General features: G+C 44.6%; 2 protein-coding genes and 1 pseudogene across 2 annotated transcripts; all 3 read left to right on the top strand.

Moving 5' to 3' along the window:
• The first annotated feature begins 38,699 nt into the window (after positions 1 to 38,699).
• Positions 38,700 to 62,068, top strand: FBP1 (fructose-bisphosphatase 1). The gene is made up of 7 exons (XM_036084768.2): positions 38,700 to 39,017; positions 46,794 to 46,956; positions 49,045 to 49,137; positions 54,997 to 55,137; positions 58,482 to 58,619; positions 59,695 to 59,814; positions 61,650 to 62,068. The coding sequence occupies exons 1-7, from the start codon at positions 38,848 to 38,850 to the stop codon at positions 61,839 to 61,841; spliced, it is 1,017 nt and encodes a 338-aa protein (XP_035940661.1). The 5' UTR covers positions 38,700 to 38,847; the 3' UTR covers positions 61,842 to 62,068.
• Positions 62,069 to 71,246: 9,178 nt separating this feature from the next.
• FBP2 (fructose-bisphosphatase 2) lies at positions 71,247 to 101,774 on the top strand. The gene is made up of 7 exons (XM_078061264.1): positions 71,247 to 71,513; positions 76,068 to 76,230; positions 78,288 to 78,380; positions 89,531 to 89,671; positions 91,808 to 91,945; positions 98,164 to 98,283; positions 101,361 to 101,774. The coding sequence occupies exons 1-7, from the start codon at positions 71,344 to 71,346 to the stop codon at positions 101,553 to 101,555; spliced, it is 1,020 nt and encodes a 339-aa protein (XP_077917390.1). The 5' UTR covers positions 71,247 to 71,343; the 3' UTR covers positions 101,556 to 101,774.
• A 42,056-nt stretch (positions 101,775 to 143,830) lies between these two features.
• The window catches only part of LOC118531002 (putative ribosomal protein uL10-like pseudogene), a 1,008-nt pseudogene continuing 659 nt past the window's right edge, over positions 143,831 to 144,179 (top strand).

The following is a 144,179-nucleotide window of genomic DNA, read 5'->3' as shown; positions in this document are numbered from 1 at the left end:
CTTACTTGGGAAAAGGTAGTAACTGAGAGCCTCTGAGTGGTAACTGATTTGCCACCTGAGAAAAAAAGCCCCCAAGGCATCAACTGTGGTATTTACATGTGCAAAATATTCCATGTGCTTCTCTAAAAATGTCCATGTGGCTCTGTGTATACATGTGTTTACAGAATGTGTAAATAAATACAAGAAGAATATGAAACACATGGGCCTGTGTTTATAAAATATGCATCCACTTATGCTAATGAAATTACTTCCATCTGAGAACAAACGGTCATTATCTACGGAAGTGCTATGAGTTAGGGCGAGTACTGGAATTTTTGTCCTCACATTTGGAGAAACTGAGTCACTAAAGTAATGTTTTTGTCAGAAAAAGGCAGGAAACACGGCTTATGTCAACATTGGAAACTTTATTGCTCAAGGATCATTTAAGTTGGAAAGAAAGCTACCCTCAGAAATCCTATCTTCACAACAGAGGAACTTTTTAACTCACATTCATTTCCAGTGTTGTAATTGACGTCCCACATATTCACGTATTCGGTTTTAGCAAACTTCTCAAGCCTCCCAATAATTTGGCGCACATAAAAACCTCTGGCGAGCTTGTTTAAACTGTGTATTTGTGAACCCCACCTCCCAAGAGTCTAATGAAGTCAGTTTCAGTGAGTACCAGGAATCTGAATTCGTGGCCTTCTGTGAGGCAGGGGACCACACTTTCAGAAATACTGCTCTAATATCCCAAGTGGTGGAATGAGGAGCAAGTATCTTTTTTTAAAAAGATGGGGATGGGATAGGGTAGGGACATTTAGAGGATGAGGATGACACACAAAGAAAATGGAAAAAAGTCTATTCAATGCAACCCCTGGCCTCCAAGTCCACGGGGGGGTGTTGGGGGGGGACGAGGGGTTGGGGGGTAAGAGGGGGTAAGGGCAGGGGCTCATGAGAGTTGAGGTTGTAGAATTCCAGCCAGTTCAAATATATAGGTCTGCTGAGGTTGATGCCCCGCTTCGGACAGACAAGTTCATGTGGCCACAGCCGCTTGCTGATCCAATATCCACTCTTGGTGAACTAGGGCTTCGTTTTTAAGCTATGGATTGTGACCTCATGATATCATTTTAATGGGTCTTGAGTAACATTGAAAACATTTTTGTTTTGGGGGTCCCTGGGGGGCTCAGTCAGTTGGGTGTCCAAATCTTGGTTTCGGCTCAGGTCATGATCTCAGGGTCGTGAGATCAAGCCCCAAGTCCAGCTGAGCCTGGAGTCTGCTTGAGATTCTTTCCCCTTCCTTCTCCCTCACCCTCTGCTCCTCCCCCTGCTTGCCCTCTCTCTCTCTAAAATAAATATATAAAATCTTTAAAAAAATCAATAATAAAAAATAAAACATTTTTGCTTTGAACTAATTAGACATGCACAAGAAATTGCAAAGATAGTTCAGAGAGGTACCTATCACCCAGCTTCAGCCAGTGGAAGCATCTTGCCTGACGAAAGCACCTTATCAAAACCAGGCAACTGACGCTGACACAATGCATTTAACTACTACAGACTAGTGACCTGACTCAGATTTCAAATTATTACGTGCATGCCTTTCTGTGTGTGTGTATAATTGAGTCATACGTATATATCTGTATGACCACTACCACCATAATCAAGATACAGAACTCTCCCTCACCACGCAAGTCAGTGTTACCTTTTTATAATCATCTGTCTTCCTCCCAGTCATCCTGTTCATAACCCCTGGAAACCACAGACCTATTTTCCATTTGAGCAACATTTTGAAATGAAATAGAATAGAGCAGAATGGAAAATAAGAGAAGAGAAAATATCTGAGTGTATTTTTTTAAAAAGATTTTATTTATTTATTTGAGAGAGAGAGAGAGAGCGTGTGCATGAGCAGTGGGGAGAGGGAAAAGCAGGCTCCCTGCTGAGGAGGGAGCCAGACGTGGGGCTCAATCCCAGGACCCCGGGATCATGACCTGAGCCAAAGACAAATGCTTACCGCTTACCTGACTGAGCCACCCAGATGTCCCTATCGGAGTGTATTTCAAAGGGGAAGGGAAAACACTGATCTGGGAAACTTTTGTTTCCATTATATATATATCTAATATATTTATATATATAAATATATATTAATATGTTATGTATTATGTGCATGCCTTTATAAATATATATTTCTTACCGAGATATATAGGCAAAAAAATTGAGAAACGCCATGATATTAGACAGCCTGCAACATCAGCAAAACCTTCCTGCCTTCCAGGCGCTGGAAGTCACTGTATAGAGACCTTTTCCATCAGCCAATAGTTGCTATTGTTCTCCAGGCCTTTAATTAATGACTGTCTCTTCATATCTGGAAGGAAATTCACCATCTGGACACTAAGTGTTTGGATATTCCTGCTCAGACCTGCAGACCAGGAGACAAAGGGAACAGAAGCAGGTAAAGTGATCACAAGTGGCTCAGGGACTATGACTTCACATCCCCCCTGCCTGGCGTCCCCTGGGGCTTAGAAGCTAACAGAAGTCAGGAGACAAGCCCTCAATCCCACTGACTCTCCAGAGGCTGTTCACAAAAGCAGCTAAGGATGTTCTTGGAACATTTTTTTATTTATGAGCTGTTTAATGATGTGCAGTGCGTACTCAGGCAATTTCAGGAAAACTTAAAAGATTCATCATGATTTTAAATAAAAACATTTGTTTAAAAAAACAAACATTTGTTTAATATTTTAAATAACATATTTCATGTTAGTGACAAGGATATTTTTATAATATTTCACCAAAATATGTATCTGGCTAGAAAGTAAACGGATTGATGCATAGATGGGACTCCCCATTCGTTATTTTCTTATTCCTTATTTTGAGAACATCCTACCTCGAAGGCAGAGGTCATTGTGAATGGCGAGTATGTGGTGACCTTGCCAAATAGTTTCTCTAAGGAGAGATTTCTCCTTAGGACACCTCTTAGCACCCTGCAGTTGCGGTATTGATGGGCTTGTCTTGCTTGAAAGCTGAAAGGTGGAATTTTCTTCTTGGAGGTAGTCCTGAATGCATGGGTGTCTAATCCATTCTTGGGTTGCATATATTCCTGGAAATAATTTCTTCATGTTCTGTTGCAAATTTTGGGCTTGAGTTTTTAAGTATGCCTAACAGCATGCCATCAGTCTATTCCACCAATGAGCGAAGGAAATCACCTACAGTTGAGAAGAGTCCAGCTCTCAGGGACTAAGCTGTTTGCAATAGAGCTTGGTCATCTTCACCAAGTTTGGATAGCCTATTCTCAACGCTAAGGATTTTTCTAGTTTGGGCCTGAAGTGATTGATGCAGGTCTTTCAAGAGACTGAAAATTTTGCTACCAGATGTCCCTTTAACAATCTTCATGAAATCACAGAAACGATCTTTACTGAAATTATCATTCTTCATTTCAAAACCCCATGTGAGCGTTCTTTACTTCGACAGCTGTCATAATTCATTTTGGAAAAGCAATGTCTTGTATTTGTTGCTCGTTTCTCACCACCATGAAAATTTCACCTGTAATCCAAATGCAGGTACAGAAAAAAAAAAGTACATGCATTTGGGTTACAGGTGCAATTTTCTCCATTTTAAATACTGATTCAAGATCAGGAACATGCTATCGACCACCGGCTATTCTCTGGGGATAACAATGAATGTGGGTTGACATTCAGATGTGGCCTCTTTATTTTATTATTTTTTTCATCATGGTAAGTGTGATCTTTTTCCCCATCACCTATTTCACCCATCCCCCCACCCACCTCTCCTCTGATAACCAGCAGTTTTTTCTCTATAATTAAGAGTCTGTTTCTTGGTTTGTCTCTCTCTTTTTTCCTTTGCTCATTTGTTTTGTTTCTAAAATTCTACATGTGATTATATGGTGTTTGTCTTTCTCTGACTGACTTACTTCACTAAGCATCATACTCTCTACCTCCATCCATGTTGTTGCAAATGGCAAGATTTCATTCTTTTTCCTGGCCGAGTAATATTCCATTATGTATATATACCACCTCTTCTTTATCCATTCATCTACCAATGGACACTTAGGCTGCTTCCATATCTTGGCTATTGTGAATAATGCTGCAATTAACACACAGGTACATGTCCCTTTGAATTGGTGTTTTTGTATTTTGGGGGTAAATACCCAGTAGGGCAATTCTTGGATTGTAAGGTAGTTCTATTTTTAATTTTTTGAGGAACCTCCATACTGTGTTTCACAGTGGCTGCACCAGTTTGAATTCCCACCAACAGTGCACGAGAGTTCCTTTTTCTCCGCATCCTTGCCAGCACTTGTTTCTTGTGTTTTTCATTTTAGCCATTCTGATAGGTGTGAGGTGATATCCCATTGTGGTTTTGATTTGCATTTCCCTGATGACTAGTGACACTTAGCATCTTTTCATGGGTCTCTTGGCCATCTGGATGTCTTCTGTGGAAAAAGGGTCATGTCTTCTGCCCATTTTTAATTTGGTTATTTGGGTTTTTTGGTGTTGAGTTTCACAAATTCTCATATATTTTGGATACTAACCCTTTATCAGATATGTCATTTGCAAATATCGTCTCCCATTCCATAAGTTGCCTTTCAGTTTTGTTGATTGTTTCCTTCACTGTGCAGAAGCTTTTTATTTTGATGTAGTCCCAATAGTTTATTTTTGCTTTTATTTTCCTTGCCTCAGGAGACATATCTAGAAAAATGTTATGGCCAATGTCAGAGAAATTACTGCTTGTGCTCTCTTCAAGGATTTTTATGATTTCAGGTCTCACTTTAGGTCCTTAATCCATTTTGAGTTTATTTTTGTGTATGTTGAAAGAAAATAGTCCAGTTTCATTCTTTGGCATGTGGCTGTCCAGTTTTCCCAACACCATTTGTTGAACAGACTGTCTTTTCCCCATTGGATATTCATTCCTTCTTTGTTGAAGATTAATTGATCATAGAATTGTGGGTTTGTTTCTGGGTTTTCTATTCTGTTCCATTGACCTGTCTATTTTTATGCCAGAACCATACTCTTTTAATTACTAGTGCTTTGTAATTTAACTTGAAGTCTGGAATTGTAATGCCTCCAGTTTTGTTTTTCTTTTTCAAGATTGCTTTGGCTATTCAGGGTCTTTTGTGGCTCCATACAAATTTTAGAATTGTTTGTTCTAGGTCTGTGAAAAATGCGGTTGGGTTCTTTATCACGAATGGATGTTGTACTTTGTCAAATGCTTTTTCTGCATCTACTGATACAATCATATGGTTTTTATCCTTTCTCTCTTTGATATGATGTATCACATTGATTGTTTTGTGAATATTAAATCACCCTTGTGTCCTGGGAATAAATCCCACTTGATCATGGTGTATGATTTTTAAAATGTATTGTTGGATTTGGCTTGCTAATATTTTGTTGAGGATTTTTGCATCTGTGTTCATCAGAGATATTGGCCTGTGGTTCACTTTTTTTGTGGTGTCTTCATCTGGCTTTAGAATCAGGGTGATACTGGCCTCATAGAATGAATTTGGAAGTTTTCCTTCCTCTTTTGTGTTTTTGGAATAGTTTGAGAAGAATAGGTATTAACTCTTCTTTAAATGTTTGGTAGAATTCACCTGTGAAGCCATCCGATCCTGGATTTACGTTTGTTGGGAGTTTTTTGATTACTGATTCAATTTCATGCTGATAATCGGTCTGTTCAAACAATGTATTTCTTCTTGTTTCAGTTTTGGGAAGTTATATGTTCCTAGGAATTTATCCATTTCTCTTTTCTTTACCTAACAATGCCCCCTCTTGTGGACAAAAGCTCACGCTCCATCAGTATTGATCACATGACTGCTCTTCCAGGTCTCATGATGTTGCTCAGGTTATTGAATCAAACACACACACACACACACACACACACACACACACACACCATTTTCCTGTAGCATGGGTTCTCCTTGGTAATTAGCAGTGACAAAGTCATTAATTCTTCTCCCTCCCACGAGTACAATGGCAGGGACAGTGTTATGATGTCCCCACATTGTTTCCTCCCAGCATTTCCCATGGTGTCACTTCCAGGCCAACATATTTAAGAGCCTATGTGCCTTTGCCAACTCTTTCCGTGCTGCAATGATCTTGGAAGACCCTTGTTCTACATGGCCCGGGTACAATACGGGAGGGTCTGACCCAGCTGCATCAGACTTTATAAAGGCGTGGTTTCAGGGTTTATTTGTTGTGCTATGTAGGCCAGCCTAACTTGTCTTGTATATAGGCCAAAAGTTGATTCATACTTTGGACATGAGCATTTTTCTCCAGCTATAAAGAAAATATCTGCTCATACACGTATGATAGTAATGGCTTTTCCACATTTTATGCCATTGAATTTTATGTGTTGTCCACAGAGATGTTTTATACAGGAATTTTGTGAATAAATTTTTCTGCTTTTTTCTCCTGGCATAACATTTGTAAATTTGGGACTGGTTTTATAAGAATCTTGGCAGCAAAGTAAACTACTTGTTTTTACTAAAAGGAGTGGGAGTTCCAATGATGTCTCTATGGTTTTTGTCTCCTCTTAGGCCTTAGCAACAAAATTGCATACTGGAAAGCATTGTCTTGTAGTCATCCTAGAAAAACTCAGTTGTTCTGCTAGAGAGCTCAGAGTGTTTTATGTGAGAATAAAGCAAAAGTTTGACAAAGCCTCAAGGAAGACAATACGTGTTCAACTTGACTTTTATTTTTCTCTTATGTGAAGTAATCACTTGTTTGATCCACAGAGACTTATATTCCATATTCACAAGAGAATCCTACCCACTGCTTATATTGGGAATGCTTTTTCTGTATTATAGTTTATGTTACTGTGTTCATTTTTCTTTCCATGCCTCAGTGAACCATTTTAAAACAATAACCTAATTTTGTAAATTGGGAATAGAACATAACTGTCTTAGCCCAGGTCCTCAAGAAAGTGGAAGCTGAGGCAAGGATTGAGGTGCTGAGATCTTATTTGTGAGGTGAAAACCTAGGGCAGTGGAGGTAAGGAAGAGGGGGCTGTGAGGCAAGAGAAGACGTGATGGCGTCACAGTGACCCATGAAGAGAACCAGCAGACTGTATGGCAGGCATGTGTAGAGGAAGGTGGAATCTATCCACTGCCCACCTCCTTTCTGCCTCCCATATCTCGGTGGTCACTGTACATCCCCAGATGGCCAAATGCCCGTTACTTCTGGGCTGTGGCTTCTAGCTCTTTGGTGGTTTCTGGGTCTCATTTCTGTCCTCTGGTCAGATGAAGATTATACAACCTCTTTATGAGGTTTTGTGAGGCTTAAACAGGATAATGCATTTAAAACCTTAGCAATTGCAGGTATTCAAATAAATGATTGCTAAAGGAAAAGGTGATGGGGACTCTTAAGGGCTCAGCCATTGACCAGAAAATCCTATTCATCTACGAAATGATGAGGAACTTGCGATTAGCTGGTCGCAAGGAGACAGGGGACACAGCTGGGTGTGGTGACAGACTTGGAACCTGGTCCAACAGTGATGTGTAGCTATTTTGACTATATCACGAGAGTGGAGGGAAAGGATGGGATCCAAAAATATTTCTGCAGAATAATAATAAGCAAAAATTGAATAATTTTGGATGGAAAAGACCCACTCTGTAGTGGCCAAACAATTATTTCAGGAATCCAGAGAATGTTGAAAATCTTTATTCCACCTGTTTCTACCGTTTTTTGTTTTGTTTTTTTTAATATTATGTAGACCAAGACCAAGAGTTTGCATCTCCATCTGTTGTCTGACTTGGCAGAGATGTTCCTTTAAATCTGGGAGGTAAGAAAATCAAAGTTCCCAGAGCTGGCTCTTGACTTCCCCCACATGATATTCACTTATTTTGAATGGTTACAAGTTTCACTACAGAGTGGTAACCCACTGTATTTTAGCCAAGAAACTCACATTTAAGAAACAATATTCCAAGCCCTGATGAAAACAGATCCAGTGTTAACACAGCCAAATTAAACCCTGAAGCCAAGACATTTAAAAATCGGTATTCTCATGTTCCTTGTTACTCCTTTACATGGCATATAACTCAATATCTTAATTCTCTGTTGAGTCCGTTAGGAAGAGAACTTCTCATTCAGCAAATACTCCTTGAGATTTGGGTTGGGGCTATGGACATTAATATGCAAGCACTGCATGAGCTTCTTACAATTTAGTTGCAGATATGTGACAACTAAAACAATTGTGAAAAGGATGTTATAAGGCAGTTTGAGAGTCTGGACTAATGAGTGATAAAGATAGCTAAGCACTCCAAATTTAAGAGAGAGAGCTCCCACAGGCTGGACAAATCAATGGAGGTATAGAGTAGAGAGATTTGGAAAGGATGGAAGGGGCTTAAGTGGAGAGAAAGGGCTGAAGGGAGCTAATATTCTAGGCTAGAGGGCAGTGAGGAGTAAAGGCGAAGAGGGGTAATGTGCATGCCATGGTCAAGGGGCAGAGTGGGAAATAATAATGGTGTTTATTGGGTACCTACTGTCCACTTGATTGTGCTAAGCCCTTCAACATTATTCTCATTTAATGCTCTCAATAACCGCACATATAGGCATTCTCATCATCATTTAGAGATGATGATGATCATCATCATCATTTAGAGAGGTAGAAACTGCCTTTGAAAAGGCTGAATGACTGTCCAAGGTCAAGGTATTAGCCACAGGCAGGGATTTGAATTCAGGATGAGGGCTCAGGTGAGACTGGGAGAAGCATGCTAGGCCTGTGTGGGGTGATTGGTGAGGCAGAAAGAATACAAGGAGGGGTGAGCATCATTCCTCAGACTCACAATCTAATTGGAAGAAAGACAAGATGGCCAATCAATAGAATGGTGGTATGCAGGATGGACTGGAGCGGGCAATGCAGGCCAGCCATGGGATTAGAAATGCCAGTTCTCAGGCTGTGCCCCAGACCTGCTGGGTCAGAAACTCCGGGGATGGGGCCCAGCAATCTGTGTTTTAACAGGCCCTCCAGATAATGATGGAGCCTGAGAACCATCTAGCAGTGGAAGTGGGCATGGAGAGGGCCACCTCGTGAAATGTTATGAAGGAAGAATTAGCAGAAGAGCCTTATCAGTACTAAACTTTCCAGTAGCTCAGGCCTTGGCTTACATAGCCTGCACCTTGGTGACTGACTAGCTGTGGAGGAAGAGAAGAAATGGAAGACACAATGTTTCCTCAGAGGCTTGGACCTTTTAGACCTGGGTCTGAGTTCTGGCTCTGCCACATCCTTCACCTCCTTGAGTCTCAAGACTCAAATGTGTGTGTAAAATGGAAAACAGCAGTAAGAGCAACCTCACAAAGGTCTTGTGGGAGTGAAATGAGGTTGTGTGAGAGTACCTACTAAACTTCCATCAAAGTGGAAATATAAGCTGTTGATAGTGACAGAGAGAGGGAAGAGCAGCTCTGTTCACCACGTGGTTTTATGAAGTATGAAGTATCTGTGTGGATAGAGGAAGTGACAGAAGAATAGCTAACTGTGAATGCTCCTGTGGGGAGTTGAAGACCCCAAGGTCAGGGATAGAAACACAGATTTAGGAATCCTGGCAGAGAGATGAGCAAGTGCAGGGTTGCTCTTTGTCAGAAGGAGGGTTACAAATAGAGAGTTTATATTTATATAAAATACTATAATCCGCAAATCTCATGGCACACGGCATCAACAAAGTGCTTTTGGCGTGGTCTAGGGGACCCCAGAGATGGAGATGGATGGGGAGACCATGCTCAACACACAAACCTTGGGGATGCACAGTGCTGCTAAGACCACTGAGAGAGCAAATTTAAAAATTAAAATAGGGGATGTCTCAAATAGTTGTAGCAAGTATGGTATTCAGGCTACAAACTCAAGTCTGCAAGAAATAGAACATAATTAATTAATTAATTAATAATTTTTCGCTTTTGTGGTTTATTTACTATTAGTGCTTAATGTGAGAAACATTTTTGGAAGAATAATTGAAATACGATTCACATACAATAAAATTCACTCTCTTAAGTGTACAATTCAGAAGTTTTTAATATATTCACAAAGTTGTACAACTATTACCACTATTTAATTCCTGAACATTTTTATCACCCCAAAGAAAAATCTCATACTCATTAGGAGTCACTCCATTTTGTCTAGCACCTGGCAACTATTAATCATTTTCTGTCTCTATGGATTTGCCTATTCTGGACATTTCATTTAAATAGAATCACACAATATGTGACCTTTAGTGACTGGCTTCTTTCACTTAGCAGAGTTTCCAAGCATTCTCCGTATTGTTGCATAATCAGTACTTCATTCTTTTTTATTGCTAAATAGTATTTCATTACATAGATACATCACTTTATTTATTTATCCATTCATCAATTCACAGACATTTGGATTGTTTGTACTCTTAACTAGTTAAAATAATGCTGCAATGAGCATTTGTGTACAAGTTTTTAAATGGATATATGTTTTCAATTCTTTTGGGTATATAGAGTGGAATTACTGGGTCATATGGTAACTCTGCTTAACTTTCTGAGTAGCTGTCATACTGTTTTCCAAAGTGGCTATACCATTTTACATACCCCCCAGTAGTGTATGAAGGTTTGTTTCTCCACGACCTTGCCAACACTTACTATTGTCAGTCTTTTTTTATTATTATAATTATTGTGATTTGTGTAAAGTGGTATCTCATTGTGGTTTTAAGTTGCCATTTCCCTAATGACTAATGATGTTGAGCATCTTTTCTTGTACTTATTGGCCATTTGTATGGCTTTGGTGAAATGTTTTTCAAATCCTTTGCCTATTTGTGTGTGAGGGGTATTTACCTTGTTACTTTTGAGTTGTAGGAATTTTTTATATACTCTTGATACAAGGCCCTTATCAAATATATGATTTGAAAATATTTTCTCCTATTCTATGCATTATATTTTTACTTTTTTAAAATAGTGTCTTTTATAGCAAAAGAGCATTAAAATTTTGATGAAGTCGAATTTGTCACTTTTAAAAAACTTGCTTATGTCTTGGTGTAATAGCTCAGAAACTATTGCCTAATTTAAAATCATGAAGATTTACACTTCCGTTTTCTAAGGGTTTTATAGTTTAACTCTTGTATTTAGGTCTTCCATCCATTTTGAATTAGTTTTCATATGTGGTGTGAGGTAGTGGTCCAACTTCATTCTTTTGCATGTGGATATCTGGTTGTCCCAGCAACATTTGTTGAAAAAATTATCCTTTCCTTATTGAATTTAGTTTTCGTTTGTTGGAAACCAGTTAGACATAAATGCGTGGTTTATTTCTGGATTCTCAATTCTATTATATTGATCTATGTATCTATCCTATGCCAGTATTATATTGCATTGATTGTTATAGCTTCATAGTGGAACTGTGAGTTCCTCTACTTTGTTCTTTTTCAGGCTTGTTTTGGCTATCTTGGATCTCTTGCATTTCTACATAAATTTTAAGATCAACTTTTCACTTTCTGCAAAAAGGGAAGCTGAGGTTTGGATAGGAATTGTGTTGAATCTGTAGAACACTTTGAAAAAAATAGCCATTTTAACAATATCAAGTCTTCTGATCTATGAAAATAGGATGTCTTTCTATTTATTTAGGTCTGCTTTAATTTCTTTAACAATATTTTATAGTTTTCAGTATACAAGTCTTACACTTCTTTTGTTAAATTTATCCCTAAATGTCTTACTCTTTGTGGTACTGCTATAAATGGACTTGTTTTCTTAATTTAATTTTTGGATAGTTCATTACTAGTGTTTAGAAATACAATTGATTTTTGTATATTGATCCTGCATCCCGCAAACTTGATGTTCTTGTTTATTAGTTCTATAGGTTGTGTGTGTGTGTGTTCCTTAGGATTTTCTATATACAAAATCATGTAATCTGTGAATACAGATGGTTTTGTTTCTTCTTTACCAATGGATATGTCTTTTATTTATTTTTCTTGTTTAATTGGCTTGGATTGTCTCTCTCTCTCTCTCTTTCTTTCTTAATTAGAGGGAGAGAGAGCACACGTGGGCCAGGAGGGGCAGAAAGAGAGAGAGAGAGAATCTTAAGCAGGCTCCATGCTCAGCATGGAGCCCAATGCAGGGTTCAATCTCACGACCCTGAGATCATGACCTGAGCTGAAATCAACAGTCAGGCGTCTAACCGACTGAGCCACCCAGGAGCCCCTGGATTTACTTTATTTTTAAACAATAATTTCCTCTTAAGTTTCTATTTTGCCAAGCCATGGAATCATAATTATCAATTTGGATCTGCCCTACATTTTCTGGACTTGTGTCTAATTTCTTAGGTGGCTCATACAGAATCAAGTTATCAATAAGGGAGAGCAGTGGCTGGTCTCAGTGCCATCTTCATTCTTGTTTTCATCGAATGTTTAGCCCTTGATTCATGCAGATCACTGCTATGTTCTTCCTGGTCCAAGCTGCTGGACTTCTCAGATCTCTAGCTCTCTGCATTGCCTTGTTATAGCTCTTGGGTACTCACAAAGCATTCAGTAGCTCCCAAGTTTCTCTGGGTTGCAGGAAACTCTGTTGAGTCTGTCTTAGAGTTGTCTGCCTAAACATAACATCGATTCCCTGCCCTAACAGGCAACAGGATAACATGTACCCTGGGCTCTTCTCGGCACCGGGAGTGTGAATCACTTCTGTTTGGAATCCCCAATCAACATAGAGCTTTGGTAATTTGACCCCGCATCCCAGGATTCGGTCACAGGTTAGGACCATCTATGGAACCCATCTCATAATACACTGTCACTACTGAGGGCTTGGGAAGTATGAAAAGTACAAAGAAACAAACAAAACCACAGTCACTCAGGTTTACACGGTAGCATGTTTCCTTCCTGCCTTTTTTCTCTGTATGTTTTAATTTACCAGTTCGTAGCCTGATTTTCTTTTTACTTAAACATCACGGCTTAAGCCTTTTTTATGCCACTAAAATCTAAACAAAACAGTAAAGGCTACACAATATTCTATATATAGATGTGCCATATTTTACACACCTGTATCTAGAATGCTGGGCATTTAGGTTGTTTCTAATTTCTTTGTCATTAGATACAAAGCTGTCATAGACATTCTTTTTTTCTTTTTTTAAGATTTTTAAAAATTTTTTGACAGAGAGAGACAGCGAGAGAGGGAACACAAGCAGGGGGAGGGGGAGAGGGAGAAGCAGACTTCCCGCCGAGCAGGGAGCCCGATGCAGGGCTCGATCCCAGGACCCTGGGACCATGACCTGAGCTGAAGGCAGACGGTTAACGACTGAGCCACCCAGGCGCCCATGCCCTAAACAGTCTTTTTTTTTTTTAATTAACATAAATGTATTATTTGTTTCAGGGGTACAGGTCCGCACTTCATCAGTCTCACACAACTCACAGCGCTCACCATAGCACATACCCTCCCCAATGTCCATCACCCAGCCACCCCATCCCTCCCACCCCCCACCACTCCAGAAACCCTCAGTTTGTTTCCTGAAATTAAGAGTCTCTTATGGTTTGTCTCCCTCTCTGGTTTCATCTTGTTTCATTTTTTCCCTCCCTTCCCCTATGATCCTCGGTCTTGTTTCTCAAATTCCTCATATCAGTGAGATCATATGATACTTGTCTTTCTCTAATCGACTTATTTTGCTTAGCATAATACCCTCTAGTTCCATCCATGTCGTTGCAGCCACTCTAGAAAACAGTATGGAGGTTCCTCAAAAAGTTGAAAATAGAGCTACCCTACGACCCAGCAATTGCACTACTGGGTATTTACCCCAAAGATACAAATGTAGTGATCCGAAGGGGCACCTGCACCCCAATGTTTATAGCAGCAATGTCCACAATAGCCAAATTATGGAAAGAGCCTAGATGTCCATCAACAGATGAATGGATAAAGAAGATTTGGTGTATACACACACACACACACACACACACACACACACAATGGAATATTATGTAGCCGTAAACCTTTTTTTTTTTTAAGATTTTATTTATTTATTTGACAGAGAGAGAGAGACAGGGAGAGAGGGAACACAAGCAGGAGGAGTGGGGGAGGGAGAAGCAGGCTTACCGTGGAGCAGGGAGCCCAATGCGGGGCTCGATCCCGGGAGTCTGGGATCATGACCTGAGCAGAAGGCAGACACTTAACCCACTGATCCACCCAGGCGCCCCAGCCATAAATATTCTTAATGTATGCCTCCTTTTTGATTATTTGCTCAATTTCTTCTTTTTTGTCACTTTTTTCTGTTTTTCTTGCCATAATTTACTATGCCAAGCAGTTCTATAAATTCACAGGGTACCACTTTAGTATAAAAATTGTCAAGCTTTTATAATTCTCTATCTCATACTATTCAATATTCCTCCTTATCCTTCAAGAGTGACTGGCAGACTTTCCATGCTATGAAAATGAGAGAAGCAATTCTGAGTAGTGTCTTCCTTCCTTCCTTTTTAAGATTTTATTTATTTATTTATTTGAGAGAGATAGAGAGAAAGTGCACGGGGGAGGGGGACGGGCACAAGGAGAGGAAAAGTATCTCAAGCAGACTCTGTGCTGAGTGTGGAGCTTGACACGGGGCTCTATCTCAAGACCCTGAGATCATGACTTGAGCTGAAATCAAGAGTCAGAAGCTCAACCAACTGAGCCACCCGGACACCCTTAGTATCTTTCTTTATACCTGAGAGAAGACAGGGACCAGGGTGAAGCAGGATTGAACCAATGATGCCAATAATGATGAGGAAACAACATTTAAGGCTCCTAGTAATATACCGAGTGCTCTTGGCATGCAGTATCTCTTTTATTCCTCTGACCAGTTCTATAGATAGATATTTCTATCCCCATTTTATAGATGAGGAAACTGAGGCCCAAACCCAGAAAGCTAGCTTCAGAACAAAGGGTGGGCAAGGAAATAGGGATGATATAGGAAGGGGAGAAACTGTGTTGACCAGACCCCTCGGGATATGTGTCTCTGAGCAACACGTTGTATGGTGTTTATGCCAGGATCGGTACTTAATATTTAGCAGGAAAAAAAAAAGATCCCTCAAACACTTATCTTCAGGGTTCTTCACATAATCCTCAATTTATGATTTTCTGTCACAGATATTTGCATTTAACTCAACCCATTTGGGGTGCAGCTGGGTAGGAGTGTGGTGTGTGCAAATGCAGACCTTCTACTCCGAGCGCGGTCTACCAACAGCAACAGCGGCACCTGAGTTTGTGGTACGTGCGGAATCTCAGACCCCTCCTCAGACCCACCGACTCAGGGTCTGCGTTTTCACACAGACCCTGGGGCTCTGCATGCACACCAAAGTCTGAGGAGCACTGCTCTGAGAGTCTCTTAAGAAGGGATTTTCTCAGACTGTGCATAAGCCCAATGCAGCACCCCCGGGCATGAAACGGGTCTTCCAGCTCAGTTCTGTTCACAGAGGTGACTCGAGGAATATTGGCTGATGGTAGAGGCTCTCTAGGGACTCTCGGAAATTCAGATGTGGGATCAGAGAACTTCAGCTCTGTCACCTTTTTTTCCCTGCTCTATTCCTACTTCTAACTACACCCAACTCCACTGTATTGTGAAGTTCCAAGGTGGGCTGTGCCGGAGGGCTTCTAGAGGAAACAGAAAACAGCTCAGCTTCAGCTGCCACTATCAGCTTCCAGGAAAGGACGAGAACCGCTGAGACAAACCAGTGCTACATTTGGGAAGTAAGGGCAGGAGGATGGTGACAGGAGATGGTCCCTCCTCATCCTTTTGATCGAAGTGCATTTTTATTTTAAGAACTGATAGGTTTCTTAGAAAGGGTGTAGTCCAACCTCCTTGTTTTGCCCATGAGGGAACCAAAAGCTTTCACGGCAGTTAGAGTCAGTGACCCCATTTGGCTCTTCAGCATCCAGGCCCAGTCCCGCTCGACGCCACGTGTGATGCCAGGGTGGTTTTACTCCCATCACTTCCATCTCCTCCTATGGTGCGTTCCTGCACCTCCTTCAGAAGTAAGAAAGCTCCTTTCCAGATTCTCACCGTTGGGTTCTGGATATGCTTTGGGTTACTTTGATTTAGATGTGCTCCCAAGCTGTCGGCAGGCGGGAGTTAGCACAAAGCATGTTTCTGCTCTTTCTGCTGGCAAACTGGGGGACGGAGGCGAGACTGTCTGCAGCACTGCCACCCGGAGTCAGGAGGCATGAACGGACACTCATTTTTGCCAGTGCGGATGTAGGATGAGGGATGTGGTTCTGCGGGAACAGTTGAGACCACGAGGCTTTCTGATCCCTGACCTGCATGGAAGGTACCCCAGAAGGCAAGCGCTCCTGGGCAGCTTCTCGAGTCCCCAGCTTTCTTTTTTTTTTCTTTTATTATGTTATGTTAATCACCATACATTACATCATTAGTTTTGATGTAGTGTTCCATGATTCATTGTTTGTGCATAACACCCAGTGCTCCATGCAGAACGTGCCCTCTTTAATACCCATCACCAGGCTAACCCATCCCCCCACCCCTCTCCCCTCTAGAACCCTCATCGATTCCCCAGCCTTCTGATGGCAGGGCCGCAAACAGCTCCCAGAGGGCGATCCCTCCAACCTTTCTGATGACTTTGTAAGCACATAACTCACATACTATTAAATCCTTTTGTGCTTTAAGTGTCTAGGCACTTCTATTTTATGCTGCTGACTGATACATTTCACTCTCCTAAGTGCGAGGCATAAATTTACAATTAATCACGTTCAGGAGGAGCTCTGCGAAGAGCCATTTTTTCCTTTTCTCTCCGAATACTAATGCACATTATTTGAAACACAAATATTTTTTGCAACGTATTCTTATTTTGAAAGTTATATTATGTCATCACCTGAACTTCCTGGAACTGTGGGATACTGGAATATAACCACTATCATACCTCAAAACTCTAGGCATCAGGACAAATGTCAGAGGTTTCATTCGATTTGAAAATTGGGTGCTTGCTGCAAGAATGAACACAGCTGACTCAACAAGAGTTACTGGGGAAAGGAACATTTTATTTTTTCTTCTTAACATTTGTGTGAGACATTTCTGATGCTGAGTACTTCCTTGCTTTGTCAGGATAGCATGCATTTACTCATATGGAACATTTGGCCCAGGAGGTGGTATGTACTAAAGCCCATATAAAGGTTTGAAGTTAATCATTTAGAGAACAAGCTTATTTCAAACTTTTTTTTTTCTTTTTAATCTCATTCCCATGAAAATTCCTGTCCTCTTCCTCTGGTCTAATTTATTTTCTTGTGGGTATGCATGACTAGCCCCCTTCCCTAGAACTCTACGAATCAAGACATATAGAAAAATTTTACGTGACCAAAATTTTCACCAGATTCCACCAAAATTTTCAAATCTGTCTTAATTCATGGTGTTCTAAGGAAGGGAGCCAGTCATGTGTACCCACAAGAAAATAAATTAGACCGGAGGAGGAGGACAGAAAATTTTCCTTTTTGCTTCTCTCTCTTGACTACCTCAGGGTTCTGTGCCATTCATATTTTCATGAAGGTTCGTGAGGATCTGACACTAGCTGGAGCTCACTCTTGGTGTGAAAAGGACTCACACACAGAGGGGTGTCTGGTACAAACTCATTAGTCATCGAGAAAAACCCTCTTCCTCACCCCCACCCCCAAAGTCGCTCTGTGCCTATTCCCGCAACAGCCCTCATTTCCAGCGCTGTGCCAAGAAACACATCAGCCTCTCCCTTGTCTGTTCCAATGATCTATTCCCGTTTGCTTGACGTTTCTGACAAAAAAGTTGGGAGAGGCAAAGCTCTGCCACCCACAGCCAAGTGCTTCATTCACCTGGGCATTGGAGTCTACACCTGGGCCACTGGGTGCCGAGAGGGGCTGGGTTCAGTTTTGAATGTTGTCCAATATTCCAGCCAAGCAGTTACCTGGACACAAACAAATGCTGGTTTCCCTTCCCTGGGAGCGAACGTCACGGAGGGGTCAGGGGTCCTCGTTGTTCAACAGTTGCGTCATTCGCTTTTTGCAAGAACATCCGGCTATTTCCCTACGTGCTGACTTGAGGCCCCCAAAGAGGATGGGGCCTCTGGGAACTCCACTTACATCTGGACCTTGTGCTCCAAATCAAACACAGCCCCTAGGTGGGGGTGGTGCAGAAATAAGCTGATGCAGCTTTCTTTGACCCATCAGACCCGACCTTTCGCATGTAATCTCTAATCTTGTTTTTAATCAATGTTTAACTTCTTGATTAATTTCCACGATTTCTGAGGGTAATTTTTCACAACTCAGATAATGCCTTCTAAGTGCTTGCCGAGCTGTTGGCGCACGCCACACTGTAAACACTTCAGACTGCTATTGTCTCCCTAATACGCTCCCTTATTATGTGGGCTTGCATTGGCAATGAAATTTCATCCTTATTCTTTCCACCATCTGCATAATTGCCGGCGTTTAAGATGCTTGCTTCTCCCTTTCTTTGCCACTGGGAAAAGAATTGTTTGTTCAACCTTCCCTAAATTAGTGTTTTTCTGGCTTCTTATCTCTCATTTCTTGAGCAGTGGTATATAATTAACTCTGAAATTTTGATGTTTTTCGCATTCCTGCCTTTTCTTTGGCAATTCACCTGCTTTCTACTTTCTTCCTCCCCATCTGTTTATCCCAGGGAGGGGTACTTCTCGCCCACATCTTTATTCCATTTGTTTTTTAAAAAGGCTCTGTGGTGCCCTGGAAGAAGAAAATGTTATTTGCTGCCATACAGCTGGAATGGTCTCCTTTGTCATTTTGCTCCGGTTCCCTGGGTCACGTCTCCTATCCTCTGTACGTGGCTATTGGACTTGGAGGCGCCGCATAATCCCATAATGGAACCACATTTAACAGGCGGACGGATTCCTCAGAGTACGATTGCTCTAATATGCTCCCATTACCGGCATGTGTCGATATGTGCCCAGACAGCAAAACTACTGGGAGGATATTTGAAAATGGCTGAGAAGACCAGGATGATGTGGATCTTGGCGGATTTTTTCCAATGTTTCTTTTCTCCTCCACAAACAGGCTTCCTTATTTTATTCTATTCTATTTTATTTCATTTATTTTTTTGTTTTGTTTTGTTCTCTCCTTACTATGTTGCCTTTTCTTATTAAAGCAAGTGATTTAGGAGCGCCTGGGTGCCTCAGTTGTTAAGCATCTGCCTTCAGCTCAGGTCATGATCCCAGGGTCCTGGGATGGAGCCCCGAGGCGTCGGGCTCCCTGCTCAGCGGGAAGCCTGTTTTTCCCTCTCCCACTCCCCCTGCTTGTTTTCCCTCTCTTGCTGTCTCTTTCTGTCTAATAAATAAATAAAATCTTAAAAAAAAAAAAGCAAGTGATTTAAACTAGAAGTCCTGTGATACGATTTTTCCAATCACTATATATGCTATTCTTTAAACACAAATTGAAGAATGCTGTGCATACTATTGTATGTTTTATTATTTGTTTTTCATTTAAACTTGTAACTTGAGGGGTGCCTGGGTGGCTCAGTCGGTTAAGCGGCTGCCTTCGGCTCAGGTCCTGGGGTCCTGGGATCAAGCCCCACATCGGGCTCCCCGCTGAGCGGGGAGGCTGCTTCTCCTTCTCCCTCTGCCCGTCTACCCCGCTCATGCTCTCTCTCTCTCTCAAGTAAATAAATAAAATCTTAAAAAAAAAATAAGCTTGTAACTTGAAAATTATTCCAGTCCTGCTCTTTCTGTTTTTTTTTTGTTGTTTTACAAAAATAGTATCAGGTAGCGTATTACTATTTTCACTTAGCAATATACTGCGATCATGCTTCCATGCTTGTAAGTATCACCTTTAATGTGATTTTTAAGAGATCTAAGTTTCCTTTTTAGGGCACTGTCGTAGGTATCAGTGACTCCCCTGTGTTCTGCAGAGTGCCCTGCAGTTACGAGGTGCTCTATCAACATTTGAGGACTGGACACGAATGGAACTGATGCATTCAGTGGAAAAAGTCAAATGGTAGATTGGAATAGTCGGGGGGGGGGGCGGTGGTGCGGATATAAGGAAACTAGATTCTGAGCATCCAAAGGTACCCCACACCTTTTCAGTTTCCTGTTTTTCTTGTTGTTTAATTTCTTTAGAACAACCAGAATATTTTCAAACCTCTCATCCATGGTGGTGAGTATTCTTGTCACACCAGAGAAGATGGGAAACGGGTTCTTGGGGTCAGCACTGGCACATGATTTGGATTTGTATTGCTCTGAGATGATTTATGTATGGACCTGCCTACAAGTCTGCAGGTTGGACTGGATGTTCTTTTGAGGCCTTTGCCAAGCCAATGGTTTTCTAATTCCACGGCAAAATGTTAGAGTGACTAACTCACACTTGCTTTAAGATAAAACTCAAAAGACAGTAGAGTTAAGAAGGGAAGTGACCCTGCATGACCCTAAAAGCTTACAATTGGATTTTCTTCTACAAGGGTACAAGAAGACCCCTTTAGTATTATGGTGTTTGAATTGCTCTGAGATAATAATTTTTGAAGTGAGAATCAGATCCTATCACTTCCCAATTATAATGCTCCAACGCCTTTTTTTGCAAATAGGATAAAATCCAAACCCTTTATTGTGGCTCTGCATTGGTGCCCCCTCACCACCCAGGACTCTGTTCATGCTGGTCTATATCTTACTCATCTTCAATGGCACCAGAGGATTCCCTACTGCAGTTGCTCTCATCTGGTTAGTGTGTCTTAAAATCCCTGGATTGATGTTTGGAAATATGATTCCCACCTGCCTTTCCTTTCCTCTACCTTCTGAAATGGAACTTTTCTGGTGGCGAAGCTCCGGGGCAGATGTAATATTTTAAAGCTTCCAGGAGATTTGGACCCACACCCACATTCGGGACCTCACAGTAGCCTCTCAGGGAAGCCTCTGGGCCTAGATGCTGGCTTGCCACTACATGGCTGGGACCCTTTCCCTTGTCATCCAGGGATGTCATTAAGTAGGCTGACTCTTCAAAATCCAGGCCAAGGAAAAGAAGACACACAGAGAGAATTTCCCTCTTCCATCTACCTGGGGCCCGCCATCTGACTTCCTGCTTCCAGTCTGAGAGGCAATCCCCACTGCTCTCGGAGAGCCGAGCTCTGTGACTTTCTCTCTACCATTGGCCCTGCCTGCAGAGAACTTCGAGTGATGTTGGTGTCCCGTCACCAGCCCATTCCTGACACAGAAGGTGTGTCCCCTACGATCTCCCGAGGAACATGATGTTCTGGGGGCTCTGAGGGCCTCACATCACCACAGCGCTCACTTCTCAGACTTTTGTTCTTTAGTGGAAATTCATTATGTGAAAGTGAACAATTCGGTGACATTTAGTACAATTATACTGTTGTGCATCCACCACCCCTATCTAGTTCCAAAACATTTCATCGCCCCAAAAGAAACCCCATAACCCTAAGCAGCCACACCCCATCCCCTCTCCCACCGCCCCTGGCAACCACCATCTGATTGCTGTCTCTATGGATTTACCCATTCTTGACATTTGGGCAGAGAATGCAGGAATTGCACTGGCCCACGTATACACTGCTCTTACTGCTCCAGTGGACTTGACCCTGAACCAGGAAGCTGTGGCTGCCGGGGGACAGGGCTGAGGCAGGATCACAGGACCTCCCAGGCAGGACAGGCTGTTGACTGTGCACTTTCTCTTGGAAAGAAGTGTGAGAAGGCATGTCAATCTGATATCCCCGGAACAATAATGACAATAATGTGCCGAAGTCTGCTTTGCTCGGGAGAGATCTGCAGCACCTAAGAGCCTGAGTAGAGAAAAAAATGAAGAATAGGAACACTGGGGAGACAAGTTTTACAGCTTAGGGATTTTCCAAGTGGCTGAACTGGGTGGTTCACAAGGCTTGGCTACATCAGAGGTGGCTACACTTTGGTATATAGCAGAATCTCCTGTGTAGGGGCTTAAAGATACACTACAGATTTCCTGGATTCAGCTTCCTTGTGCTGAGTAGAGGGAATGCTGGGAATCTGTCTTTTAAAAATAGGCTCCTCTAATGATTCTGATGCTCACCAGAATTTGAGGAAAACTATCCTATAGGAATTTTCAGTAAGAGGAGAATTAAAACAATAGAAAATCAAGCCTCTTTCCTGGTCAAAAAATTCCTTCTCAAGTTCCTGCCAATTGCCCTGACTCTGGGGCGTGATTATAGCAAATGAGAAATTTCAATGCAGCTTGAAGCTTAATAATGATAATGGTAATGATAATGATTATGATATAATAAAAAGGCAGTCGGGTGTTAGGAATGGAAAGGGACACAGCCATGTAAGAGAAAAAAGGAATCCAAATTCTAATCAGGAATTTTCAAAGACAGCCTTAGGACTTCTAAGCCAACAGAGAGTAACAGGGACTAGGTTTGCCCTCCCATCTGAAATACCTGCAAAACCTGGACGAAATAACAAAGTGTCAGATATAAGATCATAACAGATCATAACAGTTTTTCTCTCTACATGTACTAGCAATGAACTGTCAGAAGTTGAACTTAAAAAAAAAAACCAATGCTAAAAAAAAAACAAAAACCAATGCTATTTATTATAACATCATAATAAAATACCGAGGACTAAATCTGACAAAAGATGAGCAAGACAGGTACACCTGAAAAATACAAAACATTGCTGGCAGAAATTAAGGAATATCTAAATAAATCGAGAACTATGCTGTATTCATGGGTTAAAATGCCAAGTAAAATTCTCGCAGGATTATGTAGAAATTGATAAAATTCATATGGAAATGCAAGAACCTAGAATAGCCCAAACTTTTAAAAAGAAGAACAAAGTCAGAAGAATAACGCTACCTGATTTCAAGACTTATTTTAAAGCTACAATATTCAGGGGCACCTGGCTGGCTCAGTCAGTTAAGCGTCTGCCTTTGGCCAGATCATGATCCTGGAGTCCTGGGATCGAGCCCCGGGGTCAGGCTCCCTGCTTAGTGGGGAGTCTGCTTCTCCCTCTCCCTTTGCCCCTCCCCCACCCCCTCTGCCTGGGGAGTCTGCTTCTCCTTGTCCCTCTGCCCCTCCCCCTCTGCACCTTCCCCTCCCCCCCTGCATCTCCTCCCTCTGCCCCTCCCCCCTCCTGGGGAGTCTGCTTCTCCCTCTCCCTCTGCCCCTCCCTCCTCCTCCCCCTCTGCCCTTCTCTCGATCGCTCTCAAATAACAAAATAAATAAAATCTTTAAAGCTACAATATTCAAAACATATGGTATTGATGTAACAGACAAATAGATCAATGGAACAGAATAGGGAGTCCAGAAATGAGATGCACATATATATGGACAATTGATTTTTGACAAAGTTGCAAAGACAATTCAGTAGAGGAAGGAAGGTGCTGAACTGCTGGATTTCCACATGCCAAAAATTCAACTTGGATCTATACCTTGCTTCACATAGAAAAATTCACTCACACTATAATAGGCCTAAAGGCAAACCTAAAACTGTAAAACATGTAGAAGGAAACATAGGAGAAAATTTTGTGAGCTTAGGCTAGGCAAAGATTTTCTTAGATATGACACCGAAACATAATCCATAAAAAAAACTGGTCAACAGAAGTTCATCAAAATTAGAAACTTCAACTCTTCAAAAGAGACTGTTAAGAGATAGGACAAACCACAGTCTGGGAGAAAATATTTGTAGATCATGTATTTGATAAAAAACTTATATGCATAATATATAAACAACTTTCAAAATTCAGTAAGAACACAACCAACTAAATTTTAAAAACGGGCAGAAGAAAAAAATGGACAAAAGATTTGAACAGACACTTCACAGAGGAAGACTTACTTTGACAAATAAGCATATGAAAAGATGCTCAATATCATTGTCATAATGGAAATGCCAGTTAAAATTACAATAAGATACCACTACCCACTTATTGGAATGACTAAAATTAAAATAATTAACCATATCAAGTGCTGGTAAGAATGTAGATAAGCTGGAACTTTCATACACTGCTGATGGGAATGTAAAATGGTACAATAGCTTTGGAAAACAGTTTGGTGGTTTCTGAAAAAGCAAACCATACAGCACCATATGAGCTAGCCATTCTATTCCTAGGTATTTTCCCAAGAGAAATGAAAACACATGCACATAAAGTTTGTAGCAGCTTTATTTGTAACAACCGCAAACTGGGAACAGCCCACAATTCTCAACATCTGAATAGATAGACAAATTGTGGTACATCCATTCAATGGAATGCCACTGAACAATAAAAAGGGATTAATTATTGATACTAGAAACAACATAGACAAATGTCAAAATCATTATGCTGTGTGAAAGAATAAGAGTACATATTGTATGATTCTGTTTATATGAAATCCTAGAAAATACAAATTATGGTGACAAAAGCAGACTAGTGATTTCCTGAGTTTGTGTAGGGTCTAGGTGGGAGAGATTATAAAAGGACACGGGGAAATTTAGGAGGGCAATGGATATGTTGATTGTTTGATTGTGAGGGTAGTTAAACAGGTATATACATATGTCAAAACTTATCAAATTGTGTATTTTAAGTGTTGGCAGTTTGTTAATTATATCTTAATAAAGCTACTTTTTAAAAAGGAAGATCTTGTTGAAGTCACTTCCTGTGACTCTTCAGTAGCGGCTGGGAGAGTAAGTCTAGAGCAGAATCTGGTGGTGAAGCAGCCTTGGGTCCCTTGGCTGGCCACCCACCACCCGGAGCATCTCTTCCAGGGATCCAATTACCTCCAGCACCTGCAGAGGCAAGAAAATGTTCCAAAGTGTGGCTCTGGCTGTATCTGGATTATAATTAAAGCTGCACATAACCCAAAATGAATTAAGTCTCCCCAGCTAATGTGTCACTCCTAATTTAATCTAATTGGTCTCTGAATGAGAGCCTCAGTCTGCCTCAGAGGCAAAATTTTCTAAATGAAGTGAATTTACACTGCTAAGTAATTGCAAACTGGGGGGCTTTATGGTAAGAACAACTGTTATTGTTCTTTGATTACTTGCTCAACTGGATTATTCACTCATTACCATTGGAACCACTGGGACTTTGAAGTGGTACCCTTGCAGCATGTAAATAAAGCATTTTACAAGACAGGCCAGAAGGGAGGGTTCCCCAAACCAGGCTGGCGTTGGGGAGCTGTTGATTATGTTGATTTTCTGAATGTTTGGAGAATCTTGAAGCATATTTCATGAACCAATGAACACCCGTACCACCCATTCAAATAACCTGCAGCTTACTACCCCTGTGTTTGGAGACATCAATGTTTATTTAGCCCCAGGATGTAGGTGATGAGCTTTGAGGTCGTCCTGTTTCATCAATTTAACTTATTGTTCAACAGTTTGGACCTTGCGATACAGCCTGCCCTACCCGGGCACATTCCGACGGCAGACACGGGGAGAGAAAGAAAAAACAACGATCTGTATTCTAGACTGTTTCTCATCCCCTGTGTGATGTGGACAAGTTGCTGGGCCTCTCTAAGCCACAGATAGGCAGGTTCTATGGGAAAAGACCAGTTTTTCAAGAAGAATCCACCTGCTGCTACCATTGCTCAGCTACTTCTTCTCGCACGAATCACTGAACTTCCTTGGGCTTCGATTTCCTTCTCTTGAGCAGTAACAGCCACCTCACAGAGCTGCTATAAAGATCGAACACGATCAGCTATGTGAAGCATTTCGTACTTGCGAATGCTATTATTTCCTTCATCTGTAATGAAGGAATTCAGTCAGGGGATTTGAATGCTTCCTGTGTTAGTTTCCTGCGGCTGCCATCACAAGGTACCACGACCTGAATGACTTAAACCAACAGAAATGCATTCCCTGACATTTCTGGAGACCAAACCTGAAATCAAAGTGTCAGTAGGGCTGTGCTTGCTTTGATGGCTCCAGGGAAGAATTCTTCCTTGAAGGATTCAGCTCCTGGTGGCTCTGGGTGGTCCTCGGTTTGATGGCTGCATCATTCCAGCTTTTGCCTCTTCACATCACCTTCCCCTTTGTGTGTCTCACATCTCTCTCCGCCTTTCTCTTATAAGGGCACTTGTCCTTGGATTTAGGGCCCACCTGGGTAATCTTGAGTGATCTCATCTCAACATCCTTAATTACATCTGCAGAGAACCTTTTTCCAAATAAGGCCACATTCAGAGGTTCTGATTGGATATATGTTTTGGAAGGGGCCACCATTCAATTCACTACAGTCTTCTTTAGCGCTATTGTCCTTCTATTTTGTTTTGATGTCAACATTTGGCCAAACTTAAACAAGTTTGAGGGCTGCCTGGGTGGCTTAGTCAGTTAAGTGTCTGACTCTTGATTTTGGCTCAGGTTGTGAGATCGAGCCCCGTGTTGGGCTCTGCACTGGACATGGAGCCTGCTTAAGATTCTCTCACTCCCTCTTCCCCTACTCTCTCCCTCTCTAAAACAACAGAAACAAAAACAAAAACAAAGTTTGAGTTGTCTATTGAGTAGTATAAAAGTGATGACCAATTTTGACGTTTTCATATTGTCCTAAAATGTTTCTTCAGCATTTCCGTGTAAAAAATGCCTCCAATAATTTGCTATGTATGGTGGGAATAGGGGCTTTATAGAGAACAAAAATTTATTGATGACAAATATATGCAAACTGGACAAAGAAATTAAAAAAATCGGGCGCCTGGGTGGCTCAGTTGGTTAGGTGACTGCCTTCGGCTCAGGTCATGATCCTGGAGTCCCTGGATTGAGTCCCATATCGGGCTCCCTGCTCAGCGGGGAGTCTGCTTCTCCCTCTGACCCTAACCCCTCTCCTGTGCTCTCTCTCAAATAAATAAATAAAATCTAAAAAAAAAAAAGAAATTAAAAAAATCAAGCAGACTGTGGCGCCATAACAAAAAAAATGTTTGGCCAGCAGGAGTTGGGTTTAATTATTAAGGAAGTAGGAAGAGCAACTGTCACAGCTGAGTCAAGTTTGCTAGAATTGGTGCTTCTTGGTTAATGACATTTGGATTTTTCCTTCAGCTGGTGGATGTCTACTGGTCTAAAAATCTTCAGTTGAAGATAGAAAGAGGAAGATGTTGGAAAGAATGTTCATAATAGATAATAGCAGCTCACTGTACTCCCTTTGCAGGTGGTCATTAAAATTATGCAAGTTCTCTGATCCTCATTTTAGAGATTGAGCCAACTGAGGACATAACCACCAGATTTAAATCAGGGTGAAACGGACATTAGTTGGGTTAGCCTGTTCTCAGATGATCTGTTTTAAAGTATGGGATTGGATCCATAGCTTGAGTCATAAAGGTGGCTGGATTTTATATTCTCTCCACCCTGTGGTTGAATAAGGTCAGGGCAGACTCTCCCTTCCTCTGGATCCTCCTGGGCATGGATAATGGGAAGTTGCTGGGTTGGTGACCACCCTCATATGTCCTCTCTGTACTTCAAATATCCCCTGGGCCACTGCCCATGCTGTCCCAGCCAATGACTCAGTCTCATCAGTACTTGGCTGGGAGAAGAACTTTAACTTCTTGGAGTCTATGTTTTCTGAGGGTTTTAGAGGTGGGCAGCCTGGACCTTGGGGAAGAGAGCTCTGCCTCTGAGGGCTGTGCTTTTGGGACTCGAGCTGGGTGTTTCTAGTTTGCATCTCCAGCTCTATTCTCTATCCTTCTCCAGCTGCTGTAGGCCTTGGGAAGCTGAACTCTAAGATGGCATCAAGGATTCCCTTGCTCTCTGGCTCCTAGTTGGGTTCAGCCAGTACAATGTTGTAGAGAGAGGGAGAAAAGTGAGGTCGGGGCATTTTATTCATGTTCCTTCAGGGCTGGCCACATCCCTCCACCCCTGGTCTCCCTGACTGGCAGCCCCTTTCACCCTGCCCTCTATGTGTATGGGTTCTGGTAACCTTCAGGCCCAGGAATAGTAATGAAGTCCTCCCAGCCCTTACTTGCTCTGGAGTATTGCATCCTCTCCGGTGTCTTACTTTCCCCCTGCACAAAGCCTTGTCAAGAGTCCCTTCATGCAATTCTTCTGAAATCATCCTGAGTTGAGGGTGCCGTCTGTTTCCCATAGAGATCTTAACCAATGCGGCTCCTTCATTTATAAAAATTAAAAAAATAATATCCATCTCATGACGTCTTCAGGATTAAATGGGATAACACATGAAAAGCACTCAGCATAATAATGAGCACATAGTTTTCTGCTCAGTAAATGATAGCTCAAGACATATTTCAGAGTGGAGCTGGTATGGCACCCTGACTGATGGTATGGAGCATCAATTCAATTCCATTCAGTTCAGTTCTACCAATATTTATTAAGCTCCCACAAGGTGCAAGGCACAAAGCCAGCCATTTACCAGGTTACAAAGGTGCATTAGTGAATTCATCACAGTCCACTCCTTCAGACAACTCACAATCAGCAGCTTTTCCCCCCACATTCAATCATAATTTGACAAATATTTATTAAGGGTCTATAGTCTTTCTGACCCTATATTAATAATACTTGGAGATCAAACAGTGAGTAAAATAGACACACCCCTGTTCTCAGCAAGAAGACAAGCTACTGGGAGGAGAGAGGCATCAATCATATATCTACATCAGTGGGTATGTTTTACAAACTGATATGAAGTCTCCGAAGGAAGAACACTTGTTTCTGTAATGTCTAAAACCTGGTCTGAACCAGGTCAGAGAACACTTTGCTGAGGACGTGTTATTGATTGATGTAAAAGGGTGAGTAGGATTGAGCCAGGCAAAGAGCAGGTGAAGAAGAGCATCCCACTCAGAAGAAACCCCATGTGTGAGGGTCCTGTGGAGGGAGGGGCACAATTTGTCTGAACTGGAAAGAGGAAGGAGTGGCTAGTGATGGAATATGGTAAACAATACTTGAGAGGTGGGTGGGGGTGCCAGATGGCCCGGGCTCTGTAGGCCAGCTCTTTATTTAAAACAGACAAAGAAGCAAAGCCACTGGAATATTTTCAGCATAGGGGCTCCATGATCATTTCAAGGTTTTGGAAACATTACTTTGGCTGCAACACAGGGAATAGGGTAGGTAGGAGAGTTAAGAGGCTTTTGCCATAGTCTGGGTGAAAGATGATAGCTTAAGCTGGACTGGCACCAGAGGAGCTGAAGAGAACTGGACCAATCCAGAAGGCATTACAAAGATAAAATGAACAAGAAAGTTGAGTGCGGGGTGAATATAGAGAATGAGGGAGGAGGGTATCAAAGAAGAATCCTAGGTTTCCGTCTGGTTGGTGATGTCATCACCCAAAAGATAAAATATTGGCCAAAGATTTGGTTTGGTGTGAAGAGGGTGGGGAGACCATGAGTCTTGAGTTTGGGATGCCTTTTGAGGCATCTAGGTCGGGAAGTCAAGAAGCAATTGTAGCTGACAACGCCAAATGCTGGCAAGATGTGAGACCATAGGAACTCTCATGTATCACTAGTGGTAATGCAAAATGTCACAGCCACTCTGGAGGGCAGTTCAGCGGTTTCTCACAAAACGGTCCATACTCTTACCATAGAATTTAGCAGTTAGGCTCCTTGGTATTTACTCAAAGGAGTTGAAAATTTACATCCACCCAAAAATCTGCACAAGAACTTTATAGCAGCTTTATTCACAATTGTCAAAACTTGGAAGCAATCAAGATGACCTTCTGTAGGTGAATGGATAAATAAACTGTGCTACTTCTAGGCAATGCAATATTATTCAGCACTAAAAAGAAAAGAGCTACCAAGTCATGAAAAGACCTGGAGGAAACTTAGATGAATATTACTAAGTAAAGAAGCCAATCTGAAATGGCTACATACTGTAGACTCCAATTATATGACATTCTGGAGAAGGCAAAACTATGGAGACACTAAAAAAGATCAGTTGTTGTCAGGGATGGGGTTGGGGGGAGGGATGAATAGGCAGAGCACAGAGGATATGTGATATTGTAGTGATGGATATATGTCATTAAACATTTGTCCAAACCCATGAAATGTTCAACACCAAAAGTGAACCCTAATGTAAACTAAGGACTTTGAGTGATTATGTAGGTTCAGCTTTGGTAACAAACGGTGAGTGATGTTGATAATGGGGTAGGATATGCATGTGTGGGGCATGGGGTATATGGGAAATTTCTATACCTTCCTGTCAATTTTGTTATAATCCTAAAACTGCTCTAAGAAATAGTCTTAACAAAAAAGGAAGAATTGTATATGTGGGTTTGGAACTCTAAGGGGAGATCTAAGATGGAGATTGGATTTATAAGCCATTAGAAAACAGATTGTAATTAAAATCATGAGCTGGTCTTGGGAGACTACTCACTGAGAGGGTCCATGAAGAACTCAAGAGGTAACAGGCATAGCAGGAGAGAGTGTGACAAAGAAACTCAGAGTGTTGCAAGAAAAAGGGAGCAGTCAAATATATGTTCCTAAGAAGTCAAGAGGAGAACTGAAAATTATCTGTTAAGTTTAGCAACATGGAAGTCATCAGTGACCCTGGCAAGGGTTCTTTCGAAAGACAAATGGAAGTGAAAGCTAACCTCCAGTAGGGTGAGGAAATGGAGGGAGTTTTTATACTCAATGACCCTTTTTCCGTCTTCTCAAGAGGTTTGACTATGAGGCTGTAGCTGGAGAGGAGTGAGAGGGTTAAAAGAAGGATTTTGGGGGACGCCTGACCGGCTCAGTCAGTAGAGCATGTGACTCTTGATATTGGGGTTGTGAGTTTGAACTCCACGTTGAGTGTAGAGATTACTAAAGCAGAGAGAGAGAGAGAAGGATTTTGGTTTCCTTTTAAGATGGTGAAGGATTTGAACATATTTCACTGATAATGGGATGGATCCATTTGAGAGGAGGTAGCTGAATGAGCAAGAAGGACATAGGGGAGGTAGGGCAGTTTGCTGAGAAGGCGAGTGGATGGGTTCCAAAGCTCAGATGCAGGATTGGCTTTAGGAGAAGGGAAGGAGAATTGGTTGGAGCCGATGTAGTCAGATTTCTAGCTGAGGCAGAAGTTGCAGAGCTCCTACCTGTTAATCAGTGAAGGAGGAGGTGAGCGGCTGGAAGTTTTAGAATAGGTGAGTGAACTGAGTGGAGAAACGTCGGACAGTGTTGAGAACAAAGCATGGCTTTATGGAATTTGTGGTGAGCCCCATGTATCCAGCTGGTGTGACTTTCTCCATTGGTGTCCAGGGGTGAGAGCAGATGGTTGAGTACATGTAGGGGGAGATGATGGAAGACAGGAGGGCAAGGCGTTGAGAGAATTGCCAAGAATGACATTGAATTGATGCCCCATGGGATCTACGTTGGAAAAGGAAGGCTGGAACAAAGAAGGCACTGGATTAGGAAAAAGTAAAAGATGACTACCAAAACTGAGCTCACTTGCTCTGTGAACATTCTGCTGTTATCTTGGGGAGAAGTGATTCTGCCTTCCTCCTGATTCCTCAGGCAGCCATGGACGTATCATCCCTTACCCGATGCAACAGTTGTTTGTATTTATGATGCTCAACAAAACTTCGTTGAACCTACTATGTGCTGTCAAAGACTAAAGCAGAATATCAGAGCCATTCATAAATATAAGAATCATCATAATAATAATGCTGAGTTTTTTATTTGCCCGGCAATGGAACACACAAGGGAAGAAATTCACTGACATGTTTTCTGGGAGGAGGAACCTCAGGGTTTATGTTTTAAGAATAAGGAAAGGAAAAACAGGTTTCATGGTGGCTATGCTAATTAAGGACTGACCACATACAGCCTGGAAAGGGTGGTTTAAAGAAACAGTCCCATTGTTCTTTGGTCACAAGAGTCTTCAGTGACTTCCCGGATGGGCCTAGCAACCTGGGTCGCTCCAGTTGGAACCAGTTGAGATGAAGCAGCATTCACGTTTGATATCCCCTCCGCGATCACTGCTCTAAGTGAACACATTTTCCTTTCATGGTGCAATGCGGTGTTCTGTGCCCTGGGGAAGCAAGGGCGGTTCCCGGCCTCCTTGGAACTTAAAGCCCAGTGTGGAGGGCAGAAAAGTAATTAGGAAGGTAAAGAGCAGGGTAATAAGGAGATGATGGAGGAGGTGCAGTCAGCAGGAAGGCCTGGGGGAGGCTAGTTGACCCAGCTTAGGGGGCTGGGCCTCCAGAGACCTGTCTGGTGGCCAGAAATTACCAAGGACAAGTGAGCTTGGGGAGGTGGGTGGGCTGTTTCGGTGAGGAAGCAGCTGGTGGCCCTGCCTTGAGGCTGGAGAGAGCCAGGCCTCACACAAGACCTGGATTTGGAGATTCTGGAAGCCAGACAAGCTGAGCGTGGACTCTGGAGTCAGCTCGTCTGAGTTAGAACCTTGTTCCCCTGCTTATTAACTGTGAAGTTGGGAGAGCTACTTAACTTCTCCAAACCACAATCTCCTCCTTTGTCAAAGGGTGATCACAGCTGCACTTATTCATAAGGACACATGGGATCAAATGAGATAATTGGTTTAAAAGCACACTTAGCATGATGCTAGCACGTGTAACAAGCACTCAACAAATATCAGCTGTTATTATTACTCAGGGTCAAAGAATGTAAGAGAAGGAAGGAATCTTGCAAAAACATCCAGTTCTACCTCATTTTTCAAAGAGATTAAGTGACCTTCCTAAGGTGAGCTGGTTTCTAGAAGGGCCGGTCCTGGATCTGGGTGTTCACTTTCTCGGTCTTATCTGATGATAAAGAAACAATATGTTTAGTGCCTGGGTTCAAATCCCCACTCTGCTAAAAGAGATTAAGTGACATTCCTCAGGTGGGCTGGTCCTGGCTTCTGGGTGTTTCCCTTCTTGGTCTCATCTGACGATTAAGAAGCAACATGTCTAGTGCTTGGGTTCAATTCCCAGTGTGCTACTGACTACTCTTTGGCATGAGACACCCCAGGAAAGCTGTCTAAACTTCTGCTATAAATGGGGTTAAACACCTCAGTAGGTTGTGGGCGCCTACTGAGTGGATCAGAACCTATGTCCCCAAATCATTATAATACCCCTTACACGTCCAGGCTCTTAGGTAGTCAAACCCTGGGTGAAAAAGGAGCCTCTGCCCTGAGCCTTTCCTTTTCAAGAACGGATTAAACTAGATGACAGGATACCCGCAAGAAACCCAGCCAAGGTAGCTTCCTTATGGCAGCTTTCTGACCTTTCATTTGCTAAAATGAGAAGGCATCACAGGGCAGCCAGGTCTCGGATGAGCACCCAGGTGACCGTGAGAGGGTCACATTTCCCTATGCATCCTTTGGTTCAGGGATTGGCCTTGGAGAGTTTGTTCAACATAGTAGGTGCTAATTCATCACCGCAGAGTGAGATGTGGGAGGAAAGGCACAAGTGCAAGGGGCTCGTTGGGGGCAGCTGGAACACTGGGAGAGGGAGAAGAGGGAGTTTCGGTGGAAATGTGGGGTTTGGTGACATGCGGTGGTGGTCTTAAATACCCGGCTCAAGAGTTGGGTGTGTTTTTCCCAGACAGTGGGGAGCCATGAGAGGTTCCGGAGTGAGGGAGTGACAAAATCTGAGTGCCTTCAGGGGAGATGAAGTGTTCAGGGCAGAGATGGAAGAGGAGAGGAAGGGGGCTGGCAAGAAGTGGGGGGATGGGAGAGCTGTTTCAGAAGCAGAACCAATGTGACCTGATTGGGTGTGGGGCCCAGGAATGCAGCAGGGCCAAGACTACCCTGAGATGGCGGGTCTGTGTGATGAGACAGGTGGCAATGTCGTGTTGCCCAAATATCGCGCTTGGAGTCCCAGATTGATTCCATGTGGTGTCTGAAGCGTGGGGGCCTCTCGGTAGATCGGTACCTCCCTGCACCATAGTATAGTGGATCATAGATCCGCTTGCACATGGACGCCCTGTGCAGCCCAGCACCTGGTGGAAAAGGAGCCCCTGCCCTGATTCCGTCCTTGCCGAGGTCTCTGCTGCCACTGGCCCTGTAGAGACACCCAGACGGTCACGGGAGCCTCCTACTTGGTATTTCTTGCTCCATTTTCTCTCCACTTCAATCTAGGAAAAGTAGTATCCTGAACATATCATCGTCATAAAACTTTGGTGGCCCTCTGTGGGCCTCAGGGGTGCCTCTCAAACTCTCTGGGGTGAAGGACTAATTAAAAAAAAAAAATTTCCAATCCATCATGGGCCATTGTTTTTATAAAATCCCATAAAAATTAATTTCTAGAAAAATGAAATAGAAAAGATGAAAAACACAGGTCCCAAATATCTATTATTAGATTCAACAGGCATAAATTTGTTCTGTCCAATTGCTATAGCTTTTTTTCCCTCTCACTTTCTGTGTTTTTCGTGGACGGGTGACTTCGCGGAGCAAAGAGCGGCAATGGCCTACAGGACAATGTGCAGACTCCTTATTCTACTGTTCAAACCCTCTCTAGTCTCTGCCAACCTACTTTCCAGGCTTGCTGGCTACTGGTCTGTCATTGAAACTCTCCAGGTTGTCAACCTGGTTTGCTCACTGTCCTTCAGACTCATCTTCGGCTTTCTTATGCTATTCATGTTCCCCAGGCACTGTGCTTTTACGCGTGATTTCATTGGCTCTGAGTAACAGGTAAGTACTAACATCTGAACGTCTTCTGTACATCAGAGCCGATCCAGTGTTACTGCTCTAACGACAGTCATTGGCGGACGAAAGGTCATTTATCTGGGCCAGTAAGAGTTCAACACTGGGTTTTTGCTGGGACCAGGCGGCAGAGCTGAGCTGGTGGAACATAGGTTTGGAAATGCCCACGGTCATACGTGCTCCTCAGAGGGGAGGGATGTCTGAAAGTGATGATGCACAGAGGAGAGGCAGGGACAGACCCTACCTCTCTCCCCAGGTCCAGTCCTCTTTGCCTATTTTAGAGGATGCTGCGATATGCCACTTAGTTCTTCACTGAGGACAAAAACCTTGTTCTCCAGCTCCTGGGACGATTGCCCTGGCAGAAGAGAGCCACCTATCCTGTGTCCTGCCCCTTTCCAGGGCAGCCTATAGCTAATGACAGGTTGACATGGGGATATAATTGCTGACCCTCTTGCCCCAACTCAGGACAACTCTGAAGGGTCATCCTAGCTTAGAGCTCCCGGCAGGGCTGGGTGAGCTCTTTATTGCAACTGCACCATGGCTCAGCTGCCCCCCTCTGCCCCATCCTGCTGCTGCAATAACCAGCCTGTTGCTAATATTATCAGCAGGGGTAAGAAAACAGGGTTAATTTCTTATACAAGCGAGCAGACCATTGGGGCATGGGGTGGAGCAGATGGAGTAGAGGAGGAATCATAGAAATAGAACATGGTGTGGGAAGGAGTTCCAAGAAGTCAATGGGTCCAAAGCAGGATATGCCATATGAGGAACTATTGAAGGAAGTGAAAATATTTAACGGAGAAGGAAAGATTTACGAGGATTATGACAGCATTCTTCATCTTTGACAGGCAATCGAGTAGAGGCTGGATCAAATTCCAGCTGAGTTGCCTCCTTGATCCCCTGCAGTTCATTCCCACGCATTTAGATCAGGTCATATCACGCCAGCTTAAAACCCTCCAGTGGCTTCTCGTCACACTATATATGGAACACAAGTGTCTTGTTAATGATCTGGAGGTCTTTCATTATCTGGTTCTTGTTTCCCTTTCTCACCTTATCTCTTATGTATCTTCCCCTCACCCACCGTTCTAGCTGCACTGGCCTTCTTCTTGCTATTCCTTGAATACACCAGCCCATTGCTACCTCAGGGCCTTTGCACCTGCTGCTATCTTTGCCTGTTTCTCTATGAGTTCTTCACTCACCCCATTCTTTTTTTTGTTCAGTCTTGAACGAAAGGTCATTTCCTAAGAAATATTCCCTTGACTAGTTCTTACCTCACTGCCCCGTTTTATGCCCTTCATAGCACTTTTTGCTCCTCAAAATGGTTTTGTATCTTTGCTTAATATGTGATTCTGTCTCCCGACTATCTCTCACAAAGAATGTAAGCCCCACATGGGAAGAGATGTGTCTGTCCTATTCACCACTGTAATCCCGGCATGTGGTATGGTTTAGGCACACAGCAGGTGCTTGATAACTATTCTTTGAGTAAAAGAATGCATGAGCACAGCCCTAAGAAGTAGCTCCAGAGCTAATAGGTGGACAATTTATAGAGCAGATTGTTGAAACTGTGGTTAGCAGGCTCAAAGCCTCACCGACGGAGATGAACGTCACTTAGCAAGGAACCAGCAGGCCATTGGGAATGTGGTGTTTACAGTCACATAGATCAGGATGTGAGTCTTGGCTCTGCCACCTCCCAGCTGGCCACAGGCCTTCAACAGATCCCTTGACTTTGAAAAGCCTCAGCTCCCTCATCTGCAAGAATAGGAGTACGAGCTGAAGCCAACCTTCAGGGGCTCTGGGGTGATTAAACTTGGAAAGCCCTCAGGGCTGCCAGGCACCTAGCAAGTGCTAAATAGGTGTTAGCTCTGCAGTTTGGCTGTTCAGTTTCTATTGCTCCAGAGATGACAGGTCCCACCTCCTCTACTTGCACGAGGCCACGAGAGCTGGGGATTCACCTAAGGAAGGACCATGCTGCGACAATCTCTTTCTCAGCAACCAGTTGGTGTTTTGTTCCCTGTCACCCTAACTGTCCTGGGGGCCAAGGGGAGCAAGAAGAAGTGCCCTGGGTTCAGGGGGGGAGCGGGGGGTGGTGGAGGCAGTGAGTTACCTTCTAGACTGTTACTTCTCCACCTCCTGCCGCTGACACAGAGCTGACCTCCTGGGGTTGGAGCCTGGTGAGGCAACGGTGGTCACCGTTTCTTCCCAGGACTTCTAGCTGTTCCAAAAAGTCCTAATATGGCACACACGACTCCCATCTGCACCAGTGCATGAATCGGGCGTGTTTTGTGATGAGGGAGGAGGAGAAAGCTTGCCTCCGGCTGGCAGCAGCTCTGCAATGGGGGCGGGTAAAGACAGGAGGGAGAAATCCCGCACGTGGAGGTGCCCACCTTCCTTTGGTCCTCTTCCTCCCTCAGTCTCTGGCTACCATGCAGGTAGACGCAGGGTTTATGCATCTTGGCCCAGAAAAGAGCTAGTCACAGTCAACCAACGTGATGCAGGGGAACATAATTGCACAATAGATAAATTTAGGCTGAGGCTGTCATCCCCATGTCCCTTCAGCCCCTTTGTGACGGCAAAGGGAAGTGTCTTTCTTCTGTTCACTGTCCATCTAATGAAGGGCACGCAGACATATGGCGTGGACTTACTGCGGGCTGGGCACAGCTCTGAAGCCCTTCACCGGCGTCGTGTATCATCCTGTGAGGGGGCTATGGTCATTAGCCCCCTGTTAGAGACAACGTTCCTCCGTGAGGCTAGTAACTTGTACCCGTGAGCGGCAAGGCTGGGACTGGGACCCAGGCCACCTGGCTCCGGAGTGCGTACTCCACCACCAGGTCAAGTGGCCTTGTAGGTGGTGGGCTTCCTGTCCGTGGGGGTGACAGCGATCACTGAGGGAGCCAGACAGAGGTCTCCGCCATCTATTCAGTGTGTCGCCTGTGTCTCGCCTCGAACTGAGCACTCTGCCCACCTCATCTGCTGGCATGCTCATGACACCCAGCTGGAACAATTGCCTCACTTTACAGACAAACTGGAATTAGAGAGACTGGGTAACTGGCCGAGGGCTCCGGGCCGGTGAGGCTGGAGCTGGGAATCCAGCAGGCCTGCCTAACCCCACCCCCTAACCTCTTCTGAGCTTACCGGGGCTGCTTTCCAAGGGATTCCACTTCAGGGGGACTGGATGGCACGAGCTGGATTTCAGGGTCCTAGCTCATCTGAGCCCCCCACGCGCGAATTGTCTGACACATAAAGGGCAAACTCTTGAATGGAGCTGTTATGACTGGTTTCTAGGCCACAGTAGCCGTCATTACATTTCGGATGTTATAGTTAAGGAAATATTTCGCTTCGGAGACTTTTTTTCTCAGTGAGGGTTTCCTTCACTAGTTTTAACCCCTGACCCCAACAATCCCTGTCGCCTTTTCCTATTTCATTTTCCTCTACAGCTCTTAGGCTTATCTAACATACCAATCTCTGGTTGGTTTGTTTTTTATTGTCTCTGTTAAAATGTAAGGTCAAAGAAGGCAGGAGTTTTGTCTCTTCTGTTCAGGCTCTGTCCCCAGGGCAGCACAGGACAGTGCCCGGCATACAGTAGGTGCTCAATAAATGTTCCACGAATCAGTGCATGAACCGGCTTAAGACAACCGTGTTGTGGCTACAAAGAGATCAGGATGTGGTCTACGGAGTCTCTGGCCTCAGTGTGGCATTCAGGGGATACTTCCCTGTGTTTGTGACTGTTTTTTTTCTGCCAAACGCAGATACTGAAAACTGTGGTCTCCAATAGTTCTGGCATTCTAGGAATCCTGAAGAGAAGAGGCCGGAATGAGCGCTCCAGCCAGGGGCCATCGGACCAGTGAGGGACAGGGAATCCACTTCTCCCGGCTTGGTGAGAAGAGCCGGAGGGCAGGGAGCAGGGGGCAGGTGGTGACGGGGTTTGGGGGCCGCGGGGACGACGGGCGGCGGCTAGCAGCGCGAGCGGGGAGGCCCCGGAGCGGGCTGGAGCGCCGGCCTCTGCACCCCAGCGCCGCCGGGAGCCCTGCCCCAACCTGCCCAGCTTCCGTCTGACAACTGCAGGGAGGGGTCAGGGCCGGGGACTGCCGGGGGTCGTGCAGGTGGCCCTGAGTGCCGCTCCGCCAAGCCGGGGGCCGTCGGCAGCCGGCGCCGAGGCGTCGCGGGGCGACAGCGGAGGGACCGGGGGCGGCGAGTGGGGGGGCAGAGCCTGCGGCGGGGCTCGGGGACGTCACCGGGGGATCGGCGTGGGCGGAGCCGCACTCGGAGGGGGGAGGAGACCCGGGCGCGGAGGTGTTCCCGGGGGCGGGGGGCGGCGACCCGCGCCTATAGGTTCGCCCGGGACTCCCCGCGGGGACGGGGCCTTGGCCGGTTAGGCTCCGAACGGTGCGGACGCTCGGCGCCGTCTGTCCGTCCTCCCGCCGCGTCCCGCCGCCCGCACCTGCCTCGTGCACCTGCCGCCCCGCGCACCGCAGCCCGGCCTCAGCATGACGGACCAGGCGGCCTTCGACACGGATATCGTCACCCTGACCCGCTTCGTCATGGAGGAGGGCAGGAAGGCCCGCGGCACGGGCGAGATGACCCAGCTGCTCAACTCGCTCTGCACGGCGGTCAAAGCCATTTCCACGGCCGTGCGCAAGGCGGGCATTGCGCACCTGTGAGTCAGGCCTCCAGGCCGTCGGGCCACGCATGTCCTGTCTGTCTGTCCTGTTGGGGATCTGCCTGGGAGTCTGATGTGTGGTCCCCTGGCCCTCCTGCTGTCAGCCTGCCTGCCTGTCTGGCAGATGGGAGCGTCTGTCTCTCTCTCTCTTTCCCTCGTAGCCCCTCTCTCACAGAGCTTGTCCAACTGCACCGAAGCCCTGGTTCCCCCTCCCTTGAGCTTGGGAGTGCCCCCACGGGGGGACCTGGCTCACAGTTCACACCTGCCTCCATCCAGCAGCCCTCTCCCCTGGGCTGAGCAGCCTGCCTTTGCCCCCGCTCTCAGCCTCCTCGTGGTGAAACAGGCTGGCCAGGCTGAGCCCCTGGCCAGCCCACCATACCCAACTTAGCCTCACACAGGAAAGTGCCTGCACGGGTGCTTCTTTTCCCTTTCGCTCCTTTTCCCTTCTTTGCTCCCTCTGGAATTGGGGTCCCAAGTCAGGTTTCTGATTTAGTATCTCCTTGACCCTAAACAAGTCCCGTTAGGAGCAAAGGAAGCCCAGGGCAGGCTGGGAGGAAGCCTGCATGCCCAGAGCTCTCAGGAGCAGCCAGTCCAGCCCTTCTTTGTACAGCTGAGGGCCCTGAGGGCAGGGGAGATGAGGTGAGTGGGCCTGTTGTCCAGGCTGCGATTCTTTATGCCGCGTGTTGGACTTTATTTTTCAGAAGTCAGTTAAAACTCACCCAACTCTAAATCTCACCAATTTTATTTTTGATGTGAATTAAGAATCGTATCTCAAGAAGCCATTGCCTTCTGGAAAACCTGTTCTTGAAGCCTTATTTCTGTGCTTCTGGCTCCCCTCTACCCAGTCCCTGGAGAGAAGGGATGCCGATCCATACAAGGAGCAACCAGCGTTTTGTTCTCCCGGGAGAACAGTCTATAAGGGGCCTATAAGGGGATCTGATGAATTCATGGTTCAAACTGAAGTGTTTGCTCATGTCTTTGTTTTCACTCCTTTGGCAGAAAGTGGTTCTCCAGTGGCTTCAGGTTTTGCTTTAGCCATGTGGAGTTGGCTTTCCTTTGTACGTGTTTCCAAATCACTGCTTGAAGAATTCACTGGTTCTGTTTAGTTCAACAAAATGTGTTGAACACCCACAATGTACAAAATTCTAGATGAGATTGAGAGATGAGAACAACAGAGCTTATGCTGTTAGACAAGTATGGAATTAGTTATAAAGCACAATAGAGATCCTGAAAGGTGCTTTCATAGAGGTACCAGAAATACAATGTGGATGGATGCAAAGGATTGTGGGGCATCGAGATGAGCGTGGCAATGGGCAACGGTCCTAAGGCCTGATGGCTGGATAGCATTCAGTTGTGCAAAGAAATGTAAGGGGTGGGAAAATATTTCTGGAAAATGTGCTCCTTCAGTTTGACTCAAGCATGGAGCACATGTGGATGGGTGTTTGTGGATGTGAAATTACAAGTGCATTGGGGAGCATCTGATAGCAGGGGTGAATACTTGATATTTTGGGGGGAGTATGCAAAGGGGAGAGTAAAAGTTTTTGAGTAGGTCAGTGGTATGATTAGCCACTAATCTGGGGAGGATATGGCTGGAAGTACAGAATTGGAAGAAAGAAAGCTGAAACATGGCGAGAACCCACTAAGGCTGGGGGGTGAGGAAAGCATTGGAGGGGAGAGCCTGGGGGAAAGAGAGAGCCTGGGGAAGTCTTGAGTGTGGACTGAGTGAGAAGGGCAGCCAGGTTCTCAAAGAGCAGGTTCTAGCAATTGAGAGCAGGGCCACACCATTAAAACACGAAGCAAAACAAAAACCAAAAATAGAATTCCAAAGCAGAAGCTGGTTTTAGAGGTTGGGGATGGATGACAAGATGATCCCAACATTTTGGAAACGTTGAACTTGAGGTGTTGGAGTGCTATCCAGTTGGAGGTGTTGTCCAGCCTGCAGTTGGATGGGCTTTGTGAAATTAGGGCAGGAAGCCCTTCCTCAAGATTTGGCCCCTGGTTTTTGGCACCTGTGCCCTGAGGCAGAGAGGAAGAGGAGAAGAAAATCAGGACCGGATTTCATAGAACAGGAACACGCACATTTTGGGGAGCAATGGAGATGGGCTCCGAGTCCTGGCTCTGCCATTTAGCTTCTGTGAGGGTTTTGGCAATTGATGTAATAACTCTGAGCCTCGGTTTCCCCACTGGTAAGATGGAGACCGCTGTTTTTTTCAACCTCAGAGAGCTGTGTGAGGATGAGCTGAGTTCATTAAACAGGTGCCAGCCAATATTGTCATTATTTTCCTAGGCTGAAGATTATGATTATATATATTTTTGTTAATTGAGATACCTTTCAATTTTGGGCTGGCATGAACACAAGCAAAGGTTGGGGTTTGTGACCTGTGAAAGCTGCTCTGGTTGGCATCTCTTCTTCAAGGAATTTCTGCTCCGACCCTTGGATTTTCTGTCTGGGTGAACGGTTGGTCACTTACCTCGGCATCAGTCAATAACAGGTCATGTTACCTTCAACTTTCGTGATAAGGATTAAATAATAATCTGCCTTCCTTTCTCTTCAGTTGGGTGTTCTGAAAATGAGCTCATTCACTTGGTTCTTTTGCGTGGTGTCCAGCCTGCGGCCTGCTTCCCGCTGCCTTGTTGACACCGGGAGGAAATGCTAAGGAAGCTTTCTTCCTGGGAGTAGCCCTGCCTCCAACCCTGTGTCTTCAGAAATGTTGCTGAAGGCGGCTTTCCCCTGATCATCATAAATCACAAACTTTACGGCTCATCCATTCTAGAAATCATGTGCAAATGGCAGCCATGTTGTTCTCAACGGAGCCCCACAGGCATCCGCTAAGTAAACTTTGGCTGATGCGGGGGGAGGGGGAAACCAGGACCTCTGGACCAGTTTGTCAGGCTACTTCTGGAAGTCACCCAGTGCAGAACTGTGTCACAGGTAACTGGCAACAAAGGAAAGCGCTTGAAGTTTGCATTTGACCAGAGTCCTACTGGGGAGAGTATTTCATTTGAAATGCCTAGACATTTCACTTCATTTTCATTCAAATTAGTTGGCCTGGCAGTCCAAGCAGTTCAAGGGTGGGAAGCATCCTGTGAGGGTCTGAGCCCTTTTGATTGTTCCTTTTTAAACCCCTAGAGACACAAGAGTTCTCTTTCTGGAGTTTGGGAGCAAAAATCAGTTTGAAGAGCTGCTACCTACAATACGTCTTCTTGCCCTTGTACTGTAAACCTCACCAAAAACTTGGAAAAAAGCTATGTCGCTTTAATTCATATAACAGGGAACTCCTAAATGAATAATCCTTTAATTCATATAAAAGGACAGGTTAAATTTGGCCAGTATTTTAAAAGCCCTAGAAATTTGGATTAAATATTAGCATTGTGTTTCTTTTTTTTTTTTTTTAAAGATTTTATTTATTTATTTGACAGAGAGAGAGACATAGTGAGAGCAGGAACACAAGCAGGGGGAGTGGGAGAGGGAGAAGCAGGCTTCCTGCCGAGCAGGGAGCCCGATGTGGGACTCGATCCCAGGACCCTGGGATCATGACCTGAGCCCAAGGCAGACGCTTAACGACTGAGCCACCCAGGCGCCCCAGCATTGTGTTTCAAATTTGCACATGATTTCTAGAATGGATGAGCCGTAAAGTTTGTGATTTACGATGGATTTGAACTCCAGTGAGCTAGAGTCCCAGCCCATGGAGTAAAGCCAGTAATGTTCCCTTTCCCTCTGGGTAACTTGAATTTAGGAAAAGCTTCCTTGGCAGATCAAGTCACCTGCTCAGTCAAAACGAATGTCTCTGTCCCTGCATGATCAGTGCCCAGCTGCTACGGAGCCCTTCTCGGGGCGGGGTGGAGGAGGGAGTTTAGCCTAGAGGTTTACAGCTTGCTTGAGTCAACCCATTTTCTTCACCCTTTGGCTCGTTTCTCTTTCTCCACTGATTGTAAGGCGTAGTTGGCTTCTGGAAGGCTTTTTTGACAGTTGGATGATGGTTTCCCCACATCCCTGCAGCCTCAGTTGCTTTCTGATTTGGGCCCCAGGGAACAGCACATTGGGAACAGATCTAAGAAAGAGTCTGGTGGTGTGTGAGAGGGTGTTTGGTGCCGTGCCCTCCTGTTCATAACAGCTGGTACAAAAGTTGCTTCTAAACCAGGCCAGGCTTCCGGCCTCTGCTGGGCAATCCTGGAGTCTGCCTAGAATTCCAGTTTAGGGAACACAGTTGATCTGTTTTGCAAGCCCTAGTTCAAGTGGCCAGGCAGAAGCATGGGCTCCTCCCTAGAAGCCAAGGCCCATATCTGCTACCAGTTCTGTAGGCCTGCAGGTGACTCTGCTCTCTCCTTGTGGCCATCGGAATACACAGGGAAGGCTCTTCGTCATTTATCCTTTGGGGCCTTTGAGTAATGATGACTGATGAGAATGCAGAAATTTCTTGTTTCAAGCGGGTTTCTGAAAACTTGGGGAGAAAACAACTCCATGCTCTCTTCAGCTAATTAGTTCCTGGAGGATATTTCTGAAGGCTTTTGTCCTCTGTCAGAGTTGGAGGAGTCTTGCCTGCTTCTGGCTTTTCACTGAGCTGTGGAAACCTGTTCCCTCAGGGACACCTTGCAGCTCTTGTGCGGGCCCCTCCTGCGGTGTGTTGGAGAAGCCTGACTGAGCATTCGCCTGGCCTGGCTCCTCATCCCTGAGCAAGTAAGGCAGGGCAGTGTGACAAACATGAGTCACGGCTAACTTGATGTGACAAGACAAAACGCAGGGAATACCCAGTGATGGGGTATAAACTTGGTTGTAATTACTATGGACATGGTGATCTGGGAACTCATTCTCCTGAACCCTGATTCTACTTTAGGATCACTTTCCTTTGCCTTTAAGACCGTCTTACCACCAGGTCTCACCAGGGGAAACCCTCCCACCAGATGTCCTAGGAAAGTTAGAACCTGAATTTTGAGTTTGAGGGGCCCAGAATATTCTATCTCCATAGTGTTTGTTTAAATTAATTAATTTTTTTAATGCTTCACAAGCAACTGGGGGATAGTTGGAAAAAGGTCCTGGTTAGAACAGAGGAGGGACCTTCCATGGGGTCAAGAGGAGGGGGGGAAGGTAACTACCCGACCTTGAGGGAGCAGGAGAGGGGGAGGTGGCCGGTGATCTGCAACAGTTTGGCAGGGAAGATGGCTATTTCGGTGCCACGTGTAGCGAGTGTCCCCAGAGCGTCCCTCCCGCAGTGTGTTACATGGCGCACTCGACTCCCATTATAGACGGGTGGTGCACCCTGTGTAACCCAGAACCCCGGAGCAGCAGTGAGGAACCTGGCTGGTGGTCTCGACCATTCCAAAGCACTTACTTGTTTACTAGAATATGAATATAAATATCAAGCACTTACTTGTTACTAGAATATAAGCTCTGTGAGGGCAAGGATCTCATCTGTCTTGCTCCGCACTGTAACCCCAGCCCTGAGAACAGTTCCTGGAGGATGATAAACACTGGGACATGAAGGAAAACTCACACAGGCCTCTAGGAAGCCTTTGAGAAAAAAGGACCATGGCCGGACTTCACCCGACTTGCTGGATGAGATACCTGAGCAGGTGGGACATGGGCCCAAGTGTGACATAGGCCTTTCCCACGCCTGTCTCTGGGGCCCCGTCCCTCTGCCCTAGCCGCCCGGCCTCTGTGGAGCTGTCTTCGGAGGCCTGCCCCTCTGGGCACTGTGCCAATGGCCTCCCCCGGCTCTCCAGCGTGTGGAATGACTTTGAAAGTCGGTTGCTCCTATATTCATTCCTTCAGACTCAGGTTTTTGCTTTCCTCGGTGAATGCCATTCATTCGTGCGGCAAGTATTTATTGAGGGCCTACAGTGTGCTGGAAGCTGGGACACAATGGAGGAAAACATACCCTCTGTCTTCCTCATCGGAGCGAAGGATAAACCGACCATGCTAACAGGATGGGGGGTGAAGCCTGGGAGTCTCCGAGACTCTTCCGCCCCTCCCGCAGCAGGTGCAGATCCCTAATGAGGGCTCCCTTGAGAGAGCAAACCAAGGTAATTCACATTTTTTCTCACCTGTTAGATGCCAAGGGCTGTGCTAAGCCCTTTGCACGTCTCACCTCATGGAATCCTCTAGCACCACACAAAGTATTCTTGCCTTCAGTGGGCACACACACCCGAGGAGACAGGACAAGTGACTTGCAGAGGTGAGGTCTGAGCCAGGTTCCTGTCAGGAAGCTCAGGCTCCTTTCCATCAGCCTGTTCACCTGCCTGAATTAGCAGTGCCTTTCAGTGAGGACATCTCAGGCGAGGAAGGAGCGACAGTTAGGGCCTGTGGGGCCAGCGAGGGAGATGTATTTGGGTTGGTGGCCCTGCCAGGCCCCTCTCGTTCCACCCAGAATTTGGCTGCCTTCTTTCTCCACCGGCATCGGCCTCAGGATTGAGGTGAGAAAAAGAGTAGGTGGAAGGAGGACGGGGCTACAGCTGCAAGTGTGGCAGACCCTTGGTCTTTTACTCATGAACGAGGAGCGACATGGCGGGAGGGGGAGCACTGGGCCCCGGGCTGGCGGGACGAGATGCTCTTTCCAGGGGGGGCAAGGGAATGACGTGGAAGCGACACTGGAGGTGGGCTTGCCGTGAAGCCGGAGTTACCTTCTGGAGCCAATCAGGCCAGGCCAGGCCAGGCCAGGCGTCTGGGTTGGGACAGTCCCTGGTGTTGGCTGCGTTTTGTTCAGCCAGAGACAAGCGAGTTCTGTCTGTCGACAGAAGATGCATCTGCAGGAGTTGAAGCAGGGGCCGCTGGGACCACTGGTTCCCAGGCGAGTGCTCCTGACCCTGTCAGCCAAGGCCCCTGTCCTGGCCCTTCAGCGGTTGGGCGACGTCTTCCATCTCCTGCCGTCTCTTCTCTGGGCTGTGCCCCCTCTCTCGCAAACGGTTCCCCTCCTTTCAGTATTCCTGTTCGAGCCCCGCTAGTCCAGCCTGCCTCTTCCTCCATTCCCACAAACTAGGCTGCATTTTGCACGAGCCACTCCAATTCTGGGAATTCTGCAGCCACCGACTTACAGGTACCTTGAAAGTAGAGTAGAGACTCCAGACTTTTCACGCCGGCAGCCGGAGGACTCCTGCCAGTGAGGGAGGCCTGGCCCGGGAGGGAGTCGGAGCGAGCTTCTCGCCTCTGCTCTGCTTCTCCGCTTTGTACAAGCCCGTCGGTGTCTGCGAATGAGCTTCCTTCTCTATAAAATGAGGTGGTGGGGCCAGTCTGTATTGTCCCTTAGGAACTTTTCAGCTATGACATCATAGCGTCCCTTGGCTTAGCTCACAGCTCAGACTCCCTCCTACCCAGAAGTTTTCCTTGCTTGCTGTACCTCTCAGCTGATTGATTATGTGCTAACCTGTGTATTCAAGGGTAAAAACTGGTTTTGGGGGGAGGTGAAGAAAAATCAATCTTTTTAATATATGAAGTACAGATACACACTATACTTGTGGGGGTAAAATTTCATGGAGGAGTGTGATTAGGGAAAAAAAGCTAAAAAGTCTTCTTAGAGGCCATTGAAGAAAGGTTGAGAAACATGGATTTACCCACAAAGGTGTGCTGGGTACTTGACATACTGGACAGGTGAATATTTGCTCCTTGTTAGGAGTCAATCTAGGGGGATGACCATTCTTCTTGTTTTGTTTCTCCCAAACCACGTGTCTTCTTTTCTGTCTTCTGAATTCTACTAAACACCTGCTTTCAGTGGGTTTAGAGGTGCATTGGCATATCCTGGTGGTCATGGCTTATATTTTTGTGACTTTTCTTCCTTCTAGCTATGGAATTGCTGGCTCTACCAACGTGACCGGTGATCAAGTGAAGAAGCTGGATGTCCTCTCCAATGACCTGGTTATTAACGTGTTGAAGTCCTCCTTTGCCACCTGCGTTCTTGTGTCAGAAGAAGATAAGCACGCCATTATAGTAGAGCCCGAGAAAAGGGTGGGTCTGCATTTCTGCTGTGGGGGGAGGGTGTTCAGTGTAACCATCATCCTAGCTTTATAAATGGCCCCACTTGCTCAGCCAAGCTAGAGTCCTAGGAATCATCCCATATTCCTCCCCATCAGTTACCATTTCACAGATTCTGCCTTACTACCATATCTCACATCTATCCTTTACTGTCCATGCTACCACCATAGTTCATGCCATTATTACCACCCCCCCATGTACTCAAGCGTTAGAGAGATTCATATGTACTCATACTCATCCCCACCCCTAAAGTTTTGTTTTCACATTCAAGGTTCTTCAAAGTCTGCCTTCTGTTAACTACCTCTTTTTTCTTCATCTCCACCCACCAAATCGCCAACCTTCCCATTCACCTTTCTTGCCAATCTAAACTGCTCTCAGTTTCTATCATTGATTTATGCATTATAATCCATGGGGATCCCATTAATTTGATTGCTCTTTGAAGGCAGAAACGGATTATATTCTTTTCTGTATCCCGGCATCTAGCATAGTACCCGGCAGCTTGTAGGGGCTCAACAATAAATTGTTGTTGAAAAAGTGAATGAAAGAGTATAGCCAGCTTTTGAAGAACAACAACAATCATATGATTAAAAAAAAAAAAAGTTTGAGATGTGATGTGAAGTTCTGTGGGCTTACCATCTTTCCCTGTTTGAGATGAATTGGGGACCAGAAGGAGTAGCATTAGAAAAAAGCAATTGGAAGATGAATTTAAAGAGGTTGCCTGATACCCAGTTTTGACCTTTATAAGAAGGGTGGGGAGCCACATCTGATTAGCTTGTTTTACATCATTCCTAAAATACCACTTCATGATTCAAAGTTCATGTTTTTCTCTGCTGGGCTTCCCCAAGGTAGTTGGCAGTTTTAGGCATGTGGATTGAATTTTGTGTTTCATATCCTCTATCAGTTACCCCAAACTTCCCTGACTATAATGTGCCTCGATAATAGGCATGTTTCTGTTTTCCAGATGACAGTTTCCTCTGCATGGGCCAGGGTGATTTGTTAAGAGCAATAGGTCAGGCAATCAGAGAAACCTCTTAATTTGATGCAGAACATTTAAAAACCACATCTTAAAGTGGCCAGTCTGGAGATGGAAAAATCCCCAGTGGTATTCAGGTTAACTCTCTCTTAAAAAAAATCTCTGGGACACCTGGGTGGCTTAGTCAGTGAAGCATCGGACTCCTGATTTCTGCTCAGGTCATGATCTCAGGGTTGTGCGATGGAGCCCCACATCTGGCTCTGTGCTGAGTGTGGAGCCCGCTTAGGATCCTCTCCTTCTCCTTTTGCCCCTCCTGCCCGATCCCACACATGCACTCTCTCTAAAAAAAAAAAAAAAATCTCTGCTTTGTAGCACATACCAATTTCTACTGTGTAAATATGCCCCATAGTTTATTTCAAGCTACCAACATGACATCACTGAAAGCAGAGTTTGGGAAGCGATGTGCACAATTAGGTCTTGGGCACATATAACAACCAGCTCTAGCACACCACTGAAAATCTGGTTCACAGAATGAAATTTTGGTAGTCCCATTACGACAGAGGGTTATGCCCTTTGGGAATCACGGTAGGGTTGTCTTGGGAACTCTGTGCACTGCAGCCGCGTGTCAGCTATAAGACGTGCATGAGAAGTTTTTTCAAATAGATCTTAATGTTATCTTTGCTTCAGCTAAGGAATTGTTACCTTTTTTTTCCTTTCCCTTGTGAATAAAGAGAAATTAGTGACTAGCCTCATTTCTTTTTTTCCTTTGGCTGCCAGGAAACTCAGATCAAAATTATGATTCATCTATATCAGCAGTGTAGGAAACTATGACTTATTTTTCTGTTTCATCATCTTCATCTAGACCTGCTATTCTAAGTTATGTTTTCTCTGCCTAGTGATCCTTTGGGACAGATGTTTTGTTTTCGTTCTGTATGCCACCTCATACCTTCTATGACAGACAAATCAGATTCACATTTCTTGAACTTTCTCCTAGATTCCCTTGTTTTATCCCCTTTGTGTATGCTCTTTGTTTTGTTATAATTTTAAAATTAAAGTTGTATTTCCTTTTTTTTTTTTTTTTTGCTCAGGGTAAGTATGTGGTCTGTTTTGATCCCCTGGATGGATCTTCCAATATTGACTGCCTTGCGTCCATTGGAACAATTTTTGGCATCTACAAAAAGGTAAAATGTAATATATCGAGCCCCTGGTTTGAAATAAAAAGTTAAGGTTGACATCCAATACTATTTCACTTTTGGTGGAGCGGGCAGAATGTAGGTCATGAAACTCTCTGAGGCTTGAGATAGGTTTATATCTCAGGTTCTGACTTTTCCAGCCTTAACTGCTTGCTGATGATCCATTAAGTGGTTTAAAAGAAAATATAGTAAAACATGGGTGGGAAGAGAAAGATATTTCACTTTTTTAACTATATCTTCCTTATGATGGAAAATGAGAATAAAAATAAGAGACAATATAGATTATAGTAATCATACTGTGTGAACTGAGAATTATGAGTATAACAAGAGATTATTTATGTCAAAATTGTCCTTTAAATTGTCTGAATCGGGGTCTGCAAACCAAGACTCGCTGGGGCTAAATCCAGCTTGTTGTCTGATATGTATAGCCTGGGACCAGAAAATACCCCCTTTTCATTTTTATATGGCTGAAAAAAAGTCTAAAGACTAATATTTTATGACCCATGTCATTCATATAAAATTTAATTTTCACTGTCCATAAATAAAGTTTTAATGGCATATGGTCAACTCATTTGTTCCCATATTGCCCTTGGCTGATTTTGAGCTGCGCCGTCAGGGTAAAGCAGCTGTGATAGAGACGGTGATGGTAAAGCCTCGAATGTTTACTGTCTGTCGCTTTGTGAAAAGGTTGCTGTGCGCTGGTGCAGCTTGGGACCCGGACTCCTGCCCTGGGTCTTTCTCACCTGTGCGAGCCTCTCCTTCCTTCTTTTTCTTTGTGCATGTGTGCATGTGCGTGTGTGTGTGCACGCACGTGTGTGTGTTGGAACAACTCAAGTACACGGAGAAGTGAAAAACAGAATGAATACCCATGGGCCCATCGTAAACATTATGAAATCTAAAATACGTCATCTTGGCTTCAGCCCTTCTTGTGTTATTTTAGAAATAAAACCTCACAGACGTGGTTGAGCCTGAGCCCGTTTCTTCATCTCAGTGGATGAGGCAGCTTAGTTCAGCTGGTCTCTGAGTTTCCTCCCAGCTCTCTTGTTCCAGGAGACAGAGGCCACAGCTTGAGATGCGAGACCACAATTCGTACCTTATTTCTCAGAGTGACTTGTTGTCTAGTATTACATGTAATCTCCTTCCAAACACATGGCCGCCACGGGGTGGTTTTCTTTCATCACTAGAATGGATTTTGCCCTTTTGTCTTGGCCAAGAGGGAGATCCACATCGAGATCAGTTTGAGTAATAGAAGGTTTTAATGCTCATAACAAAAAGGCAAAGGCAACAACTCAGCTATTTTCCAGGTCAGACCATGAAACATACCATTCCTGTTATAGACATGGAGGGAGGTCATTTTCCCTACAAAGTATCAAATCTATAGTAGAGAGGTTCCCAGCAAAATTCTTCCTGTGAGGGAAGCCTCCTGCTTAATGACTTAACCAAAACTACAGGGGTGCTGATGTTTGCCTGCCCCAGTCTCCACCTCAGCCCCTCAGGAAAGACTTTTAAGGAAAGAAAAATCCCTAGAAAACGGAGAGCCAGAAAACTAGCTATCACCTAAAAAAAATCAAACCAGCTTGCAGTAGCAGCTTGAGTTATGAATGCTAAAACTCAACAACAAGTCTCCATGCTCTTCTTAAGAAACCTGAAGTGGCTCTCTGAAAAGACTGGGAAAAAAAATGAGTGTGACACCCACCTTTATGCCATTGCAGTTTTTAAACATCTTACTGATTGTTTGAAACCATTTGAAGGCTTATGGGGCGTAAACATTGATGTGTCTGATGCTTCAAATGACACATTTCCTGCTTTCTGCATCGGTGGTTCTGGGCTAGAAGTCATCTCCTTAGGCCACAGCATTGGTAACTGAACCTGGCAACAGTGATCAGGCCTTTCCCATGTGATGCCTGGAAACAGGTTCCAGAGGTGTCTCAAAGGGGCACATGGTCCAGTGTCCCAGAGAGTTCCTGCCGAGGAGACACCCAGAAGGGGTAGAATTCTCCTGAGGTTGAGCGACTATCATGGTTAGAATGTTTGTCCACATATTGAATCAACATATCTCCCTATTGCTCATTTGGCCTTTTAGAGCATCCGAAAATAAGGTTTTTTTTGTCTTTTTGTTTTAACGTGTTTGGAAATGGCTTTCCTGCCCTGTCCTCCCTTCCTTTTAAAAAATATTTTTTTAAGCTAAACATCTTTTGTATGAGAAGATTTTAGACCTCTCTCTAGTGTGGTCACCCTATACTGGACATAATCTAATTTGTAACATCTTTTAAAAATATCCAGTCCCCACAACTAAACACAGAGTTTCAAAAGTGCTCTAGCAGTTTCAGAATCCAGTTCAAGTCCTTTAACTGAGCACAGCGAGACTTATACACTTACTAATTAATAACCATATGGAATGTAGCTTCCGGACAGTGACACTTGCAGTTCTATGGGATCTCGGGCAAGGTAACCGTGAGCCTCTTGTTTCCTTATCTGTAAAGGGGAGGTACTGAAAATTAGGAATAATGACCTGAAAACAGTACCTGGCACATAAAAAGTGCTTGATTAAGTATTAGCTATTAATATTACTTGTTTTGTGTATTAATATCCAGTGGACAGTATCAGAACTCTAACTTAAGGAAGGAATGAAAGGAGGGAGGGCGGAAGGAAAAGAAGGAAGGGAGAAGAAAATTACTGGTTTTCATAACTAGAAAGCCCAATGGATAGATTTGCTTCAGGTGCCGCTGCATTGAGGGCCTCCGACCACGCCATCAGGAGACACTTCCTCTCCCTACTCCGTTCCTCCACTCGGGCGAACGGTAGCCAGCAAGGCCAGGCTCACACCCAGCCCTCCCAGTAAGTCAAGCGGAAGATGCAAGCCTCTCTTCCAACAGTTCCAACAGGAATGTCATCTCACTGGATCTGATTGGCTTGGCTTAGGTCACGTGGCCGTGCTATAGCCAATCACTGTGGCCTGAGGCAGGCGATGATTTAGTTGGCCAGGCCCGGGTCATGTGCCCACCCGAGAGCTGAGAGCAAGGGAGGCGGTATCTTAAGGAGATTAACGTGCAGTTACCAGCGGAAGGGTGGTGGATGCTGGCCAGGCAAAACCAGCCCATCTTCACTGCCGATTATAAACTCCTTGAGGGCAGGACATCGTCTTAATGTATGTTTTGTAGGCTAGTGGCCTAGCGCGATAGAAGGTGAACAATATTGGCTGAGTTATGGGGGACTCCGAATGCTCTGGGAGCCCTTGCGACAAGACAAGGGGGATACCCACATCGACCAGATTTTCTCCTCCACCACCTCAAGTCTCCAGAATCCATGGTGTCTTCCTCTATACCCCTTATGAGGTGGTGGGAAATAAAACAAACCAGTACCTCCGACAGGTTGTGGCCCGGGATAGGCAGAGAGAGGTAGGGTCTAGGAGCTTTCTAATTTTGCCAAGGGCTTTATGGGACTTGGTGGGTCCACGAGCACCTGCATGAGAATGTGATGGATCCCTGGACCAAAGGCCTTCCCTGCTGGGGTTTGAAGGAAGGAATTCATGCATTCGAAAGATCAGGCTAGGGGCGCCTGGGTGGCTCAGTTGGTTAAGCGACTGCCTTCGGCTCAGGTCATGATCGTGGAGTCCCTGGATCGAGTCCCGCATCGGGCTCCCTGCTCGGCAGGGAGTCTGCTTTGCCCTCTGACCCTATCCCCTCTCATGTGCTCTCTCTCATTCTCTCTCTCTCAAATAAATAAATAAAATCTTTAAAAAAAAAAAGAAAGATCAGGCTAGGAAAGAATTCCTCCTCATCCACGATTCCATGGCATTATTTTCTCTTTGAGTGTGTGGATCATAGGCAATGTTACCATTTCTTATTCTGTGGCAGAGAGTAAGATTATTAGGTGACAACATTTCAGGAAAGGCTGTTCGCTCCTGCACCTTTGGCACGGGCAGGGGTGGATGGTTCTGGGTGAGGTGGATCTCTGAGGGATTTTTCTTAGGGCAGAAGCGATTATTCCAAGCCTTTAGGGGCTCCCAGCCAACTCATTTGTCTACATATTGCTGGTCTGATTTCTCACGGCCCTGGCAGGGTTAAGTAGTTGTGATAGAGGATAGTTAGAGGCCCGAGTCCTCCCCTGTGTCACTGGCTTTGAAGGAAGCTGGTTCTGTTTTTAAGGCTGGGCATTGGTAAAATTTGGAGTTTGGGTAAACAACTCAAATTTTTGATAGTATGTTTAGTCTTGTGTTTAGATGCAATGCACTATTCTGTGAACACAAAGCAAACTAAATCAAATAGCTTGACCTAACCCAACCAACCAACCAACCAACCAACGAGCCACCTATGTGAAAACCATTTATTAAACACAAGGAGTGGGGATGAGGGGGAAAAGGAGAGAAATGTCCTTATGACTCTGCCTTTTACATAAACTTCAGTGTCAGAGTCACGTATGGTGCACAATAAAATGCAGATTCTCAGGAACACCCCCCCCACCCCCCACCCCCGCCTTTAGAAAGTCTGGCTTAGTAAGCCTAGGCTACATCCCTGGGATATGCATTTTTAATAAGCGTCCCAGGTGATTCTGATGCATGTGGTCTCTGGACCACACTTTCAAAAAAGTTCCAGGAAAGGGGCGCCTGGGTGGCTCAGTCATTAAGCGTCTGCCTTTGGCTCAGGTCATGATCCCAGAGTCCTGGGATCGAGCCCCACATCGGGCTCCCTGCTCGGCGGGAAGCCTGCTTCTCTCTCTCACACTCCCCCTGCTTGTGTTCCCTCTCTCGCTGTGTCTCTCTCTGTCAAATAAATAAAATATTAAAAAAAAAAAAAAAGTTCCAGGAAAAAAATTACCAGGAATGTTTTTGCTGGGATGACCTCCATTTCCAGCATTGTGATATAGATGCTCATACTTGTTTTTAGCTACTGGAATCTCTGGTTGGGGAAGGAATAAATGAAATTGGCAGAAATTGCCCATTTTCGTTTCTGTTTAAATTCCAAGTAGGGTATTCAAGCTGAAAGATTTGTTTGGGGTTGTTTTGAGGACCAAAGAAGCCAATCAAGTGTTAATAAAGAAGATCATTATCTTCTTATCATTATCAACCCTTGACTAGGAGCTATGCCCTTAAGGTGTCCCCTTCCTTAGTATCAAACTGTGGTCACATGACCCACTGGATTGTGTTTTTAATGAAACAAAATAGGAAAGATTAGAGTGCATGCTATGTTCTAAGCGTAAGCATTTCTTTGTGTAGTTGTGTGTGCGAGTGTGTTGGTACTGGTTTGTGGCATAAATGTATTTTTTACTGTGGGTGTGGTAAAAAAAATGGAAAGCAGCTGCCCTACCCTGTCCTGACTCTGGAGAGCTAGTCCAAGTCCCCACCTTTCTGAGAATTGCTTGGATGCGTGAGTGTCCACTGAGGCACGTGCCGCAACTGGCAAGAACTCATAAAATTGATTTCCTCGCCAGACTAGCAGTCCTGCAGCCCAGTCTTAATATGTTTAAACAAAGATGGAGTAGGCAGGTGGAAGACATTGATGCCGTAATACGATTAAATTAGTGGGAGCTGGCAAGAAGGCACGCTCTCTTTTGAAAGTGATAATGGAGAAATGAGGGAATATCAAATTAGTAAAATTGGAGGAGGACCCTGATTGGAAAGAAGGATCCAGATGCAGGAAATCTGCCGTATGGGGGCGGAGAGGCTGCCGTGGTAATATAATCAGGATATTACTGATGTGTGGAGGAAGGCCCTGCTGGGAAGATACCCAGTTGCATTAGGAGAGCGCACCTTGATAATGCATCTTGCTAATGACTGAACTGGAAAAAAGAAACACAACACAAAACAAAACAAAAAAACATGTTGTTTTGTTTTCTTTCTGGTCCTAGAGTTCAACTGATGAGCCTTCTGAGAAGGATGCTTTGCAGCCGGGCAGGAACCTGGTGGCTGCTGGCTATGCCCTGTACGGCAGTGCCACCATGTTGGTCCTGGCCATGGTGAATGGCGTCAACTGCTTCATGCTGGACCCGGTGAGAGACCCCGTGGGAGGTTGGGTGCTTGGCTGGGGACTGTTCGCAAGGCTCTGTTATTTGTGTGGGCGGGTGAGAGGGGGTATGTAGAGGTGGGAAATGAGGCCCACAGAGGGCCAGAGATGATGGAGTGGGCAAAGGGGTGGGGGAGATGGAGGAACCACGTGTACATCATGAGAAGATTACTGAGGTGAGAAATAATATAATAATATGGAATAATAATATTCCAGAGTATAAGGGGGGTCTTTGTTCCAAGATTAATTCTGTAGAACAGACATTATTCAACTGACTCAAATGCCCACTGAGTCCAGGCAGGCCATATAAATGAATGAGGTGTGCTGGGGAAGGAAGGCCAAGGGCAATGGTGGGGGCGGGGGTAAGCTGGAGAGGTCTAGCGGTTGTTACTATTTGGGAATAGGGCCTCAGTCTTGCCAAGGCTTCCAGTGTCTCAAGTAACAGTGGATTAAAAAAAATGTATTATTTCTAGATTTGTAAAACATGTGCTAGCCAACTAAAACACATTTATGGACCAGGTGGGGCCGGTAGATGGTCTCTTTGCCACCCACTATGTCCATGACTAGCTTGTTTTGCAGAGGTGAACGGGTGTCCCAACTGATGCAGTGGATTGCCTTGTTTCTTCAAACATAGCTACCAGATCATTTGATGTTGTGCATACGCAGATGAACGCTCTGTGAATGCTTGCAGTTTTGGTAAGGCTTTGATAAACTCAAGGAAGAGAAAATAAAGAATGAAATGAAGATAAGTCCTCATTCCACCTTAGAGAGAAAAGCTACTTAGTGGAGAGGAGCCCAAGGTGCCACGAAAAATATTCATCAACAGCTTGAATTTGTGGATGATTTCTTCCACGTGTGTATTAATTGGAGTTATTTATTCAGGTAGATGACAGTTCCAATGGAGCCGATGAATTGCGGAAAGAAGTCTCCTTATTATATTTGGCCCAACTCAACCTACCGTTGAATATAGAATTCAGTAGGCAGGCACATTCATCATGCACTTGATCCAGTGCCCCAAAGGGAAAAGAATTGGGTTTATAAATACCTTTTGGTTTTAGACATGTCCTCCTATGACAGTAATGAAACTTTATTAATTCGGCGCTTTTTGTGGACACACGGAACACAGGGTACACACGGCTGGCTGGAATCGGGCGGGAGACAGGTATAGCTCCTGGTGAGGCCCCGGGCTTCGTGTGCGTGGCAGGTCGTAGCAATGAGAATGTAGGCTGCCTTGGCCCCCTGTACTCTTGCACAACTGGACTTTGGCTCCTTGGAAGTACCAGCGCTTAATAAATAAACAAAGGTAGGAGAACAACACTAGATTAAGCCTCCAAGTGGGGCGACCTCAGGGGAACATAGTGGCAGAACTGGAGCAAAGTTCACCCTGAGCCCAGTGCACAGTTTCTGGAATCACTGAAGTCTGCAGATGTATGGCTTTGCTAGAGATTTACTGCTTCCCCAGACATTCTTCTAGTGACTTCTCTGTTACCTTTGAGTTGATGGACCTGTAGAAAAAATGAAATCTTTTCTTGTCTCCAGGTCATAGACCGGTGTCTCTGGGAGTCAGTTTCTGTGTATGTGATAGGCTTTTGCCACTCCGAGTCCTAATGGCCCCTCAGTGTTTGGAAGAACAGTGCAGGCCCGCTGTCATAGTCCCCTGCTGGGGCCGCCGTCTCATTAACCCACTGCTCCCCCCGCTGCCTGCAGGGCGAACCTCAGGACCCCTTCAGCGCTTTCTATTCATTTTGGCTGGCGGTTTCTGCTCAAAAGACGGAGACAGCTATATGTGCGTTTCCAGCAGGCTTGAACCCTCAGAAGGCTCTCAGGCTCTTGTGTGCGCGTGCAGGAGACTTTCCTCCTTCACGTCTTGGGTGCTCTGGCCAGGTGCCAGGGCAGGGCGTCGGAAAGCATGGCTGCAAGAGCTCTGCAGCACCCACTGGGCGATGGCTTGCTTTCAGGTCTTCTTCTGTAAAGATACCTAGCTAGTGAGTTCGCTTTCTGATTATAAAAGAACATTTCTGCAGAACTGTGGCCAGAATTTTTGGAAATACAAAAAAACAAAAAACAAAAAACAACAAAAAACCATAAAAGAAAAAAAGAATCACTCAGGTGAAACCTTGCAGTGACCACTGTTAATTCTAGTCTTTTTCTCCTTCCCCTCTTCCATCCTCCTTCCTGCTCTCCTAGTCCTCCTTCCGTCCCTCCCTCTCTTCCTTCCTTTCTAGGTCACACTCCCTACCTGCAGGAAGGACTCTCTGCGATGGGGGTAAATGGCTGGGGCACCTCCTTTCTTCTTAGCTCTTGCCTCCAGGGAGCAGCCCCCTCCCGACCAGGGCAGAGCTTCAGTCAGCCTCTTCTCAGGACACGTGGGAGCTCCAAACAGTCCTCAGTCCCGGGCAACAGGACCTAGGTGACGCTTTCTCTCCAGATTCCGGTCTCCTCTAAAGCACCTCAGCCCCAGAGGCATCAGCTCAGCAGCGGAACTTGGTGGCAGGACCGAGTTCTGAGAAACGTGTTGCAGATCAGCGAGCAAAAGCACCCAGGGTTACAGAGGCTGGGAGTCCAGACTCCGGATTCTCTTCCCTTCCGCGGCAGCACAGAGAAGGGACACGTCATCACGGCAGAAATGGAAAGCCGAGAGCACTCCTGAGCACGCCGGTGTGACTCCGTGCCCACCTCTCCTCATACCCCACCTCCTGGGTGCACCAGCAGAATTTTTTTTTTTTTTTTTGCAAAATTGTATATTGCTTTGGACACACATTTCCCCTGCCCCCCGGGGGGCACAGCTGTTTATTTTTTGTTGTTTTATTACTATTTTCTCATCCTGATAAGTGTACTCTTTAATCCCCATCCCCCGTTTCCCCACCCCCCTGCCCACCCTCCTGTCCGGTAACCAGCAGTTCGTTCTCTATAAAGACTCTGTTTCTTGGTTTGTCTCTCTCTTTTTTTTCCTTTGCTCATTTGTTTCTTAAATCCCACTTGAGTGGATACACAGTTCTCATTCTCCCTCAGGTTTTGCTGCTGTGTTAGGTATTTCTGCCCTCCCTACTTTTGTCTGTTTTCTTTCTTGTTTTACTGAAACCATTTGAAAGCCCAGTCAAGAGTTTCGATCCCTGGCATCTGCAGCAGCCTCTTCTCTCCTCCTGTTTCCTTTTCGCCCACTGACTCTGCCCCGGCCCTGTTCACAATTCCTGGAGTGGCAGGTCGGGGACAGGGTGTCCCAGGGCTGGGAGAGGCACCTTGTGCCCCCAGCCTCAGGATCCCAGGTGCAGCGCAGCCTGGCCCTGGAGGAAGTGGCTCATCACCTGTCCGTCTCCTTCCCTTTCCCAGGCCATTGGAGAGTTCATTTTGGTGGATAAAGATGTGAAAATCAAAAAGAAAGGAAAAATCTATAGCCTCAACGAGGGCTATGCTAGGGAGTTCGACCCTGCCGTCACCGAGTATGTCCAGAGGAAGAAGTTCCCCCCGGTAAGTGAGGGGCTCTGTGGGAGGGCCCCGAGTTATGCACAGATCTGTTGGTTCATGATTTACCCTGGAGGCTAAAGGTGGCAGGGATGGCAGGGGCTTGGACTCCAGTGTGCACCGACCCCATGGCGAGGTTCCCACCTCGTACTGGGGACTGGAACTCCTGCCCTCGGATGTCAAAGTCCGAGGGTCCGTTTCAGCCTCTGCCGCTTTCTGCTGGCAGGAGAAAATCAGGACAATAAAGTCAGCCAGATGAGTGAGTCCATGGCAGTAAAACATTTTGCTTCTGTGGTCCCCGATCTCGGATGGTACAGAACACGGTTCTCGTACCCAGGTGCCTGCCCTGGGGTGGCCAATGGATTTCTGTTCGCCATCTCAAGATTACGAGTGTCCATCTTGGTACCTTTCTGAAGAGGTTTCAAATCACTGAATACAAAGAGAAGAAAGGGCTGTTTACAGAGCTAGTTTTATGTAGGAATATCCAATTTTGTCATCCTCTTCAATGCCTTTGAAAGCTGCTATGTGATGAGGAGGAAGCCCAGACCTTGTTAGGATGACATTCAGGGCCTCCTGGCCGGCCCCAGGCTCTCTTTCTAGCTTATCTCTCCTTCCGCCTTACCCTGCTTTGCCTTCCCACCCGCTGAACCCTGCACACACAAGTGCACCGGCTTCCTCCCCAGGCCCCAGGCAGATGGCATCTGCCTCTCTGGGTTGCTGTGCTTTGCTCGGGCAGGTCCCACGCCCCCTTGCCCGGCTCCTTGGCTTTGCAAAGTCCTTCTCAGCCTGCAAGGTCCTGCTGAAAGGTACGATTTTGTGATGCCTGTTCCAACCCTGTAGTGAGAATCAGCGACACCCTCCTGGGGGACTTCTGCAGGTAATTTGACCCTATTATGAGAGGTGTAAGAGGCGGTCTGTTTCTGCTCCTGGGGCTCAGGATTTTCATCACATTTCCTAGCGCAGCTCCAAACACGCACCTTGTAGGTGCTCATTAAATAAATGATCATTGAACCAGATGAGCAGAGAGGACGCAGAACTCTCTTTTCCATGACCCTAATTATTGTTGGTCTCAACCTTGCAGGATAACACAGCCCCTTATGGGGCCAGGTACGTGGGCTCCATGGTGGCTGACGTGCACCGCACCCTGGTCTATGGCGGGATCTTTCTGTACCCTGCGAACAAGAAGAGCCCCAATGGAAAGGTAATCAAATCCCCTGAAAAGCTGTTGAGAGGTGCCTGGGTGGCTCAGTCCTTAAGCGTCTACCTTTGGCTCAGGTCATGATCCCAGGGTCCTGGGATCAAGCCCTGCATCAGGCTCCCTGCTCAGAGGGAGTCTGCTTCTCCCTCTGCCACTCCCCCTGCTTATGTTCCCTCTCTCGCTGTCTCTCTGTCAAATAAATAAAATCTTTAAAAAACAAAACAAAAAAACGTGGTTGAGAAGCAGTGGATTCCATTTGCAGCCCAGGGGATTTGATATAGGAAGAAAGAGAGATTACAGTAGCTGTTATATTGCTGTTATGCTCTGCAGTACGATACTGAGGATATCTGTGGGATATTCTTTTCTAGATTGGAGGCTGTCTTAGTTAAAGTCAGGTGATACCAGCTCGGAATGGTCTCGTGAGAGCCCTTCCATTGCTAAAGATAAGTAACAGTGTTACGGTCAGGATGGGTGCTTCCAGTGGGTGGCCTGGGCAAAATGAATGCCATTCACAATGTGAAATGAAACAGTTCAGCTTCATTACCAAGGCAGAAAATCAAATATGTATCCAAATAGAGGTTTCCTTTGATTGCTTTCAAAAGGCGTAAAATAGAAATAACTAATGAGCTGACATTGGCTGCTTGGAAAATGATACCTTCCTAGGGAAGGAAAGAATGTCTGGGGAAACCTAGAGCTTTCAGGTGAGCTGTCAACCACCGAATGCACTGGTCTAATGCCGACAGCGTCCCAAGGCCGTGGGGTATGGGGCGGCGGGGGGGGGGGGGGTTGCTGTGCTTGCTTACTCCGGCTAAGGGACAGCCCACTTCTCTTCTACACCGTGACAATGTCTTTCCTTCCCAAATATTGTCCCCTTGCTTTCCCCAATAGACAGATTGTCTTTTTTTTTTTTCAAATGTGAGAGAAGGAATGGGAATAAGAATCCCCTTAAGATAGTTAAAAATGTGTATGTTCCAGATACATTCAGATGCCTCTTTACAGCTGGTGATGTCCAGTTCATTGAAGGCGTTCTTACTTACTTAAAACACCACTCTTGCCATCACCACCTCAGGCATCCCAACCTATGTGATTAGCCTACTCTGTCGCACTTTTCTTTAATGCCTCAAAAAATTGTGTCTTAACACGAATATTGAGGTTCCTCCTTTTTTTTTTTTTCTGTTTTGCAAATCTGGCCATGACACCTGTATGCAAATACAGCCAGGAAACACCTGCAAGAAGCTGTCTGCTCAATAGGCAGACTGCATGAAAATGCAGACAGTAAAAAAGTTAATATTTAAAAGTAAATGCCGAGATGTATAACATACTCAATCCCAACCCCCGAAGCCTTCGGAGAATTATAAAAGGAATGTGTACAGGGTTGCAAACAATATTATACTGTTTGGAGAAGCCGGTCTGCTTTCCAGATGTCTGCAGCCAGACACTACCATGGACGTTTAATGCTTTTAGAATAGGCAAAGCTCCATCCAAAACACACAGAGTCACTCATTAGGTCCAGTTTCCGTGCTATAAAGAGAAGGGAACCATCAGTTCTGCCAAAATGTCATTCAGTCCTGAGTCCAGGTGGTCTGTCTCACATTCGCATCAGGCACTCTGTTGCTGGCTGTGGCTTGATGAATGGTTTAATTTAACCAAATGGTTAAATTAACCACTAGGTCTTAAGAGGCAGCCTTGGGGGTGAGGACTATTACAACCTCACAGAAGGAAAGGGAGAGTATCGGTTACCTTGAAAAGTCCCACCAGCTCTGCACTAGTTTGCTATAGAACGCATCCCTTTTTTTTTATGTAATAATGAGCGTGCTGCTCGTGGCTCTTTTTTCCAGTTGAGACTGCTATACGAATGTAACCCAATGGCCTACGTCATGGAGAAGGCGGGAGGATTGGCTACCACTGGGAAGGAAGCTGTACTGGACATTGTTCCCACTGACATCCACCAGAGGGCGCCAGTCATCTTGGGGTCGCCTGAAGACGTGAAGGAGTTCTTGGAGATCTACAAGAAACACGCTGCCAAATGAACTGGCCTTGCCCACACCAAAAAGAATTGCCATTTATCAGGACCTTTTGTCTCCCACAGTGCTACCGCTTTCTGGCTCCACACATTCCTAGACAGCAGAAATAAAAAGCATGGATATTTTCACCATCAGAAGCTGTGTAGTACCTGGTGCTGCTGTTCTATCTCAGTAATGCCACTGGGCATATTTTGAGTGGGTGGGGGAGAAATAAACATATCCTTTCTAAAAAAGAGTCTTCCTTGCTTTGTGTCAAATAATAGTAGTAGTGGTAATAATAGCAGTGAATGCATATCACAATAGATAACTCATTTAATTTTCACAACCTTATGAATTAGGTAGTCTATACAAATAACCCCTTTCACAGATGACAGAATGGAGAACGGAGAGGGGAAGTCATCTGCCCAAGTTTCCAGCCAGTGAGCGGCTGCGCGGGGATATGAACCCAGGTAGTCTGGCCAGGAAACAGAGTTAATGTATCGCGTCTCCTGCGTGTTGTTCGTTCAGGTCTGAGCGCACAGAACTAACCTGGGCAGAGCTGTTTACACCTTCCTGGGTACTGGACTACCCATCTATGACCTGTTGGCCTCACATGTGGGTGTAACCCTCTGAGTCGCAAATGAAGGCTTACTACTCAGTGGTGACTTTTCTATAAAAACCATAACACTCTGTTGAACAACAAAGCCTAGTCATTCCTAAGGTCTAACCATAAGGAAAAAGATGCATTATAAAAGGAAATACAATTTGTTGCCAGCAAGTATATTTCTCACTAGGCTCTCTATATAAGCAGTTTCTCCCTTAGCTAACCGTGGACTAGAATCCCAAGATCATAGCAAGTTATCTGTTAAACATCTGTGGACTTTCTTGAGCTCTAGATTTAGGCATATATGATCATATAGAATATGTTATTTGCTATGTAGATATATAAATTAATATATTAAATAATCAGATGTTTAACATTTAATATTTTAAATAATTTATCCAAGTATATTTAATGTATTAATATGTTAAAATATAGATTATATATTTACTTGTGAGCTGCCCTTCACTGGTGAGGATGAACGGATGGTGCTTGCTGAGCATTGTGTGGAGGCCTGGCAGGAACCCAGGTCTGTTGGTTCTCAGGCTCCACGTGTCATGCTGTTCCTAAAATGGGAGCTCCCTCCTACTCCTAATCAAAACACATAATGTTCTCTTTGCAAAGGAAAACACCCCCTTTAGCCACTCAAATATTTGGCTGCTAGGGATTTTCTAATAGGTTCCTCAGTAATAGCATTCGCAGGATTTGTAGAGGTCCCCATGCCTCCCTGCTGCCACCTACAGGTCTGATTTTGGTTCTTAGAGGTTCCATAGCCATATTCCTCATGTTCCAAGTTAAAATCATGCCTGGATGTAAGCCTAGATTCTAAATATTTTAAAGTATATCAGTAGAAGAGTTTCTCCACAATGGCATGCTTGCTGTTTTGTGTCTTTCACCAAAAGCTAAGTCCAGTTTGACTTGAAGCACCTGTCTGTCCTGGCTTTGCCACCATGCTATGTCATTGGGCATTTGATGGGACACCCTGTGACCAGGAAGGGGGTAGAAACTCCAGATGAGCATCATTGTTCTCAAAGTTCTCAGAGTATCTGTGGTCCCTGGTGCCCAGCTTTAGAATTGGAAATAATTTCAGGATGACTGTAGTGCCCCCTCTTCCCCCCACCCCAGCCAATGACATGTCCACATCCAAATCCCTGGAGTCTGTGAACATGACCTTATTTAGAAAGAGGATCTTTGCAGATTTAATTAAATTAAGGAATTTGAGATGAGATTATCCTGAATTACCGGGTGGGTCCAAAATCCAATGATAATGTGTTTTTATAAGAGACACACAGAGAATGCAATATGAAGATGGAAGCCGAGACTAGACTGATATGTCCACAAGTCAAAGAAACCAAGGAATGCCAACAGCCACCAGAAGCTGGAGGAGGCAAGGAAGGATTCATTCCTATAGCTCCAGAGGGAGCACCCAACAAAATGAAATACTTACATATAAATCTAACAGGGACGCCTGGGTGGCTCATTTGGTTAAGCAGCTGCCTTCGGCTCAGGTCATGATCCCAGGGTCCTGGGATCGAGTCCCGCATCAGGCTCCCAGCTCAGCAGGGAGCCTGTTTCTCCCTCTGCCTGCCACTCTTCCTGCTTGTGCTCTCTCTTTCTCTCTGACAAATAAAATCTTAAAAAAAAAAATCTAACAAAATATGTGTAAGACCTACAAAACTCTGATGCATGAAATCAAAGAACTAAATCAATAGAGAGTTATTCCATGTTCATGGATAGGAAGACTCAATATTGTCAAGATGTCAGTTCTTCCCAACTTGATTTACAGATTCAATGTGATCCCTACCAAAGTTCCAGTAAGTTATTTTATGGATATTGACAAACTAATTCTAAAGTTTATATGGACAGGCAAAAGATGCAGAATAGCCAATATTGAAGGAGAAGAACATAACTGGAGGACTGATGCTACCCAACTATAAGACTTACTATAAATCTACAGTAATTAAGGGTGCCTGGGTGCCTCAGTCAGTTGGGCGGCCAACTTGATTTCAGCTCAGGTCATGGCCTTGGGGTTGTAGGATCGAGCCCTGCATTGGGCTCCACAGTCAGTGTGGAGTCTGCTTCTCCCACTCCCTTTGCTCCTCTCCCTGCTCATGTTTGCTCTCTCTCTCAAATAAATAAATATTTTTATTTTTATTTTATTTTATTTTATTTTAAAGATGTTATTTATTTATTTGACAGAGAGAGAGACAGCAAGAGAGGGAACACAAGCAGGGGGAATGGGAGAGGGAGAAGCAGGCTTCCCGCCGAGCAGGGAGCCCGATGCGGGGCTCGATCCCAGGACCCTGAGATCATGACCTGAGCCAAAGGCAGACGCTTAATGACTGAGCCACCCAGGCGCCCCTCAAATAAATAAATATTTTTAAAAATCTAGAGAAATTAAGACAGTGTGGTATTGGGGAAAGAACAGACAAATAGATCAATGGAACAGGATAGAAAGCCCAGAAACAGACCCCCATAAATGTAGTCAATTGGTCTTTGACAAAGGAGCAAAGGGAATATAATGGAGCAAAGATAGTCTCTTGAACAAATGGTGCTGGACCAACCAGACCTCCACACGCACAAAATGGACCTAGACACAGACCTTATACCCCGCACAAAAATTAACTCAAAATGAATCATAGGCCTAAATATAAACCGTAAAACTCCTAGAAGATAATATAGGAGAAAACCTAGATAAGCTTGAGTATGGTAATGACTTTTTAGATACAACACCAAAGACAGGATCCATGAAAGAAGTAATTGATAAGCTGGGCTTCATGAAGATGAAAAACTGCTCTGGGAAAGACAGCGTCAAGGGGATGAGAAGACAGGCCAGAGTCTGGGAGAAAATGTTTGCAAAAGACACATCTGATAAAGGACTGTTATCCAAAATATACAAAGAACTCTTAAAAATTCAACAATAAGAAAACAACTGCTTAAAAAGGGGGCCAAAGACCTTAACAGACACCTCACCAAAGCAGATACTCAGAAAATAAGCATATGAAAAGATGCCCCACATCATATGTCATCAGGGAAACGCAAATTAAAGCAACACCCCTACACACTTTTTAGAATAGCCAAAATCCAGAACACGGACAACACCAAATGCTGATGAGGATGTGAAGAAACAGAAACTCTCATTCATTGCTGGTGGGAATGCCAAGTGGTACAGCCACTCTGAAAGACAGTTTGGCAGTTTTTTTATAAAACTAACCACACTCACTATATGATCCAGCAATCATAGGACTTTATACCTACCCAAAGGAGCTAAAAACTTACATCATGCAAAAATCTGCAGAAGTCATTAATAGCAGCTTTATTCATCACTGCCAAAACTTGGAAGCAACCAAGATACATACCCTTCAGTGGGTGAATGGATAAATACACTGTGGTCCATCCAGACAATGGAATATTATTCGGTGCTTAAAAGGAATGAACTATTAAGCCATGAAAGGACATGGAAGAAACTTAGATGCATATTTCTAAGAGAAAGAAGCAGAAATGAAAAGATTACGTGGTGTGTGATTCTAACTACATGACATTCTGGAAAAAGCAAAACAATGGAGACAGTAAAAAGATCAGTGGTTGGCAGAGGTCAGCGGGGGAAGAAAAATGAACAGGAAGAGCAAAGAGGATTTCTGGGGCAGTGAGGATACTCTGTATGATATTATGATGATAGATGTATGTCATTATACGTTTGTCTAAACCCATAAAATATGCAACACCAAGAGTGAGCCCTTAGGCAAACTACGGACTTCGGGTGATTATGATGTGTCAATGTAGGTTCATTCTTTGTAAAAAATATATCACTGTGGTGAGTGATGTTGGTAACGGGGGTGGGGGGCGGGTGCTGTGCATGTGTGGGTGCAGGGAGAAATGGGAAATTTCTGCACCTCCTCTTGATTTTATTGTAAACCTAAACTGCTCTAAAAAAAAAAATCTTAATTTTTTTTTTTAAAACGCATAGCATGATGAGAACAAAAGTAAAAAGCACAGCGGTTACCATAGAATTAAAACATAGATCTAACATGGGCTGGTTCCACTTTAATTTTGTTTTCCACTTGAAGTACTTTCCTATATATTTTTTATGCATTGCAAACCGGACTTGGTATATTATAGGAAAGTAGAAATTGGATTCTTGGTTTCCCATCTTTGTTTTCTGTTATCTTACAAAGTTGAAGCTTAAGCTAATTTCATCGGTGTGTGAAGAAAAGTAAGGTGATCCCCAAGGAATCAGATTCCCCATGTGGAGTAGCTTACAATGGCCTCTGTGTCCCATGCTCAGGTACATAGTAAACCCTGCGGTCCTATGGGGGCAAATGTGTGGATATTTTTAAACGTTTTGCCACAATTGCATTTTTTTTTGTTGTTTTTTTGCCTGATGGAATTGTTTCTTATAATAAAATCTTTTCTGAGTGACAACTTAAAAAACAACCCTATATGTTGGGATTACATGGGAGAGTGTATGTGAATCCTCTTAGTAGGGTTTTGCTAACAAAGAAGTGTCCCTCAGTTGATACTCTAGAGCCACCTTCTAGATCCTTGTCTTTGTCTTCAGATCCTGATGCAAGAGCAAGATCGCCTCAACTGTCAGGAGGGTCTGCTTGTCCTTACTCACTTAGGCTCAGGTCCGTGAGCATCCTCCACCAAGCAGAGCGAGGCCACAGGGAGCTTTGGGGTCTCCGGTGTATCGGTGCCATTGAAGTGAATGTAAGCCGGGTACTGCTCTCCCTTTCGCCTGGCTTCCACCATGGCCACTCTGTTTCTACCCTGTTGTGTGCCCTGAAAGAACTTTGGCATTTGCTGAAAGGTCGTCCGTTGCAATTTTAGACCATTGGGTAACTTGAACTTCTAACATTTAAGCGTAGCTGCAAAGGGGTGTGATTGCTGCACCCAGCTGTCAGCCCGGGCCAGATGGTGGCAGAAATAGCGGACCCTCCCCTGTTCCCTTTATGGATGAGTCATTGAATAAATGGCACTAGTCAATACCGCTCCGTCCTTGTCTCCAAGTTCTCCAGGCTTCTGCTTATTCTTCCATCCCGTGTGCCAGGTGCAGAGCTTCTCCGGGTAGTTTGCCCTGAAGCACTGGTTGGTTGGTTTCACTTCCAATGTCTTGTTAACAGATACTTTATAAAACATAATATAACGAATTACAGGAAAGACCAGTGAACAGTTATCATTTAAGCAGAGTTGGGGGAGATGAAACAGTTCTGGAGACAGATGGTGGTGAGGGATGCACCACACTGTGAATGTATTTGATGCCACTGCACGGTGTGCTGAAAAATGGTTAAAATGGTAAAAAAAAAAACCAAAAACAAAACCCTGGAAAAATGAAACAAAAAAAACTACATACAAAATGCAGTCCCCGATTATTTAGTATTAGATTGCAATTTCATTTAAATTTAAATTACATTTTATTGCTAGATTTATTGATTTTTTTAAAAAAGATTTTATTATTTATTTGAGAGAGAGAGAGAGCAGGGGAGAGGAACAGAGGGAGAGGGCGAAGCAGGCTTCCTGTGGAGCAGGGAGCCCGATGTGGGGCTCGATCCCAGGACCCCGAGATCATGACCTGAGCCGAAGGCAGATGATTAATTGACTGAGTCACCCAGACACCCCTTATTGCTAGATTTAAATCACATTTTAATATAGACAGAGCAAACATAACATAGGACAATTGCAATAGAAATTTCTAAATACTTTCAATCTTTCTACTAACTTTGTCATGGACTGGTACAGTTTGCAGACTGTCCATGATCCATTCTGTATTTTGTTCTACAGTAAAATGAATTTTTAAAAAATGTAGTTATTTGAGTTTAACACACATATAGATTCAAATTGCCGTCACCATAATTAGGATACAGAACAGTCCCATCAGGCAAAAAACCCCTCCCTTGTCCTGACCCTCCCCACCCCCCTAGGCCCTGGCAACCATGGAATTGTTCTCTTTATATTTAATTTTGGTTTTTCAAAATATAAATGGGATCATACCATATATAATCTTTGAGACTGGCTTCTTTCACTTAGTACAGTGTCTTTGAGATTCGTCCCAGGGCTGCATGCAACCAATTTGTTCCTTTTTATTGCTGAATATTAGTCCGTTTTATGGATCTACCCCAGTTTGTTTATTCATTCACTGGAGAGCATTTGGGTTTGCGGTCTCTGATATGATAAATAGAGCTGCTATAAATATTCATGAAAGGGTGTTTGTGAATGGACATAATCATTTCTCTAGGGAAGATGTGAAGGCCCACTGAACTGGCGTTGTTTTGCACCATCATGTGGGAAATCCTTTGATGACAATGTTGTACTTCAAAGGAAACCTGGAAACCAAGAACCAGGACACTCTCTTCTTTTGTATTCACTTACTGGCCCAGAACTCCTAACATCCAGCCACGGATCTTCCGATAATTATGTCAGAAGAATCATTGTTGATCTCCCACTGGAAAGACAAAACTTAGTTATTCGTTAATAGCAACATGACACGGCAAGGTCACGTAGAAGGCTCCCTCTACAGTTCTTACCATCCCCCACAGCTCTCAGAAAAGAAAGAGGGCTTTCTGGTCTAGATCCTGGTGATGTCAAAATTAAAGTGTTCTGACAGAGCACGTGCCCCTCCACAGATGTATCTTACCGAAGGCTCACACAAACACGTGCACAAAGTTATGGAAGCTTGTTGAAGCACTGTTTCAAGAGCAAACACTTCCAAAATCATCGAACAGTCCGCACCTTGGAATGCAGTGTATCTCTGTGTACTGACATGGATGTATATTTCCAAGGTGTTTCGCTGTGGCAGCCACATGAGATGGGTTGACCCATGGATAGCAGTGCCCACCTTCGTAGCAAGGGGTCCTCATATCACACAAATCTGGCCAAAGCTATGTAGGAAGAAGTCCACTGGTGTGTGTGTGTGTGTGTGTGTGTGTGTGTGTGTGTGTGTGTGTGTGTGTGTTCTGGGGAAATATTTCTTTTCTAATAAAAGGGAACTAATGTGATTGGAGCTCCCTTCTCCCCCTTTGGGTCTTCAATGTGGGCTAGACATTCAGAATGGTGGTTGCCTTTTTTGTGCTGTTGAGAGGTCTTACCTGGGAGGCAGAAGCCAGCTGACCAAGGATAACAGAAGAGTCAGAGGGGCCCCTAATGGAACCTTTGAATAGCCAAATAAATGCCAGCAGCCACCTCCTAGCGAACTCATGAGAAAATACGAGAAAAACAAGCCCCCGCATATCTAAATCATCTGAGTTTTCTCTTACTTGCAGCTAAACACATTCTGATTGAAATAACTGTCAGAAGAAAAAAATCCTATTGCAGAGCCATGTGTATATTCCTCTATTTTGCAAAATGGAATTATATATGTACACATAATAGTTATATATACATCTGGGGCGCCTGGGTGGCTCAGTCGGTTAAGCGTCTGCCTTCAGCTCAGGTCATGGTCCCAGGGTCCTGGGATCGAGCCCCGCATAGGGCTCCCTGCTCAGCGGGAAGTCTGCTTCCCCTTCTCCCTCTGCCACTCAACCTGTTGTGCTGTCTCTCTCTGTGAAAATAAATAAAATCTTTAAAAAAATAGTTATATATACATCTAAAATAGTTACATATACATCTAAAAACTATAACAATAGTTATATATACATCTAAACTATATGTACACATAATAATTAAATATACATTTAAAATACATACATCAAAAATAGTTATATATATCTATAATAGTTGAGAGATACTGAACACCTACTATGTGACAGGCTCATCTTATCACTTTTAATCCTGACAACCACTCTATAAGGTAGATGTTTTACTGCTCTTCCCATTTATAAGAGAGGAAACTGAGGCTTCAGAAACTTTCCCAGGATAACTAGCAGACAACTAGCTTGGGACTCAGTGTCGGGTCTGTGTGCCCCTGCAGAAGGTTCTTGGTCCACCCTATGCAGGCCCCCACCAGCTCAGTTAGTCCTAGAGAATAGGTTGGGGGCTGGGCTGGTGGTGAGGACTCTCACTTTTCTTTCTTATTTTTTTTTAAAGATTTTATTTATTTATTTGAGAGAGAGAGAGAGAGCACAAGCAGGGGGAGGGGCAGAGGGAGAAGCAGACTTCCTGCTGAGCAGGGAGTCCCATGGGGGACTTGATCCCAGGACTCCATCCCAAGAACCCTGGGATCATGACCTGAGCCGAAGGCAGACGCTTAACCGACTGAGCCACCCAGGGGCCCCTCACTTTTCTTTATATATTTCCGTAGTGTTTCCTTTCAGTAAGCAAGTAGTATTTTTGAATTAGGAATTGATAAAACAACCCTGATGTGAGGCACTGCGCTAGGAATATAATTTTCTTCTTCTAGATTTGGTTATCTATTACGGATACCCACTCAGTCATACATGCTTTTTGGAAATAAGAAGCATCCTTTTCAAATGTTTATGAAAGACCCCCTGGCTAAGCGGTCCCAGGATTGACATTATCTTATTACGTGACCTATACCCCAGATAAGCTATCTGCCAGTCTGCCTCCCATAGGCACTGGGGAATTGGGTTCTGCGGTAGATCTATTCGAAGAATCCTGAGTCCTTGAATGAGAGGGTTTTATGGATCGTTCTTTAGTGGCTGGATTTCTCATCTCCCACCAGTTACTAAAGGGTTGCTTCCTAGGATCTTTAAAAGAAAAGGTTCATCAAGAGAAAGTAGGTGTGTGTTTCTGGGCTGCCTGATTCTATTTACAGCTTGCTTATGGTGCTTTGGCAGCCTATCAGATCAGCCTGCCAGAGAGATTTCCTTGAGGGCTTGCCCAGTTATCTCAACCACGTGGGTCAGGGCACTTTTTCCTTAAAGGTCCTGGCAGGGCCGGCAGGAACCAGCTCTGATACCGAGGAGCTACAGCCTGTAGAGATAAGCAGGGCTTCCTGGGAGAAAAGAAGGATTTGAAAAGTTACCCGCCACGATGTCGGACAGAAGCCCCTTCGAAACGGACATGCTCACCCTCACTCGCTACGTTATGGAAAAGGGGCGTCAGGCCAAAGGGACCGGGGAGCTCACACAGCTACTGAACTCCATGCTGACGGCCATCAAAGCCATATCCTCGGCTGTGCGCAAGGCTGGCCTGGCCCACCTGTGAGTCCGGGGGAAGCAGGTGCGGGTGCTCAGACACGCAGGGATTCAGGCCCAGGTGGGGCATGGGCAAAGCTGCAGGTGCTTGGGCCAGCTGCCGTGTCAGGAGCTATTTGCCTCTGCGCCCTGGAGGGGAGGCGCTTTTAAAAGTTTCTGTTTGATAAAGGGCTTTTGACTTATTTCGAGAAAGGAACAAAATACTTGGAGACATGGTATGGAGAAAAAAAGATAAAATTTTTCTTTTTCCTTTTCTTAATATATAATTTTTCCAATGGCCATGTAACATAAGCTCAGGGGCTTGTTGCATTAAAAATATAGGTTGAATTATGGTGACTTGTTTCTTGTGGCACAAAGAAAGAGCAAGGAAGACTTATTTAGCTTTATGCTCTTTAGCAGATACGAGCATTTTCTTGCCATGAACTTTGACAACGTGCTAGGAGCTAGGAATCATTTACAAAATAACTTCCTGCCCTGAAGCTCCAGTCTTACTCTGGAAAGGAGTCTTTTGCTTTAAAAACAATTTTGTGTTTCTTCTCTGTGACTCTTTATCTTCTTCTCTACTTGGTGTGCAGGAAGCTGGGAGGTTCTGGGTTTAGGAGGAGGGAATGCAGAGCGTTCTTCCACTTTGTTCTCTTCTGTACTCTGTCCAAGCACAGGACGAGGCCAAGTTCAGGCTACAGCTGCTCACTGTCACAGCTGCTGACCTTAAAAAATAAGTCGCTTATCTTACCAGCAAAAATGAGTTTATTGGGGAATAGCAGAGAATTGCAATCTGGGACAAGCAAGCTACGTCAAAAACCATAGGCTGGTCTAACAAAGGAGAAGAAGGTTATTTTACGGAGGAGGAAACTGAAAATTGTTGTTTTGAACAAAAGCAAGAGTTCAGGGCCATAATGATTTCTTACTCGCTGAGTTGCTGGGGTAGTCCATTTCTTGTAGGAGATGCGATGTGCATCTTTTCCTGTGGGAGCCTGTAATTGATGATTTCCTGGAGGATTCTTCTGTTGGGGTTTGGAATTGACAACACTTCTGGAATGACCTCCAGCGGCACTGTGTGAGGGCTCCCCCTTCTGGCCTCCTGACTCAATTTTTTTTTTTTTTTTTTTAAGATTTTATTTATTTATCTGACAGACAGCGAGAGAAGGAACACAAGCAGGGGGGTGGGGGAGGGAGAAGCAGGCTTCCTGCGGAGCAGGGAGCCCGATGCGGGGCTCGATCCCAGGACGCTGGGATCATGACCTGAGCTGAAGGCAGACGCTTAACGACTGAGCCACCCAGGCGCCCCTCCTGACTCAATTTTAGTGAGGTTTCCCTCTATTAATTTTCATACAGCCAAGTGTCCAGTTTAAGTCTGCGGTAAAAAGAAGCTGGCTTTCTCTGGGGTTCCATTTTCTTAGTAGCAATTCCAGTGGCGGTCTTCTCAAAAGTTGAAGGGACCCATTATTATTATTCCTCCAAAAATGAAATAACAAAAAGAAATATCAAAATCTAATAATTTAAAATATTAATTCTTAACAATTTAGTACTTTTAATACCAAAAATTTGATAGTGTTATGGGGTACCTGGGTGGCTGAGTCGGTTACGCATCTGACTCTTGATCTCAGCTCAGGTCTCGATCTCAGGGTCATGAGTTCAAACCCTGTGTTGGGCTCCACACTGGGAGTGGAACCTACTTAAAAAAAAAAGATGCATTATGATCTCCTTTCCCTGCTTATTATTACCTCATTCAGCAATAATGGCCAAGCTCTACGATTAAGAACTTTCATGAATATGAGGTGCAGCCATTTGCGTCTGTCCTGCTCCTATGAGGTGATGGGCCATACTGAGTGACACTAAATAGTGACTTTACCTGTCCCTGTATATGGGCCCTGCTATGCTTAGTCATTTTCTGGGCCTCTCCGCTGCTTGCTGCCATTTCAGCATTAGCTGCCCACTTTAATGGGTTCCTCCTCTGTGCAGGATGCTTAGGTAGGCAGCGGCTGCCGTGGTAGGGTTGTACTAATCGGCTTCAGAACTCTAACTTTGTGGCTGTTGAGTGTCCAGATGAAGCAGACTCAGGAATTGGATAATAGGGTGTTTATTGAACTTGGCTCTTCCTTCCATGTGATTGTCTACTCTTGTCAGGACCTCAGTTGCCCATTTGTAAACTGGAGGGGATACTAACAGCCCCTAACTTATGGGGTTGTTGTAAGGCTTAGTGAATCCATAGGATGAAGATTTCAACAGTGCCAGATCCATAAGAAATGCTCAGTAAATGCTCCTTATTGCAGTGGTTCCAAGCCCAGATCTGGGGAAATATGCGGGCGGGCTGGTCCATGCTGCTGATTGTCCCCTAGGTGGCAGGTACAGCCCACTGAATCAAGATGTCAGACTCCACCTTTTTCTCAGAGGCTGAGGTCCTCAGGCTGGCAGGAGCCCCACATCCTGCCAATTCAGATGACATCCTTCCCCTGGCTCCTCAGTACGAAACACCAAAATGGCAGTGTGAGAAGCCCATTGTCTGGAAATTCCTTCTTTCTAACAAAATGCTGAGATTAATAAACAGGACCCTGGAATTGCTTCTCATATTACTAGAAGGTCGCTCTCGGTCCTGGAGCAATTCTGCTCATGAAAATGGGACTTCCACATACTCCTGCCCCTTCCCATCCAGGGGACCTCAAGCCCCTCATTCTTTTGCTTCCTTTTTCTGGGAAGACATTTTTAGGCGCAAACTTAATGAATGCAAAAGGGATCAGAAATTTTCATGTTTTTTCTTCTTTTTTGTCCGCTCATTGTTGTAGGAGGAAGGGAAAGCTAGAGTGCTTCTTCTGGAAACATCTTCATGGTTTTCTACTGTCAGTGGTAGAATATCCCATTTAAAAATTGTCAGTAAAGCTTTTAGATTAGTTAAAATGGTAAAAGATGTTTTCCTGTGGGTTATAAAGCTCTCTTGCATCCATGACCTAACTTGAAGCAGTTGTCAGACAATTAGATCTCATTATGAATGAGCTTCCATTCTTTCTGGAAGGAGGGGTGTTGATGGGGGTTAAGGGTAGAGGGCACCTGGAGGAAGGCTGTCAGTCAAGGAAGAGGGTGGGAAGTGAGTTGTCCCCTGCTTAGGGTAGATCAGTGGTTCTCAACCCTAGCTACCTGTTAGAACCACCTGAGGATTCCTTCAACAAATAAATGGGATTAAATAAGGGAGAAGTAGGGAAATTACTTTCCTGCCTTGCCTTCTTCATAATTCAGTGAATATGTATTGAGCATCTACTACTTCCTTGAGCACTATGGAAACCAGCACAGTAGTAGGCCAGTGTTCTAGCCTTCACTGAGGAGACAATCCAGCAGGAAAGGTATTTGCATGAATAGATCGTGAACTGCTGTGGGAGGGACGACAGGGGATGTGCCTGGTCTGTTGTGGGACCACGGAAGCTTCTGGAAGGGATCAGGAGGGAGAGTAGGGAGAAGCCGATGGTTGGCAGACAGCATTCCTGTGGGGGAAACACAATGAGTGAAGGTGAAAAGGAGAGGAGCAGCTTGCTGGGTGCCGGTGGCCACAGGACCTTTGTAGCTGTTGAGATGAAAAAGGCTTGAGTGGGGTAATAGCCATGCCACTCTTGGGGAAAGTGTGGGGGTAGGGTGACAAACTCGGGGGTACCTGTAAGGCAAGGGTGTGCCTGGTGGATTCTGGAGGTGAGACTGGCTGAGCGAGCTGAGTGGGCCAGGGTTTCCTTGGTTGGGCCTTAAGCCCTCTGTGGGGAACCTGGGAACTCTGGGTGAGACCAGAGTGATCTGGTTGGCATTTTAGAAGGATCCTGCCCATGAGGGTGGAAGCTGGGAGAACTTCGCGTTCCAAAACATAAAGCTAGATAGAATTTTTCTTACATTGCTTGAAATGGTAGTGAAGAACAAAATCAAATTAGTTAATTGTGACCCCGAGTTTCCTTCTTAAGGAATGCAAAGCTACCACAGAGCGATTTTTCATTCGGCCCACCAGGCCACTATTTGAGGGTAATCAAGAGATACTTGAGATTTCAGTGCTGGAAAGCCATGGGCCTTTACTTGGAGTCAGTAATGATGGCGATGTGTCTTTCCCTTCGCCTCCCACTGCCGAATGCAGGTTTGTGTTTTATTAAGATTGAATTCTTTTTTTTTTTTTTTAAGATTTTATTTATTTATTTGACAGGGAGAGACACAGTGAGAGAGGGAACACAAGCAGGGGGAGTGGGAGAGGGAGAAGCAGGCTTCCCGCGGAGCAGGGAGCCCGATGCGGGGCTCGATCCCAGGACCCTGGAGTCATGACCTGAGCTGAAGGCAGACGCTTAACGAATGAGCCACCCAGGCGCCCCTATTAAGATTGAATTCTGGGTGAATAAGGGGATATGACAATATCCCTGAGATGTAAAGGAAGCAAGGTTGAGAACCCCGCTGTGAGACATGTTATACGTGGTCTGTATAATTTGGAGACTCTGCAGCCATGAGAGGATTGGCGGGATACAATGGTGGTGTCTTAGCGTCTGGGCTTCTTTGCTGGAGATTGGATTCCCTTAGTGATTTCATTGACTTTCCTCTTCTTAGGTACGGAATTGCGGGAAGCGTGAACGTGACCGGGGATGAGGTGAAGAAACTGGACGTGTTATCCAATTCCCTGGTGATCAACATGCTCCAGTCCTCCTACAGCACCTGCGTCCTGGTTTCGGAGGAGAATAAAGACGCGATTATCACCAACAAGGAGAAGAGGGTGAGTGCGGGATCGGAATGCAATTACCCTCTTCACCAGCAGATGGTACTACTGAGTTGGGAAGAATCTTTGCCTTGCTTTTTCTTTAGTTTCCGGGATTTTCTTTGATTCCTTAAGTTCTGTTTTCTGAAAAAAACGGATTGCATACTTTTTTTAGCGAGAAGTCTTATGTGTCTAGTGCAAAAAATTCCCATAACAGGGGGGTGATTCATTCAGGAAATAAATCAGTAACTTACTGAAAATGCCTCAGTGCACGGTGGGGTTCATGGGTTTTCACTTCATGTGCCGGGAGCAAGTGCTGCATTTTTTTTGTGGCTTCAAAATCAAGTCCAGTAAAAGGTAGAGTTCCTCGGAAGAGCAGGACAATACTCTTCCCATCCCCACTTCTATGCCCCATCTCCCCAATACACACTTCTCCAAGGGGGCTCTGGTTTCAGCAGAGATTTCTTCGTGCCTGACAAACTGTTAGACTCATACAGAAAAGAAACCATAAAAACCGTGTGCTCTTGCCTTAATACAGTGGTAAATGTGGTCAGTGCAGGGCATGACCGGGGAGGGTCTGTAGTCATTCTGGTTTCACAAGCAGTTCGTTAAAGACAGGGGTTTGCTGGTGGCCAAAAATTCAACCTATGTTCAGCTATGATGCAAAATAAACACTGGGACTGGCCCTTGTTTTATACACTGGGTGTTGGAGACCATTTCTTCATAATTAGCTGAGAGGATGGAAGAGGTAAAGCCAGATTTATTAAGCACCTGCTCTATACCAGGGACTGTGCAAAGCACTTTACTCTCATTGTCTCACACAATTTAAACTACATTACACTGATTCTTTTCAACATTTAGTTCCCACTGATATGCCCCCAATCATCTCTCCAATCTAATCCATCATTTTCTTTCCCAGTTGGCCTGAGTTATACAAGTCTTGGTGCTAGTTCTTGATTATTCCATGCCTACTTCCATGCCAGCTCCTTGAACATTTTCCAGCATATGCTAGATGCTCAACAGATATCTGTTGAATGCATGCATGCATGAATAGATGGGCTCAGTTGAATTATCTACAGGGAGAATGGGGAATTTCCAAATTTATGGATTATCCCACTTTTTAGCCCCCCCTCACCCCCATTGAGCAAGGAATACAAAAGAAATAAAGGTCAGCTTAAGCTAGGGCATTACTCACCAGAAAGTCAGGGAAAAGTAATTTTAGTGGTGGGAGAAATGACTCCCATCTTACCTGATGTTATATTATCTGCGTTTAATTAGCCCGGAGACTCCTTTCCCTATCACTAAAGCTCTCCCAGAACCTTGCACCTAGGAGGCCTGTAAAAAGTATCTGGTGATTTCTTTCTATGCAATGGCAGCTGGAGCAGCCTGTGACAGCAGTGTGGGTGGGCTAGAAACATCCGCCCCCCCACTCTGTCTTCTGGTCTTCGCATAGGACAGGTGGGTTGGATGCAGCAAAACCTAGGACAGTATTTTTATTCCCCAGACTACTTATGCATACTAGCTCTCTTAATAAGACAGATCCAGAGGCTCTGGGACATTGTTCTGAGATTTTCCAAAGTCTTTTGGCAAAAATGCTCTAAAAGGAGGAAAGCCTGTCTGCAGAGAGGTTCAGAAAGAATCATGAGTAAATCTATAACTGACCTTACCGTGGATATGGATAGAGCTAGCCTGGGTTCATCTTCAGCTTCTCCACCCCTTCTGGGCCGGGTGCCAATTTCAGACCTGGTTTCCTCTCACACCCTTGGCAGCTCTGAGTCCCCAGTGGGCCCACACAGGAGAGGAGGGCAGAGCCAGAGGAGGTGCGGAGGTGGATGGGACCTGGATCACCCCACGTGGGCATCAACTCATCAGTCTATGGGCAGGTTGGCTCTGAGCTCAGGATTCATAGATGCTGATATACTTTGCTCTCCTTGGTTATTGCATTTTTTGATAAGGATAGCCCTTTGCTCTAAATCACTTCTTGATGTAGTGTTACCTGCCATGTACAGCCATTCACACGGAGTGTGTTGTCTGAAAGGGGGCCAATCAGGTGGTTCTTCTCTCTGTGCATTTAGGGGAAGTATATAGTCTGCTTTGACCCACTGGATGGATCTTCTAACATCGACTGCTTGGCCTCCATTGGAACCATCTTTGCTATCTATAGAAAGGTGAGTAGACAGTCTGATCTTTAATGCCTCTTCCCTCTGGTAGTTTCTGGAAGGTTCGAGTTTGGAGTTCTAGTCTCTGTCCTCCTACTAACCAGACACAGCACTGTAGGCAAACCATAACTCGCTCGGTCTCAGGATCCTCACTGGAAGAACTGATGTGGTACTTTTCCGATTGCCTTCTTTATCAGCTGGGTGGGAAGGTAACGTCAGAGGACTGATGGAGCCTGGTTTTGAAAATCTGGATGTGACACAAATATCAGACGTGGTATTAGGTTCCTGGTGGCATTTGAGGGCTCCTCTGTTTCTCAGATCTTACTGTATTCATTTTCTATTGCTGCTGTAACAATTGGCCATATGTTTAGAGGCTTAAAGCAATGCCCACTTATTATCTACCATTGTGTAGGTTGGAAGTCTGACAGGCATGGCTGGGTTCTCTGCTTGGGTCTCACAAGGCCAAAATCTGGGTGTCAGCCAGCCTGGCCTCCTCCTGAGAGGATGTGGGTGGGGAAATTAGCTCCCAGGCTCACTTAGGTGGTTGGCAGAGTTCAGTTCCATTCTCTTGTGGGTTGGAGGCCCTTGTTTTTTTTGTTTGTTTGTTTTTTGGCTGGCTGATGCTGGGGCCATTTTCAGCTTCTAGAAGCTTCCTACATTCTGTGGCTTGTGACTCCTATGTCCTTAAAGACAGCAAAGGCAGGCCAAGTCTTGCTCAGACTTCTAATCTCTCTGATATCCCCACTTTGCTTCATCTCCCCTGCCCTCAGCCACAGAAGTTCTCTGATTTTAAGGGCTCATTTGATTAGATTGGGCACATCTGGATAATCCGTGATGATCTCTCTATTTTAAATTGGTAACCCTAGGGGCGCCTGGGTGGCTCAGTTGGTTAAGCGACTGCCTTCGGCTCAGGTCATGATCCTGGAGTCCCTGGATCGAGTCCCGCATCGGGCTCCCTGCTCGGCAGGGAGCCTGCTTCTCCCTCTGACCCTCCCCCATCTCATGTGCTCTCTCTCTCTCATTCTCTCTGTCTCAAATAAAAAAAAAAAAAAAATCTTTAAATTGGTAACCCTAATTACATCTGCAAAGTCCCTTGTGACACATAATGCAGCACAGTCACAGATTCTGGGGATTAGGGTCTCTTTGGGGCATTTCACCTACCCCACAAACCCAACAACAGAGGGTTTTGTGGGTTGGTTTGTGACCATCCAGGATCACCTGAGACTTCATGTCAAACCACATAATCCACATTAGATCTCATTTGAGGATCAGTCCTCACTCCAGTCAGGATGGCTGGGCCTCTGCCCTGGAGGCTTTCAGGCAGAAGGGAGACCAAGGGTGCTGGATGGCTTTAAGGATTGCTCAGTTGGGTAATCTGCCCTCCAGGCTGGTTGCAGAGGCCCATACCCATGCCTCTGGCTCACAGCACACATTCTGTCCACTAAACCAGTGATCAAACAAGTCTCAGGCATCACTGACTTTCTACACTATGATTTGGCACTAATTCTGTAATGTGCATGTAATTAACTTTCTCTGAGTGTTTTCCTTAGTGCTCTTAGATGATAAACGTGAGGGGGAGGATTGGCTCTGTCCCATTCACCTAATGTGCTGTCCATAGATGTTGATATTGCAAGATATTTCTGCCTAGCTGACGGTTGTCCAAAGAAAGAGCCCAGAATTTTATTTTCAGGGGCAAAAGCTTAGCAGAAAACTAACCTTAGCATGATATGTGAATTAGTCTAAGCTTCTTTCTGAGGAGAACATCAAGGAGCAGGAGCGGGCTCTGTGATTCCTGTTTTGGAGAACCAAATGGAAGCCAAGCCACCCTGGACGGGAGGGAACCTCTGAGAATTTTGCTTTCCCAGTTGGTGCTTCTCTTTTTTTCCTTGCAAAGAGAGAAAAGGAGACTTTTGCAGAGGGAGCAGGTGAGAATGACCAGACACTTTCTCTGGTATTTGAGAGAGTGAAAGATTAAGATGATGTTTTGAAATGAGCAAAAATGAGCTAGGTGAATAAAGGAGCTTTGCTTCTCCCTTTGAGGTACAGCGTAGAGATAAAAATAAAGGGACAGATGGTGTGATCTTTATGAGATTCTGGAAAAAGACACCCGTGCTGAGCGTGAGTCGGGCACGTTCTGCCCAGCTGCAAGCACCGTGCTCCTGGGTCAGTCCTCGCCTGAGCCCGGGAGCCAGGTGCATATTCTGCTGTCGCTTTCTTACTGGTGAACACATTGAAGAACGGAGAAGTGACTCGACTAAAATCAGCAGTCAGGACATGGCCGGTCGGAGGCTCAAATTGGCTCTCTAGCTCCACCAATCACATTTCTTAATAGCTTCTCACCCGCCTCCAGTTTTATTGAGATATAGTTGACATATGGCATTGGATTAGAATAGGTGAACAACATAATGATTTAAGATATGTATGTACATATGTATATGTGTATGCATATATATACACTGTGAGATGATCACCATAGTAAGTTAACATCTATCACCTCACATAGTTAAACAAATATATATATTTTTTCCGGTCATGAGAACTTTTACGATCTACTCTCATAGCCACTTTCAAATGTACAATCCGTACTCTTAACTATAGTCACCATGCTGTACATTACATCCTTACAACTTATTCATTTAATGACTGGAAGTTTGTACCTTTTGGCCACCTTCACCCATTTGCCCCTCACCCTTCCACCCCTGCCCCTGGCAACTACCAATATGTTGCTAGAAAAAAAACCACAGGAGAATATCATCATGCCTTTGGGGAAGGTAAATATTTCTTAAACAAGAGATTGAAAGCAATAACCATGAAAGAAAGGGCTAATGAACTATAGTTCATTAAAATTAAGAACTTTTGCTTATCAGAAGACAAAATTAAGAGAGTGAAAAGGTAACTACAGACTGGAAGAAAAGATTTTCAATACATATTTCCAACGAGGGACTCCTATGCAGAATAAGAACTTCTACAAATGAATAAAAAAAATACCATCAATCTAATCAAAGGGATGGGCAAAGACTCAAACAGGCACTTCACTAAAGAGATTTTTTTTCCACAACTTGTTAATAATAAGCACAAGAGAGATGCTCAACATCATTGGTCCTCAGAGAAATGAACATTAAAACAACGAGACATCATTCACCCCAGGAGAATGGCTAAAATGAAAAGTGTATACCAAGTGTTGATGAAGAAACTGGGAATTGTACGTTGTTAGTGGTAGTAAAAAATAACACAAACACTTTGGAAAGTTGAGATGGCACCTGCTGATGATAAACATAGAGTCATACATTATGGTCCAACAAATCCACTCCTGGTACGCACCCAAGATAAGTGAGTGCTCGTGTCTGTCCAAAGACATGTGACAAATGATTCATAATAGCTCCTGATTGGAAAACAAAGCCCAAGTGTGTATCAACATTAGAATAGATGAATAAATTGTGGTGTATTCATACAACAGAAAACTACATAGCAATGAAAAAGAACAGAAAACTGCTATGTGCAATAACAGATAAAATTGCAAAGACATAATGTTGTGAAACAAGCTAGATACAAAAGAACACATGCTTTGTGATTTCATTTATATGAAGTTCTAAAACAGGCAAAGGTGATTATCCTTTTGATGTCCACATGATAAAAGGCAGGGTAGACGTTACCTTTGGAGGAGGTGATAGTGATTAAGGAGGGGCGCAAGAGTCTGGTAGGTTGTTAGAAATGTTCTGTAATGGGGCGCCTGGGTGGCTCAGTCGGTTGGATTCCAGAGTCCTGGGATCAGGCCCCGTGTCAGGCTCCCTGCTCCATGGGGAGACTTCTTCTCCCTCTCCCTCTGCCTGCCGCTCCCCCTGCTTGTGCACTCTCTCGCTTTCTCTCTCGTTCTCTGTCAAATGGATAAATAAAATCTTTTTTTTTTTTTAAAGAAATGTTCTGTAAATTGATCTTGGTTGTTACATAAGTATATATTACATGTATGTAAAAACTCATTGAACTGTACAATTTGGATTTGTGTGCTTTGCTATGAGTAAGTTGTACCTCAATACAAAGAAAAATGGTCTACTTTTCCATACCTTCTACCACCAAACACAGTGAGCCTTTGCAATTGCCATTAACTTTACTGGTAAGGGGCTATAGGATGCATCCCTTCCTTTACCTATGACAGATTTAGATGTTTTATTGGGGTAGGAAGAAATAAAAAGACTGGAGAAAGATAACACTAAATCGTTTGCAAACTACTCTGAGATTTTCTGAGAAGAGTGTCATAGCAATAGAGATGACTAATATGAAGTAGATCTTAAAAATCTCAAAATCAGAAAAAAAAACGAGCCTTTCTCTTTTCCATGCACTGAAATAAATTATAGATGGGTTAATGAATTTCATGGAGAAATAAAACATAGAAGAAATAAAACATAGAAGACTATTTGTCTGGCCTTATCTTGATGTAGGAGAAATTCTTTTTTTTTTTTTTTTTTTTAAGATTGTATTTATTTGCGAGAGAGAGAATGAGAGACAGAAAGCATGAGAGGGAGGAGCAGACTCCCTGCTGAGCAGGGAGCCTGATGTGGGACTCGATCCCGGGACTCCAGGATCATGACCTGAGCCGAAGGCAGTCGCTTAACCAACTGAGCCACCCAGGCGCCCCATTGATGTAGGAGAAATTCTATCTAGCCGTAAAGACAGAGAAGAAAATAATATGGGCTGTAATGAATAATTTTATTTATTTATTTATTTTTAAATATTTTATTTATTTGAGTGAGAGAGAGAGAGGGTGCACGAGCAGGAGGGAGGGGCAGATGGAGACAGAGAAGCAGGCTCCCTGCTGAGCAGGGAGCCCTATGTGGGACTCAATCCCAGGACTCTGGGATCATGACCTGAGCCAAAGGCAGATGCTTAACCTACTGAGCCACCCAGGTGCCTGAATAATTTTAATTACCAAAAAATTGCACTGCAAAAGAAAAGGACACTGTAAATAAAATTAAAAGGCAGATGGCACTCGAGGAAAATAGATGTAACACATATAAGGCATTACTATCTCTCATATGTAAAAAGGTATTAAAATAAACAACAAGAAGATAAATACCCTGAGAGAGAAATACACAAAGACATGAAACGGGCAACTTACAAAATAAGAAATAAAATTGGCCAAGAAGGCAATGAAGTTTACATTGTTAACTATAAAAAAATGGAAATTAAAACAAAAGAAATGTAATTTTTTTTAGCCATCAAATTGGCCAAGTTGAAAAAATAGTGCTCTCTTATATTCATCAGATTGAATTAAAGCAAATGCTTTGGGGCACCTGGATGGCCAGTCGGTTAAGTGTCCGACTCTTGATTTTGGCTCAGGTCATGATTGCTGAGTGTGGAGCTTGCTAAAGATTCTTTCTCTCCCTCTTCCTCTGCCCCTCCCCCCACCCCACCCCACTCCCACTTGTGCAGGCACACGTGCTCTTTCTCTCTCTCTAAAAAAAAAAAAAAAAGCAAATGCTTTTATCACTGATGGTAAAGCTATAAGTTAATGTAATCTTTCTGAGGGGCAACTTTTCAATATGTATCAATAGTCTTTTACCCAATAATTTCATTGTTTGGAATTTCTCTTGGGAGAATAATCAGAGAAACACATATTTGTGCACTAGATTGTTCATCTCAGAGTTGTTTTGGTATTTTAAAAAAATTAGGAGACATCAAAAGAAAAATAAGGGAATACTATAAACACCTGTACACACATAAATCTGACAACTTAGATGAAATGGAACAATTCCTCAAAAAGCATACTCTGTTAAGAGAATGAACACACAAGCTACAGAATGAGAGAAGATATTTGCAAACCAGTCTGACAAAGGACTCCTATCTAGAACATAAAAGCACTCTCAAAACTCATTAGTAAAAAACTCTGAACAATCCAATTAGAACATGAGACATGAAGAGACATGTCACCAAACAGGTGAAAATGAGTCTGTTGGCAAATAAGCACATAAAAGATGTTCAACATCACTAGCCATTAGGTAAATGCAAAGTGAGACCATGATGAGACATCACTACACACCCAATAGAACCCCTAAAATACAAAATAGTGACAATACCAAATGCTGGCAAAGATACAGAGAAATCATGTCCCTCATGTGTTGTTAGTGGAAATGTAAAATGATACAGCCACTTGGGAAAAATTTGGCAGTTTCTTCGTTTATCCCAGAGAAATGAAGACTTATGTCCACACAAAAACCTGCATGTGATTGGTCGTGACAGCTTTATTTGTAATAGCCCACAACTGGAAATAACCCAAACGTCCTACAATAGGTGAATGGTTGAACAGTGATACATCTATACCATGAGGAACCACTCAGCAATAAAATGGAATAAACTATCCATGCACATAACAACTTCAAGGGGTCTCAAGGGTAAAAAGTGAAAAAAGGTAATTTCAAAAGTTCACAAAATGTATGATCCCATTTATGTAACCTTCTCTAAAAGACATACTTGTACAGGGGCGCCTGGGTGGCTCAGTCTGTTGAGCATCCGGTTCTCGGTTTTGGCTTAGGTAGTGATCTCATGGGTTGTGGGATCGACTCCCGCATCTGGCTCATGCTCAGCAGGGAGTCTGCTTGAAAGATTCTCTCCCTCTGTCCCTCCCCCTCCCCCTTCCCCCATGCTCTCTCTCTCTCTAATAATAAATAAACAAATCTTAAAAAAAAAAAAAAAAGACATACTTGTACAGCTGGAGAAAGATCAGTGGTTGCCAGGGGTTAGGGATGGCTGGGTGGGGAAGGAGGATGGGTATGACCATAAAGGAGTAGCAAGAGGGAGATTTCTCTGCCTGATGGGATAGCTCTGTATCCTTATGCGGTGTCTACACATGTGATAAAATGGCACAGAGTGACACACAGACTTAATACTGATGTCAGTTTCCTGGTTTTGATATTGTACTATAGTAAAATATATGCAATGTAACTACTGAGGGAAATTGGGTGAAAGGTACATGGAGTTTCTGTACTATCTATGGAACTTCCTGTGAATCTATCATTATTTTAAAACCAAAAGTTAAAAAATTTCAGGAAAAATCTAAATTTTAAAGAAGGGTTTGATTAAATTTGGGAATGCCTATGCAATAGCCTGCCCAGCCTGCTCCTGAAAAAGTATATCTGCATGTATATATAGGCACATGTATAAACTTGCGTGTGTATTTGCGTGTGTCTGGATTTCTGGAGCAGACTCTGATTGGGCCAGGTTGTGTCAGGCATCTATCCTAGCCCTCATTAAATTTGTTTGTCTCACAGCAACTCAGAGTACCCACTTTGGATAGGGAGGCAGTTAAGAAAGTCCCTTTTGCACCGGTTAGATACCCCGAGAACGGGGAGGAACCAGGAGGAGCATCTACACTTAAGGGGTCGGAAGAATAGGAGGTGGCAAAAGCAAATAAGAAGGCACAGCTAGAGAGCTAGAAAGAAGGCCATGAAGGGTTCCTGGACCCAATTCCAATGTGGGGGTGAGGAGGGTCCCCACATAGCACCAAACAATTCTCAGACACTGGCAGGTGTCCAAGAATTCAACTCATTTCTGATACTATCTACCCGGAGATAGCATCAGAATCCAGGGGTGAAGGGCTCAGTCCTACAAGGCAACCCCAGGCTATTATCTGGACTTCCGACCAACCTGCTATAGATTGGAAGTTCCGATGACCCCCCTCCTTGGCAACTCAATTCAGATGCCAGTCCCAAGCCCAGGTTGTTACCTGTACTTCTGACTGATTGACTAGAAATCAGAGGTTCCCAAGATCCCCTCCTCAGGTTTGATTAATTTGCTAGAGCAGCTCACAGAACTCAGAGAAACATGTTGCTAGATCACCAGTTTATTATTAAAGGATATAACTCAGGAAGAGCCAGATGGAAAAGATGCCTAGGGCAGGGTATGGGGAAAGGGTGCAGAGCGTCTTTGCCCTCTCTAGGCATACCACTTTCCCTGAACCTCTGGGTGTTTACCAGTCCAGAAGCTCTTCAAACTCTGTCCTTTTCAGGTTTAAAGGAGGCTTCATTACATAGGCTTACTTGATGAAATCATTGGCCACTGGCAGTAGATTCCATCTCCATCCCTTCTACGCCTCCAGGAGGTCAGGGGGTGGGGCTGAAAGTTCCAACCTTCTAATCACAGGGGTTGGTTCTCCTGGCAACAAGCCACCCTCCTTCTGTGCTGTCCAAAAGTCATCCATCAGCATGACAAAGACACTTTATCACTCTCAACACTAAGGGAGGTCTGAGGGTTTTGGAAGCTGTGAGCCAGGAACTGTGGGCAAAAACTAAGTATATATGAGAAGTGCATTTTGGTCAGCTGAACGCACAAATAGGTATTTCTTATAAATCACAATATTGGAGGTCAGAAAAGAGGGAGGTGGACAGATGCTCAGGAGAGACCCATATCAAGATGGAGACAGCAGCCAAGTGACCCAACATTGCCCAAAGGTAGGGTAAGGAGGACTGGACAGTATGCTCCTGAGATGGTAGATGGGGGTCATATCTGGCAGCCTGCAGTGGGGGCAGAAGAAGAAAGATAGCTAGTATAGACAGGCATTCTAGACTCCAGGACCTAGATGAAGATGGAGATAGGGCAGTGGCTAGAGGGAAGTCTTGTGATCTAGAAAGTATTTTTTCTTGTTTCTTTAGGCCAGAGACTTCCACCTGTTATTAGAAGCCAGTGAAGCCAGTGGGGAAGGAGTAGTTCGCTTTCAAGCCCCAGCTCAGAGCCCAGAGGGCCCCAGAGAGGGTGCTAGGCTGTGTGGGGGCTGCAGGACCACAGCTCAGAGGAAGGACAGCCTCTGGTCAGGGAGAAATCAGCAGGACAGACCTCTGGTTTCATACACAGAAAATGTGGTCCTTCTCGTGGCCGAATGAAGGTGTTTCAGAAGCTTCGATGGTGAAGACTAAAGATTTTAGTAAAAAACCTTCCACTTTTCTGAAGATTCTTAAGAACTCATGCTTTAGAGCTGTGTTTCCCAAACTAGCATGCCTCGGAATCACCTGGAAGCTTTCTGGAGGCCCAGAGTTTCTGATTCTGTAGGCCTGATTGGGGGAGCGGTGGGGGAGACAAGTATTTGTACTTCTAACAAGATCCCAGGGGATGCTGATGCTGATGCTGCTGGTCCACTTTGAGAGTCTGCTACAGGGCCTGGTTCTCAAAATCCTTATGTGGCCAGGAATTAGAAATAAGGCCAATTTATTGAACATGTCCAAGTCAAATAAAAATGTAATTAGTTGCAAAAAAATGCAAAACTGTGAAAATAAGGAAAAATTATTAGAGGGAACGTGACACTTTTAAAGAAGATCGGTTTTACAGTGAAGTCGTTAGGATATTACACACAAAGGGCCGACTGGCCCCATATTCCGTGACAGTGTTGAGAAGGATGCTGGCTTTAGCATTGGGAGATGTGGGTCCATCCCAGCTTTATCACTCACTGGTTTCAAAATGTGTGGGTACCTCTCCTGACCTCCATCCCTTCACTTTTAAATGAGGGTTAGGGAGACTCTCCATTCTTTCACAAAAGCATGATGATGTGAGAGTACTTTGAAAAAGATAAAGCCTTATATAAATAAAAATTACTATTTTACCCTGAAGAAGTTATTCTACAGGGGAATTAATTAGCATAATTGATATATTTTTAAAGTGCGTATAACATTCTGGCTCAATATTGTTGTTCTGATTCCTATTTACATAATCACCAGTGTGTCTTCATAATTTTAAAGGTATTTCCTTCACCTCCACCACTTTGCAATTCTCTGGAATTTTCTGCTCAGCAGGGAATCTCTATGCAATATTTCTGGACTGGACTTTTAGCCAAAATCCACTGGCATCTAGAGAGAACAAAGCATCTAATTAAACAGCCAAGGTAGCTGTGCTAGAAAACAAAGAGTGGGGAATCGAATGGCTTAGAAGCAGTGAGGCCAGCAGTTCGTATTTAACCCTTGCACACCCAGCTCCATGCTCCTTGGGCATAACAGGCTATGGGAAAGTGAGTTTGGAGCCTCAACCTATCACATTCGTCATAGCTATTTGCCATGATCTGTGGAGCTGCATCCATCTGGCTCTTCTGATTTGAAAAGAGTTGATGGAAGTTTGCCCACTCGCCTCTCCTTCCAAGCTCTTGTCACATCTGCCGTCCACAATGATGTTAGGGTCCAGAGCCAGCCCCAGTGCTTGTCCAGAATTCTCTCCCATCCCTGAAGGCTTTGCTGTGAAGTCAGAACCCCAGATGAAGGTGGGGAAAGAATGGAGCGTGCCTCTTCTCCTCCCCCCTCCCCAACTCAGCTCCTCACAGCCGAGCCCAGAAGTTTGCTACTCATTTTTCCAAACTAATCAGATTTTATTCACTTGCCTTTTAGAGCACAAGGAGGTGGGGAAGGAAGGAACCTTCGAGAGGTATTGGGGAAAGTGGGTCTAAAGTGGAATCTCAGCTGCAGCCCTGCCCCTCCATTGAGAACATTCGCTGTTCCTTCCTCAGCATCCCCACCTGTCCTGTCTCTGAAGTCCCACTCACATCTGCACTGCTGCCATGGCAAAGGGAAAAGCTTCCTCAAGAAAACGTTCAGAACTGTAGACGTGGGCTCAGGGTGGAGGTGTGGGGGTGGAGGTGGGGGGCAAGCAAGGGCAAGGCCTTCGAGGTGCAGCACGTGGAACGGGGAAGAGCCCCGGGCCAGGCTGCCTGGGCTTGACTCCAGCTCTGAGGCTTCTTGGTGTCAGGTGAGTTATCCAAACATTCAGGCTCTGAGTGGTGCATCCACACAATGGAGATGATAAAGATATTTCCCTCAGAGGACCGTTGAGTACGTACAATGAGATATGGCACAAGATCAAGCTTAATGACCTTGGTTGTTGTAACAGTTAAGGAGCACGGCTTATAATTTTTAAGAGGGGCTGTGGTTTTAGCATCTTGGGGTGGTTTTTGGTAGGATGCAGACAAATGTGTTCGGAAACCAGGGAGAAGTCCAAAGATGGCCTCTGCAATGGCTCAGCTAGAACCATTTGTTACCATGGCAATGCATTCCCTCCAGATGCGTGTGCTTCAGCTCAAAATTCTGAGGACTGCACTTCCTTCAGTGGTTCAAAGAGAGCTGAAGCCCAGGCCTCTGGCAAAGGGTTCTGTCCAGAGACAATAACACCCCGTGTTTCTCTTTTCTCTTCCATAGACCACAGAGGACGAGCCTTCTGAAAAGGATGCTCTGCAGCCAGGCCGAAATATCGTGGCTGCAGGCTATGCCCTCTATGGTAGTGCAACCCTCGTGGCTCTTTCCACTGGCCAAGGCGTGGACCTCTTCATGCTCGACCCAGTAGGTACCTAATGTAGCAGGTTCAGTACATAGGGCTCCCTGCGTCTCTGTGCATGAATCCCAGTCGGCTGGGGTAATTTTCTGGTCATTCTTAATACTTGCTTTTGGGACAAGAGAGGCTAGTTGGGGAATCAACACCAACATCAAAAAATATTAATGACCTGTGTCCAATGGAGGGCGTTTGAAGTGTTCTGTGGGGTCTGTCGTATCAACCAGGCTCTGCCCTTAAGGAGTTTCTAATCCAAAAATGCATCCAATCTCTTTGGCTTATAGAAATACAATAATTTAAAAAACCCCAATGTTACCGATGTCTAGACAGAAACATGGATTTTTTAGAGCAGCACCATCCAATAGAACTTTCTGTGACCATGCATATGTTCTGTAATCTGTGCTGTCCTCATGTGGCTGTTGAACACTTGCAGTGTGGTTAGTGTGACTAAGAAACTCAGATTTAAAACTTTATGTCATTTTAATTAACTTAAATTGCCACACGTGACTAGTGGTTATCCTATTGGACAGCATGGGTTTGTGGGACTGCCGCTAAAGTAGATGTTCTTCCCAATTAAGTAAAGGATGTTACCGTATTAGTGGTAAAGCTCAGGACACAGGCTGGAAATGGGCAGGTCTTGAGGACTAGGATGCAGGAGTCCCAGGCTTGCAGCATGGCCAGTCTGGTCTGGACACTACCCCTGATTCTGTGTCTCTCACTCAGGTTTCAAGTGCCAGGGAGGAATATTTAATTTGCCAAGCTAAGTCAAATGCCTGACCTTGGGCTGGAGGAGGCTCAGTCTTCCTAGATTGGCATCCAATGAGAAGAGTTACTTCTTCAAAGGGAGTTAGGCTGCTTTTAGGAAGTCTTACTCCACACTGGGCTGCTCCAAAGCAACAAATGTCCACAGCAAGTTATTAAAGCTCATGAGCCGGAGACTATCAGGAACTTGCCTATAATAAAAAGAAGTTGAGTTTACTGAACAAGGAAGGATGTGCTCTAGAAGAACAGTAGAGTGTCATGCTAGGAGGGAGTTGGGATGGACTTACACTATAGCAAGTGGGCTTTTGCTTGATGATCTCAGGAGGATTCAAGAAAGAGAGGGTCAATTCTGGCTTGGGAGTGATTCAATTAATGATTGTGTATCAATCATTTTTATCTGGGAGGTGGGAAGATTGAAGTGAAGGTAGAGATTCATTGGTTAAGAAGAAGTCATCACTCACAGCAGAGGGGAAGGATGCTTAGTTACTTTTGTGGTTGCTGAGTATTCTCATCACTGTCTTATTTCAGACATGGTCAGCATGGTCTTGCCTCTTTTATATTCTGGGAATATAAATTCCTATGTTTATTAGGAACCTTCTAGTCTAGCTGCCAGCTGTGAGCTATCATCCTGGGGGATTTCACTTTCTTAGTCTTCAAAGTTCATTAAAACTGATTACATTTCCAAGCCTGGTTTTTCTCCTTGTGACTTAAAGAGACATCCAGCCTTTCAAGGTGATACATGCAGCCAGCTAATCACATCCATAAGCACTCAGATAAATGGGTACCTGAGGGATGTCCTGCAGAGTAACCACGGTGGGGGCAGTGGGCACAATTTTATTAATAATTCTGATGATTTCTTTCATTTTTATCCTTTTCATTTCTTATGCCAAGTGAATACAGTTTCTGATTGAAGGGATTTCCTCATTACCCTGTATAAGAGTCACTGGGATACTGGGAATCTTTCATGGTTTCTAGGACTGAGTCATTAAAATAAACGGACCACACATTTGTAGGGGAACTGCATCCCCTACCTTTATGATGAATCCTGTCCATGAAACTTCTTCCTCTCATTGTCGATGGCCCAAATCTTCCTGGAAACATTAGGAATTAACCAGGAATGAGAACTTGGGGCATTAATACTTTGAGCTTCCCTATAAATAAGTAATCTGTCAGGCAGTGAAAATTAGCAAGGAAACGTTCCCTCTTTCCTCTGAATTATTCCATCTCTTGCTAGAGCACCGCTGGAGCTGCAGAAGGACATGGCACGGCCGGGCTCCTCGAGCAGGCGCACACCTTCCGATGCTCTCTGATTGTTGGGGACTGTGCTATTGCCTTCTGTTTCCTGGTATCTCTCTTCTTCCAGGTGTTTCTTTTCATCCTTCTAGGCTCTCGGTGAATTTGTCCTCGTGGAAAAAGATGTCAAGATAAAACAGAAAGGAAAGATTTACAGTCTCAATGAGGGCTATGCCAAGTATTTTGATGCTGCCACCTCAGAATATGTGCAGAGAAAGAAATTTCCTGAGGTGAGTGAAGAAAGCCTAAGGCAGTAGCAGGGAGAATGCTGCCTCAGTGGGTCCCTGTTTGGGTGGCGGCTTTGGGAGCCTGGCTAAAAGAGGTGATGCCGCTGTTTATGACTCTGATCAGTATGAGAATGGCAGACTGTGCCTTTCTTCATAAACGAGCAATGTCTTTTACAGCTAAAAGTTACCTCCTCAAGATAATACTCCCTAGTTTCGTTTTTCCAGGAGACATTGTTTATGAAGAAGACAGACCACATTTTCAAAATTCAGGGTTCAGGCCAGAACCTGTCAGGTCATTTGCTTGCTGAGCTACCACCTATATAGATTCTGGTCACTCACTTTTATTTGCTTTTAGGTGTAGTAATTATATTTGAAAGTCCCATTTATATGTCCTGTGTTTACCCCAAGCTTTAGGATGTTCTTTGTCTCTCAACGGGATTACCAAGTTCTGGACTTCATGTGTCTATTAATGCACCCCAAAGAATCCATTCAGTATATTCACCATACTAAGAGAGCTTTTAAGACAGGTGTGGGAGCAGAGTCAAAGAATTTCCAGATCAAGAGTGTAAAATCTGTTCTAAATTGGAAGAGGAATGCAAGCCTGTTTACAAGTGGGACCATCTCTCACCAAATTCTGGGGGATGTCACAAGAGAGGCCCTTTATCCTGTGGTGGGAAGGCAGTGGTATGGGGTGCCTGCCTGGCGTCCCTGGGAGTCCTCATGAACTCCAAGGAGAAAGAGCTCATGATTCCATGGGACCAAGAGGCAGTCAGTCAGCAGGATCCCAGGACCTGCCTCTGTGGCCCCAAGCTGAAGCTATAGAGAACTTTCTACTTTCTTTCATTTGTTTTTTAAGTGAAGTTCTCAAAAATGCAGTTTCCTGTACCTCTCCTTCATAGGGTTGTATTTCACCATCACGCACAAACCCATCCAACGTCTTGAGGGCAAAAGTAACAGGATGTGAATTGTAAGGTTGATAAAGTCAATATTATTTACATGCTTCCGGTCTTGGAGATGTTTCATAGTGGCTCCCATTCTAAGCTAAAAAGTGCCTCTCCTTGAGCCCATAAAAGAAGATATTTATGTTACCACTAAAAAACAAAAGTCCTGCACAAAAAATACCATAAATCTCTTTGAAGGGGAGATTTCAAATGAGAAAAAAGGCATCAGCTCATGAGTGACCGACAGCTGGTGAACAGGCTGACCCCACGAGGACCCCTTGTAAATCTTACCACAGGCTGGGCTCCGAAATGGAAAACCACGCAAAGAGCATGATTATGCTAGTCAGGGAAGAAACATAAATCCCTTGCCCTCTCAGTAAAACTGGAACTCTTAGAAGATATTTAAGATCTTTCTCAATTCCATTTTAACTATTTTCCCTCCCAAATAATGCTCTCTGCTCTTTAAAAAAGATGTTTCTTTTGTATCCTTTCTCACAGGCCAGCTTAGATAGTTTGACTACAGCTAGAAGAAAGACACTAGGTTCTAAGGTAAAGCTACACTTTGCAATTTTACAAAATGGAGTAAATTCCTTAAGAGGGCCTACACAGTGTCACAAGAGATGTCCCAGGAGTAAGAAAGGTCCATTAGGCCAGTGGTTCTGAAGAATTTTTGACTGTGACCATTAATAACAAATGCATTTTCTGTTTAATTCAGAGCACATGTGTGCAAGCATGCACGCACACACTCACACATGCCCCACCGAAACAAAAGTAAACTACCTTACTGTCTACTGTGCTCTAAGATATTTTTTCATTCTTTTCTATTCAATTCTATTCTGTTCTGATCTGATCTCTTCTGTTCCATTCCATTTGTTTAGATTGCATTTCATTTGAAAAAAACATGTTTAGTAATGACCCATTAAATGGATTTTATGACCCATTAATGGATTTCCATCCACACTTGAAAAAGCACTGCACTAGGCAGCTTCTTAGACATTTCACTACATTATAAAATTAATCTACAGATTCAGAATGGAGACAGTGAGACAAAAATAAAATAAAGGGGAATGTATGCATTACATACAGAACAGGGTAACATCACTCGAATAGCCCATAGATGGCTGCCCGTTATTGCACCCAGTATGCTGAACGGGTGGGACTCGTGCAGTAAGATCTAAACAGCAGGTTATTCTGACCTCCTCCTCACTCTGCAACAGCTGTTCAGAGGAGTAGTCCCTCTTAGAAAATAGAAAGTCAGTGTTCACTTATCATGGAAATGGTAGACTATTGAGCCCAACATATTAATCAGTATTTCAATACCAATTCAAAGATGAGACCCTTCTCAACAGCAAAGGCACATATTTCCCAACATAAGGCAAGTCTCCAGAATCCTCCAGTTGTTTTTTAACATGAAATTCTAGATTTAATATGCATCTGCCCCTAGCATAAAAGGAGTTGTTTTGTCTCTAGGAAGTTTTGGTTTTTCTTGCTTGCTTTTTACATAAAATCCCTTACAATTCCATAAATTGAAGACTAAGGATTAGTTGGTTCTGGCCCAGAAAGTTTAGTCTACGTGTAACAGCAGGAAACCAGTGTGAATGCTTGATGATTTCCTCAGGCAATGCTTGAGAGTCCAGGGAGGGACTTTCTTCTTGATGTGAAAACAAAGATCATATTGATGGAAGTGCTGGATGGTCTTGGGAGTGTCCAATTCTAACTGATAAGACAATAGAGATGAATAGACAATGAAACCCAAAGCTACTTTCTAGGATTTCCACCTGTAGATACAAAAAGGAATTTTGACTTTGGACAAATGGGGATACCCTCAACAGAGTGGTGGGCATCCTCCTGGCTACGGTGGAGGTTTGCAGTGATCCCTTAGAAAGATTAGAGGGAAAGTAGGGAAAATAATCTGTGCCCCCTTCCCTCAGCAATTCTCTGAGAAGAGAGAAAGGCAGAGATGAACGCAGGAGAGGATGGCCTGGTGGGTGTTGGCATGAAGCTGCTGCTTTCTCTTTTAAGTACTTTCAATTACTATTTTTTAATACAGAAAGCCCCAAGGGAGAAAACACTAAATAGTCCATAATGCTTCCAATTGATTGAAACTGTAATTTTTATTCTCGTTAACAAAATTTTCAAAAAATGAAACATAGAATTGCCGTATGACCCAGCAATTCCGCTTCTCTGTATACACCCCAAATAATTGAAAACAATATATTCAGAAAAAACTTGCACACAAATGTTCATAGCAGCATTATTTACAATAACCAAAGGTGGGAACAACTCAAATGTCCATCAACTGATGAGCAGATGAAAAAAGGCGGTACATCCATACAATGGAACATTATTCAGCTGTGAAAAGGAATGAAGTACTGATGCATACCACAGCATGATGAATCTCAAAAACATTTATGCTGAGTGGAAGGAGCCAGATGCAAGGACAAGGTCAATGCACAGAGACAGAAGGCAGATTAATGGTTGCCAAGCACTGGGGGAAGGGAGGACAGAGCCTATTTAATGGGTATCGTGTTTTCTTTTAGGTAATGGAAATGTTCTGTAACTAGATAGAGGTCATGGTTGTACAACATTATAAATGTATTAAATGCCACTGAATTATATACTTTAAAATGGTTAATTTTATCTGATGTGAATTTTACTTCAATTTTAAAAAGTAATCTAAGATTAGGAAATGTAAAACATACAGAAATATACAAAATTAAAGGTGAAAGCCTCCTCTCTCCTTTACCCCCAGCCAGGTTGCTCTTTCCAGGGATGACCACTGCCAAGTGCTGATTTTATTCTTTGAGTTGGGATGGTGGGAGGGATAATGCACATTCATCTCCATATCTACCCCACCACCCTTTAAGAACATCAGGTAGAGCATCTTAGCCCATCTGATTTTCTTTTTCATGACTTAGAGATTGTTCTACACAAGCACATACAGATTTATGACATTGACTGAAAGGGCTGCCCAGCCTTGTGTTGAGAGGACAGATCGAGCTAATTGCTTATGGAGAGCAGCTTTGCTTGTCTATGATTTTCCATCAGGAGACACAGAGCTGCAATGGAGATCCCAAAATTGTATGCTCATTACCTTTACAAGTATATCTGTAGGGCACATATCTTGCTGAAGTTGCTGGGTCAAAGAGTATGAGCATTTCACATGCTGATGTTACCAAATACTCTTCCAGAAAAGTTGCATCAGTTTATACTCTCTGGCTAAATAGTCCAGAAGAGTACCCATTTCCTTGTGTCCCTGCCAGTGCAGATATGGTGAATCTTTTTAAATTTTTGTCCATCTGATGGTAAAAAAGTGAACCTTGTGGCTTGATTTGCACATGTTTAATTATGGTTTATGTCATACAGCTTTCCTTGTATTTATTGAGCACCTACTTTTGTCTTAGTAAATTGCTTATTTCTGTTCTTAGCAAATATTTAATTAGTATTATTTGTCTTTTTCTTCTTGCCTTGTATAAGTGCTTAGTAAATGAAGGAAACTAGCCTTTTATCTGTTATTCATGTTAGAAATATGTGTAGACTTTCAGCTTTTGATTCCGTAGAGGTGTTTACAATTTTATGTTATCAAATTTATCTTTCTTTATATCTAATGGGTGTTGTGTACCAAATTATAAATTAATGTACTCATGTTTTCTTCTTCTGTGCTGTCCAATACAATAGCTATTAGCCATATGTGGCTATTTAAATTTAAAATACTTGCCAGTAAATAACATGTAAAATTGTGTTTTCATCTACACCTGTCTCGTTACCAGAGCTCAACAGCCACACGTGGTCAGTGGCTGTTATATGGGACGTTGGTGATAAAAAGTGTTTTCATCACCACAGAGAACTTCATTGGACAGGCTTATTCTAAATTATTTGTGATTTTCTCCTTTTAACTCTCTCCATCTTGAAATAATTTGGCTGTAAAGAATGAGGTAGGGATCCTATACACCTCTTCTCTAAGCAGCTAGCCCAGCGCTGCTCATTAATAGTCCTCTCCCACGCTGATTGAAAGGTCCTGTTCAGAATAAACGAAATTCTCGTCTATCTTTAGGCCCAGGACTGGGCTCTATTCTGATCTACTTGTCAGCGTTTGCATTTCTTCTTTGTATATGTAAATATTGTTAGTTCAATGTGTGCTCTTAGATTTGGTAGAGATACTCTTTTCCTTGTTCTTCATTTTCACAAATGTTCCTGTTTTCTTTGCTAGAAAATTTTGATACCAGTTCTTTCAAGTTTCTTCCCCACAAAGTCTGTTGATATTTTCTAAGAGTTTTATAGTCTTACCTCTTAATGTGTAGGTCTTCCATCCACTTTGAGTTAATTTGTCATGTGGTATAAGGTAAGTTTTTAGTCTATTTTTAAAATTGGGTTATTCATCTTTTTATCATAAAATTGTAAATTCATTTTTTTATTATGTTATGTTAATCACCATACATTACATCATTAGTTTTTGATGTAGTGTTCCATGATTCATGGTTTGCGTATAACACCCAGTGCTCCATGCAATACGTGCCCTCTTTAATACCCATCACCAGGCTAACCCATCCCCCACCCCCCGCCCCTCTAGGACCCTCAGTTTGTTTCTCAGAGTCCATAGTCTGTCATGGTTCGTCTCCCCCTCCGATTTCCCCCCCTTCATTTTTCCCTTCCTGCTATCTTCTTCTTCTTCTTCTTTTTTTTTTAACATATAATGTATTATTTGTTTCAGAGGTACAGGTCTGTGATTCAACAGTCTTACACAATTCACAGCACTCACCGTAGCACACACCCTCCCCAATGTCTATCACCCAGCCACCCCATCCCTCCCACCCCCTGAGTGGTGGGGGGTAAATTCATTTATTTTTATTCATTTATGTATGCTAGTCTCCCCCTTCAGTTGGTGAGTTCCTTGGGGGCAGAGACTGTCTTCCCATTTCTGGCATCCTCAGGGCCCGGCCTGGTGCCAGGCATAAATAAGATGCTAAAAAAATTATTTATTGAGCTGAGTTTACACACAATTTGTGAACAGTACTACTTTTGCATTCCACCTAATATTCAGGGTTTGGAATCACCTACACCGCCTGCTTTTATTGCAATTCAATCCTTTTTTTGGGGGGGTGTGTGTGTGTGAATATCTCTTGCTTGTCTAATCCAAACCTAAATGCTGCTGATGTCTCCTTCTTCCCTTAGAAGCCTTTAATAGTTACTTCGCTTTCCAAACCTCCTAAGGCAGGATATGTGGGTAAGGGAGTATGTAATCCAGGTGAACATCTTGTCTCTTCTCTCTCTGCCTTCTAGGATGGCAGTGCTCCCTATGGGGCCAGGTACGTGGGCTCTATGGTAGCCGATGTGCACCGCACCCTGGTCTATGGAGGGATCTTCCTGTACCCGGCGAACCAGAAAAGTCCTAAGGGCAAGGTAATTCTCATTTGTCCCCTGGCTGTATCACTCAGTAAGCCAGTTGGAGTTCCCTTTCTCTTCATGCCTGCTTTTTGGCTACTGCTCTGTCCTTTTCACATCTGTTTGTGAGTGGGCAGGTGGAAGAGAAAAGAGGTGTATTTCCCGTTAATGAATTTTGAGGCTGTGGTAGAAGCTGAAGTTGTTATTGGCAATTTTCACTGGCCTTGGAATTCCCTGGCCTCATGCCCATCATTCACTATAAGTCAGCTGTGTTCATCTACTGTTTTCTATGTCCTGCACCTGACTCGTAGCTTCAGCATCACCTGATTCTGGATGATAGACCCTTTGAGAATCTAATGAAAGGTATGGATCCACTTCCCAGGAAAAAAAATGCACATAAACATACATATTACATACGTTTTTAGGGAGTTCACGGATGACCTGAAGTCTACCCATGAATCCTCTAGAGAGTTCCCAAACTCCAGAATAAGAGCTTCTGGTCAGAACTTATTTAGTACTTCTGGAAAGGTAGCTCCTGGGTGATCTTACTGCAACTTTATGACACAAACCCTAAAATACTTATATGATCAGATGGGAATCTTATGATCCAAATGCATCTATCTTGAATAGACCCTCCCATGGAAACCTCTCTGATTTTTAGCCAATCATAGAAATCGTAGGTAAGTAGACAAATCAAAACAAACATCTACTGTACTCTCAGACACACCAACAACTGGCCACATGTATATTTGTCTCCCAGTGTGTGCAGTTTGAATTATTGGAATGCCAGACTCAAAGCCATGACAAGAAATCTAAGAGCACATGAGACCAGAGGGAAGATTTTTGTGTCAGGAATTTCTCTTCATGTGAGTGTTGAGCTTAGGTATATTATAACTTTCGGAAGTAAGAATCACAGCCAAGTCTTCATGATGGGTGCTGGCACGGGGTAGTAAATGAGATCTCGAAAATGAGGGAATGCCTACATAGAACCACTCTTGCTGCCTACTCAGTTCCAACACAGAAAATGTTAGGCTATTTCTTAATAATTGTTAAAATGATTTACAATGAGTCAGAAAATATGCCCATGTAATTATAGAGACATTTCCATAAGTACATATAATTCCATGTATAGATCTATATATTCATAGCACCATCACCACCATCCCTATTGAAAGTATCATTGGCTCCTGAACTCTGTGTTTTAGCTTTTGTGGTCTCTGTGAGCGCATCGGTGTGTGTTTTGGGGCTGGGGTAGATGTGTATGCCTTTTCTCCTATGTGTGCTTGTCTCTGTATATCTGTTTAGATTTTAATTGCAGAAAAAAAGTAGATCACATGGACTGCAGGTCAAAGCAACATGAAGACCTGTACATTGTGTTTTGAGATGAATTTACTACAAGGGCAACTTTAGGTGAAAGGCAGCCTTGGCTCAAAGACAAACTTTATGTGAGGATGTTGTGCTTTTTTCTTTTTCTTTTAAGTATCTGAATCAACATAGTACAAACAAAGGCTACTTAATTACAGTCTGAGTCTTTGTCTGACATCCCAAACCCCTCATCGTCAAGCACCCAGAGCAAGGAAAAGGGGAAGAAAGAGCCGAGTTCTAGAAGCTGACAGGTAGCTGTCCAGGACCGATTGGCCTCCAGTGTCCCTCCTGTGGATGATCAGGGACAAAACTAGCAGATCCAAGTGTGTCCACACCCACTGGGGCTTCTTTGTACCCTGCCAGGACACCCACTGCTCCAAGAGCTGGAGGTCTAGGGTGAGGGTAGTGTATATTGTTTTACCAAAATGGCAGTATGCCCCCTGGAGTCTTAACTTACTCTCTCCCGAATGCCTGGCTCTCTAACCTAGACCAGAGATATTTCGTTTTTCACCATGAAATAACAATGATTCAGAAATTAGCACAAGATATGACTGCTTCTCAAAGAGTTTCAAATGATCTTCAGAATGGATTTGAAGAAAAGAATGGGAAAGAAAAGTTTGCAGAAAGCTGGCTCAACCACATTGTAAGCTGATTACAGAAAGGAACTTGTTTTCTCTTAAATACAGATTTTATACCTATTGGGAAGGAAGGGGAAGATAGTATGATACTGAGTTAGAACATGCAGCCGGACTGTCACCCTGAATCTAATGTGATGTGCGTGTGTGTCTGGTGGGGGTTGGGGTGGTCAGGAGGGAATCACAGCATAATCACCGAAATAGGCCTTAAAAAGGCACTGGGTCCAGCCCATTTCAATGTAATTCCCCAGCCACTCCCTGGAGGCAGGGCAGACGCCTGCTAGTTCCCATAGTGCCTGGTAGAAAAAGCAGGCCTTCCTCAGGAGAGGCTCATTCCTGGGTCCACGGGCACAACCTGGAAAGCAGAGCACAGGCTGACCTTACCCTCCCAGCCTGCCCATTTCTGCCTTCCACTGGGAGCCCTTGGGCAAGGGACAGAGTAGCCTTGTTGGGACACTTCCCTTGTGTCAGACATTACTGGGAAGGGAGATGCCACAGTGGCCAGCCCAGACAGCCTCTGTCCCTGCCCTCAAGGGCAACCCTCAGTGTGACAAACTGAAGAGGACCGTGCAGGAGGCTACAGCAGTGCGAACAGTGGACATTAACTCAGTCTTGGGGGCCAAGAGAAAAGGCCGTTTAAACCCCAGCAAACTACCTGGTCAAGCTGACACTTGAGATGTGGGGTTCTGCCACATGATGTCGAACACTGAGGTTATCCTGAGAGGCCACCTAGTATTCTCCAGGTGACCTTCCATCTCATCTAAGCTGGACTCCTCGCTAGCCATAAGGCCTCACATACAGAGGCTCCTGACCAGGCCTCAGCATCCGTTTGCCTCACTGCTGAACCAACAGCAAACAAGTGTCTCGATCTCATCCTCCCAAGGGAGGAGGCAGGCCTCTCATAAACACAAAGGTCACAAGACAGCTAGAGACTGACCAGCGGTGCCCCAAAGACAAGGCGATGAACCCAGTGTATTCATGCTAAGAAGACACTGAAGTTCAGCTCCCGGAATTCCCCAGCAAGGTTTAGGGGTGTGGCTTCGGGATTTTTGGCCCCCTGCAGAGCTTGTCCACCTGACTCTTTTTCTCCCACAGCTTCGGCTCCTGTACGAGTGCAATCCTGTGGCCTATATCATAGAGCAGGCTGGCGGCCTGGCGACCACGGGCACCCAGCCCGTGCTGGACGTGAAGCCGGAGTCCATTCACCAACGAGTCCCCCTCGTTCTGGGGTCCCCGGATGATGTGAAGGAATACCTCACCTGTGTACAGAAAAGCCAGGCAGGCAGGTAGTGGGTTTCACCCTGAACGCTGCCTTTTCTTTGTCTTGTCCTTCTATTAAGGGCCCTAAAGGAACGATCATTGTAAACAGTGGTGATGAGTAACAAAAGGCAAAGCCCCCCTGAATCCCCCAAAGAAGAGCCGAAGTGACGTGCTCCGCACAGCTCTAGAAGCCAGAGGCGATTCTGTGCTCAGTGGGAAGGGCTCAAAATAAAAACCCACATGGGAAAAGAACAACTTTGATCTGTCTTCTCTTATGAACAGCGGCTAATAGGGTTAGAGTTCCAAGTCTCAGCCAGGGAATCCGCAGCTATGGACTTTGGGGCATAAAGTTTAGAGATCAGTTAAGAATTTGTCTTGGTTGGCTTAAAATTTGAACTTAGTGGAGACTGTTTCCAAGAGAGCAGAGTACTAGGGGGACCCTGAACTTGCTTTGTTTCGAGTATAACTAGACTAACCTTGAACTATTTTGAAAAACTAGGAACAGGATCAGAGGAGTATGGAAACAATCTGCACATTTTGAACGAGTGAATTTGGCAGAAGCATGGTTCGCAGCCCTGAATTGGGGGATTGGGAAGCCATGGGGCGGGGAAGAGGAGTAAGCCCGGTTTGCGGGGCAAAGTCAGCAGGGTCAGAGGGGTGCGTAGAGAGTAGAAAACCTCTTAACTTTTTGCTCTGAGCCACAATAGGCTTGAACCTCTACGCATGGCCAATAGTCGCTTTTCTGGGACTGGCTGTGGGCAGTGCAGAGGCTGGAGCGGATCTCGGATAACATCACTGCTGCATTTTGCTGTCAGCCACAATAGAAGTAAGCCTCTGTGATGGCTCTTCTAGGGCAAGGGGAGTACGGGATTGAGTTAAGTGCAGAAGGCTGATAGCCTGGCTCCAGCTTTTTGCTCAGTGTTACAATAAACTCTAGCTTCTGCACATGCACTGTGCAAAGGCTTTTCATGGACTGATCGGTGCTGGGCACACCCTGATCCTCCCTGCCTGGGGACAGCAGTGGGTATGCACACCTTACCAGGGCCTTTAAAACTTGGAGTTTTGAATCCCAGCCACTGGCCAGAGATAAAATACAGGAGATCTGTGGCTCTGGGCATGCCAGTGACCTGGATGCAGACAGGTCAGGGCAGGAGATTGGTGAGGGCCTGGGCCACAGGAGACTGCTTGATTTTCTGGGAGGGCTTCCTGAGCAGCGGCTGCTGGGAGTTCTGCCCCCCAGGGACAAAGGGATGAGGTGACACCATATTCTACCTTCTCCACCATGACGGCCTCTTCCTGCCCACCAGCACAGACTCCAGAGAGAAACACAGAGCCTCGGGTTGAGGCTTGAATCCCCTACAGTAAAGCCTACTCCCTGACCTGGTAGGAGCATCTTTCTGAGGGCAAGTCAGCTTGTGAGCCAGCACAGCAGGCCTTTCCCTCAGAAGATAAACACAAACCCCAGCATGTACTGAGTCTACTGATTAAAGAAAACTCCAAAACATCAGCTTCCAGCTTAACTTCACAAACAAATCAAAGCATACCTACTTAAAGGAACAAACACCCCCCACTACAAACAAGGAGGAACTCTGTAGAGGAAGGACCAGTGGGAAAGAGCAGCCAAAACACAACATCAGAGTGTACAGAGCATACACCAGAATCACTTCCTGAAGATGTTGTTGTTGTTGATTATTATTGCTGTTTTTTTTCCTTTCTTTCTTTCTTTTTCTTTCTCTTTCTTTCCTCCTTTCCTTTCTGAACAAAATTACTAGAAGGAGAAGTTCACAACAAAAGAAAGAAGCAGAGGTAATACTCTCTGCCATAGATTTAATCGATATGGATATAAGTAAGATGTTGGAGCTAGAACTCAGAATAATGATTATAAAGATACTAGCTGGGGTTGAAAAAAGCATAAAAGACACTAAAGAATCCCTTAGGGTAGAAATAACAGAACTAAAATCTAATCAGGTCGAAATAAAAAGTGTTATTACTGAGATCAGTAAAAAATGGAGGCTCTAACTGCTAGGGTAAATGAGGCAGAAGGTCAGTGATATAGAAGACAAAATGATGGAAAGTAAGGAAGCTGAGAAAAAGAGAAAAAAACTACAGGATCATGAGGGGAGGCTTCGAGAAATCAGTGATACCATAAAGTTCAATAATATTCGAATAATAGGGGTCCCAGAAGATGAAGAAAGAGAGAGAGGGAGAGAGAGAGGGACAGAAGTTTTATTTGAACAAATTACACCTGAGAATTTCCCTGATCTGGGGAAGGAAACAAGCATTCAAGTCCAGGAGGCCCAGAGAACTGTCCTCAAAATCAATAAAAATAGATCAATACCCTGACATATAATAGTGAAGCTTGCAAATTTCAGAGATAAAGATAAAATCCTGAAAGAACCTTGAGACGAGAGGTCCTTAACCTACAAGGGTAGAAACATTAGATTGGCAGAAGACCTATCCACAGAGACATGGCTGGTCAGAAAGTACTGACATGATATATTCAGGGTGCTAAATGAGAAAAACATGCAGCCAAGAATACTTTGTCCAGCAAGGCTGTCATTCAGAATGGAAGGAGAGATAAAGAGCTTCCAGGACAAACAGAAACTAAAGCAATTTGTGATCACTAAACCAGCCCTGCAAGGAATGTTTAAGGGAATCCTGTAAGCAAGGAGAGAGCCCCAAAATAACATAGACCAGAAAGGCATAGAGACAATATACAGAAACAGTGACTTTACAGGTAATACAGTGGCACTCAATTCATATCTTTCAATAGTTACCCTGAATGTAAATGAGCTAAATGCCCCAGTCAAAAGACATAGGGTATCAGATTGGATAAGAAAGCAGGACCATCAATATGCTGTCTGCAAGAGACTGATTTTAGATCCAAAGACACCTCCAGATTGAAAGTGAGGGGGTGGAAAACTATCATGCTAATGGACACCAAAAGAAAGCTGGGGTGGCAATCCTTATAGCAGACAAATTAGATTTTAAACCAAAGACTGTAATAAGACACGAGGAAGGACACTATATCATACTTAAAGGGTCTATCAAGAAGATCTAACAATTATAAATATTTATGCCCCTAACATGGGAGCAGCCAATTATATAAACCAATCAATAACAAAATTAAAGAAGCACATTGATAATAATACAATGATAGTAGGGGACTTTAACACCCCCCTCACTGAAATGGACAGACCATCTAAGCCAAAGATCAACAAGGAAACAAGGGCTTTGAATGACACACTGGACCAGATGGACTTCACAGAAACATTCAGAGTATTCCATCCTAAAGGAACAGAATACACATTCTTCTCGAGTGCACATGGAACATTCTCCAGGATAGATCACATCCTGGGTCACAAATCAGGTCTCAACAGGTACCAAAAGACTGGGATCATTCCCTGCATATTTTCAGACCACATGCTGTGAAACTGGAACTCAATCACAAGAGGAAATTTGGAAAGAACTCAAATACATGGAGGCTAAAGAACATCCTACTAAAGAGAGAATGGGTCAACCAGGAAACTAAAGAAGAATTTTAAAAATTCATGGAAACAAATGAAAATGAAAACACAACTGTTCAAAATCTTTGGGATGCAGCAGAGGCAGTCCTAAGAAGGAAGTACATAGCAATACAAGTCTTTCTCAAGAAACAAGAAAAGTCTCAAATACACAACCTAACCTTACACCTGAAGGAGCTGGAGAAGCAAATAAAGCCTAAGCCAAGCAAGAGAAGAGAAATAATAAAGATCAGAACAGAAATCAATGAAATAGAAACCAAAAGAGCAGTAGAACAGATCAATGAAACTAGGAGGTGGGTCTTTGAAAGAATGCATAAGATCAGTAAACTCCTGGCCAGACTTATCAAAAAGAAAAGAGAAAGGACCTAAATAAATAATAACATGAATGAAAGAGGAGAAATCACAACCAACACCAAAGAAATACAAACAATTATAAGAACATATTATGAGTAACTATATGCCAACAAATTTAGGCAATCTGGAAGAAATGGATGCATTCCTAGAAACATACAAACTACAAAAACTGAAACAGGAAGAAGTAGAAAACCTGAACAAACCCATTACCACTAAGGAAATTGAAGCAGTAACCAAAAAATCTCCCAACAAACAAGAGCCCAGGGCCAGATGGCTTCCCAGGGGAACTCTACCAAACATTTAAAGAAGAATTAATACCTATTCTTCTGAAGCTGTTTCAAAAAATAGAAATGGAAGGAAAACTTCCAAACTTGTTCTATGAGGCCAGCATTACCTTGATCCAAAAACCAGACAAAGACCCCACCAAAAAGGAGAATTACAGACCAATATCCCTGGTGAACATGGATGCCAAAATTCTCACCAAGATACTAGCCAATAGGATCCAACAGTACATTAAAAGGATTATTCACCACAACCAAGTGGGATTTATTCCTGGGCTGCAAAGTTGGTTCAACATCCACAAATCAATGAATGTGATACACTACATTAATAAAAGAAAGAACAAGAACCATATGATCCTCTCAGTTGATGTAGAAAAAGCATTTGAGGAGGAGAGTCCAAGATGGCGGAGGAGTAGGAGACCTTAATTTCATCTAGTCCCAGGAATTCAGCTAGATAGCTATCAAATCATTCTGACCACCTGCGAACTCAACCAGAGATCTAAGAAAAGAATAGCTGCAGCTCTACAGATAGAAAAGTGACCACTTTCTGCAAGGTAGGAGGTGTGGAGAAATGAATCAGAAGTGATATATGGGAAGATAGACCGCGGGTGGAGGGAGCCTCCATCAGCCGCTACTGGCAAGTGATAGAGCAGCAGAGCACAAAATCAGAACTTAGAAATCTGCTCTGGTGAGGGACATGGCTCAGGCTGCTAAGCAGGGGTGGAACCCTAGCTGGGACAGTGTGGTCTCAGGACCCTCAGGGTCACAGGAAGACCAGGGGTGCTTGAGTGCAACAGAGTTCCCAGGCATCAGAGTGGGGAAGCTGGCTTTAAAGAGCGTCCAGGAGTGGGTTGTCAGCTCGGGGCTGCCATAAACTGTGAACCGAGGCATAGCTGGGCCACTGCTCTATGAGCTGGGGCCCAACAAGTGGCAGAACTGGCGAGACCCCCCTCCTCCCCTGGGAGGAGCGGCACGGGAGTGCGCCGCAGGGATCTGCAGTGTTTGGAGACTCAAAACAGGGTTGTGTGCTTGAGATAGAAGTGCTTGGTCACAGGCTGGGTGAACAAGGAGTGTGGCTGGAGACCAGGGAGACAGGAGTGATTGACTGCTTTTCTCTGAGGGCTCACTGAGGAGTGGGACCCCTAGCTTTTGGCTCAGGGGCTGGAGATTGGGAGGCTGCCATTTTCATTCTCATCCACTAAAGCTGCTAGTTATTAGCCAATAGGATCCAACAGTACATTAAAAGGATTATTCACCATGACCAAGTGGGATTTATTCCTGGGACGCACGGTTGGTTCAACATCTGCAAATCAATCAATGTGATACAATACATTAATAAGGGAAAGGACAGGAACCATATGATACTCTCAATAGATGCAGAAAGAGCATTTGACAAAATACCAGCATTCTTTCTTGATTAAATCTCTTCACAGTGTAGGGATAGAAGGAACATACCTCAATATCATAAAAGCCATCTATGAAAAGCCCACAGCAAATATCATTCTCAATGGGGAAAAACTGAGAGCTTTTCCCCTAGGTCAGGAACACGGCAGGGATGTCCACTATCACCACTGTTGTTCAACATAGTACTAGAAGTCCTGGCTTCAGCAATCAGACAACAAAAAGAAATAAAATCCAAATCAACATCCGAATCAGCAAAGATAAGTCAAACTCTCACTCTTTGCAGATGACATGATACTCTATGTGGAAAACCCAAAAAACTCTACCCCCAAATTTCTAAAACTCATACAGGAATTCAGCAAAGTGGGAGGATATAAAATCAATGCACAGAAATCAGTTGCATTCCTATACACTAACAATGAGACAGAAGAAAGAGAAATTAAGGAGTTGATCCCATTTACAATTGCACCCAAAACCATAAGATACCTAGGATAAACCTAACCAAAGAGGCAGACGATCTGTACTCAGAAAACTATAGAACACTCATGAAAGAAATTGAGGAAGACAAAAGGAAATGGAAAAACGCTCCATGCTCATGGATTGGAAGAACAAATATTGTGAAAACGTCTATGCTATCTAGAGCAATCTACACATTCAATGCAGTCCCTATCAAAACACCATCAACTTTTTTTTACAGAGCTGGAACAAATAATCCTAAAATTTGTATGGGACCAGAAAAGACCCCGAATAGCCAGAGGAATGTTGAAAAAGAAAAGCAAACCTGGCGGCATCACAATTCCGGACTTCCAGCTCTATTACAAAGCTGTCATCATCAAGACAGTATGGTACTGGCACAAAAACAGACACATGGATCAGGGAACAGAATAGAGAGCCCAGAAATGGAATGGTCAACTAATCTTCAACAAAAGCAAGAATGAATATCCAATAGAAAAAAAAACAGTCTCTTCAACAAATGGTGTTAGGAAAATTGGACAGCCAAATGCAGCAGTATGAAACTGGACCATTTCCTCACACCATACACAAAAATAGACTCAAAATGGATGAAAGACCTAAATGTGAGACGAATCCATTAAAATCCTAGAGGAGAACATAGGCAGCAACCTCTTTGACCTTGGCAGCAACTTCTTGCTAGACATATCTCCAAAGGCAAGGAAACAAAGGCAAAAATGAACTATTGGGACTTCATCAAGATAAAAAGCTTTTGCACAGCAAAGGAAACAGTCGACAAAACCAAAAAGAAACCAACAGAATGGGAGAAGATATTTGCAAATGACCTATCAGATAAAGGGCAAGTATCCAAAATCTATAAAGAACTTATCAAACTCAACAGCCCAAGAACAAATAATCCAATCAAGAAATGGGCAGAAGACATGAACAGACATTTTTCCAAAGAAGACATCCAAATGGCCAACAGACACATGAAAAAGTGCTTAACACCACTTGGCATCAGGGAAATACAAATCAAAACCCCCATACGATATACCACCTCATACCAGTCAGAATGGCTAAAATTAACAAGTCAGGAAACACCAGGTATTGGCGAGGATGTGGAGAAAGGGGAACCCTCCTACACTGTTGGTGGGAATGCAAGCTGGTGCAGCCACTCTGGAAAACAGTATGGAGTTTCCTCAAAAAGTTGAAAATAGAGCTACCATAGGATCCAGCAATTGCACTACTGGGTATTTACCCAAAAGGTACAAATGTAGTGAACTGAAGGGGCACCTGTACCCCAATGTTTATAGCAGCAATGTCCACAATAACCAAACTATGGAAAGACCCCAGATGTCCATCCACAGATGAATGGATAAAGAAGGTGTGGTATAGGGATGCCTGGGTGTCTCAGTTGGTTAAGCATCTGCCTTCGGCTCAGGTCATGATCCCAGTGTCCTGGGATCGAGTTCCGTGTCGGGTTCCCTGCTGGGTGGGGAGCCTGCTTCTCCCTCTCCCTTTGCCACCCCCCACCCCAGCTTGTGCCTTCTCTCTCGGTCAAATAAATAAATAAATAAATAAAATCTTCATTAAAAAAAAGATGTGGTGTGTATATATATATACAATGGAATTTTACTCAGCTATCAAAAAAATGAAATCTTGCTATTTGCTAGGATGTGGATGGAACTAGAGGGTATTATGCTAAGCGAAATAAATCAATCAGAGAAAGACAATTATCATATGCTCTCACTGATATGAGGAATTTAAGAAACAAAACAGAGGAGCATAGGGGAAGTAAGGAAAAAAATGAAACATGACGAAATCAGGGAAGGAGACAAACCATAAGAGACTCTTAATCATAGGAAACAAACTATGGGTGCTGGAGGGGAGAGAGGTAGAGGGATGGGGTAACTGGGTGATGGGCATTAAGGAGGGCACGTGATGTGATGAGCACTGGGTGTTATATCCAATGGATGAACTAATGAACTCTACCGCTGAAACTACTAATACACTATATGTTAATTGTGTTACTTGTATTTATTTATTATTTTTTTTTTAAATTTATTTATTTGAGAGAGAGAGAGAGTTAGCGTGAGGCCACCCCCCAGCTCTGCAGACACAGACTTCTCCCCAGGGATGTATTTAGGATCCACATGAGAGGGTCTTACAGAGGGTGCTCCCCGCAGGGCATGTCAGGAAATGGGTAGAGGTGATTTTTTTAATTTCACAATGAATGGGGGAGGGGAGGCAATGACATGAGCTGCTTGGGGTCCGCATGTCTCCAAGGACAGGAAGTCCTACCCACCCCAAAATATGAATTTTACTCTGGTGGTTTCCTCCAGATGACATGAGTTATAATTACCCATAAGTCCATTGTCTTGGCCTTCTCTGCAGGTCCTGCCTGCTCCCTGTGACAAGCTAGCAGGGCGTTAGCACCTGGCTCAGGGGCACAGGGTAGGGCAAGGCCAGAATGCAAACATCCAGCTCCTACCTCGTTCCCTCTTGGACAGAAAGCCAGGGAGTTCTGGGAAATTCCCAGCACTCTATTCATAATTACCGCTGCTTGCTTTTTCTGTGCCGGGCACTCTGCTGGTTCTTTCCATTTGGTTTTCTCTGATCTGCTCAAGTCCCTGTGTGGTGAGGGTCCCGGTTTCCACCTTACAGATGAAGCCCAGGTTCCAGGAGGCCCAGTGACCGACCACTCAGCTGGTGAGGGGCAGATTCAGGACGTAAACCTCGTCCTTCTGATTCCAAAGGTCAAACTTTCCATGACACTGGCAGGCCTTTCTTTTGGGAGCCTGAACAGTGTCTCTTAGGGCCAAGTGTTTTGCAAACTGTAAAGCGCTGCATAACTGTAGGACATTTGGTTGATGGTGGTTTTCCTGTCATTTGAAAGGCTCTATGATGGACAGTACCTTTGTCACTGAGGGTCCTCTCCCTGTGTAACATGCCGATCCCGGGTCTCCGAGAGAAACGCTGTGGCCAGAAGACCCCAAAAGACAGACACTACTCAAGGCTCAGATTTCTTCCAACCAGGACAGTGGTCCCCAAACTTGGCTGCACGCCGGAATCACCGGGAGCGCTTACAACCGCAGTGTCCGGGCCACGCCCAGACTCAGGGAAGCAGAGCATCCGGAAGGGAGTGGGCGCGTGCAGCCCGCAGGAGATCTTAGAGACCCCGGGGTTCCAGTGTGCGGGGAGGTTTGGGAACCGCTAACCTGAGGCCTTTCTTACCATGTCAGTGAGGATCCAGGCAGTTTGGCACGAATCCCTGGTTGGGGTGTGGTGTCTGACTAGATCCCTGATTCTCCCCAGAGCAAACTAGAAGCCCTCCCCTGCCCCCTGGAGACGTCTGGGGACCCCAAGGGAGAGCGAGATGGGCAGGCTAGGAGGGCCACCCGGGGGCGACCGGGGTGGAGGAGGGGACAGGCTCCTTGGATTGACTGTAGGCTCCGGGCAAGGAGGTGTGGTTATGGACACAGCCGCACTGTCAGCGCCCAGAGGCCCCGCTGTGCCTGGGGGCCATGTGCTATCTGTTAATCCACAGCTCTGGTCCCCCTGAGCCCCGCGAGGATGGCCGGCCCGGCTCCTTTCCCCGGGACAGATGTCCCCGGGGGCACGTTTCTATCACTCCGACAGCAGGCCCTGGGTGTGCCTTAGACACCGGCCCGTGGCGCTGTCGTCTCCTGAAAATGCAGGACAGGAAGGGCCGAGCCACCGGGCAGGACGCAGGAGTGGGGGGCCCGTGTGGACGCTGGCTGCCTCCATGTGCAGCCGCTCCGGGGCCGGGGGGGGGTCCCCCCCACACTGCTTGTCCGGCAGCCACACACGTCCGCGCTCTGTGGCCAGTGGAGGGCCGTGACTGGCGCACTGGGGGGCTGCGGCAGGAAGGACATGCCCGGAGCAGAGGGGAGCGGGTGTCCAGGGGGAGCGCTGCAGGGGAGGCGGCCTGCTGTCCCCCGGGGGAGGAGTTCAGGGGCAGGGGTGGCCCCTCCACCGGGCCTGCCGCTTGTCACCACTAGGGGTCGGCAGTCAGCAAAATCCACGATTTCCCGCTATGATTGCACGGTGTCCCCTTGAAACTACTATTTTCATGATGCTGTACACAAAGTCTATTCTGACCCTTAGTCGCGCAATGAGAACCCGGTGCGGCGCAGCAGAACCTGTCGCGCAGCAATCTGGTCTGCTCTGGGCAAGCACGAGCCCGCCGGGCACTAGGCAAGTCTCCTGACCATGGCCCTTGTGACACAGGGTTCAGGCTCAGGCACTGGACAAACTCATTCTTCGGAAACCCCGTAGCCTCTGTCAGGCTTGGACTAACAGTCTGCATAGAAACTGAAAAGTGGACTATGTTGGGACTGAGAGTTGAGTCACTTTGTTTTCTCCCTTACATTTGTTTGCCAAGTGTCCTGCTTTTATAATCAGAGAAACAAGTATATTCAAGAATAAGTGTTCCCGCTTTCCTCCTTCCCCTTGGATATTCCCGTTGTCCGTGTCCTCAGTCCGTGAGTGTGACCAGCCAGCCAGGAACTCTGCCTGCCCCCCTGTCTTCCCTCCTGCGCTCCGAGCAAGCGGGGGAGGAGTGGGCTGTGTACCTTACCTGCGGCAGCTCGGGCGCTGTGTAGACTGCCCTCAGGCGCCTGGAGGAGGGAGCCGTGGGGTCACATCTCACCTGCGTTCAACCCAAGCCCCGTGCTCCTGGGGCCGGGCTCTCCTCCTGCACAAGAGATTGCTGGCACCACGCCTGACCATTCTAGTAACACCATTTGGCACGGCCTGGGTAGGATTCGTGCCCAGAGGGCTTGGGCTTTGAGTTCAGTGAGCTCTGTACTGAGCAAATCGTGGGGCCTCAGCCTAGAACAGTTGCCCTTTGCAGCGGGAATGCACACACCTCAGGTGGAGGAGAGTGGGGCGTGGGGAAGGAGTTCCCCACCCAGGACTGAGAAACTACAATCTGAGCGCACTTGGCTGATGCGACCAAAATGTCCTAACCTATTAGAGAGACTCTGGCATTTTCTTTTAATGTTTGTTAACCTTAATCCTTGTTAGTATCCGAGTAGAAGTGGAAGTTAAGGTGATTCCACTGGAATCACAGGACAAGCCTAAGGAGAACGTATAAACCTCAGTTCCCCAGATGCATCAACCCTCTGCCACTTCCTTCCATTTTCTATGGATTAATCAGCCTTTTTCATACTCACCCATGACCATAACCCAGACTTTGGGCATAATTACTCTCCACACTATCAAGAACTATCATATTCCTTTATTCTTCTTTAAAAAATGTGATTTAGAGCCCCTCAATGCAAAATCTAGTCCTTTCATTCATGGAGCCTCTCCTTCTCCCCATGGCTGAGCGAGGGTCCTGGGGTTTTATAACAATTTGTGTTTTTGCAGCCCTTAGTCATCCCAGGACGTGTGATCTGGCCCCTCCTTGCCCATGGCTGTGCCTGGGCAGCCTCCGGAGCCCACCCTCTCTAGACCAGGCTCGCACAGCATGAGTGAGAGCAGGCTATGCCCTGAGCCTTTGAGAAACCCCTGCCCCTCTCCCAGGGTCGGGGAGATGCTTCTCCGCTCTTCCTCCCACTCCACGAGGCAATGGACACTTCATCCTTGATGACAGCAACTTCGTAGGAGGAATTCTCTCTCCCTGGGATTAGGAAATCTTTTTTTTCTCTTTTTTCCTCAAAGTTTGGCTTTCAGGGTCCTGTGGACTCAGGAATTCTAATTGGGATGTCAAGTCCTGAACAGTTTCTCTTTTTCCTCTTTGCATTCCTGCTGTTGAAATCCTGATTGTCCATGAAACAAGGATGTCCCTGGCCGAGGAGGGGACATGTCCCTGGAAATGGAGCACAAACAGGAAAAGAGCACTTACATATTCAGAAAGTATCACTCCCTTCGCCTCACACAGGTCTGCAGGTGGCTACAGGGCCCCCTCAGAATCTAAATACAGTCTGCCCACAGCCCTGCTCTAGAGGAAATAACTGAGGAGTGGGGGGTCTTCTGCTGGGGTAGAGGGTGGTGGTTCCTGCAGGGAGAGGAGAGGATCTCCCCAGAAGTCAGTGCACAACCACAGAGCACAGGAGACACTTTCCAGAAATGTTTCCGTGGACACAGTGGCAGCGGGTTGGGGACTGTGCCTGGGGTAATGACGTGGGGCCCAGGGAGGAGTGTGGTCCCTTGGTTGCTATTACCCAGGACGGTAGCATGAAGCATTAACTGTTGTCCTCTGCAATTCCCTTCAATGATCTTTCCTGAGGGCCAGCCTTCAATCTCGGGTCTGGCCCAGCCCTGCGTGCTGCCTTGTCTGGAGTAACAGCTCCCGAGATCAAACCCTGGCTCCCTGCTTACCAGCCGGGGAAGCTGCCAGACTTCTCCAAGCTTCAGTTCCTTCGTCTGGAACATGGGATAAGGGGTGTTATGGTGCACAGAGGCCATCATCCAAAGCAGAGTGTGAATGTATCCCAGTTGTCCACTGGCTTCAAGAGCCCACAGGAGGTTGACTGGGATTTTGGTTGCATGTTTTTTCCATTTTGCTTTTATTTCATTTCATTTCATTTTTTAGAAAGTACACTCCCTAGAGTTTTCACAATGATTACTTGTTTTGTTTTTTAACTAAAAAAATAAGAAAAAGTAACAGAAGAAGCTGCTGGAAGGACAATGCCCAATGTCCCTCTGAGAATCCTTGAACACAGCCACTACTATGTGGTTCATTAACACTCTAATGGGAGGAGACAAGCCAGGGCAGTGATGCGTTATTGTCCCATCCCTGGGAGCACGGCATGGGACTGTGTGACACTGTTGTTCATGAGCCAGGTAACTGGTTTGGTTAATTGTTCCCCTTGGTAGTGAAACATTCACACTCTTTACTTTTACAACAAATCCTCGCATTCCCATTAGATTATGGATAGGTCCCAGACATAGAGACTGAAGTTTTAAGGTAATCATTTAGTCATGTCTTCTGACAATTCCAATTTACCAGGAGCATCTGGAGAGTGAACCCACCGGAAGTCTCCAAAGTTGCTTTTGGCTTGGTTTTCTGAAAACATGCAAGAGAAGAGGGGGAAGAACTCCAGCTTCCCAGATGGATCATGGATTAGCAAAGTTCACCAAGGCCAGGCCTGAACACAGCAGTGCATTTTGCCAACATTCCGCCCACAGATGCCCTATTTCAGTGTATCGTGTGCATTTGGGAGCTCAACAAGCAGGGGGAAGCCAGGGGCGAATGCCATGATGATGGAAGCTGGTTTGGTTGAGAGACTCCAAGGTCCCCTTAGTCCTTGACTCTCCATCCAACCTGGAGCACAGAGCGCCCTGAGGCAACGTGTTGGAATGGCTCCAGCTGAGAGTTGTGGTCTCATTTTCCTAATCCTCTGTCCATCTCTGCTATGACCTCAGGTGCTCGGCCCTCCCTAGACCTCAAGGCCTTGTCACATGTTCTATTATTTTTCTGTGTTGTCTGATAATTCTATAATCTTCAGTGATATATCTAAAAGTATGATCCCAACAAGGGTGTTTTGATGGTTTAAGGGCCCTCCAGATCCAAATTCCAGAGCATCATTAAGAATAATAGTAGTAGTTGGGGCGCCTGGGTGGCTCAGTCGTTAAGTGTCTGTCTTCGGCTCAGGTCATGATCCCAGGGTCCTGGGATCGAGCCCCGCATCGGGCTCTCTGCTCAGTGGGGAGTCTGCTTCTCCCTCTCCCTCTGCCTGCCGCTCTGCCTACTTGTGCTCTCTCTCTGTGTCAAATAAATAAATAAAATCTTTAAAAAAAAAAAAAAGAATAATAGTAGTAGCTACATGCTAGGGACGGTACACTAACCACTACATAACGTATCCTCTGTAATCCTCACGATACCCTCAGAAGTAGGCATCTTTTTCATCAGTCTTAAATATTACCCGGTGCTCATTACAATACATACCCTCCCCAATGTCCATCACTCAGTTATCCCATCTGCCCACCCCCCTCCCCTCCAGCAACACTCAGTTTGTTTCCTTTGATTAAGAGTTTCTTATGGTTTGTCTCCTTCTCTGGTTTTGTCTTGTTTCCTTTTTTCCTCTCTTCCCCTATGGTCCTCTGCCTTGTTTCTTAAATTCCAGATATCAGTGAGATCATACGATAATTGTCTTTCTCTGATTGAGTTATTTCGCTTAGCATAATACCCTCTAGTTCCATCCATGTTGTTGCAAATGCAAGATTTCATCTTTTTGATGACTGCACAATATTCCTACACACACACACACACACACACACACACACACACACACGCTATATCTTCTTTATCCATTCATCTGTCAGTGGACATCTGGGTTCTTTCCATAGTTTGGTTATTGTGGACATTGCTGCTATAAACATTGGGGGCAGGTGCCCCTTCAGATCACTACATTTGTATCTTTGAGGTAAATACCCAGTAGTGGAATTACTGGGTCATGGGGTAGCTCTGTTTTCAACTTTTTAAGGAACCTCCATACTGTTTTCCAGAGTGCCTGCACCAGCTTGCATTCCCAGAAGTAGACATTTTTAATCTCCTTTGACAGAGGAAAAAATGGAGTCTCTGGGAGGTAAAGGGTCTTGCCTAAGGTGATATGGCTGTTAAGAAGCAGGGGAAGATTTGAACCCAGAATTATTTAATTCCACAATCAGTGGCCTGAATTACTACATATTTGTTCATTTGACTATTGTCTGCCTTTGCCTGGCAACGATCGTGCCCACCACTCACTTGGCTTATGATGGGTCCTAAATAAGTATTTGTTGAATGAATGAATGCTATCTACCATTCACACCCAAGGAACGGGGGCCTAATGATGGAATGGCTGGTCATTGTTTTGTTTTGTAGTTTATTGAACTATCAGAGTTGCCTGTGGCCCCAGCCAACTCTGTGGCTCCCTGGTGCAGAAGTGTGAATGTCTCATTCCAGAAACACTTCATGTGGAGCCTTTTATAGGATTCCATTATTCTTTCAAAAATATTTTACATGTGAAATCAATCAGCTTTAGTTGTTCTAAAGCTGGGAAGACTAAATTAAGAAGAAAACATGAACAAACCATAGTTCTGTAGGGGAAAATAACTCTCGCCTCAAAGGGGAAATTTCTTGGGCAAAATATAAGTCTGAAAAATATGGCTAGCGCTATTCCCCCTACAGAAAATTAATGTCAGTTCTCATTTTCAGCGACATAAAGCGACTTTTCTGACACATCTCAACAACCTCTCATACATCAGCATATGTCCTCTTTGATTCTTTCTCCTAAGTTGGGACAGGTGTCCTGAAGAATGCCCCTTCTACCTGCATTCCTCCCTCCCTCCACCCAACTCTTGTCTTTCTGCTTGTGTCCATCAGGCACATTTTCCAGGCTGACACTCCGGCCACACTGACCAGATACACACTTCTTTTATTATGCATGTGTATTAATTCTACTTTTACAGAGAGAAAAAAATTTGGCATGAGAAATGTTCCCCTATGTTTACCATATGGGAGAATCCAGGTCCTGTTTTGTTTTAATTGTGGTATATGTTTAATTCAGGTAAAGTGCTCTTATGTTACATGTGGATGACTCTTGATAAACATATTCACTTGTGTGAACAAAATCAAGCTCAGAAGGTAGAACATCCAATCCAACCAGCACCATCCATTGTGCTAGTCCTGCGGGCAATGCCCACCCACTGCACCTTCTGAGGCGAGCACTATTCTGATTTCTCTCACCACAGGTCACTGGTGCATGTTTGTTCATTCATATATGTGGGGTCACACTGTAGGCACTCTTGTGTGGGTCTTGCTCTTTTCACTCAACATACTGTCAGTGAAATTCATCCACGGTGTTGCTCCTGTCGGCAGGTCTCTCTTCCCATGGCTGGATAGTACTCCAGGGCGCAGATATCCGCCCTCATCTGGGCATTCTCCTGTTGATGGCCGTTGGGATTCTTTCCTCCTTTTGGCTATCACAAATAAAGCTGCTATTAACAATCTAGTGCAAGCTGTTCCGTGCACACCTGCTTTCATTTCTCTTGGGGAAATACCTAGGAGTGATTTGCTCAACTATGAGGGAGACCTGTAATTTAATTTTCTAAGAAACAGCCAGTTTTCCAAAGTGGACGTATCATTTTTAACTCCCACTAGCAATGTAAGATTTCCAGTTTCTCCTCACCATCTGGTGAGGTGTATCCTCACCATCTGGTCTCGTCAGTCATTTTAATGTTAGCTATCTTAGTAGGTAGAATGAGGGATCTCAGTGTGGTTTTAGTCTGTATTTCTTTAATGACTAATGATGTTGGGCACCTTTTCATGTGTTTAGTGGCCACTTTTGAGAAGTATCTGTTCAAAAGAGGAAACTTTGTAACCTTTGATTCACAATCCAGAAAATAACCACTTGTTTATTTTACGACAAGTTTCCATTAACGTGAGATCAGTGTAAAACAATGCCACAAAGCAGAGTTCTATTAGAAAAGGTGGTTGCTAATAATTCTAGCTAAAGATTGGTCAATCTTACCCTTATTTTCAAGGCTTCAATAATCCTCAACGTGGTGCAGAACTCTTGGCCATGACTGTGCTGTACTGGCCACCACGCATAGTGCCCTACAAGTCTGTATTTAGAAGCCTGGTCACTAAACTCCTTTCTTGTCAAAAGAACAAGTTTAATGGTTTAAATGGTTTAAATGTCAGCTCAACGTTCCACCCCTCACTTCTGACACAAACCTGGGTGATCCTGAATAACTAGTAACCAGTGGATCACAACCCAACGTCCAAAAACCTAAATATACAGGTTTCCCTGTACAGGAGACGTTCAGCCCTGGCACCTCTGGCAATCTGAAGATGCCCACAGATGCTGTCTCATGATAAGGCTTTTAAATCTTTGCAATAAAGTACGTGAAATTACAAGGTGATCAGATATTGAAAACATTTACCAAAATACAGATATACGATAATATGTGTGCCTGCAGTGGAAGATCCTCTAAGTGCTGTGATTTGGAAAGAGTGACAAGCATAAGCAATTTCCTAAGATCTATGGACCAACTGTAATGTGATATGAAACATCTGATTTCTCATGATGACAAAGTCATGAGTACTGTTAGTGTCTTTGTCTGTTAATGACAAAAATGTTTGAAGGGAATGCAAAGTTTTGGTTAAAGTTTAGAAAAAAATAAAGATATTCTTTTCCCTTTTATAGATTCATAGCCTCTGCCATGAATGGTGTACCACCCACAATCAGTGTTCAAGGTCTAACCCTCAGTGTGAATGTGTTTGGATATAGAGCATTTAAGAGGTAATTAATGTTAAATGAGATCATCAGGGTGGGGTCCTAATCTAATAAGATTGGTGGCATTATAAGCAGATATAGAGAACCTGATCTCTGTCTCTCTGTATGCACACAAGGAAAGTCCATTTTGAAGACATGACAGGAAGGTGGCCATGTGCGAGACAGGAAGGGATCTCTCACCAGAAACCTAATCAACCATCACATTGATCTTGAACTTCCAGCCTCCAGAACTGGGAGAAATAAATTTCTGTTCTTTAAGCCACCCAGTCTATGGTATTTTGTTATGGCAGCCCAGGCAGACAAAGACAGGATATAACTCTACCTCCCCTCTTTGCTATAGCTAAACTCAGCTCTCAGCAGGCCCCTACGGGTGAGGTTCAAAGTGGGACCCATGCAGAGGTGCACTACACTCCAAAGGAACTACTTGAGTTTTCTATCTTATACAAACAGCTCTGGGAAACATGTATGAGAATGGACATTAAGGGTGTGAGACAGTGCAGAGAAGAACATGAACTTGGATTAGGATGAATTGGTTGATATGGATTCCTTAAGAAGAGGTTCTGCATTTAATGCTGCAGCCTGGGGACTCAGAAAGCATCTCACAGTGTGTTTGGTTAGTTGTGAAACATGGACCAAAACGTGGCCCATAGAGAGTGAGCTGGAAATGCCAGCCCTGCCCTGGTTTAATGTAGAGGAAGGGATTTACAGGCGAGGCTGATGGGAATGTTAGATTGGACTTGTCACTGAGAACATCTCACCCACACTGGCAGGATGCAGAAGACATACTTTGTACCACTCTGTGAGAAATGAATTTGTGAGGGGCCAAGTGGCAGCACTCAACCCCCCAGAGCAGGGTGGGCGTGGTCACTGTAATGGACAGCAGTCAAAGCAGCAGTCAGAATAGTCTGACTCATGCAGACCTGTGGCGTGGGCTAGCTGATCACAGTGTTCCTAGGTGTGAAATAAATTTTAACTAAGCATAAAAGTTCCATGTAGAGTGAACAAAGGTCTAACCTGAATCATAAAAGAGAACCGCATCCCTTAGTCAATTCCCAGACTTGAGCCAGTTTATAGACCCAGGACCCTTGAATGAAGTCCAATTCCCTTTGAGGAAGGATCCTGATACACTAGCAAAGATTTTTCCTGTTAATCTTTCTCCAGCCTTTCCTAAAGGTACCTTTGGCTTTGACCAGGGTAACTACATTGGAAATAATCAGACATTTCAGGGACTACTGCACACTCACTCCTAATCAACAGTAATTCCAAGGGACCCAATCTGTCACTGTAGTCCACCAGAGTGTAGGCTTATGGAAATCAAGTGATCAATGGAGTTTTAGCACAAATCCATCTCCCTAGTGGGTCCCCAAACCCATCCTGTGGTTATTTCCCCAGTTCTGGAATGCATAATTGGAATAGATAAACTGAGCCCTGTGTTTGGCAGAATCCTCATATTGGTTCCCTGACCTATGAAGTGAGGGATATTATGGTGGGAAAGCCAAGCAGAAGCCACTAGCACTGCCTCTACCCAGGAAAGTAGTAATCCAGAAGCAATGCCACATTCCTGGAGAGGTTGCAGAGGTCAGTGCCACCATCACGGCCCTGAAAGACACAGGAGTGGTGATTGTCACCACATCCCCATTCACCTCTCCCATTTGGCCTGTGCAGAAGACAGATCGATCCTGGAGAATGACAGTGGATCATCATAAGCTTAAGCAGGTGGTCCCTTCAATCACAGTGTTGAAGCAGATGTGGTTGCATTGCTCAAGCAAAATAACACACCCCGTGGTACAGGTGCATGGCTTTGGCGTCTCCAAATGTCCCTTTCTCTATCTCTTCCATAAGACCAACCAGAAGCAGCTTGCTTTCAGCGGGCAAGGCCAGCAGCACACCTTCCCTGGTCTGTGTCAGGGATATATCAACTCTCCAGCCCTATGTTGTAGTTTAGTTCAAAGGATCATGATTGTTCTCCCTTCCAGAAGATATCACTATAGTTTATTACACTGAGGACATTATACTCAAGAAATAGCAACAACTCTACACTTGTTGGTAAGACATTTTTGTGCTAGAAGGTGAGAAGTAAGTCAGACAAAAATTCAACGACCTTCTATTTCTGCGAAATTTCTAGGGACCCAATGGTGTGGGGCTGGTGGAGAGATCTCTCCTAAGGAGAGGGATGTGGTATTGCATCTGGTCTCCCCACAAACCAAAACAAAGGTGCAAGATTTCCTTTGGGTTTTGGCATCTTTGGATTTTGGAAACAACATATTCCTCCTGTGGATGTCATGTCCTGCCTGTTTACCTAGTAACCCAAAATAAGGCTGGTTTTGAGTGAGGTTCAGAAACAAGAGGAGCTCTGCAACAGGTGCAATAGCTGTGTGGTTGCTCTGACACTTGGGTCCCATTCAGTGGTGCTTGACGTGGCTGTGGCAGATTGGAGACCTTGGCAGACCCCCATAGATGAGTCACAGCACAGACACTGAGGATTTCGGAGTAAAGCTCTATACACTTGTGAGAAAGAGGTCTTGGCCTGCTCTGAGTCTTAGTAGAGACTGAACATTTAACCCCAGGTTATCAGGTTACAGCATGACCTGGGCTGCCCATCATGCGTGGATTTTATCTAATGCAGCAAGCCATAAAGTTGGACATGTACAGCAACACTCCTTATCAGATGGAAGTGGTATGTGCACAATTAGTTCCATGCAGGCCCTGAAGGCATGAGTAATTTACCTTAGGGAGGAGCCCAAATGCCCACAGGCCCCACCCTTGCCTTCTCTCACCCAGCCTGCTCCTATGGCCTCACTGGGAGTTCTCTACAGTCTACTGACAGAGAAAGAAAAGATTCAGGCCTGGTTTACAGGTGGTTCTGCACAGTGGACAGGGTTCACCTGAAAGTGGACAGCTGCAGCCCTCCAGTCCTATCTGGGGCATCTCTAAAAGACAGTGGAAAAGGGAGATTCTCCTCAGGGGCAGAACTTCTAGTTATACACCTGGTCGTTCACTTTGCTTGGAAGGAGATATGGCTAAACGTGTTATTATATTCTGATTCAAGACCTGTGTCCCATGGTTTGACAGTATGACTAGAGACTTGGAAGGACCATCACTGGATAAGTGGTTCCAAGGAAATTTGGTGGGAAAGTATGTGAAAAAACCTTTTGAAATGGGTAGAAAGTGTGAAGATATTTGTGTACTGTGTGAATGCTCAACAAAGGGTGAGCTCAGCGGAGGAAGATTTTAGTAATCAAGTGGGTAGGATGACCCATTTTGTGCATAGCAGTCAGCCTCTTTCCACAGCCACCCCTCCCATTGCCTGATGGGTTCATGGACAAAGTGGTCATGGTGGTAGGGATGGAGGTTATGCATGGACTCAGCAACATGGACTTTTATTCACAAGGGTAACTGGCAATGGCCACTGTCGAGTGCCGCATCTGAGAGCAGCAAAGACCGACACTGAGTCCCTGACACCATTCTCCAGAGTGACCAGCAAGCTACGTGGTGGCAGGTTGATTATATTGGACCACTTCCATCTTGGAAGGGGAACCTTTTTGTTCTTCCTGAAATAGACAGTCTGGATATAGACTTGCCTTCCCTGCATACAATGCTTTCGCCAAAATTACCATCCGTTTACTACAGAATATTTTGTCTGCCATTATGGTATCCTATACAGCATTGCTATGTTCAAGGACTTTCACTTCACAGCCAATGAAGTGCAACAATTGTCCCATGCTCATGGAATTCACTGGTCTTATCACGTTCCCTAACATGCAAAACAGCTGGCTTGATAGAATGGTGGAATGGACTTTTGAGGACTCAGGTACAACACCAGCTTGGTGGCAATATCTCGCAGGACTGAGGCAAGTTTCTCTAGGAGGCTGTATGTGAACTGAATCAGCATCCAGTATGGTGCTATTTCTCCAATAACCAGAATTCAAAGGTCCAAGAATTAAGGGATGGGAGTGGCACTACTACTACCCCTAGTAATCCACTAATAAAATTTATGCTTCCTGTTCTTACCACCTTATTCTCTTCTGCCCTTGATGTCCTAGTTCCAGAAGGAGAAATGCTTCCTCCAGAATATACACGATTCCATTGAACTGGAAGTTAAGACTGCTGCCTAGCCACAGGCAAAGAAGGGAGTTACAGTGCTGGTGCTGGCTGTGGTGAATGGTCCTCACTACCTAGGAGGAATGGACGGCTACTCCACAATGAAAGTGAAGGAAAGTATGTCTGGAATACAAGAGATACCCTATGATTAAAGTCAACAGAGAATTATAGCAACCCACTCCAGCAGCAGGCTGGTTATGGCCCAAGACCCTTCAGGGATGAAGGTTTGGGTCACCGCACCAGGTAAAGAATCACGACCAGCTGAGGTGTTTGCTGAGGGCCAAGGGAATATAGAAAGATCCATCTCTAGTATCGGGGAAGGGGATGGAGCTTGTGGAAGAAAGTAGTTATAAATACCAGATATGTAGGACCACATAACCAGTTCCAGAAATGAGGATTGTCATTATCATGAGCATTTCCTTCCTATTTTGTCATGAATATGTATGTGTATGTGTGCATAAAATATCTTTGTCTTTTCCCCTCTCTTATTCTTTTACTGCATAACATAAGATATATTGACTTTGTGTCATAGTATTTAGGTATTGTTGATTTTATGTCATAATATTTTAGTTATGGAGTATCAAGGAGAAGAATAAATATCACTCAAGAACCTTATTTCCTCTTCGGGGAAAGGCCTTAGGGCATTTTTGGTTGTGTCAGCTTAGTTGGATCATGTTAGGCAGAATTCTGACCTTGTTATTGTCTTTAATTAGAAATTATGGTTTGAGAGGATGTGTATATATCCCAAGTGGACAAGGAGTTGAATTGTGATGTTTAAATTTATTTGTCAACTTGACTAGGTCAGAAAATACTCGACATATATTCAAACATTCTCAGTGGGTCTGTAAGAGTGAGTTGGAGTGAGATTAACATTTGAACAGGTATACTAAATAAGGCAGCTTATCCTCCCTAATATGGGCAACCCTCATCCAGCCAGTTGAAGGCCTGAATAGATAAAAACAAAACAAAACAATACAAAACAATACAAAACCACTGACTCTCTCCTGAGTAATGGGAACTCCTGCTGCCTGCCTGACTTCTAGTTGCGATATTGGTCTTTTCCTGACCTTGGACTGGAACTGAAACTTGGGCTCATCTTGGGCCTGGAGCCTGCCTGGAACTTGGACCATTGGCTCTCCAGGTCCAACACCTGGTACTTAGGTCTTCCCAGCTGAACTGAACTACACCTTGGGTTCTTTTGTGTCTCCAGCTTGTTGACTTGTTGACTGCAGATCTTGGGACTTCTCAGCCTTCAGATCATGTGAACCAATTCCTTATCATAAATCTCATTCTCTCTACATACATCCTGTTGGTTCTGCTTCTCGGGAGAACCCTGACTAATAAAGGCTGCCTGAAGTCTATCCATGAACCCAAGCTGTCAATGCACATCAGATTAAGAAGCCCTGCCCTAGAGGCTTTCAGGTTCAAGATTCGTTTATAAGGCATAGGATACACAGGACAAATCTGGTCTCGAATCTTCAGGACCCAGTGTTATTTGGCTCTGACCTTGTTCACCTGCCCAGCCTTCACCATTTTCCATTTTTACTCCCTTGCCACATATTCCAGGAAGCTTTCCTGCCCCAGGGCACACATTTAGGGTCAGGGCCACATGACCTCACAAATGTTTTGCTCAACAGGGACAGACAGATACTTATGATGTTACAAACCTGCAGGACAAACCTGTGCTGCCACCATTCCAGCTCCCTGATGTCTTGATGACCCAGCTGACTGCCCCCCAGGTACCCTCCTTCACTTCAGTCTCCATTTCCAGTATCAGGGAAGGGGATGGAGCCTGTGTGACAGACACCTGGTGATGACACAGTCTTCACATGACTCTCATTGCTGCCTGCAAATGTGGAGTTTTTGCTGACAATCTGATTCCTGGATACATCACTAGGGGTTTAATAATAAATAACTAATTAGATGTTTGTGTTCAGAAAAAGAAATCATGTGGTTGGGATATCAGGAGGAACAATGCCACTTAATATTTTCTTGGCAGTGTTTAAGAATTGGTCCTCTTTAAACCTCTATATATAATAAAATAGAGATAGGAGAGAAAAAGGGGAGGGCTTGCCTTCTATTTACTTAAACTGGTTTGCACATGGTTACCCATGGGAAAAATCGAAATGTCACATGATTCCATTTTTATGATTACTCACTGCAGATTATTACACTCAATACTAAACTATTTCTTAATATTAAAGACAAAACAAATACTGTCATGATAAATTGACTTCTACCATAGAGAACTCCCAATAACAGTTTGAATCTATAAATTCTCAACTAATACATCCAGTGGGGCTAAGATGGGTGTGTGGGAGGGGGGAACTCTCATACACTGAGTGGGTATAAATTGACTTAGCTTTTTTGTAGGGTATTTGAAAATATCTACAGGGGTACCTGGGTGGCTCAGTCCAGTTAAACTTTCGACTCTTGATTTTGGTTCTGGTCGTGATATCATGGGTTGTGGGATCGAGCCCTGTGTAGGGCTCTGGGCTCGGTTGGGAGTCTGCCTGAGGTTCTCTCTCTCCCACCCCTCTTCCCTGCTCCCCCCCACTCATGCTAACTCTCTCTCTCTCTCTCTTGCTCTCTCTCAACACAAGTAATTTTTTAAAAGAAAATATCTACAAAAGTTTTAATGGCCATACTAATGGGTGTAATAAGTTTCCCAAGAATCTAAAGAAATATCCACACAAATGTACAAGAATGTTTGTACAATGCTTTTGGGGCGCCTGGGTGGCTCAGTCGTTAAGCGTCTGCCTTCGGCTCAGGTCATGATCCCAGGGTCCTGGGATCGAGCCCCGCATCGGGCTCTCTGCTCGGCCGGGATCCTGCTTCTCCCTCTCCCACTCCCCCTGCTTGTGTTCCCTCTCTAGCTGTCTCTCTCTCTCTCTGTCAAATAAATAAAATAAAATCTTTAAAAAAAAAAAAAAAGAATGTTTGTACAATGCTTTTAATAGGGATAAAACCCAACATTCTGAAGACAACCAACTGCCCTCCAGCAGATATGTCCCTGTGGTAGCATTCCATACAACATTACAAAGAACCACACAGATCTACATGTACTGACATAAAAGGATGAACGAGCTATATTATTGAGTGAAAACAAGTGGCACATAAAATTTTATCTGATATACATTAAAAAAGGAAATCACAGAGTTTAATTTCTTCTTTACTAGGCAATGAATTACATAGGAACAAGCTTGAGACATTGTGGAGAGTATTTTTGTTTTCCTCAGTAATTTCTCTGCTACTCCAGATAAAGTCTTGGTATCCAGAATCACTTCAACTACCTTCTACTTCTACCCTGTCAAGTGGAGAAGAGCAGTCATCCTCAGTTCTCAGGCTAAACAATCCTTCTCCTTGGACTTTAAAAGAAACCCCGGAAGAGAAATGTTGTCTGTCCACCCAGCCCTACAGAGACTTGCATCCATGTGAGGAAATCGGGTTCCGCTATCAGCCATGCATAAATGCCGTCTTAGGCTGTTCCAGCTGCTATGACAGAATAACATAGATGGGCTCTTGTGCACCACAGAAATTTATTCTCATGGTTCTGGAAGCTGGATTTCCAAGATCAAGGCACCAGCAAATTTCAGCGTCTGACGAGGGCCCATTTCCTGCCTCATAGATGGTCATCTTTTGGGGGTGTCCTCATACAGCAGAAAAGGATAAGGAGCTCCCTGGGGTCTCTTTTGTAAGGGCACTAATCCCATCCCCGTGGACACCAAGCACCTCCCAAACACCCCACCTCCTGATCCCACCACCTTGGGGGTTAGGATTTCAATACATGAATTGGTGGGGGACACGAACCTTCAGTCTACAGCAAACACCCCATGGTTCTCTGCTCTGTGTCCATCCCAATGTCTATCAGCCACCAGCATCTTTCTCTCAGTGTGTCTTTGTGGAGAACTTTCCCAGAGCCAATGCAATGCTTTGTGTGCATTAGCACAGCTTACCGCTCCGAACAAGTTTCTCCTTCCTGTTTCACAGAATAAGAAAACTGGAACCGAGAAAAGCAAGGGAGCCCAAGGTCCTTATGCAGGAAGCTGGCAGTCTGCGCTAGAATCTGCACACTCCTCTCGCTTGGCCTCTCTCACCTGCCTGGGAAAACAGCCATGGGCTTCAGGTGATCTTGCGGTGATCTCCGAGAGGTCCTGGGTTCTACCAGGCTGCCCGCTGCACGGGCTAACCAGCGAGTCAAGTTCGCCGAGAGAAAGTCATCACTTACAGCCAGGACGGATCCCAGTGTCCAGGGAGAAACTTCTACTCTAGAAACCTGGTGCTCATTCTCTTTGGAGGAAGTCATTTCTTCTGCCTACAACATGGTACCCACCGGCACTCAGGGCCCTGAGGGTGCACTGCAGCTCCCAAAGGACCCTGTGCCAAGGGGGGCTTGCGTCTCTTGGAAATACTATTGTGAGTTGTTTTATTTTAAGATTGCATTCTCCAGAGATATCCATATCAATATCTCCAGTTACATCTTTTTTTGTTCTTAGTCTTTAGCAAATGACACTGTCACACCTTGTGTTGAATAACGGGGTCTATGTCCTCTCTTCTTCCACCTGGTGGGATCTGGTGCCTGCCCCAGATACAGTACAGGGGAAGTCATGTGATGTGACTTACAAGACTGGAGCATAAATATGCCACACTCTTGCACCTTGCCGTGGGGACACCTGCTCCCGGAACCCAGCTGCCAGGTGGATCTTATTCAGAAATATTCATTCCCTCGACATCCCCTGCAAGAGCAGAGTATACCTCCCTGCTCAGTTGGGGTGGGGTTTGTCTGTGTGACTTGCTTTGTCCACTGGAATAATATGGAAGGGACAGGGTGCCCGTTCCGAGCCGAGGCCTTAAGAGGCCATGTGTGTTTCCGCTCACTCTCTTGTATTTCTGTCATTGCCACGTGAGGAGCATGACGTGGCTAGCCCAGCGAGGATGAGAGATGCACGGCGCAGAGCCGACTGACCCAGCCCAGAGCAGAAAAGCTCCTGCCGATGCACAGACCTGTGAGAAACAGTGAGTGCCGGTTGCTTTCAGGCCGTTTTGGTGTGTTGTGTTTTCCAGCCATAGTTAACCCCTGCAGGGCTTTGGGATGTTCTAGTCCTGCTGACAGGACCAGCCCTGGAAAGAGGCTCTGGCCGCATAGACGGAGGCGATCTGAGCTCCCTCTCGGGGCTTCACTTAGACCTGGGGGGAAACAGAAAGACCTCACTCAGCATCTCACCACCTCAAGTTGTGAATACATTGAAGTCGTGAAAGAGACTCGTGTTCATATAGAATGTGACCTTACCTGTGCCGACATCACCCGGTGAAGCTGCGAGGTTGATGGTTCTATATGAGCAGCCATAAAGAGATAAATAACATGTAAATGAAGCACCCGACAGTGGAATCTGAAAACTGGATTTTATTGCAACAGCACCATGGCCGCGGTGCATTTTTCATCAGAAAACTTTGTAAAACCTTGTCATGAAGCCCTTAAAGCTTTCTCGTTGCTTCAAATAAAGCAAAGTGGCTGCTAGTAAAGCAGAGGGTCTATGTTTTATAACAACTGCTAATGCATTCCCAAGCCACTCAGTGCCCCCGTCACTAATGCAAAGAGCCTAGAACTGCAGAGATACAGAGATAGTCTCTCTGCAGCAGAGACAACCACAACGCACACTGGTTCTGAGGAGCTCCTCAAAGTAGCCGCGAGGGTCATGACAAAGATTTTGTTAAGAGAGAAAGGAGACACTGCTACACTTCTCAATGGGATGGCACTGCTGACCATCCTGTATTCATCAGCAGACGCATAAATGAGCCATTTTCAGCCCGGGGTCTGGGCGTGAGCCCTGCACAGAATGCAGGCAAGGCCAGCCGCCCCTTTGTTTGACGTTGAAATAGCTCCTGACATCGCGCATCAGGTGCATGAAGGGGAGTGCTGGAAACTTCTTATCTTCACCAAGGAAGAAATGCAGACGGCAAATGAGCCCAGGAAAAAATGTTCATCACTACTAGCCATTAGAGAAATGCCAACCTCAGCCAGGATGACACATCTTCACACATGTATCAGATTGGGTAAAATAAAATAGTGACATCACCTAATACGGATGCAGAGACGCTGGACCACTCAGCCTTTGCTGGTCGAATGGATAGTGGAGCAGCTATTCTGGGATATCGTTTAGCAGTTTCTTTCTCTTCTCAGTTTCGCTGAGATATCATTGAGATATAACACTGTATTAGATTGCACAACATAATGATTTGATATATGTGTAAACTGTAAAATGATCACCACAATAACTTTAACATCCATCCCCTCATGTAGTTACAATTATTTTTCCTTGTGATGGGGACTTTTAAGTGTTAACTCTCTCAGCAACTTTCACATGTACATATGGCATTGTTCACCCTGGTCACCATGCTGGACCTTACATCCCCAGAGTTTATTTACCAATAACTGGAAATTTGTCACCTGTCCCTCTGCCCCTACATTCCCCGATTTTATAAGCAGTTTCTCATAAAAGGAAACATTCAATTACCCTATGACCCAGCAATTGCACTCTTTTTTCCCTTTTCAATCACCCCCTCCACCTTGAGAGTGTTTCAGGTATCGCCCACCAAACCTGTCTCCAGGCCCGAGCCGAGACCTGCTCCTTCATCTACGATCCACAGAGATTATTTAAAATGAGCACCTGCCACCGCCCATTAGAGCCAATGGAACCATTCCAAGACTGTCTATGTTATTCGACAGGATCCCTTCCCTTTTCTGAGGATACCACCCTGAGAAAAGGTAAGTTTGTAATTGCCAAGAATGAGTCTAAGAAGTCCGAGAGTGAAGCCAACAGCCAGGAACTAGAGCGGGTGGGGGAAGGAACGCGCACGGGGTGTGGTGACATAGCTCACGGAGGTTTGTCCCACACCTACTAAGCTTTTGATGGAATCCAGCTGTGCTTCAAGATAAACTACCCTGTTTCACATGCAAAAACTATTAATAAACTGTTTTAAAGCATATTGAGTTAGGTTTCTGTCACTTGAAACTGGAAGAATTATGTCTAATAGAGAAACCAGGACTTGGAAATAGGGTACTTATATAAAAGCCTGTAAAATGGGGCATGGGCTGAGCTGTGAGAAGGTAGATGCTGTGAGGGGGTCTCTCTCCTTACTAAGTAAGCTAAGAAGCTGGAAATGTCTGCTACGAGGAGGTTGACCTGGCATCTCTTATCCCTAGGGATACACACAATGCCTAACAAGGCTGGAATATCAGGAAACATGGCAGAAGAACTTTAGAATGTAGGATTTAGTGATTACTCCGCGCAGCCTGCACTAAGCTCCTGTAAGAAACGCACTTCCTTTGCAGAGAACGTCTCTTCTTTTCGTGCCAGCCCATCTGGAAACAGAGGGTAGAAAATAAAACCTTGTTAAGAGAGACCCTTTCTGTGCACAATAATTGAAGATGTTAAATTCTGCTCATCCTTTTACCTGCAAGGGTGAGAGGCACTAAATTCTCTGCCCCAGGCTAATGTTGGAATTGAAGCTAAAGACGGAAGAGAAGTTAAGATAGCAGGAGGAATCAACAGCTTTTTTCTCTCAGGCTTTCTTTTTTCTTTTTGTGATATTCTTTACCTTTTGACCCCCTACCCATATCTCCCAACCCCCAGCCCCTGTGTCTGGCAATCACCCATCTGCTTTCTGTATCTATGAGCTTAGTTTTGTTTTTTGTTTGTATGCTCAATTTTTGTTTTTGTTTTGATTCCACATAGAAGAGAGATCATATGGTATTTATCTTTGTCTGACTTATTTCACTTGGGATGATGCCCTCAAGGTCCATCCATGTTGTCGCAAATGGCAAAATTCCATTCTTATTTATAGGTGAATAATATTCTATTGTATACATATGCTACATCTTTATGCATTCATTCACTGATGGACACTTAGGTTGTTTCTATATCTTGGCTCATTTAAGTAATGTTGCAATAGATATGTGCTACATATATCTTTTTGAGTTTTGTTTCCATTTTCTATGGATAAATACCCAGAAGCGGGATTTCTGGATGTTATGGTAGTTCTATTTTTAATTTGGGGGAAACCTCTGTACTATTTTCCATAGTGGCTGCACCAGTTTGCATTCCCACCAACAGTGCACAAGGGCATCCTTCCATTCACATCCTCACCAAGTGGTTTATTTCTTGTCTTTTGATAGTAGCCATCCTAATAGGTGTGAGGTCACATCTCATTGTGATTTTTATTTGCCTTTTCTAATGATTAATGATGATGAGCATCTTTTCATGTACTTGTCGGCCATTTGTGTGTCTTCTTGGAAAAATGTCTATTCAGATCTTCTGACCATTTTTTAATCCTTTTTTTTTTTTTGCTATTGCATTCTATGAGTTCTTTAATATTTTGGATTTTAAACCCTTATCAGATGCATGAGTTGCAAATATTTTCTCCCATTCAGTAGGTTGCCTTTTCATTTTGTTAATGGGTTTCTTTGCTGTGCCGAAGTTTTTAGTTTGGTGGAGCTCTACTTGTTTGTTTTTGCTTTTCTTGCTTTTCCTTTTAGCATCAGATTCAAAGAACCACTGCCAAGACCTATGTCAAGGAGCTCACTACTTCTATGTTCTAGGAGTTTTATGCTTTCAGAACTTACATTTGAATCTTTCACTCATTTTGAGTTAATTTCTGTGTATGGTGTGAGATAGTGGTCCAGTTTCATTCTCTTGCATGGGGTGGTCCAGTTTTCCCAGCACCATTTATTGAAGAGACTGTTCTTCCCCTTTTGTATATTTTCACCCCTTTTGATATAAATGAAGTGACCATATATGCTTGAGTTTAGTTCTGGGCTTTCTATTCTGTTCCATCGATCTATGTTTCTGTTTTTTGCCAGTAAAAGGGACATGGGATTTCTCTGTATAATTTCTTACAATTGCATGTGACTCTATAATTATCTCAAAAGAAAAAGTTTAATGAAAAGAAAAAGTTGATCCGTATGTTGAGAAGCTAAGTGGGGCTGCTGTGTGGAACCAAGGCTATTTCTCAGCCACCAGCATCCGCTTCCTCTGGTCTTGGTGGGAGCACTATGGTTTCTTTATTATTATTATGTTATGTTAATCACCATACATTACATCATTAGTTTTTGATGTAGTGTTCCATGGTTCATGGTTTGCGTATAACACCCAGTGCTCCATTCAATACGTGCCCTCTTTAATACCATCACCGGGCTAACCCATCCCCCCAGCCCCCTCCCCTCTAGAACCCTCAGTTTGTTTTTCAGAGTCCATAGTCTCTCATGGCTCGTCTCTCCCTCCGATTTCCCCCCCCTTCATTTTTCCCTTCCTGCTATCTTCTTTTTTTTTTTTAGCATATAATGTATTATTTGTTTCAGAGGTACAGATCTGTGATTCAACAGTCTTGCACAATTCACAGTGCTCACCATAGCACATACCCTCCCCAATGTCCATCACCCAGCCACCCCATCCCTTCCACCCCCCACCACTCCAACAACCCTCAGTTTGTTTCCTGAGATTAAGAATTCCTCATATCAGTGAGGTCATATGATACATGTCTTTCTCTGATTGACTTATTTCGCTCAGCATAATACCCTCCAGTTCCATCCACGTCGTTGCAAATGGCCAGATTTCATTCCTTTTGATGGCTGCATAATATTCCATTGTATGTATATACCACATCTTTATCCATTCATCTGTCGATGGATATTTTGGCTCTTTCCATAGTTTGGCTATTGTGGACATTGCTGCTATAAACATCGGGACGCACGTACCCCTTCGGATCCCTACCTTTGTATCTTGGGTAAATAACTGTGGTGGTTTTTTTTTTTGTTTTTGGAAACTTGTTTCTTCCCCATTGCATGCAATCTTGGTGGGACTATAATTAAGATGCCTTTCCCTCCCTTAGACATGGGATGAAATATCGATAGACACTGTCTTCCAGGGTTTTAAATCTGGAAGCAGAATGATGCAAGGATGAAAGAAAAAGTGTGAATTCTTCATTCCAGCAACTGAGCCCTGACAATATTGCCTAATAGTTCCTGCTACTTAGATCCCAGATTTGCCCTGGATTCCAGTTGTTTCGGTCCTGACATCTGTTTCTTCAACATTGCTGTCAACTCTGTCAACGTCCCAATGTCTTTGACAGAATATCCAGAAAATGAGTTTTATTTTAAAGCTGACCACAGGTTATGGTGTGGGATAAAACACTTGAATCATTGGAGACCCAAGTTGCGATTTGATTGTGTGGCATTTACACTGGGGATGTTACCACTTTGCTCATTACTACTGTAAACACCTTTGTATGACTGACTTGTCTTATAACTTCTGAATTTTCATTTAAAAAAAATATGAAGTTTTACTTTTTAAAAATAAAACAACTTCAAAGAAGAAGTGAGGTAAAATGTTAATACATTAAGTTTTTATAGAGTCAAAATGTGATTGGGCTCTAAGGACATCCCTGGATGTGCCAGTGGTCCACTGGGAGAATACTGGGTGACCTGGGCTCTTGTAGTTGTGAATATGCACATCTCACGTCAGCTGCCCTTTGCCCGTACCCGACCCAACCCTGGAATGCAGCAAAATGTGACTGACGATCTATAAGGACAAAGGTAAATTATTTTAATAAGGAAAAAACCTTCACATTTTAGACACATAAACATGTATACATAGGATTTCCAGAGTAGAAAAGTGCCTTCGAGATCATGGTCATTTGACCCTGATGGTTAGAAGCCAGCCCAGGTGCAGGATGGATGTCACAGCCAGTTTCAAGTTCATCGTCCCCACCGAATAGTACATACCACGTGGCTACTTTGCAGGTGAGGAAGGACCAGACACAGTGGATTGCCAGGAATGTGTGTCTTGGGTCCACAAGGGATGAGAGCGAACCCCCAGACATGAGTCCAGGCCTCCAAACTAGAGCCGGGGCCTCAGAGGTGGGAGACAAGTGAGGACATCAAAGGGGTCATCTGAGGCCTAATTCACAACTAGGGACCTAACCTCAGAATTTATTAAAAGAAGACAGATTGCCTACATCTGCAGGCTGAAGAAGCACATGGTTCCATTTGCTCTCTGTGTGTTTAAACACCTCATGTTTCCACCCGGGAAGCATCAGGAGAAGGCAGAAGTATGTTGTTAATAGTAGAGGTCCTGGACAGCGGGTCTAAGCCCATAGGGACCTCCTGCACCTCAGGTCATGTCCCCCTGGCCTGGGCCACGTGTCATGCTGGACCCTTCGATGTAACCTTCCCTCCTAGATGCTTCCATTTCCAACTGTTTGACCTAAAGTGGCCAATGTGGTGTTTGGAGTGAAATCGTGTGAGTTTTCTGACAGTCCTGTCAGGTGGAGTCCCGGGAGATGCGGGGGCTCCCGAGCGGGATCCCTTCTGCCAGCTGGGACCAGGGTTGAAACAATCAGAACCGATGCAGCACCTGCTGTGTCCCAGCTGTCACCTCCTGGAGGACACAGAAGGAGCTGGTGCTGGGAGGGGAGGAGGCAGCTGAGAACAGCAGGGGAAAGAGGTCTGACGTGAACCCAGAGGAGCCGGTCAGTAAGACAGGAGAATAGAGGGGTGTCTGAGCAGAGACTCGGGGTCAGCACCCCAGAGAAAAGAGAAAGTGCATCTAGAGCAGGTGGGAGTGAGGGAGGAGAGGTGGGGGAGATGAGGCTGGGTGCCCACGTGGGATTTGAGGACACAGGGGCGTCACTGGGGAAGCAGTGGACAGACTGTTCTGGTTATCTCTTACTATACAACACACTCCCGGAGTCCTAGCAGCTTGACAAAACCATCTCTCCCGTTTCCTGCCTGGGCTCAGGGGGATGGTTCTCCCTGGGAGTCTCTCCTGGGAGCTGGAATCATCTGTAGGTTTGGCTGGGCTGAGGTGTTACTGGGTTCACTGGTCTTAGATGCTGGTGTGGTCTGGGTGTTCAGCCCTGGGCTGCTGACCAGAGGGCCCACCTGGGCCTCTCCACGGCTTGGGCTCCCTGTGCCGTGTTGACCAGGCCCTGGCCAGGGTTCCACACCTGAGACAGGTGACCCCTGACTGAGAGGCATTCTCACACATGAACGTGAACTCCAAACACGCAATTCTTCCTTCTCTTTTTATTTCAATTGTGATGATTCACACGTTCTTGACTCTTTGGTGCCACCTTTCTTGATGACATCAAATATTCCCTGTTTTTCTCTGTGAAGAAGGAAAGAGCAGAAGGAAGATATGGAGGAGACTCAGGAGACCACACAAGTCTTCGTTGTGGCACCAGACCCCTCCTTGTAGTGTGCTGTTGGCCTTTCGTCACTGAAGTCCTGACCTGTGGGAACAAGTCACCTGCTCCAGGGCTGCCCCCTGGCTTCTGGTCTCCCTCCGACTCCTGGGCAGATATTTGTTCTTCTTTGGTGGCTCAAGTGCAGGCAGGTGATCCTGGTCTGCCCTTCCTGGGCCCCCATCTGCCTTGTCCCTGGAAGTCTGGGAGCCGTGGTCACATGATGGTCACACTGTCCTGGGTGTCAGCCTCACTTGCGGGACGAATAAAGCTTCTGGGGACAGGAGCTTCATTTCCAGCCAAAGAGCCCTCTTGTGCCTGAGAAGCTCTTTGGTTAGGGAAGCTCCAGAAAACAGTCTCTGGTGGAGTCAACCATTAGCTGGTGGGGCCTGTCCTTCCGGCTCACCTTCCCACCTCTCCAGGGCGGGTGGGACCGATCCGTGAGGTCCTAAAAGAAGTACGCTTGAAATCTTGTATATAGTATTTTGTAATGTTTAGAATTATTCTTTTAGTTTCAATGTCCTTTTATGTATTTGCCATTGCTTCCCTGTGAGGCTTTCTGCCACGTGTGTACAAGGCTCCTCCCTCCGTCTGACGTTGGCTGCAACGTCTCCCTCTCGGAGAAGCCTGCCCTTGCCTAGAATTAGAATAAACACAACCCCTCCTGGTCCTCCTCTCCCCTTCCCTGCTTTGTTTTCCCCATAGCGTTGCCTCCAGCTGACGTACGCACCACTGAATCCACCCCGAGATCAGGGACTTTTTGTTCACCTCTCTCCTCAGCACCCAGACAGGACCTGGCCCAGAGGAGACAACAAAATCTGCTGCCCGCCTGAAATAATAGATGACGTACACAACTTACATGTGAGTACCTTCTCATAGTGTTAAGAGTCAAGCAGCGGAGATAAAGTAGAGTCCCCTTTTGGTTCTCGATTCCTCCAATCAACATTCCCCTGCCTGAGGGGAGAAACCACGGCCATGAACGCAGGCCAATTGGTAGTCTTGTTCCTTTGCCTTTACCTAAGAACACATGTCGTTTGTTTTGTGCTTTTTTTCCCTTCAGTTCACAAAAGTTGCACCACATCATCCGTTTGTAAAATGCCTGTTTCACCCAACAGTATAGCTTGGTCAGCTTTCCCTGTGTGTACTTCAGACTGTGATGGTTGACTTCATGTGTCAGCTTAGGGCGGCTACGGTGCCCAGCTCTTCGGTCAAACATCATTCTGGAGCTTGCTGTGAAGTCCCTGTGTAGAAGTGATTAAAACTGATAACCAGTTGACTTCAGATAAAGAAGATTTCTCTCGATAAAAGGGTGGGCATGTGGGAGGGGGGTGGGAAATTCTCCTCCACCCTCTTAGGATCTCTGGCCTGGCCCAAGAATTAAACTGACATAAGGTAGATTCACAGGAAAAAAGCACGCAAGTTTTATTGAGTTTTTATATGCGCCCGGGAGCCTTCATGAGAGAAGGAAGACCCAAAGAAGTGACCAGAGCTGGAAGCTCCTATACCTTCTAGACAGAGAAATGATAAATTTATAGAGAAATGACAAGACAAAGGGCAGTAAGTTGTGGGGAAGGACGAGGAGATACCTATGGGGGCAGGAGGTGGAAGGAGTGGAAGATCAGGGTTATTTGGGAAGTGTGTTTGCACAGATGCGGTTGGGTGTGGACTCCCGGCCTCTGGTGATCAGGATGTTCTCTTGCTGGTTCCTTTCTCAGGGGAGAACCCCTTTCTCGGGGGGAAATGTTATGACCTGCTTTCGGAAAGGGGATGTCAGAGAGCCCTTTCTACCTCTGCTGCTTCTCAAAATAACCAGTATGCCAACGTGGCATATTCTGGGGGAGCGTGTCCTGAACCCCTCCAGCCTCACCGATCAGTTAAATGTCTTAGGAGCAAACCTGGGGTTTCTAAGGAAGAAGGCATTCAGCCTCAAAATCGTGACATCGTTGTGTGTGTCTGTGTCTCAGTTTGTGTGTCTGTGTGTGTGGATCTTAGTGGCTGGTTCTCCGGAGAACTCACACTGATACACAGACTCACTTAATAGACCCATCCACCATCTCCCACTTTCCTCCATATTGTTGTCTTGTTTTTTTCTTTTCCTTCTGGAGAAAAAAGGAGGTGATTAGATTACATGACATGAAAGTGAATCCTGAGAGTAAAGAATGTGTTGTCACCAGGTTAGGAGGAAACAAAAGGCCTTAACATGGAGCCAGTATATTTATTTCCTTCCACATTTTTCTACTATGATGTGAAGAATGCCTTTGTGTAAAACTAGGGAAGGTATTTATTTCCTTATTCAGAGAAGACCGGAGTAGGTTTGCCGGAAGTAGGAGGAGACTTTTTTTTCTTTTTCCAGATACTCACTTTGAGAACCCAGTAGAGTTCCTGATGGCAAAACTCACAAAACTGTGGAGACCCCTCTATGACTAGGACCCCATAAAGTTTTAAATTAGGACCCCTCCCCCTTCCACCACCATGCAAGATGTCTCTTGCATCCGTGGTAAATATTTATTCTAAGCCTGGGAAGTTGTCTCGTTGCCTCGGAGTCCTTTCATAAAGAGGCTTAGTGGATTGAGTCACTATTAGAATAAATATACTAACGATGATCCCACTCATTAGTAGCAGATGGCAGATCTTTCAAATTTGAGAAACATCTATATTTAGAACATTTCTCAGAGATCTCTCCTTCCTAGCAGCTGCCTTATCGGTATTTATGGGAGGATCAAAATGAAAGGAAAACATGAACAAGTCTAAGAACTAGCCTCAGGGACTCTCTTAACAAAAGAAAAATAATCAGACTTAGAACGAGAATTAAAAACCACATCTGACATACATCCCCCTTCTTATATTCCCCTTCATCCCCAACTCTCTGTCCCTGACCCTCCAGAAGGCTGTTTGGATCTCTGGGCCCCTGGTCTGAAATCTTTCCCGTCAAAACCCAGCCCCAGCTCCTCAGCCAGTCTCCTTCAATCCTAAAATTCCAACTTTCCCAGAAAAACCCTGAAACGGCCAGCTGCTTATTTTAACTATTCTTTCTTTACAAGATTGATAGAGAGTACCTCAGTCTGATCTCCTGGCTGGGGAGATACAGTTTACTCACGTAAATGCTGAATGTCAAGAAGTAAATCTAGCAGGAGCCCCCAAGAAGGGCAATGAAGCTCGTTTTGCGGGGCCTGGTAATGCCCCATCTTCTCAGGGCTTTGTCATCAAGCTCCACCAGTCTCAGGCATTCCTATGCACTGTCCTTGATGAGTGTTGCCTGGACCCCCATCGCAAGGAATTCATATCTCCTGGATAGCAACAGACCTCTTAAATTATAAAGTCCCTTTATTTCTGCTCTCAGAGGATCCTATCCAATTTAGAGAAGAATTTTAAAATTTAGTAGCTTTTTACAACCCAACTCACAGAGACCTTCACTGAGGGGACACTTTCCAGCCCATGAGTATATGGTGGTTACTGGGCAGGCCCAACGGCCCCCCTCACAGGGGAAACAGAGGGCTGGAGCCTCTGTCTGGCCCTCAGGGGAATCACCAGGACATGGCTCAAGTGTTCAAGGGTTAATAGGAACAATGGAGGAGGCCTGTTCTTCCCAAGTGAGTTGGTCTAAGTTTGAAATATAGAGGAATGCATTTGTGAAGCATTTTATACAAACTTTTAAAGGACACTGTTTTCAAGCTGGGAGCCCCAGAACATAGAAATCTTCTAATTTCTGCTTCAGTGGGAAATTTTCTCCCCGATATTAAAAAAACAAATCCACAGTAGTGTGGTCGGTTGGACAGGATAACCTCTGAGTAGTAACAAGGGAGGCAGCCACCCGGTTCTTTGAAAATAGCTTGCAAGAAAGCCAACAAAAAAAAGGAACGAAAAGCAACAACTCTTGCTTTACAACCTGAATCTTTGGAAAGGCAAAAGCATGCCTGAGGATGACTTAAAGCTCCCTCAGAGGTCTCCCTGTTATTGCAAAAAAAACCAGGTCATGGGAAGAGAAATGATCCTGCACTTAAGAAAAAGGAAAGTCTAAGAAACAATGCCCCTCAGTCCCATAACTCTGAAAAAATTCATCTTTCTCCTGAGGGACAGTTGCCCCTTCAATGACAGGGTCAGCCAGGACTCTGTCACACCCGGGTGCCTACCATGAAACTTCAAACAGAGGCTCAGGAACTGGGTTTCTTGATGGACGTTGGTGCAACTTCCTCTCCCGTCTGCTCAGAGAAGTTACCTCTCCCTGTCCCCCCTGATTCTCTGCAGCCTGTGGAGTCTCAGGGACCCATCTTACTGCCCGAGTCCCCGCCCAGCCAGTATCTTCAGGCCCTCTTCACACTCACCAGGCCTGGCTACTGTCCAGTCAACCTTGTTGGTAAAGATTTGTTATCTACTGTTAATACCACTATAAATTGCAATAAAAAAGCATTTTTGTTTCCTTACCTTCAGGCCAAGCCCCAAGTTTCCTGCTTTCTTTACTGGAAGCTCATCCTGATATAAATTCCTCTGAAGAGGATGGATCTTTGAGAGATGCCCCCGTCAGTCTTTGGGCTACACACGTGAATGAAGTTGGGTTGTTAGGAAGTGGGGGCCTGTGTGCATTTCTTGGGAGAGGAGCCCACCCTCTCCCTCAGTGGCTCAACACCCTCTCTCCAGAGACTCAGAGCGAGGGATTAACCCTGTAATAGAGTCTCTCTTGAAACACAACATCCTTGTCTTTACCACCCCACCTTGTGACACCTCAATCTTGCCCACAAAGAAAGAAGGCAAATTTGACTCAGAGGGAAACCAAATCCATCAATGTATAGGACCTAAGGACCCTAATCTCTTTCATAATTCCTCTGCACCCTGTGGTTCCCAATCCAGCTGATATTCTTCATCATTCCTGCTGATGCAACCTGGTTTACAGAAATGACCTCTGTGCAGCCTTCTTTTCAATCCCACTGCACTCCGACCCCTGGTTTCTTGTGCATTCACATTTAAAGAGAAACAATTACTGAAATCTATAAAGAATTTATCAAACTCAACATCCAAAAACAATAATCCAGTTAAGAAATGGGCAGAAGACATGAATAGACATTTTTCCAAAGAAGACATCCAGATGGCTAACAGACACACGAAAAGATGCTCAGCATCAGTCATCATCAGGGAAATACAAATCAAAACGATGATGAGATACCACCTCATACCTGTCAGAATGGCTAAAATTAACAACACAGGAAACAACAGGTGTTGGTGAGGATGCAGAGAAAGGGGAACCCTCATGCACTGTTGGTGGGAAGTCAAACTGGTGCAGCCACTCTGGAAAACAGTATGGAGGTTCCTCAAAAAGTTAAAAATAGAACTACCCTATGACTCAGCAATTGCACTACTAGGTATTTATCCAAAGGATATTAAAGTACAGATTCGAAGAGTACATGCACCCTGCTGTTTATAGCGGCACTGTCAATAATAGCCAAATTATGGAGAGAGCCCAAATGTCCATTGACTGATGAGTGGATAAAGAAGAGGTGGTATATATACACAATGGAATATTACTCAGCCATCAAAAAGAATGAAATCTTGCCATTTGCAATGATGTGGATGGAACTAGAGGGTATTATGCTAAATGAAATAGGTCAATCAGAGGAAGACAAGTACCATATGATTTCATGCATATGTGGAATTTAAGAAAGAAAACAGATGAACATACGGGAAGTGGGGGGAGGAGAGAGGGAAACAAGCCATAAGAGATTCTTAACGATAGAGAACAAATTGAGGGTTGATGGAGGGAGGTGGGTGAGGGATGGGCTAGATGGGTGATGGAGATTAAGGAGGACACTTGTGATCATGAGCACTAGGTGTTGTATGTAAGTGATGAATCATTGACTTCTGCTTCAGAAACTAATATTGCACTGTATGTTAACTTACTAAAATTTAAATTAAAAAATAAAATAAAATAAAGGGAGACAATTAACCTGGATTTGCATACCCCAAGGGATATTGTGAGTCTTCCTCAATATTTGAGCAAGTCCTTAAAGCCCACCTAGATGCTATAACCTTTACCCAAGGCTCCCTCTGGTACAATGTATAATGAACTTTTAGTCTGTAATTAAACCAAGCAGGGAGCTGTTGTGCACTCCTTCATTCTCTAAAGGCACTAGCTGAATGAGGCCATAAAGCCGATACATCCAAACTTCAAAGAGTGCAAACAACTGTTATCTGTTTAGGATGATGTTACCCATTTAGGAGATGTCTCAGGGCTTTCAAAATCTCACTCCAAATCTTGTGTCAATTTTGTCCATCCCTCTCCCCAAAATGAAAACACAGTTATGTAAATTTTGAGGGGAAGCTGGCTCCTGCCTCTAAAGAGTTCCTAATTTTGCAATTTTTGATCAACCTTTGTATGCTCTTCAATCAGGTATAAATTCAGAGCCTATTTCCTGGATTCCAGATGCATTCACCTCCTTTGAAGCTTTAAAACTGGCTCTGTCCACACCCCCAGCTCTTAGCTTACCTAATTTTGACAAGCTGTTTTGTTTATACTGTCATGAAAGTACTGGTACTGCTGCCTGCATTCTGGGACAACCCTGTGCCTCTCGTATACAGCAGTAGCATATTTCTCGTGCCCATCAGACCCTCCGACATCTGGTATGCCCCCATGCTTATTTGTGGTGGCCACAGCTGCCGCCTTGATTGACAAAGCCAGCAGTCTGACATTAAGCTCCCCTAGTCCCCTGTGTGTCCCCACGCGGTGCCTGCTCTCTTACACGTTCATAAAACACAGCACCTCTCTACATGGCAACAGACCCCTTACAAACAAGCTCTTTTTTTTTTTTTTAAGATTTTATTTATTTATTTGACAGAGAGAGACACAGTGAGAGAGGGAACACAAGCAGGGGGAGTGGGAGAGGGAGAAGCAGGCTTCCCGCGGAGCAAGGAGACCGATGTGGGGCTCGAACCCAGGACCCCAGGATCATGACCTGAGCTGAAAGCAGACGCTTAACGACTGAGCCACCCAGGTGTCCCACAAACAAGCTCTTTTAACTAACCCTCCATCATCTTACTTCCATTGCTAATGGAATTATAATTGCTAACCTATTACAGCTATTCACCCCCCTTCTAAAATCGTCATTCTTCACTGCTCAGCCCATACTAAGAAATCTGATGTTATATCTTTAGAAAATGATATGGCTGACAGACCTGCTAAGAATGCACCCCAAATAGACCTCCTGATCCTTTCTCCACTCAGTTGCTAACCCTACCTTTATCCCCGACTGACAGTATTAATTACCCGGCAAATGCCCCATAGTCTACCAGGGACAGTTGGATACAAAAGGGTGTTAAACAACTATCAGATGAATTATATAGTGGGTCAAATGGACTTCCTAGAGCACCTTTTTTTTTTAACCATTTGGCCTGTACTTATCTCCCTACAAATTGGACACATCTGTAAAGATAATTAAGGAACTAAAAGACAATTGATTTTGCCGTAGCATCTACAACATTCCTGACCAAATTATTTCCCAAGGCACTACTTGTAAATGTCAGCAAATTCCTAGAAGTAATTAGCATACCCCAAGAAGTCCTCCTAGGCCCACAGTACCTTCAGGCACTTCAGATGGATTTTATAGATTTGCCCCTAGCCTTGGGCTATTCTCACTGTTTGGTCATTGTCTGTATGCTTAGTGGATGGGCTGATGCTCTCTGACTAAATGTGCTCATGCCACAACAGTAGTAAAGAAATTAATACCTGAGACCATTCCTCGTTTTGCCATTCCTTTATGGATTGAGTCAGAAAAAAGGAACTCATTTGATAGCAGAGATAAACCACTTGCTTGCAAAAACTCTTGGGTACACGTTAAAACTTCATACCCTGTATCATCCTCAATCATCCAGGCAAATGGAATGTAAAAATCTAGACATAAGCAGGACTGTAGGGAAATACCAAGAAATTAAGCATGAATGGCCAACGACATTGCCTCTGACCCTTATTAAGATCCAGAATACTCCAAGTAGGAGACATGGATCGACCCCTTTTGAAATAGTGTTTGGTCGTCAAAGCCTACTGGCATCTCTAAACCTTCCATTCATGGAGTAAGTGAAAAATGTGATGCTATGACTAACTCTAGACAAGGACTACCTCGTCTACCTGAAGCACATCACCAACAGGTAAAAGAGGCATGGCCTCCACCAACTGATGAGGCTTGCCACATGTTTCAACCAGAAGACCAAGTAGACATCAAGGTCTTTGGAAAAAAGCATATGCTGTCACCTCCCTGGGAAGGACCTTATGAGGTGTTGCCATCAGAACAAAAGAGAAACCTGCCTGGATTCTTACAAGCCATGCCAAAATAGATTTTATTTAAGATTTTATTAAAGAATGAGTTTTAATACCAAAAGTATACTGATGCAAAATTAGAACTTAGGTTTTTTCTCTTTTTACAGACAAAAAATTTTCTGAGATTGTTGGTTTGCTTATTACAAAAAATTAAAAACAAAGTTTTTCCTTACATTTAATGTAAAGGCCAATGGCCTAGATATACAAAATTTAATGCTTTGTCTTCATCAGATTATTCAAGAAAACTGAGTCTTAATATTAAAAGAGCTGGATTTTGTTCACAACTGTGTAACCTTCTGCATTTGCCTTTAAAATATTTTATTGTTGGCCCTCCTCTCTCCAGGCGTCCCTGTGAGAGGAACATCATCTTTCAACCCTGCAAGCCCGTCCCTGATGCTCCGCCATGATGCCCAAGGAAGACAGCACGACCTGGAAGTTCAACTACTTCCTTAAGATCATCCAACTTTTGGATGATCATCCAAATGCTCCACTGTGGAGCTGACAACGTGGGTTCCAAGAAGACACAGCAGATCTGCATGTCCCTCCACGGGAAAGTTGTGGTGCCGAGGGCAAGAACACCATGACATTCAAGGCCATCTGAGGGCATCCAGAGAGAACAACCCAGCTCTTGAGAAACTAGTGCCTCATATCTGGGTGAATGTGGGCTTCGTGTTCACCAAGGAGGACCTCACTGAGATCAGGGACATGCTCTTGACCAATAAGGTGCCAGCTGCCGCTGATTCCGGTGCCATAGT

The sequence above is a fragment of the Halichoerus grypus genome, chromosome 14 (assembly GCF_964656455.1).
Source record: "Halichoerus grypus chromosome 14, mHalGry1.hap1.1, whole genome shotgun sequence".
NCBI classification, from domain to species: domain Eukaryota; kingdom Metazoa; phylum Chordata; class Mammalia; order Carnivora; family Phocidae; genus Halichoerus; species Halichoerus grypus.
Note: the sequence above shows the minus strand (reverse complement) of the source record. Positions and strands in the feature narration are given on the sequence as shown.

Bases quoted from the DNA above. Each gene is read 5' to 3' on its own strand.
- FBP2 (XM_078061264.1), top strand. From the start codon at position 71,344: ATGTCGGACAGAAGCCCCTTCGAAACGGACATGCTCACCCTCACTCGC. The intron at 71,514-76,067 runs GTGAGTCCGGGG...TCCTCTTCTTAG, and splicing joins AAGGCTGGCCTGGCCCACCT to GTACGGAATTGCGGGAAGCG. The intron at 89,672-91,807 runs GTAGGTACCTAA...TCATCCTTCTAG, and splicing joins ACCTCTTCATGCTCGACCCA to GCTCTCGGTGAATTTGTCCT.
- FBP1 (XM_036084768.2), top strand. From the start codon at position 38,848: ATGACGGACCAGGCGGCCTTCGACACGGATATCGTCACCCTGACCCGC. The intron at 49,138-54,996 runs GTAAAATGTAAT...TTCTGGTCCTAG, and splicing joins TTTTTGGCATCTACAAAAAG to AGTTCAACTGATGAGCCTTC. The intron at 59,815-61,649 runs GTAATCAAATCC...TCTTTTTTCCAG, and splicing joins AGAAGAGCCCCAATGGAAAG to TTGAGACTGCTATACGAATG.